A 144,179-nucleotide genomic window follows, 5' to 3' on the forward strand; every position below is an offset into this window, starting at 1 on the left:
GCCACCATTTTAACCATTTTTAAGTGTTCAGTTTAGTGGCATTAGGTGCATTCACTGTTTGTATGTGTGTAACCATCCTCACCATGCATCTCCAGATCCTTTTTTCTTCCCAAACTGAAACTTTGTATTAATTAAACATTAACTCCACATGTCTACTTCACCCAGCTCCTGGCAACCACCATTCTACTTCCCATTTCTATGAGTTGGATACCTCTAGACACCCTATGTAAGTGGAATCACATAATCGTTTTTGTCTGGCTAGTTCACTTAGCATAATGTCTTCAAGATTCATACATGTTGTAGCATGGGTCAGAATTTTATTTCTTTTCTTTTCTTTTTTTTTTTTTTTTTTTTTTTGAGACAGAGTCTCACTCTTTGCCCAAGCTGGAGTGCAGTGGCACGATTTTGGCTCACTGCAACCTCCACCTCCCAGCTTCAAGTGACTCTCCTGCCTCAGCCTCCTGAGTAGCTGGGATTACAGGCACGCACTGCCACATCCAGCTAATTTTTGTGTTTTTAGTAGAGATGGGGTTTCACCATTTTGGCCAGGCTGGTCTTGAACTCCTGACCTCAAGTGATTTGCCCGCCTCTGCCTCCCAAAGTGCTGGGATTACAGGTGTTAGCCACTGCACCCAGCCAGAATATTATTTCTTTTTAAGGCCTAATAGTATTCTATTGTCTATAAATACCACATTTTGTTTATTTTTCCATACATCAATGAGCATTTGGTCTGTTTCCACTTTTTGCTATTGTGAACAGTGCTGCTACGGATGTTGCCATACTAAACATACTCTACTTTTAAAAGAATTCTAACCCTAATTAATAAAGCATATTAAATTGTACAGATTTGGTAGGAATAAATGTAAGTTATTCCAGAAGCTTTTAGGTAATACCACTAAGAGGCACCAGATTTAGTTTGAGAGGTGTTACATAAAATGCAAATTCAGTATTTGAATAGCCCAAGTGATATTCACAATTAGCACTGAGACTATTGTTACTTAACATCTGGACTCAATTATGCAAAAATTATATAAAAATACCAAATGTCAGAAAAGAACATTTATTTCTTCCTCTTAAAATTAATTAAGGATTTTTCTTTATCCTCTTTGTAAGCTATTTAAGGTATGGGGATAACAGATGTGTTTGTATAATGTGATGTTTAAGGTAAACTTTTTATTAAAGAATGTTTGGTTTAGAACAAAAGTTCTTCACTTCCTGATGGATAGAGGGCACCTCTGAAGATTGAGGTATTTTCAGTCAAGTTCTGATATACTTCACATCTTGAGGAACAGAGGGAAGCAGCCAGAGGTGGAGAAGGGGGAAATTTCAAGAAAACAGGGCATGGAAGACTGAATGAGGAAATATTCTGTCTTTTAGTGAGGGAAGGAACAAGAAGGCAAAACATAATTGGTTCCATTCCTTTGTGGAATAATTTGATGCCTTTCGCACAGCTTCTGGAATCATTACCGCAACTTGGCAAGCCTGGCAAATAAAATTGAGATATGAGACAAAGAGAGAAGACCGTGGTTTTCTCTATGATAATAGAGGAATTTGTATCAAAAAAGAATAAAAATCTGTAGCGTAGTTATTTACTGAATCTTTCTTATACTCATAATTGGAACTTTATTTCATTTAACACTGAAAACTGAATTAGTGGAGAAAGAGAATTATGTTTTTCATTTTTGAATTGGACTCTCCAGATGCCCCTCTACATGCCGTCTTTAATCAGAGCCAGATCTAGGAAAATTCTAGGCTAAATGAAATGAAACACAGAAAATGTGTTCAAATTGTCAAATGTTTTCAGTAGATCCATATGTGTCCTACTGAGCTGTACTGAGCCTTGATTCTGGAAATAAAATCTTAACTTGCCTTTTTGATTTGTGACCATTTGTATTTCATCACCTTACAGTTGATTTAACCATATTTTTAGTATTTGAAAATATGGTTCTAAACTAGTAAAGGATCCCATACATAGGCTGAAGTATTCAGAATAAACTAGGCATGTGAAATTGAATAATATACGAAACTGTCAAAGGAATTTATTAGTCCTATAGTTTTCTGATTAATTTGAGTTGAGTTTATTTAGCATATGACTTTGCAGTAAATATTTAACTTCTCTGTTTCTCAGTAGTTTCACTTATTAAAATGAGGAGCTTGCAGTAGATTATTCCTAAATTCCCTTCTAAATCTTAAATTTTATAGATCTATTGGAATCAGTTTCTCCATCTATAAAATGGGTTTGCTCTTAGCATTTTCAGGTTTCTGTGTCTTCTGCCTTTGTTATCAGTTGGAACTGATTCTTATGGGAGAAACATCTGTTTTGCCATTGGATACATCAGGATAATAATGATTTTAGGAAATATAGGTCACATTAAGTAACCTTTTACAATAAAGAAATACATCTAGGTCAATTATCTTTGAGTGGCTCAGTTGTTTTACTGGCAAATAACTAGTTACACCACATTTTGGCATCACAATTTAGTTGGGGTTCTTGAGCCCTTTGAGCAAGTTTTTTGTTGGCTCATTGGTCTCATCCCAACACTCTTTATACAATTCTTCAGAGCAAAACAAAATTTCGAATGTACTTTCAAATATTTGGAGGAATTACTTTTTGTACAATATTTCTGCTGTTTTCTAATCAACAAGGGCACATTCCACTGGGTGATAAATATGTTAGCATGCTTTTACAGAGTCAGTAAATCAGGAATAATAATAATAAAAAAGCCCTGTCCATAACTAATTTCAGACTGCAATTTATGTAATGACATCACGTTCCTTCTTTAACTACAGCACGGAAGTCTCATTTACCTGCTAGTCTGATAAACACTAGATTTTTTTTTAAGTTGAAATTTAATATAGGCACATAATATATGACATTTGTATTCAAAAGAAGTAATGAAGAGAAGATGAAGAACTGATAGAGCAAATGACGTGATAATATATACTGTAATGGGTAAGACAGAGGGTGGACAGATGACAAAATCACATTTCTTTTTCAGACACAGTCCCTGAATTTTTCAGCATGTACATTTACAGGCAATGAAGACATATCAAGACTCAAGTGGTGACAAGAGAGCTTACTGCTCTAGTTTTAGTATCTTCTATTCCATGAATATTTATCACGGCAGCACCACACAGAACACTTCTCCCTGCTTATTGCAGTCATTTGCCATACATGCTATCGTAGTTAAAAGTCTATACGCTTTTCTGTTATGAGGCTTGCTGTTTTGTGGCTTAAAGGATCTCTTTGCCTTAATTAATGCTGCCTTCAATTTCCATTGAGACAAGGAGCAACTTTTTACTTTCATAGAAAGATTTATGATGTTTAAAAATAGTTGTTCCCTTTCACTAACTCAATTTAACTGTGAAGGTAATTTATCTTTTAATAGTCATCTCTTCCTAATCTGACACGCTTATTTTATCTAAACTATTTATATTAACATACATATTACTATTCACATATAATTCTTTAACCTCTGTTGCCATTTAGCATCCAAAATCTCATTCTAGAAACCAGAGCTGACTTAGTCAAATGAAAGCCCTAAAGATGTTAGTACAGTTGTTATAAATAAAAGCTATATAAATTTTGTTGCTATGCAGACGTATTTTGATACTTAAACTCACAAATCCTAACCAGACTAAAAATAAATAATTGAAAGGCTCAGCATTGATTCTTCCATATTAAAATATGATTTGCAAATATGCATTAATAAATTAAGTAAATCTTGTTAATTTGCCTTTTTATATCAAAAGTAGTGATTTCTATAATTCTAATTATCAGTTGTTTCCAATTATTCATAATCATGTTGTTTGCCAAATCAGTTATTATAGAATTAACTGATTTCTATGATGGCAAACAAGACATGATCAACAATTGAGGAGATTATCCAATGTAGGAATTTTTTCTTATTTATAGTAATTAACTGTAAGTTATATGAAATAACATATTGATGTTACATCAGTTTTTGAAGGTACATTTGAGAAAATGTGAAATTTGAAAACAATACTCCATTAGAGTTTTTCCTAATTTTCTAGATCCTTCTCTTTCTTTAGGGCCAAGCCTGACATTAGATGAATTTTTAAAAATTGCAGTGTTGACTCTCTATTAAACCATACCGCTAATCTTATATGATGAGCATAATTATATCTTTTCCTCAATATGTTAATTTATTAAACAAATATTGATGTACTACTGAAAATAGTGGACTTGTGAATGTTAAAATAATGGAGAAAATGAAAACTTCTTTATGAAATAGGACGTCCTAAGTCAGGTACAGAGTAAGCCTCATGAGAAGAAACATGTGTATTCTCTTCTCTAGAGTCTCATTGCTTAGCACAGGGTCTGGCAGTAGTTGGCAAATAATAAGTACTCGTTCAGTGAAATAAAATTTAATAGGTAATTTTAACATATATTCTTGTTCCACATATTCATCATTGCTATTTTATGCCTTCAAATTTTTGTTCACGACTATTGCTCTCTAAAATTATTTTTTATTATTTTATTACCTGGCTAACAGTCATCTTTCAGAAGTTTGAACTGGCATTATAATATCTAAGAAGTTTTTTGGCTTCCCACAGCTAAGCAAAGTAATCCTGAGTCTTAATACTTCATCTTAAATACATTCTATGTGATTCTTCTGAAAGTCTCTGAGTGTCAAAGCCCAACGGGACTTTGGTGGGGATGGTTGTTTGTTGTTTGTTAGTTTCAGTTATTTTTAACCAGTCTTAGTTTGCTCTTACTTTTAAATCTCATTTTGTACAGTTCAATGGAAATTAATAGAACAGCAAACTCTTCCACATAAAAATATCTTACCTATGATTTTTAGATTGTTTCTGGTGAATAGTTAAATAATGTGACTCACATGTTGTTATAGCTATTTAAGTAATTTGCTTATATGTACCCATATGACTACAATTCTGTCCACAAAACGAATTGGATATGACCATTTTTAATGGTCCATGTTAGAAAGAGAACTTTGCTGTTTTTCCAATTTTATGGAAACCACAAATCATCAAATTACTCACATAATTCCTATGAATCTCAGATAATCTGATTAGAATTGTTTCTGAATTTAAAGTAAAATGACTGTCAATCTTAGCCTATAAGAAACTTACAGTCTTAAAAATATTATCAACTGAATAACAGTACTCCCAAGAAATAAAGAGGTATGGGAAACCAGAAGAATTAACATGATATGCAGTTCACTCCCACCATATCATCCCTGTATCTGTCTCCTTAAAGCAAAATACAATCTTTATCTTTTCACAATTTATGGATAAGATATGTAGAACAATTTGCTTGGCTGACTTAAATATGTTTGATGAAGAGGTTTTATAAAACATGTGTGTTTTAATTAATCAGGTTTTATTTTGATTCTTATGAAGACAAAAAAATGATGATCTATAACATAACAGTTAAATCATAGAAAACCATTTAGACTACTGGATCAGTGAATAATATATGTGTTACCTGAATGTGGCCCTGTCATATGATTTTGGGCACAACTAATTGTTCTAGGCTTTGATTTTTCCCTTCATTGTATTAAAGAAAAAAATTAGTTCTTTAAATTTTGAAACACAGTCATTCCTGGACCATTGCTTGTCCTGCACACTTCCAGAAAATGTACCACATATGTGCTGAAAACATTGTTTTCAGATTGAATTTTGTTCAACTGAACCACTGTTTCAACTCATTAGAGATTCAATTTTAAATTGATATGGTAGGAAACACCCATTTTGAAGGTACTTTTATTTTCTCATCTCTTGAAGCTTACTCTAAGAACTCAAGGAAAACAGTAGAGAGAAAATAGGAGGCATTGGTAAGCCAACTAGATTGTGGGAACGATAAATTACTTAGCAGAATTGGGACATCCTTCCTAAGTGTTCCACAGCTGCGGATACTGCCAAACAGTGATTATTTTTCCAGAATAATTCCAGGAAAAGCTCAAAAATTGGAACCAGACTGGGTGTGGTGGCTTATGCCTGTAATCCCAGCACTTTGGGGGACCGAGTGGAGTGAATCACTTGAGGTCAGGAGTTCAAGACCAGCCTGGCCAACATGGCAAAACCCCGTCTCTACTAAAAACACAAAAATTAGCTAGGTATGGTGGTGTGGTGGCAGGCACCTGTGATCCCAGCTACTCAAGAGGCTGAGGTGGGAGAAAGAATCGCTTGACCTGGGAGGTGGAGGTTGCAGTGAACCGAGATCACACCATTGTACTCCAGCCTGGGCAACAGAGCGAGACTTTATCTCAACACACACACACACACACACACACACCAAAAAAAAAAAAAAAAAAAAAAAAAAAATTGGAATCACCTGATTCCAGGGAAGCCAAGTTTGGAGAAAAGAATTGAGATCAAAAGTATTTTTTGAATGTCAACTTATGGAATAATAGGTAATTTAGGTTTTCATCCTCCTTACCCTCTCTCCAATCATGCAGTCAGGCAATTAACACTCATTTGCCTCTCTGGAAACATGATTTATTCTCTGGAGAAACTGAACCAGAAACAATCTAGGCATGAAGGATATGTGGCTTTCTTCTAAATATAAATGGGAACCAAAATTATTCAATTACATTTTGACCAATGAGACATTTTGTAGCTTCATCTCTTCCTTTTGTCTCAGAGGAAAAATGGAAAATATGCATATTTATTTATACAATGATTTCAGTAGTGCAAATAAATGTCAAATATTTTTACTTTTTTATTTCAAGCAAACCTTAATTAAATTCTTGAGGGTTTATTGTACAGATTATTTCATCACCCAGGTTTTAAGCCTGGTACCCATTAGTAATTTTTCCTGATCCTCTCCCTCCTCCCACCCTCCACCTTCAAGACCTCAGTGTGTGTTGTTCCCCTCTATGTGTCCTTGCGTTCTCATCATTTAGCTCCCACTTATAAGAACTTGTGGTATTTGGTTTTCTGTTCCTGCATTAGTTAGCTAAGGACAATGGCCTTCAGCTCCTTCCATGTCCCTGCAAAAGATGTGATCTCATTCTTTTTATGGCTGCATAGTATTCCATAAAGTATACGTAGCACATTTCCTTTATCCAGTCTACCACTGATGGGCATTTAGGTTGATTCCACGTCTTTGCTATTGTGAATAGTGCTGCAATGAACATACATGTGCATTTGTCTCTATAACAGAACAATTTTTATTCCTTTGGGTATATACCCAGTAATGGGATTGCTGTGATGAATGGTATTTCTGTCTTTAGGTTTTTGAGGAATTGCCATATTGTCTTCCACAATGGTGGAACTAATTTACTTTCCCACTAACAGTGTATAAATGTTCCTTTTTCTCCACAACCGTGCCTGTTATGTTTTGACTTTTTAACAATAGCCATTCTGACGTGAGATGGTATATGATTGTAGTTTTGATTTGTATTTCTGTAATGATCAGTGATGTTGAGTTTTTTTTCATATGCTTGTTGGCTGCGTATGTGTCTACCTTTGAGAAATGTCTGTTCATGTCCTTTGCCCACTTTCTTTCTTTTCTTTTTTTCTTTTTTTTTTTTTTTAATGAAGTCTTGCTCAGCCACCCAGGCTGGAGTGCAGTGGTGCGATCTCAGCTCACTGAAGCCTCCGCCCCTAGGGTTCAAGCGATTTTCCTGCCTCAGCCTCCTGAGTAGCTGGGACTAGAGGTGCACACCACCACTCCCAGCTAATTTTTGTATATTTAGTAGAGACGGGACTTTGCCATGTTGGCTAGGATGGTCTCGATCTCTTTAAGTGTTAGAGGAAAGAAGGTGATAATTTTTCTTTCAATGTTTGGTAGAATTCTTCTGTGAAGCCAGCTGGTCCTGGACTTTTCTTTGTTGGGAGTTTTTTGACTACTGATTCAATCTGCATACTAGTTATTGGTTTTTACAGATTTTCTGTTTCTTGAGGAACAAATCTTAGCAGATTTTGTGTTCCAGGGATTTTTTCATTTCTTCAAGGTCATCTAATTTATTGGTGTATAATTGTCCATAGTATTCTCATATGATTCTTTGTATTTCTATGGCATCAGTTTTAATGACTCCTTCTTTTATTTCTGATTTTAGTTATTTCAGTCTTCATTCGTTTCTTAATCTCACTAATGGTTTTTCAATTTGTTGGTCTTTTCAAAAAACCAATTCTTTGTTGATTTTTAAATGTTCTCTATTTCATTTATCTTTCTTCTAAATTGTATTATTTCCTTCCTTTCGCTAGTTTCAGATTTAGTTTGCTCTTTTCCAAATTTCCAGAAATGTAAAGTTAGGTTATCAATTCAAGATTTTTGTTCTTTAATATATTTATTTATGGCTGTAAACTTCCTTCTTAGCACAGCTTTCAATGCATCTCATGAAATTTTGTATGTTGTATTTTCATTTATATTTATTTCAAGGCATTTTTAAAATTCCCTTGTAACTTCTTCCTTGACCCATTGTTTGTTTAGGAGTGTGCTCTTTAATTTCCAATATTTGTCGATATTCCGGTTTTTCTCTTGCTATTGATTTCTAGTTTCATTACACTGTAGTAAGAAAATTTGCTTTGTATGAGTTCAATCTTGAATTTCTTGACTTATTTTGTGGGTAATATGTGCTCTTTACTGGAGAATGTTCCATATGAACTTGAGAACAATGTGTATACTGCTGTGGTTGTGTGGAGTGTTTTGTATGTATCTGTTAGGTACAATTAATCTTCAGTAGTATTCAAGTTCTCTATTTCCTTATTGGTCTTCTGTCTGATTGTTCTGTCCATTATTGAAGATATGAGTATTGAGGTCTCCTACTATAAGTTTGTTGCTGTTTATTTCTCCCTTCAGTTCTGTCAGAGTTTGCTTCATATATTTAGGAATTCTGAGGTTTGATGCATAAATATTTACAAATTTTAAATCTTCTTGGTAAATTGACCATTTTGTCTTTAAATAATATTATTTTTTGTTTAAAAATATAATATTATTTTATCTCTTATAAATGTTTTTGCCTTGCTATTTTGTCTAATGTTAGTACAGCCACCCCTGCTCTCTTTTGTTTCTGTTTTCATTGAAAATTATTTTCCATTTTTTCTCTTTCAATGTATGTGTGTGTCCAGATTTAAGGTGAGTATCTTGTAGTCAACATACAGTTAAACTCTATTTTTTAAAAAAGTGCATTTAGCCAATCTATGCCTTTTGATTGGGAAGTTTAGTCCGTTACATTTACTGATAGGGAAAAACCTACTATTGCCATTTTGTCAATTATTTTCTGTATCATCTGGTAGTTTTTTGTATTTTCTCTCTGGTTTTACTCTGCCTTCTGTTGTGTTTTCTTGATTTTTTGTAATGATATGCCTTGATTATCTTCTAATTTCCATTTCTGGGTATTCTATAGATGTTTTCTTTGTGGTTGCTATTATAATTATATAAACTTCTCAAAATTATAGCCGTCTGTTTTAAACTGCTAACAATTTAACTTCAGTCTTGTGCGAAAACTACTTCTTTTACAGCTTCACTTTGCCATTTTGTTATTGATGTCACAAATCACATCTTTATGTATTGTGTGTTTATTAACATAGATTTAACTTTTTATATTTTTGTCACTTAAATTCTATGCAGCAAGATTATAATAATACAGGTTACTATATTGTCCATCCATTTACCTTTCTTGGTGTGTACACACACACACACACACACACACGTATAAAACGAAATTAAAACTGTCTTTGTTCGTAGATGGCATGACTGCCTACGTAGAAAATCCAAAAAGTATAAGAAAAAAAGCTACTAGAACTTGTAAACGAGTTTAACAAGGGCGTAGGATACAAGATCAACATATAAAGTCATTTATGTTCTTAAATACTAACAATAAGAGATTTGAAATTAAAATTAATAAAGTGCCAATTGTAACAGCAACAAAAATCATTAAATACTTATGAACAAATCTTGCAAAATATGCAGAATCTCTGCAGAAAATAACAAAATACTGATAGAAGGATTAAAATAAATAAATGGGGAAATATATTGTGTTCATGGAGTGGAAGATTTAGAATTTTAAGTATCAGTTCTCTTCAAGTTGATCTATAGACTAAACACAATCACAACTGAAGTTCAGCAATATTTTTGATAGAAATTACCAGATTGAATCTAAAATGTATTTGGGTAAGCAAACGAATTAGAATAACCAAAACGATTTTGTGTAAGTTTTTAAAAATCACTTAGATGAGAGATAATTGACATGTGAAAAGCTGTACATATTTAATATATATTACTTGATGAATTTGGGGATAATCAGGCATTTTTGAAACAATAACTGCCATCAAGTCCATAAACATATCTTTTTCCTCCCAAAGTTTCCTCTGTCCACCTTTATTATTAGTGCCACTACTACTAATACTATTGTGTACGGTAAGAACACTGAACATAAGATCTACCCTCTTAGCAAATTTCAAGTATATATAGAGTATATATTTATATACTCTAATGTTATATAAAGGCACTAACTCTACAGTAGTAGATCTCAAGAACTTATCTTTCATTATTAAAACTTCATACCTTTGACCATGATGTCCTACTTTCCCTCTCCCCCGTCATTGTACACTGTGCTTCTTTGAGTTTGACTATTTTAAATCACATATATAAGTGAGATCATGGAATATTTTTCATTTTGTGTCTTACATCTCACTTAGCAGTGTTCTCCAGGTTCATCCATGTTGTTGCAAATGGCAGGGGATTTTTTTCTTTTTTAAGACTGAATAATATTCCATTACACACACACACACACACACACACACACACCACATTTTTAAAATCTGTTCATCTGTCAATGGACATTTAGATTATTTCCATATCTTGGCCATTGTTAATAATGCTGAAATGAGCATGGGAGTGCAGATATCTCTTTGGCATATTGATTCAATTTCCTTTGGATATATACCCACTAGTGGAATTGCTGGAACATATGGTAGATCTATTTTTAATTTTTGAGAATCCTACATACTGTTTTTCATAATTGCAGTACCAATTTACATACTCACCAACAAGTATTCCTGTTTTTCAACATCCTTGCCAATACTTACCTTTTGTCTTTTTAATAATAGTCATCCTAAAAAGCATGGAGTAATATCTTATTTTGGTTTTGATTTATGTTTTCCTAGTAATGAGTGATGTTGAGTAACTTTTTATATACTTGTTGATTGTATGTCTTCTTTGGACAAATGTCTGTTCATGTCCTTTGCCCAATTTTTTTTTTATCAGGTTTTTGTTCTGTTACTGTTTAGTTATACAAGTTACCTTTATATTTTATATATTAACTCTTTATCAGATATATGATTTGCGTATATTTTCTTCTATTCTGTACATCACTGACTTTTCAAGGGTTTGCTTACTTCCTTTGGTGTGCAGAAATTTATAGTTTGATGCAATCCTATTTGTCTTTTTATTTTTTTGCTTTTGTTAACTGTGCTTTGATATTATATTCAAAAATTCACAGCCAATATCAATATTAAGAAGCTTTTTCATTTTCCTCTGGGCCTTAGGTTTAAGTCCTATTATTTATTTTGAGGTTTTCTTTGTATGGTGAAAGATAAGGGGACAATTACATTCTTTTTCATGAGGACATCCAATTTTTTCTTCCTTTGTACAGTTATTTTTGTTTCCCTTTGTAATTCATTTCTTGTTAAGGAAATTTCTGCCTATTCTAAAATCATGAGGAAAGGTTTCTGTTTTTTTCCACCTAGATTTTTTTTTTAATTGTCCCATTTTCACATATAGATGTAGAGGGTATCTGGAATAGATTTCATATAATGTAAGGGTAAAAATGTATGCTTATATGGCCATCTGATGGACTCATTATAGACAAAACCTCAATCTTTTCCATACTGCTCTGCAGTTTTACATTGGCCATAAATCTAATGACTGAATACATGTGGATCTTTTTGTTTACTTTCTATTAAGGTTTATTGATTCATTTTTCTATACTTGTGCAATGCCACACTGTCTTAATTACTGTGGCTTTTTAATAAACTTTGATACCTGGTAGTGTGAGTCATTCAGTTTTATTCTTCTTCAAGATTGTCTTGGCTATTCTTTCTTTCTTTTCTTTTCTTTTCTTTTCTTTTTTTTTTTTTTTTGAGATGGAGTCTTGCTCTGTCGCCAGCGCTGGAGTGCAGTGCTGAGATCTCAGCTTACTGGAACTTTCACCTCCCAGGTTCAAGCAATTCTTTATCCCTCCTCAGCCTTCTGAGTAGCTGGGATTACAGGTACCCACCACCATGCCCAACTAATTTTTGTATTTTTAGTAGAGATGGGGTTTCACCATGTTGGTCAGGCTGGCCTCAAACTCCTGACCTTAGGTGATCCACCCATCTTGGCCTCCCTATGTCTTGGGTATTCTTGATACTTTATATTTCTTATAAATTTTAAGAATAACATTCACTTTTACTAAAACTTTTTTGAATTTTGATTGGAATTTCTTAAATCTGTAGATTAATTTGAAAGTATTGATATCTTTAAAATAGTTGGCTTTCTAATTCATAATCATAGTGTATAGTTTATCTTCTTTAAATCGGGCATGGTGGCTCACATCTGTAATCCCAGTACTTTGGGAGGTTGAGGTGGGCGGATCACTTGAGGTCAGGAGTTCAGGACCAGCATGACCAATGTGGTGAAACCCCATTTCTACTAAAAATACAAAAGTTAGCCGGGTGTGGTGGCACATGCTTGTAGTCCTACCTACTCAGGAGGCTGAACTAGGAGGATTGCTTGAGCCTGGGAGGCAGAGATTTCAGTGAGACAAGATCATGCCACTGCCCTCCAGCCTGGGCAACAGAGTGAGAATCTGTCTCAAAAATAAATAAATAAATAAATAAAATAATTTATCTTATTATAGCTTTACTGAGCTATAATTAACCTAGCATACAATCTACATAAGTATACAATTCAGTGGTTTTTAATATATTCACAAACTTTTACAATCATCATAACTAGAAAATATACTCTAGAATATTTTCATTACCCCAAAAGAAAACCCACCCATTCATTACAGTTCATTCCCATGCCCCTCCGTCCAGTCCCTGGAAACCCCAAACTAATTTGTGTTTATATCAATTCCCTTGTTTTAAATATTCCATATAAATAAGATTCTACAATACGGCCTTTTGTAACTGGCTTCTTGTATTCAGTACAATATGTCCAAGGTTCATTTATGCTGTAGCATGTATCATAACTTTATCATTTTCATTACCAAATAATATCCTATTGTATAGATATATCACTTTTTTTTTTACACATTCATCAGGTGATAAGCATTTGGGTTTTGTTCACTTTTTGGTTACTATAAAAAAAATGCCAAGATATTAATCTATGTGTAAGTCCATGAAAACATGAACACTTGTTTTCATTTCTCTTGAATATATATCTAGGAGTGGAATTGTTGAGTGAAATGATGTTCTTTATTTGCTTTGATTTTTAATTTTTATCAATATTATTTTACACTTTTTAGAATAACATCTGTACGTATCTTTTATTACATTTATCCTTAAGTATTTTGATACTTGTCATGCCTATAATCCCAGCAGTTTGAGAGGCCAAGGCAGATGAATCACTTGAGGTCAGGAGTTTGAGATCAGCCTGGCCAACATGGCAAAACTCTGTCTCTACTAAAAATATAAAAATTAGAAGGGCATCATGGTGTATGCTTGTAGTCCCAGCTACTGGGGAAGATGAGGCACAAGGATTGCTTGAACCTGGGAGACGGAGGTTTCAGTGAGCCAAAATCATGCCACTGTACTCCAGCCTGGGCCACAGAATGAGACTCCATCTGAAAAAAAAAAATGATGTTGGTATCTTGATAGTTTTATTTGTTTTCTTTCTTTCATTTTTTCTTGCCTTATTGCACTGTCCTGGTCTTACTTTACAACATTCAATAAAAGTGGTAATAGTGTTTATCAATATTTAATTCACAATCTCCAGAGTAATCTCAGATTTTCAACAAGAATGGTTATGATTAAAAATTGTTTCTACACTTTTTAGTATGCTGATTTCTAAAAACTCATATATTGGTGTTAAATTTTATCAAGTGATTATTGGAAAGTTCTTATATATTTCCTCCTTTATTCTCTTAATGTAGTGAATAACATTAATTGGATAGCTAATGTTCAACAAAGCTAGTATTCCTGGAATAAAAGCAACTTGCCTGTGATGTGTATTCTTTTCTGTATATTACTGGATGTTATTTGCTAATATTTTATTTAGAATTTTTACATCTACATTTACTAGAGAAACTAACCTGTCATTTAACTTTCTTTTATTGTCTTATTTGGGATTTAGTATCAAGATTAATTTGGGAGGTGTTTTCAATTTTCCTCTTTTCTGAAATATTTCATGTAATGTTGGACTTTTGTTCTTTAAAATTTTGGAGGAATTTACTAGTCATCTGAGCCAGGAGATTGCTTTGAGGAAAGAGTCTTAATTAGCATTTTTTTTTTTTTTTTTGTAAATGTAGGACTATTTAGATTCTTAGTTTATTCTTATAATTTTAAGTTGTTGTTTTTCAAGGTATTTCTTCATTTCATTTAATTTTTTTAATTATTGGCATAAGGTATTTTTTCTTTACCCTTATTATCACTTTATTATTTGTATGGTGTTTGTGATTTATCTTTTCATTTCAGTCTTGCTAGAAATCAATCATATTTTTAGTGTTTTTAAGGCACTGCTTTTTGGCTTTATTTATTTTATTTTACTTTACTGTACATTATTTTCTAGCTGGTGAGGTTTTGATTCAAGTTTACTTATTACTTACATTTTTATTCTTTCGGTTTAATCCAGTGTTTTTGCTTTATTTTGTTTTGTTTAGCTTCTTGAGAGATATGATGGGTTAGATTTTGTCTCTCCAAAGAATATTCCGAGGTCCTAACTCCTGTGTCTGTGAATGTGACCATATTTAGAAATAAAATATTTGCAGATGCAAATAAGATGAGGTTGTTGGTGGGGCGGGGGAGGGGACGATTTCAATATGACTTGTTGTTATAAGAAGAAGAAAAGACAAAGTCATACAGGGAGGACAGCCATGTGAAGACAGAGGCAGAGTCGAGTGGTGTTGCCACAGCCAAAAAAAGCGTGGAACTACCAAAAGCTGAAATGAAGCCTGGAAGAACCCTCTCCTAGAGGCTTCAGAGGGAACATGACATTGCTAATATCTTGGCTTAGGACTTCTATCCTGCAGAACCGCATCTATCTATCTATCTATCTATCTATCAATCTATCTATCTATCTATCTATCTATCTATCTATCTATCTATCTATCTGTCTGTCTGTCTGTCTGTCTGTCTGTCTGTCTATCTATCTATCTATCTATCTATCTATCTATCTATCTATCTATCTATCTTCATCATGATCGTCCTCATCTATTAAAATCAGTAAGATGTTCCATGAAGCCAGGGGTCACTTTCTGTTTTGTTAATTACTGTTTCCAGCATAGAAAGTCCCTTCCACAGAGTAAGTACATTTAAATATTCAATTTTTAAATTTCAAAAAAAAATAGTTTGGGCAGAACAGATGGTGTTCAGTTACATAAATAAGTTCTTTAGTGGTGATTTCTGAGACTTTGGTGCACCCATCACCCAAGCAGTATACACTCTACCCAGTGTGTAATATTTTATCCCTCAACTCCCTTTCACTCTTCCCCAAAGTCCATTGTATCATTCTTACATCTTTGTACCCTCATAGCTTAGCTCCCACTTATAAGTGAGAACATGTAAGGTTTGTTTTTCCATTACTGAGTAACTTCACTTAGAATAATGGTCTCCAACTCCACCCAGGTTGCTGTAAATGCCATTATTTAATTCCTTTTTATGGCTGAGTAGTAGTATTCCATAGTGTGCGTGTATATATAACATTTTCATTCTTCACTCGTTGATTTATGGACATTTGGGCAGGTTCCATATTTTTGCAATTGCGAATTGTGCTGCTATAAACATGTGTGTGCAAGTGTCTTTTTCATATAATGGCTTCTTTTTCTCTGGGTAGATACCCAGTAGTGAGATTGCAGGATCAAATGGTAGATCTACTTTTAGTTCTTTAAGGAATCTCCACATCATTTTCCATAGTGGTTGTACTAGTTTACATTCCCACCAGCAGTGTAAAACTGTTCCCTTTTCACCACATCCAAGCCAACATCCATTATTTTTTGATTTTTAAATTATAAACATTCTCGCAGGTGTAAGATGATATTGCATTGTGGTTTTAGTTTGCATTTCCCTGATCATTAGTGATGTCGAGAAATTTTCGTATGTTTGTTGGCCATTTGTATATCTTCTTTTGAGAATTGTCTATTCATGTCCTTGGCTCATTTTATGATGATATTACTTGTTTTTTTCTCATGGATTTATTTGACTTCCTTGTAGATTCTAGATATTAGTCCCTTGTCAGATGCATAGTTTGTGAAGATTTTCTCCCATTCTGTGGGTTTTCTGTTTACTCTGCTGGTTTTTTCTTTTGCTGTGCAGAGGCTTTTTAGTTTAATGAAGTCCTATCTATTTATCTTTGTTTTTGTTGCATTTGCTTTTGGGTTCTTGGTCATGAAATGTTTGCCTAAGTCAGTGTCTAGAAGAGTTTTTCCAATGTTATCTTCTAGAATTTTTGTGGTTTCAGGTCTTAGATTTAAGTAGTTGATCCATCTTGAGTTGATTTTTTTGTAAGGTGAGAGATGAGAATCCAGTTTAATTTTTCTACATGTGGCTTGCCAATTATCCCAGCCTCATTTGTTAAATAAGGTGTCCTTTCCCTACTTTATGTTTTTGTTGGCTTTGTTGAAGATCAGTTTGCTGTAACTATTTGGCATGTATTTCTGAGATTTCTATTCTATTCCATTGGTCTTTGTGCCTATTTTCATACCAGTACCATACTGTCTTGGTAGCTATAACCTTGTAATATTGTTTGAAGTTAAGTCATATGATACCTCCAGATTTGTTCTTTTTGCTTAGTCTTGCTTTGGTCACGTAGGCTCTTTTTTGGTTTCTTATAAATTTTAGATATGCTTTTTCTAGTTCTGTGAAGAATGATTATGGTATTTCAATGGGAATTACATTGAATTTGTGCATTGATTTTGGCAGTATGGTCATTTTCACAATATTGCTTTTACATATCCATATGCACGGGATGTGTTTCCATTTGTTTGTGTCATCTATGATCTCTTTCAGCAGTGTTTTGTAGTTTTCCTTGTAGAGGTCTTTCACCACCTTGGTTAGGTATATCCCTAAGTATTTTATTTATTTAGCAGATATTGTAAAATGGGTTGAGTTCTTGAGTTGATTCTTAACTTGGTCGCTGTTGGTGTATAGCAGAGCTAACAATTTTTGTACACTGATTTTGTATCCTGAAACTTTACTGAATTTGTTTATCAGATCTAGGAGCTTTTTGAATGAGTGTTTAGGGTTTCTAGGTATATGATCATATCATCAGCAAAAAGTGACAGATAGACTTCCTCTTTGCTGATTTGGATGCCCTTTCTTTCTCTTATCTGACTGCTCTGACTAGGACTTCCCATCCTATGTTGAATAGAAGTGGTGAGAGTGGGCACCTTGTTTTGTTCCAGTTCTCAGGGGAAATGCTTTCAACTTTTCCCCATTCAGTATAATGTTGGTGGTAGGTTTGTCATAGATGACTTTTATTACCTTAAGGTATGTCCCTTCTATGCCAATTTTGCTGAGGGTTTTAATCATAAAGGAATGCTGGATTTTGTTTTTTATTTTTCTGTTGAGATGTTCTTATGATTTTTGGTTTTAATTGTGTTTATGTGATATATTACATTTATTGACTTTCAGATGTTAAACCATCCCTGCATCCCTGGTATGAAACCCACTTGATCATGGTGGATTATGTTTTTGATATGCTGTTGGATTTGGTTAGCTAGTATTTTGTTGAGAATTTTTGCATGTTTGCCAGGGATATTGGTCTGTAGTTTTTTGGTTGCTGTTTTTATGTTCTTTTCTGGTTTTGGTATTAGCATGATACTGGCTTCGTAGAATGATTTAGGGAGGATTCTCTCTTTCTCTAGCTTTTGGAATAGTTTCAGTAGGATTTGTACCAATTCTTCTTTGAACATCTGATGGAAATCAGCTGTGATTCCATCTGCTCCTGGACTTTTTTTGTTGTTGGCAATTTTTTGGTAACCATTTTAATCTTGCTGCTTGTTATTTGTCTGCTCAGAGTATCTATTTCTTCCTGGTTTAATCTTGCAGGTTTGTATATTTCCAGGAATTTATCCGTCTCCTCTAGGTTTTCTAGTTTGTGTGTGTAAAGGTATTCATAGAAGACGTGAATGATCTTTTGTATTTCTGTGTTATCAGATGTTATATCTCCCGTTATGTTTCTAGGTGAGCTTATTTGGATCTCCTCCCTTTTTCTCTTGGTTAATCTTGCTAATGGTCTACCAATTTTGTTTATATTTTCAAAGAATTGGCTTTTTGTTTTATTTATCTTTTGTTTCAATTTCATTTAGTTCTGCTCTGATCTTTGTTATTTCTTTTCATTTCTTTTCTTTTCTTTTTTTTCTGCTGGGTTTGGGTTTGGTTTGATCTTATTTCTCTAGTTCCTTGAAGTGTGACCTTAGACTGTCTATATGTGTTCTTTCAGGGTTTTTGATGTAGGCATTTAATGCTATGAACCTTCCTTTTAACACCTTTTGCTGTATCCCAGAAGTTTTCATAGGTTGTGTTACTACTGTCATTCAGTTCAAGTAATTTTTAAATTTCCTTATAATTTCACTGTTTACCAAAATATCGTTAAGGAGCAGATTATTTTATTTCAATGTATTTGCATGGTTTGAGGGTTCTTTTTGGAGTTGATTTTCAATTTTATTCCACTGTGATCTGAGAGCATATTAATATAATTTTGATTTTCTTAAATTTATTGAGACTTGTTTTGTGGCCTATCATACGATCTATCTTGGAGAATGTTTCATGTGCTGATGAATAGAATGTATATTCTGCAGTTGTTGAGTAGAATGTTCTGAATATATCTGTTAAGTCCATTTGTTCTAGGGCATAGTTTAAGTCCATTGTTTGACTTGTTTTTGATGACCTGTCTAGTGCTGTCAGTGGAGTATTGAAGTCACCCACTATTATTGTGTCACCACCTATCTCATTTCTTAATTCTAGGAGTAATTGTTTTATAAATTTGAGAGCTCCAGTTTTAGGTGCACATGTATTTAGAGTTGTAACATTTTCCTGTTGGACTAATCCTTTTATTACTCTATAATGTCCCTCTTTGTCTTTTTAAATTGTTGTTGCTTTAAAGTCGGTTTTGTCTGATAAAAAAAATAGCTACTTCTGCTTGTTTTTGGTGTCCATTTGCATGGAATATCTTTTTCCATCCATTTACCTTACATTTATATGAGTCCTTATGTGTTAGGCGAGTCTCTTGAAGACAGCAGATACTTGATTAGTGAATTCTTATCCATTCTGTCATTCTGTATCTTTTAAGTGGAGCATTTAGGCCTTTTACATTCAGTGTTATTATTGAGATGTGAGGTACTATTCTATTCATCCTGCTAGATGTTGCCTGACTACCTTGTTTTTTTTTGTTTTTGTTTTTGTTTGTTTGCTTTTTTTATTGCTGGTGAGCTTGTGTGATCATTTGGGGTGTCAATGAAACTTGCCTTGTCATATCATCAGAATTGTTTTTCTGGTTCCTTCTCATTTTGGTAGACTATTTCAGAGGAAAGATCTGGGACTCAAGGGCTGCTAATCCAATTTTTTTTCCTATGGGGTGATCCCTTGATGTGGTTCTCTTTTTCTTCCCCTAGAAGTGGTGCTTCCTGAGAGCAAAACTGCAGTGATTGCTATTACTTTTCTGTGTCTATCCCCCAGTGGAGCTACTGGGCCCGGGCTGGTACTGGGGAGTGTCTGCAAAGATTCCTGTGATGTGATCCTGTGAAGACCTGTCTTCAGGTCTCTCAGCTGTGGATGCAAGTACTTGCTCCAGTGGGGATAACAGGGGAGTGAAGTGGACTCTGTGAGAGTACAGGTTGTAGTTTGTTTAGTGTGCAGGTTTTCTCGAATGCTGGTTTGCTAGCAGTGAAGTTGTTATGTGGACAGACTCAGGACATCTGGCTAGCCAGGGTGTTACAGGTGGTATTTTCTCCTTTCTTGGAGTAGGATTGTTCTAAGCTGCTGTAATGACTTGAGTTGGTTGACCTCCAGCCAGGAGGTGGCACTTTCAAGACAGCATCAGCTGCAGTAGTAGAAGGGGGATACAGGCTTGCCCTAAGTTGATTAGGGTAAGTATTTGGTTGTCTCAGGCAATAGGTGAGGCCATAGAGCTCCCACAAGTTTCTATCTTTTGTCTCTGGTTACCAGGACAGGGAAAGAAAACCATCAGGTGGGGGCAAGGTTAGGCGGGTCTCAGACCAGACTCTCCTTGGGCTTGCAGTGGCCACTGTGAAGGATGTGGGGTGGCTCTCAGGCCAATGGAGTTATGTTCCATGGTAGATTATGGCCGCCTCTGCTGCTTCCTACAGGTTGCCAGGGAAGTGGTGGAAAGCCATCAGTGACAGGCCTCACCTAGCTCCCATGTAGCCAGCAAGGCCAGTCTCATTCCCACCATACACCCCCAGCAGCCAACAGTGCCGAATTCATAACCAGGCCTCCGGTGCACAGGGCTGAGATCTTTCCCCAGGCTACAAGCCTCCCTGCTGAGAGAGCAAGCATGGCTTTCTTTTGTCACCCTTTCCTTCCTGTTGCAGCTTCTGTGCTCCTCTCTGTACTCCCGTTCCCCACACCCCAACCCCCTGGACTGCCCAGGAAAATTTGTCCTCTTTGGAAATTATTACAAAGTTCAGCTGGAAGTCTCCTTCCCCCTGTGGACCTTCCCTAATTCCACTGGCTGCCCTCCTCAAGGACCGCTGTGAGATGAAGTCAGGAATGGCTACCTTTGGCTTCCCTGGGGACCAAGAGTGCCTACAGTTCTTTTCCCACTTCTTTGATTTTTCTATTTCGCTCGGCTCTCTAAATTCATTTCAGCTCTAGGTAAGGTTAAACTCTTCTCCCGTCTTTTGGATTCTCAGGTTCTCCAGGGCTGATGTGTGTTCGGAGACGGATTTCCCCCCTTCCACCTTAGGCACTCAGTTTTTTGGCACTCATGGAGTTTCCAGTGGCAAGCTGCTTATTTCAAATAGTCTGTGAATTCTTTTGGTTTTTCTGATGTGTTCCTGCTGTGGTTCTTCACCAATTTTATCTCGAATTATATTTTATTCTACATTATGATTACTATTTTTCCTTATTTTTCTTTGTATTTGTGATGTATTTCTGCCATTTAAAAAATTTCTTACTACTTCTCTGACTTTTAACTTTTGGTCTTTTTCTATTAAGTAAAGATTTTAAAATAATATTTTAGTTTGAGAGTCTTCAGTTTTAACTGAACTACTAAACCATTTTACACTAATTATATTATTCTTTTTTATCTTGTCAGAGATTCTCTATTTTGCTTACCTATTTCTTTTCTAGCTGCTGTTTATTATATTGACTACATTATTATTATTATTATTTCTTTTAGGGATTTGGAAAGGATTCCGTGATGGTTAATATTGAGTGTCAACTTGATTGGATTGAAGGATGCAAAGTATTGTTCCTGGGTGTGTCTGTGAGGGTGTCACCAAAAGAGATGAATATTTGAGTCAGTAAGCTGGGAGACACAGACCCACCCTCAATCTGGGTGGGCACCATCTAATCAGCTGCCAGTGCAACTAGGATAAAATCAGGCAGAGAAATGTGGAAAGACTAGACCGACTGAGTCTTCTGGCATGCATCTTTATCCCATGCTGGATGCTTCCTGCCCTCGAATATCAGACTCCAAGTTCTTTAGCTTTTGGACTCTCGGACCTTTGACCATAAGACTGAAGGCTACACTGTTGGCTTCCCTACTTTTGAAGTTTTGGGACTTGGACTGGCTTCCTTGCTCCTCAGCGTAGAGATGGCTTATTGTGGGACTTCACCTTGTGATCGTGTGAGTCAATGCTCCTTAATAAACTCCCCTTGATATACACATCTATCCTATTAGTTCTGTCCCTCTAGAGAACCCTAATACAGATACACAGAAAGGACACTGTTCTAAATTCTAAACATTTTAAAAACTTGCTTGAGTCTATTTTTCTCTCATCATCTGTGAACAGAGTAAAACAGTAACTATTGTCATTCACATCCCTCCAGCTCAGATGATATATTCGGTATAATTTTCACATTTCTGTTTTTCCTTCACATTGATTTGCTGATGTAATCTCAGATTTCAGATCCAGGTTATTATTAATTATGAGCTTAATATTATGTGTTTTTATGTTTTAAGTACTACATTTGAAATTTTAAAGCTAATCACTCTATAGAGCTAAGAATTCTATTTGCTGAGTTATTTATATTTATTTCTTAATTGACAAGTGACTTGTCAAATAGTTTTTTTAAACAAAGAATTTTAGATGGCATTGCCTCTCAGTCTAGTGTATCTAAAAACAACTTTCTGTTGCTCTAGCATATAAACATGAGCTTTTCTAACTAATATGCCTTGGATCTCAATCTTTTCTGCCCAAAGCTCTGTAAACATTATTTCATTCGTTTGTTTTTCTTAGCATTTAATATTGCAAATAAAGTCTGATCCACAGACATTCTGTTTTTTGTTCCTTTATGGTTCATGAGATTACTTTATATGACAGAAATGTATTCTGAGGGGTACTAGAATATATCACTCCAAAGTATGCCTCTTTGGAGTACAATTTTTTTTTTTTTTTTTTTTTTTTGCTAAAGGCCACTGAGAAAATTTCATTTGTTTGTCTCTAATTAATCTGTCTTTGGCTAGGCTAATTCACAGGGCCTCTTCTGGAGAACCTAAGATGAGTAGAGGAAATTATTTGTTGTTTTCCTCTCCTGAAATACCTAACTGTGGGTGTTCATATTAGCGATGATTTTTATCTTCACACTTTTTTCCTGATCTTAGATTGTTTCTTCCATAACATTACACTCCTCGTGTTAATCTTTTTCAAGAGAATGATAGAGAAATTTATCACAACAGCTCTTTATTTTATTCACTAGCTCAGGCAAAAAGAGCTCATCCAGGTTCTCTGGTTGTCTTGACCATCACCGGACAGATAAGGTGCCCTACGTTTTGGAGCGGAAGGGTCACTGTAAGCTACCTGCCTACCTTCCATAAATGCTGACCTTCCACAGGTAGGACAAAAGTGAGCTGGTCCTTTAGGCTTCCATCATATCTTCGACATGGGCACAGATGCTCCTTGACTTACAATGGGGTAACATCTGGATGAATCCATCATAAATCAAAAGTATCATTAGTCTAAATGCATTTAATACCCCGATAAACCTATCTTAAAGTCAAAAAACATAAGTCAAACCATCATAAGTTGGGACCAGTCTATGTAGGATCTAGGAGATTCTTTTAACTTTCTATATGTGGATGATATTCTTAATAGTTTCCAGACCTGATGCAAGCTTTCTTTTGTTTGATATTTGGTCAGCCATTTTCAGGTAAAAATGAGGGAACACAGGAGGATCTGTGCTCTGATCTTCAGTCTACCATATTCCCAGCACATTAGGAGTCTTAAGTCTGATAAAGTTTTGAAAAGGAAAGAGAAAAGCTGCATTCTGTGCTCTCTGAGACAAGGAAGCCCAGCGGAAATAAAATATCCAGGACGTGGAGCGGGTGAGGTTGTGCACCATTAGTATGTAAAGCCTTGATTCAGATGAATGGTTAGGAGTACAGTGCCAATGAGAGAGAGAGAGACCTCTGTTTGGACCTGGCATCTTTGCTGTTTGGAAGAAACCTTTCATCCAGACAGTTTGAGTCTGATCTTACCTCATTCTACTGGTGAGCTGTACTATGTCATGCATAGTGCTGCCTCCCTTTTTTTCTGTGGCTCTTTGACACCCCCACCTCCCTGCCAGCCTGGTGTGGCTGATCAAGCTGTTCAAACAACTGGAAGACATCAGAAGTTAAACACTCATTATTTTAATTTGATGCTAATCATGTGTTAATGAGACTAATCCTTGCAATGATTCAGGTAATTTGCTTAATGGCTGCCCAGAGTACAGATTATAGCAATCAGTCACGTCTGATAAGATGTCTGTTGTGGAGGAGGCTGTCAGGTGAATGAGGTGGGAAAAGGTTCGGGAGTAAGGGTCTGAGGTCAGGCATGTTCTGTGTTGGAGGGTAGGAATTAGGAGAAGGAGACAGCTCAGAAATCCAAATTTTCAACCAGAAATGAACATCCTAATGTTCTTGTTTAGAAGGAAGAAGTTGGTGTTGACAGGCTTTCTCTCATCTTATAGTGACACATACACACTGAGATAAGCATGACAGTTTGAAGAGAATTGGATATACAGTTCATTTTGCTCTGGAGAAGTCAGTATGATTATTAGTAGGCATATTCCTACAACTATTAAAATTGAGTTAATATCTTTTTTCCTACCAAAACGTCAAAGAAAAGATGAAACCACGCAGAGCAAAGGAAGACATATTTTTTCTTCTCATCTTAGGAAACAGATGCTAAAATCAAAATTCTAAACTGAAGCATTATTATGTCTTTATTATACCCAAGCATTGTAAATCTATAATAGTCAGCCCTTCATATCTATGGGTTTCGTATCCATGTTTTCCATCAATCATGCCTTTGAAAATGTCAGAAAAAAAATAGTTAGCCGGGCGCGGTGGCTCAAGCCTGTAATCCCAGCACTTAGGGAGGCCGAGACGGACGGATCATGAGGTCAGGAAATCGAGACCATCCTGGCTAACCCGGTGAAACCCCATCTCTACTAAAAAATACAAAAAACTAGCCAGGCGAGGTGGCGGGCGCCTGTAGTACCAGCTGCTCTGGAGGGTGAGGCAAGAGAATGGCGTGAACCCGGGAGGCAGAGCTTGCAGTGAGCTGAGATCCAGCCACTGCACTCCAGCCTGGGTGACAGAGCCAAACTCCATCTCAAAAAAAAAAAAAAAAAAAAAAAAAAAAAGTACAACAATAAAACTAACATAAAATAAAAAATGATACAGTATAACCACTATTCACATAGTATTTACATTGTTTTACATTTTATGAGTAACCTGGAGATAATTTAAATTATAGGGGACAATGTGAGTTGGTTATATGCAAACACAATGCCATTTTATATAAGTGACGTAAGCATCACTGTATTTTGTTATTCTGCAGGAGCAGTGCAGGTTAGAGCAGACATCCTGGGACAATCCCTCACAGATACTGAGGGACAACTGAAGATACAGTCTCTGATGTGCTTAAACTAAGTGAGTCCTATGTTGGAGGCATGTCACTCTCTACAACTTTGCTGGATTGAATCATGATATATTTTTGAATAAAATATTGAAATTCAATAAATTATAAAATGTACAGATATAGAAATAACAAAACACTTCTAAAGTACATGTTCAAAAATTCTGCCCATTATTTGCTTTACTTTATTCATACTGATAGAAAATTTAAAATTTATAGATTTATGATCTAGATATCTGAATAGCTTCATACCTGTTCAGTATTTTGGTGAGGAGGGAAAAGTAAAAAAAAGAAGATAGATTCAGGCATGAAATAAGATTTGTAGTTTATTTTATATTTAACTTAGTTGTTTTGATACATTCATGATACCCTCTTCTATCTTCTGTGGAATGCAATTTAGTTCAATGTAACAAACATTTCTCTAGTATATGCTATCTTCAAGGAGATGTTATTTAGTTTCTTTATTATTATATTTTGTTTGTTTTACAAGACAAGGGGCAAGCATCTTTCTTGGGAACAAAGAACGTGCCCATCTTACGACAGTGAGGGTAGGAATGGATAGGGAAGGAAAAATTGGAGTCAGCTGTTTGAGGACTAGATGTTCAGCTGCTGTAACTCAGAAAGTGAATTTACAATGAGGATGTAGAGGAGACACTGTAACATGAGCGGAGTGTTTTGGATTGACATCAACAGGAGGATTACACATATGGGAGGGATCATAGCATCTAGGACATATATAGATACAATTACAGGTGAGCATTAGTCCTGTAAACCCAAGTTAACAGTTTTCCCTTTTCACCCTAGTTAAGAAGTTATTTTAGCACCATAAAAGGTTTTCATGCTACATAAGTGCAAATAAAATGCACTTGTATCAGTGACAATGCTATGGATGAGACTGGTTTCATTTTTAAGATGATTGTTTTATAAACATGTACCATAAAAAGAACAACTTGTGGTATGCTCTAGAATTTGAGAAGCTAATGCTTTTAAGGCAGGCAGACCCTTGTTTTGGTAGTAGTTGTTTTTGTTGTGATTATTTTTATCATTAATTATTATTATCAACCCCATTTTATCTAAACAAAGGAGAATGGCTCATTTGGCTTTCTAATGATAAGATAATCTGCAAAGAAGCAGGAGGTAAACCTCTCGAAATACTGAACTTTTACTTCATGGCTTCCTTATAGCACATTGCCTCTTCCATTAGGCTGAGGCATGAAATATATAGAGGAAATGAAGTGAAAAATGCTAAACATCTGTATTTATGTAAGACAATAGAGTTTGAAGAGGATAAGGTGATGCTTACAACGCTTCGTTTACTGGAAAACTACTTATATAGCCACGATATAAGTGTCTTAGTACATTCAGGCTGCAATAACAAAATATCATACACTGTATGGATTATAAACATCAGAAATTTATTTCTTACACTTCTGGAGGGTAGGAAGTGCAATATGAGGGTGCCCACATGGTCAAGTTCTGGTCAGGGCCCTCTTCCAGCTTGCAGACTACCAACTTCTCACTGTGTCCTCACATGATGAAAGGAGCAAACTAGCTTACACTAATCCCATTCGTAAGAGTTCTGCCTTCATGTCCCAATCACCTCTCGAAGGCTCTAACTTCTTAAGGTTATCACATTGGGGACTAGGTTTCAGCCTACGAATTTTGGGATGGAAAGGGCACAAAGGTTCAGGCTATAACAGTAAGTTTGTGTTATTTATATAAACTATATTAAACACAGGTACCTCTTTAGACTGATCTTGGCTCTTGTTTCTCTGTGGTAACATAGAGTATCTTGGCATAATTGTTTTCATTCTTCCCTTTTATTTGAACTTTCATGTCCTTCAGAAGTTCAGCTAAATGGAAAATCCTTGAGGAGATACTTACACTAGCCTACCAATAATAGGGTATTTGGCCTGTGCTGTTGAAGTCACTTTAGACGTCTTTGTTTGTTTTTAGGAGGACTTTGAAATAATACTTGTTAAGATACTGTGAACTTATACATTCTTTTTAGAAGTTATGCAGTTTGTAGAATAATATTTTACAAGATCGTAAAATCTCATAATTATTTCATATCTGGGACAAGTGACACAAATTATTGTTTTTTTTCTTCATATTATCTTCCATGAAATTTAATGGACAGTGCAGGTTCACTTTAACACTAGGTTTTCAGAGTATTAGGATTTATCTAAACACTAAGTTGACTGAGAAAATGTCTCTTTGCCTCATCTATATTGCTAAGCTCTTTAAATACTAAAGTGTGTTATTTTGCTTAAGTTATGAATATATAACAAATGATATAAGAAATTTAGAAAATATTAGGAGGAGGAAAAGTTTTAGCCCCAGGTAAAGGGATAATTTTCTGTTTTTCTTTAATTGTGGTATCTCGGTCTGACTTATTTTTATTTCTAATTTTCAGTTTAAAAGTCAAGTATTAAAATATTACTAAAATTATCTCCATTTCAAGATAAATTAATATGAATACATTATTGATATAAATAAACTAATGTGAATTTCTCACTTGCAATTATTGCATTTGCATCTACTTTGATTAATGTGTTATGACCAAAGTGATTTTTAGATTTTACCACCAGAACAATTTGGTAAAGGGATTCATATTCCTTTAGTAACTTAAAACTGACAAGAGAAAGTGGTATTCAGTACTTTCTATTTAAAAACAGAATAGATTTAATTTTTCCTGTTCCTCTCACCAAATAAACAAAAACCCTGGAAATTATTTGCAAGGCAAATAAAAGACTTTGAAATGTGGAGAAAGGAAGGCAGACCAGTTAGGGACTCTGAGTCCCAAGGAAGTACATGGTGGTGAGTACCCTGTGAATGTATGTATGTAGATAGGTATTTATTGCCTCACATATCCTAGACTTGGACCTGAAGTAAACAGCAATCAAGAAACACAAATGGTAGAAGACAGACAACAACAACAACAAAAACAACAACAAAGAAAAAACACCCAGCTCCAACAAAAGCCTTCTCTCTTTAGTTAAGCCTGAAAAGGTACTTAGCAGGATAACAAAAATGTTTTAGAGAAAAGCTACTATATTTCAGCTAAACACCACAGAGAAAAACTGTGGCCCCACTCCACCCATACTAGCAAAGATCACATGGGGACCTTACACATTCATTTTTGCCAAGATAAAACAAGTTACCCCAATTTTCTTACTGGGATGGTGTAAGAGAAGGCTGAGTAGGAAGCCTATGATTTTACTCTGATTTAACAGGAATGAGGTGCTCATTCCCCCACAGACTTTCACTACTGCCCGACAGTAAGAAGGCAATCTCACTATCACTCCCGTGGCTGGCCATCTGGGGAACAGTAATGAGGCACTCCTACTTCTCCCAGCCAGAGCAGTCACAGTGAAAGCTTAGTATGGAGCCAAACTGCCACCACCACCCAACAGCAAAGAGGGCTCTACCATTCCTTGTGTGTCAGTGAAGGCTGAGTGAGGAACCTGGACTTCTAACTCCATCTGGAAGTAATGAGGCAACAACCTTCACCTCTTCTCTTGCTGGAGTGGTATCAGAGAAAGCCAGCTAAAACAGAAAGTCTAAATAAAGTATACAGTCTCATAACATATATCTAAAATGTCCAAGTTTCATTAAAAAATTATTCATCATAACAAGAACCAGAAAAATCTCAACTTAAGTGTAATAAAAAATTAATAGACTCCAAAACCAAAATGTTAGAGCTCTCACAGTTATCCAGCAAAAATGTTGAAGCAGTCACAAATAAAAAAAAAAAAAAATCTTTAACAAGGAATGATGAACACACTTGAAGCAAATAAAGTAAATGGAAATTCTCAATAAGGAAATAGAAGATATAAAGAAGAAGTAGGTAAAAAATTTAGTGTTGAAAAATACAATAACCAAAATGAAAACATGAGTGGACTCAATAACAGAATAAAAGGATCAGAGGAAAGACTCGGTGTACTTGAGGAAAGAACATTAGAACAACAGAAATGACCTGAAGTGAATCATAGAGAAAAGAAGTTAACAAAATAAAAAGAGCCTCAAAGATCTGTGTGGAATTATAACAAGACATCTAAAACTTATGTAATCAGAGTCCTAGAAGGGGAGGAAAAAGTGGGTGGAATGAAACAAGTATTCAAAAATAATGGCTCAAAATTTCCATATTTTGGGTAAAATATGCACTTACAGATTAAGAGACTGAGTGTGACTTAAACAGGATAAATCTCTGAATAACTCCTATCAAGGCACATCATAAACAAATAATTAAAAACTAAAGACAAGAACTAAAAATCTTGAAAGCATCAAGATCAAAATGTCACCTTATAGGGGGAAAAGACAAATGAAACTGACATTACAATGGTGTTCTCTTCAGAACCTTGTGACAGGAAGTGGCACAACATTTCCGTGTGTGTGCTGAAAGGAAAGAACTGTCAACTTATATACATTCTGTGAAAATGTCTATCAGAAATTGAAGAGAATGAAAGCATATTCAGGTAAAGGAAAACTATGAGTGTGTGACCATTAGGCTTATTGTAAAAGTATGACTGGAGAAATCAATCAATCAATCAATCGATCAATCATCTATCTATTGAATATTTATATAATACATAATATATACATATTTTTAATATACATATATATATATATAGAGAGAGAGCATATATATAATGCCTAGAGAAAACAGTAGAAAAGTTACACAAAGAGATTCATTCAAACACCATATAGATAAAATAAAAAATAGAGTTCTAAAAAACTTCCAGTTTACCCTCAAAAGGGCAAGGAAAAAAGAGAGTAACATCTTAAAAGAAAACAGAAAGAACAACAGAATGAAAAATAAGATGCCAGACTTAAGCCTTAACATATAAATAATTACTTTAAATAGAAATAGTCTAAATATAACAATTAAAAGATAGAGATTGGCAGAGTGAATTAAAAATATGAAACAACAATATGCTGCCTACATGAAACTCACTGCAGTTATAACAGAATAGACAAGTTGAAAGTAAAGTAATGGAAAAAATATATATCATGTGATGTGGTTTGGCTCTGTGTTCCCACTCAAATCTCATGTTCCATTGTAATCCACAATTTTGGAGGTAGGGCCTGGTGGGCGGTGATTGGATCATGGGGGCACTTTATAATGGTGTAGCATCATCCCCTTAGTGGTGGTGTGGCAAGGGGGAGTTATCAAGAGATCTGGTGATTTAAAAGTGTATAGCACCTCCCCTTCTCCCTCTTCTCCCTGCCCTGGCCCTCTGTAAAGATGCCTGCTCCCACTTTGCCTTCTGCCATGAATAAATGTTTCCTGAGGCTTCCCTAGAAACCACTATGCCTCCTGCACAGCCTGCAGAACTGCAAGCCAATTAAACCTCCTTTTTAAAAAATAAATTACCCAGTTTCAGGTATTTATAGCAATGTGAGAACAGACTAATACATCATGCAAACCTTAATCAAAATAAGGCAGGAATATTTCTATTTATTATAAGAGAAAATAGACATCCCTGCAAAGAAAATTACCAGAGACAGAAAGGAAGATTGCATAATGATAAAGAGGATCAACTTATCAAGAAGGTGTAGCAATTTTAAATGTCTATAAGCCAAACAATGGAGGTGCAAAATATGTGAAGCAAAAAAAATCTGCAGCAAAAATTACACTCTATAGTAAAAGACTGAATACTTTCCCCAAGTCTATTAACAAGTAGGACTTATCTGCTGTCACCACTCTTATTCAGCATAGTATGGGAAGTTTTAACCACTGCAGGAAGGAAACAAAAGGAGAAGAAGGAGTCATACAGATTAGAAAGAAAGAAATAAAACTGTACTTATTTGCAGATAGCATGGTCTATGTAGAAAATACAAAGTAATGTACAAAAAATTTCTAGACTTAATAAATGAGTTAAGCAAGTTTGTAGAATACTAAGTTAACTTACAAAAATCAAATATTTGTTTGTAATAGACATAAGTACAGTAAAATTAAAAATACAATTTTCTTTACAATTGCTCAAAAAATGAAATATTTTGGTGTAACTCTAACCAAAGATATGAAAGACTTGTATGCTAAAAATTTCATATCTCCTCAAATTGATATACAGATTTAATGCAATTTCTATCAAAACATAACACTACTTTTATAGATACAGGTAAGATTATTTCAAAATTTATGTGAAAAATAAAGAAACTAGAGTAGACATAACAATTTAGAAAAAGTAGAATAAAATGGGAGAAATCAGTCTACTTGATTTCAAGACTTATATGGCTACAGTAATCAAGACTGTGTGGTCTTAGCAGATGGATAGACACATAGAACAGTGGAACAGAATAGAGAACCCAAAATATAGATCTATACAAAGAAATGCAACTGATTTTTGACAAAGTTGTAGAAGAAATACAATAGAAGAAAGATAGAGTCTCAACAAATCTATCAGGAAAGATAGAGTCTCAACAAATAGTACTGGAGCTATTTAAAATCTCTAGCAAAAAAGAAAAAAACTCTTTCATTTAAACCTCATCTCTAAACTGAATTAACTCAAAATAGATTATGGATTTAAATATAAAATGTAAAACTATAAAACTTAAAACAAAGTCTTTGGGATCTGGGACTATGCAAAGAGTTACAATCTACAAACTAAGAGAAATGTTTGCAAATCACAAATCTCCCAAGAATCTAGTATCTATCTTCTGTCTAGAACATATAAAGAAATCTCAAAACTCAAAATTAAGAAAATAAACAATCCATTTAGAAAGTGGACAAAAGACATGAATAGGCATTTTTCCAAAGAATATAAAGTTGGCAATAATTACTTGAAAATATATTTAACATCATTAGCTGTTAGGAAAATGCAAATCAAAACCACAAGAAAATATCCCTACATACCTATTAAAATGTCTAAAACAAAAAGTTGTAACACCACCAGATGCTGGTGAGGATGCAGAGAAACTAGTATCATTCATATTTACGTGTATAAATGTAAAGTGGATAACCAGTCTGGAAAATGGTATGGCAGTTTCTTTAAAAACTAAACGTGCAATTATAAAACTCAGCAATTGTACTCCTAGACATTTATTCCAGAAAAATGTAATCTTAGATTCACATGAAAATCTGTACAATAGTAGTGTTCATAGCAACATTACTTATAATAGGAAAAAATTAGGAACCATCTAGATGCCCTTCAATGGATGAATGACTAAACTATGATACATCCATACCATACTCAGCAATGAACAGGAAAATGCTCCTGATACATGCAACAACCTGGTAAATCTCTAGAGAATTATGCTGAGTGAAAATAAGTTGATTCCAATTATATACTTTATGATTTCATTTATATAATTTTCTTGAAATGATCAAGTTATAGAAATTGAGAAGATTATTAGTGGTTACCAGGGATTAAAGAGGGGGTGGAGTGAGTGGAAGAAAAGTGGGTATGAGTATAAAAGTGCAACATGAAGAATCCTTGTGATGATGGAAGTTTCTGTATTTCTACTGCATCAATGTCAGTATCCCAGTTGTGATATTGTATTATAATTTTGCAAGATATTGCCTTTGGGAAAACCTGGAGAAATATGGATGAGATTCCGCGAAATTATTTATTACAATTCTGCGTGAATCTACAATCATCATAAAACAAGTAGTTGTGGGAAAAAAAGCCATCCCCCAAAAGATCTCAAATTCACTCTCAACTCCCTAAACACAAGTACTTTTTATTTGGAATGTTTGAATTCGGTAAATTGAAGTGTTAAATATCCAACACATAGTTCCAGGAGAACATGTGTGCTCTAGACTGATAATTAACCATTTAGTTGCTCTTCTGTCCTATCTACATTGTCTAATACTTTTAAATAATACTTGAAATGTAGAAAGTTTTCCTCATTTGGAACAGGCGATACATTCAGACATCATTCTCTTTTTATAATTTATGCACATTTTACATATTGCAAATGGAAAGAAACTCTGTCTTCATGAACGTATTATTGACATTAAATATCCATTAAATGTAAAAAATACCCAAAACCTCCAATTCAATTTGCCCACCAGTTATAAGACATTGGATACTCTATGTTCTTGCAAAAATAGGGCAAAAATCAAACTTTTTTAGAGTTTGGCAATTTGGTGTCTTTAGGGAATTATTAAATGATTTGGCGAGGTTCCTTCACATGTTTTACAAGTCATGGAAAGCTTTACCCTCCAATTTTATTTCCAATTTCTATTCCTGAGTGTCCCTTATTTCCCCCTTCTCCATCAGCTATGATCGCCTTCTCGTGCTTTTACACATCTTACTTTTTGGTTACCTTCTTCATTGCTACACTCATTCTCAAAAAAATGTATAAGAGGAAAAACTTGTTGCATCCCACAGAACTAACTAAAAATGTTACTGAGGGTATTACAGGCTGTAGATCTAAGTCAAAAGTGTTAGTGTTTCCCAAGTAACTGTAACAGAATTTTTACAGTGTCTGGGAACCACAGATTTGCTTTCACCTTACAGTTTTTGTCAGTAGGCTAAAGATGCAGAGTGAATTCAAAAGACACGTGAGAACAAATACACTTATATAACCCCAAGACACGTTCTAGTCTTTATTTTCAGACTGATGCCTTGGAAAATATCACTTCTGTTTTGAGTATATTTCTTAGGGCCAATTTTGCTAATTCATGTGTATTTATATTTGGGGGGTTATGGAGTGTGCATTTGAAACTCAAAATAGCACATCCCTGGAAAAGAAGTGATGACTTCTTTCCAAAGAAAAGAAAATGGAGCCTGGCATTTTTTGCTTAAGGTCTATGACCCTAGACAGAAATTTATATCAGTATCAAACAGCTGTAGTTCTCAAAGGTTTCCAAACTCCACCTTCCTTTTAGGAGAGACATTTTCAGTCTAAAATTAATTACTAAAATGAGAAACAAATCAAAAGACAAAACAAATCAGGCTGTTAAGACAAACATTAAAAATCAAATTATGCTCTCAAAATAGGCAATTTACAGCTTGGAAGGGTAATTGGCAAACCTGAAATGCATACAAATAGTTGAAATTACTGACTCAAGCTGTATATTACCTATTGGAGGGTATAATTTGACAATGACTCTCGCAAAAGGGTAGAGATTCTATCATTTTTCGTGATTTAACAACAAAATATGGTATAGCACTCTGTCTAAAAGAGTCTGAAGGCGAATTAAATTGAAGAAAGAGCTTTAGCTGAAAGGGAAACGGGTGTTGAAGCTGTATGTCAGGAAGAAGCATGGGCTGGTTTTAAAGTTTTACAGTCCTGTGTTAAATGAACACTCTCTCCAGAGGCAACTACTGACCACAATGTTTCAGTAAGTCATTTTAATAGTTTTAACTTGCTGATTTTGGAAAGGAGGATAGGAAGTATTCAACTTGACAGTTGAGTGATCAAACATGTTTTTTGTGGTTTTTGTTTTTATTATTATACTTTAAGTTCTAGGGTACATGTGCACAACGTGCAGGTTTGTTACATATGTATACATGTGCTATGTTGGTTTCCTGCACCCATTAACTCATCATTTATATTAGGTATTCCTCCTAATGCTATCCTTCCCCCTGCCCCCCAACTCCGACTGGCCCCAGTGCGTAGTGTTCCCCATCCTGTGTCCAAGTGTTCTCGTTGTTCATTTCCCACCTATGAGTGAGAATATGCAGTGTTTGATTTTCTGTCCTTGTGATAGTTTGCTCAGAATGACGGTTTCCAGTTTCATCCATGTCCCTGCAAAGGACATGAACTCATCCATTTTAATGGCTACATAGCCATTAAATGTGCCACATTTTCTTAATCCAGTCTATCATTGATGGACATTTGGGTTGGTTTCAAGTTTTTGCGATTGTGAATAGTGCCACAATAAACATACGTGTGCATGTGTCTTTATAGTAGCATGATCATCTCAGACATAAAGTTCCCTGAACATTAACACATTTACTTACCAAATTTGATTTCAAATTCTAAAACAAAGAACTCATTATTTGCACTTGTAGAAAGGTTCATATTGCCAGTATATTCTTTTGTTTATTGGGAAAAAAACAATAATTCACTTGAAATGGCAATATTTAGAATTGTGGTAGCAGTAATGTAGGGCAGGTGACAGTAGCCAAAGATGGCACAGAGGAAAATATTAAATGTCAGGAGAGGGACAAATCCCATGTGTCTCAGCTAGATTGTATTTTTTTCTTGGGGTCATTCATCAATCCCCTCAGTCCTAGTTTACCACTATCTTCTAGCTGTGATGTTTCTTTCAACTGTATCATTTGATATTCCCTTCTCAGGACAACCTCTCTGCCCTGCAGACAGATTTAGTCACATCCATATTTTTTCAGTTTGGGCAATTAATATTCTTATGACCGATAAGGCTACAATTTCCATATATGCTTGACACAAGCTATACCAGAACAGGGTTCTTTTATGAACCGCTTTATTGAAGCATGGTTAATGTATAATAAATTATAATGTACAATTTGATAAGTTTTGACTGACGTTTGCACCTGTGAAACAATCACTACAATCAAGATAAGAAACATATCCATCACCTTCAGACGTTTCCTAGTGCTCCTTTTAAGTCTTTCCTTTCAACTCATTCTTTTTCCCTCTCCCCAGGAATCTCCTGATACAACTTATGTCACTATAGATTATTTGCCTTTTCTATAGTTTTATGTAAATAGAACCATATAGTAGATGCTAAATGGAATCACATAGTAGATACTGAAGTTTCTCAGTCAGCATAATAATTTTAAGATTTATCCATGTTGTGTGCATCAATTGTTCATTCCTTTTTATTATTAAGTATTAATAACAATTCATTGTATGAAAATACCAAAGTTTGTTCACCTGTTCACCTGTCAATAGATATTTGAATGGTTTCCAATTTTTGGCTCTTACAAATAAAACTCTTAATACTATGAACATTCACGTACTAGTCTTTCCATAAATCTATGCTTCGGAAAATATTTAGAATTGGAATGTTTGGATAATATTGGGGTTATATTTTTCATTTTTTAAGAAACTGAAGAACTGTTTTCCAAAGCAGTTTTACTATTTTACTTTCCTAGTAGCAATGTATAAAAGTTTTAGTTCTTCTGCACCTTCCCTAAGACATAATATGATCAATCTTTATTTTAGTCACCCTCATTGGTGTGTAGCCATATCTCATTATTGTTTTAATTTGCATTTTCCTGTTGATTAATCGTGTTGAACATATTTTTTGTTCTTATCTGCCATTATTATATCTTTTTTAGTAAAGTGTCCATTTACATATTTTGCTTATTTTAATTGGGTTGTTTGCTTTTTTTTTTCAATTTTTTTTTTTTTTTTTTTTTTTTTTTTGAGACGGAGTCTCGCTGTGTCGCCCAGGCTGGAGTGCAGTGGCACAATCTCGGCTCACTGCAAGCTCCGCCTCCCGGGTTCACGCCATTCTCCTACCTCAGCCTCCCGAGTAGCTGGGACTACAGGCGCCCGCCACTGCGCCCGGCTAATTTTTTTCTATTTTTTAGTAGAGACGGGGTTTCACCATGGTCTCGATCTCCTGACCTTGTGATCCGCCCGCCTCGGCCTCCCAAAGTGCTGGGATTACAGGCGTGAGCCACCGCGCCCGGCCGTGTTTGCTTTTTATTGTTGTGTTTAAGAGTTCTTTATATACTCTGGATATATGTCCTTGATCAGATATATGCTTTGCAAATATCTTCTTTTAGTCTATGGCTTTTCGTTTTCTTGAAGTTGCTTTGACAAGCAGAAGCTTTTAATTGCAATAAGATACAATATATCACTTTTACTTTTTAGGGATTGTTATTTTTGCATCATATTGAAAAAACTGCCTAATTCAGAGTCACAAAGATTTTTTTGTCCAAGTTTTCTTCTCAAACTTTTATCATTTGCAGTTTTACATTTATATCTATAATCCATTTTAGTTAATTTTTGTGTATGATGTGAGGCACAGTTTGAAGGCTTTTTGTCTTTGCATATGGATGGCCAATTGTATCAACATTACTTCTGGAAAACACTATCCTTTCTTTCCTGAATTGCCTTCATAAGAGTTCTTAACAACAACCCACAGCCATAAAGCTATTCACTAAACAATGTTTGAATGATAGCGTGAATAAATTCAGGAATCACATAACTCTACATATTTTAGTAAAGTACAAAATACGTATTTATAGGTCTCCTATACAAGAATAAGATTAAGTTAATCACCAAAGACTTTGATAAGTGTCCTTACAATCAGTACTTAGGAAATGTTTGTGAATAAGTAAATGAATACATGAACAAATAAGTAGTTTATTAGAATGTGTAGATCACGTTTTTAGTTCTGTTGTTTAGGGCGTTCATTCTTTTCTTTTATCTTCTTTTAACTCTTGACTTCAGATAACACTCGGAGTTTATCAAGTTTTTCCACAGGGAATGAGAGTCCAGCTAGTTCACAGGATTTTACTGCTCTCCACATAATTCAGTTCCAGAAAGATTAAGTCCCAGTTGCTAACAATGGCAAAATGTAAATCTATGTCTATTTATTGATTTTTGTTCACCCTTCTTTTCTCACTTTCCCCATTCACTCACTTTTGCTGCCTGAATCAATCCCAAATAAAGTACCTGAATATAAGATCTGGTTTCCAGGTGCTATGGGGCAAATCCAAATGAAGGCATGGGTGAATTAGTGATATAATTCCTCTGAAAAGCTGCCAAACTCTGACCAAAGGGGATCCAAATATGGAGTTTGGATTTTTTGCTAAAAAGTTGAGCCCATAGAAACTTTTACGGATAAATTGAATAACCTAGTCTACTTCAATTTTTCATTATTAAATATAAGCAGAATTGAAGGTTGTTATGAAAACAATGATGACTAAATGTTTTATTTGTGTTGAACTTCTCTGTGAAGTTGTTCATAACACATTTTATACACCATAAAATGGAAATTTGACTACCTAAAAACCTTAACATGTAGACAATTGCTTGAAACATACTCTTTGACCATCAGATATGTTTCAATGCCTATAATATTAATTCTAAATATTAAAATTCAAATCTGCCTCATTCTTAAAATGGGTATTAAACAATCTAAAAAGCTTAGAATATTATTTGCTATAAAAATGCTGTATTATTTGCTTTACTTTCTTATCATTTCTGATTTATAGATAATATCTTGAATACATTTTGTACATATATATTTCACAAAAGTCAGGTCAAAAGAACATGAAAGGAATAGAATAGACAGTAATAGATAACCGATAGAGCACATTTAAATTACTTGTGTGTAGTGCTGCTTTAATATGTAAAATCTATTGCATATTTTTTTTAAAAAATTGTGACTGATTTTGATGCCAATATTATAATTTCTATTTTGACTTTATTGGAAAGATGGGATTTGATTTCTTGCGCCCATAACTGTAATATAGAGATATCCCCAAATTGGAATTTCAACCTATCTCCACCCAGGTTCTTATGATTTAATTATGACGATTGATTTTTTTTGGCTGTGATTTTTGCTTATTGTACATTATTCTCTGCTCAGTTAGATAACATTGTCATTGGTTTGTTCAGTCCTCAGTTTTTTCAATTATTTTTACACACTTTGGGTTTAATCAATTAATTTTCCAAGCTGTAAATTATGCATTTTGAGATCATAATTTGTTTTTAATGTATGTCTTAACACCATGATTTGTTTCATGTTTGTAATTAATTTTGGGCTTTGAAAATAAAATTGCATGACAAATCATTACGGGTAATGCCACTGCCATAGACAGTAAAGCTGAAATTTCTCAGATAAGCAAATTTTCTTTTCATTTTGATTTGCTAAAAAAAAGTTTAAACAATTAAAAATGAGTGATATTGAGTCATGGCATTCCAGGAAAATACCAAGCACATTTTCACATTAAAGCAGCACTACCAATATCTAAGTCATTGTGATACATGCTGTATCATTACCTATTACTGCATAACAAACCACTCCAAAACTTAGATCCTTAAAGTAATAACCATGTATTACTTTTCACAAGTCTATGGATCAGATGGACTTTTGTGCTGATCGGATCCAGGCCTGATTGATCTTGACGGGACCTGCCCATGCATTTATGTTCAGTTAGCAGGTCATCTAGGTGACTCTGTTTCTGGGAGTTGACTGGTTGTTGGGTGGAGTGATGGTGCTACTGGACCACATTTCTCTTAACAACCAACAGCGTAGGCAGGGTTTGATTATTTGGTAGTTGCAGGGCTCCAAGGGCAAGAGTGGAATCATGGAAAACTCCTTGAAACCTAGGTTCGGAACTGGCAGATCTTTCTGACCACATTCTATTTGCCAAATCAAGTTACAAGATTCAATTCAAGAAATGGAGAAATAGAATTCTCTTGATGGAAGAAGTAGCAGAGACTCAAATTCAAGGAGAAGAGAATTATGGCAATTTAAAAAATCTCCTCTTTTCAAATAAATCTGATCTCTCAACCAACCATTCAGTTTTCAAGCTTTTCACCATGATGAATATTATTTTCCTACCCTCTTCTATCTCATTCATAAAGTGTATGAAAATATATATTTTGTGCATGCAGATGTATTATTATTATTCAGCATTTCACAGGTCATTATACTATTCAACTGCTTATTTTTCCCTTGTAAAAAATATGGTTGTCACAACAGTATAGAACAAGAAAGTTTAAATAATTAAACTTTGTGTCCTGTTTGGTATTATAAATATATGTTACTATCTACTGTGGAAACCAAATTTGTTATAACATATAAATATATGTTACTATCTACTGTGGAAATCAAAATCATATTTGTCCCAGGTTGCCACATAAACCTGAAAGTCTAGTTTTAAATTTGTTCACTCTCTATGTAGATTTCATTGATTCAAATCCTGACTCTATCTGTTGGGCAAGTAGCTTCTTTTGTGCCTGAATTTCCTCATCTGTAAATTAGAAATAATAATCGTACCTGCCTTATACTTTTGTTTTGAGGATTAAATGAGGTTAAATATGTAAAACACTTAGAACAGTTCCTAACATATAGAATTACTCAATACATAACAGGTAATGTTTTGATTAGCAACCTAATGTCCATAATTGGCTTTCAGTTGACCAGTCTTTATCCTAATTTTTTTTTTGGGGGGGGGTCTCTGTTATATCATGTAACTAAATTGGGGAGAAAAATGTTTTGGAATTCAGTAAACTCTACTGATTGGGAAAATTAAACTTGAAATGTTCAATTTACATGTCAAAATAGAAATACAAAATTAAACAAAATTTTGAACAACAGATATTTGACTATCTTTTGCTATGTTAGTCCTTGTGATAGATGCTGTGGGTATAAGGAAGAGTAACACACGGTTCTAACAATACAGTGCAAAGATTCCCTATAATCATCTTATCCTGGGCTACCATGTTGACTACAATAATTTTTTGAGTGGCTCCTGGGCGTATATCATCATCAAATACAAACAACATTATTATTACTTATTTTTCTTTACTGGTTGCCAATAGAGGATAAAAATGACATTGTAAAATCTGGAATAAGTTGTGGTATGGGGATTGGAGGTGGGCAACGTGTTAAACAAATTGCAAAAACCTTTTGTATTCTCTGAGGAGTACCCTTTCAGATCTATGGAATACATCACAGTGAAGAGGAGGGATTTAGGGAGAGAAAGAAAAACAGTTAAACGTGGCAATTTTAAAAGAATTGTGGCCATTTAAAAAATCTGCTCTTTTCAAATAAGTCTGATCTCTCAACCAATCTTTCAGTTTTCAAACTTTTCACCATGATAAATATTATTTTCTCATCCTCTTCTCTCTATCTGATTCATAAAGTGTATTTCTGAAAATAGATATTTTGTGCATGCAGATTTATGTATCACTATTTCTCAATATTTCAAAGGTCCCAATCCTATTTAGCCATTTATTTTTCCCTTGTAAAAATTATGGTGGTCAGAACAGCACAGCACAAGAAGGACACAGTGAAAGAGAAAGGGAATGATAATAAGCACATAAATTTGAGCTGTTGGGGAAGGGAGTAGAAGGAGTAATCATTGATAATGATGGTAAGTTTCATCTTCTAGGGTATGAATGAGAAAAATGTGGTGTGCTGGCTTTTATACATGTGTATGGAATATAGAAAAGGCATAGAATATTTCCAAGAAAATCTAGGAAAGCAAAATTAAGACCGAATTAAAATGTGTCATTCTAGACCAAGGAGTAATTATTAAGAGCATTTTTTGAGATTTCTTCAACCTGTAAAACATTGACCCTCCCAGGTATTCATTTAATAATTGTTACTAACCATAACAACAATATGTATGTTATTAATGTAGTTAATTTATGAGACAATAAATTAAATTTCTATAGCAGCCCCTAGGTTACAAATCACATGCACATTATGTCATGTTGATACCAAACCCAGGCTGTTTCCCAGTGGAGACCAGATTGAAGAGTCCTCAAAGAAAAAGCATCCATTTTCTTTCATTTGGAGAAGTGGCCCTTTCCATCAAATCCAAGAAAATAAATAAACCCAAGAGGTAGAAGCATAACACAAATATATATTATGTTTGATAATATTTAACCATTCCCCAAATATGTGATGTCACTATTTTTTTTTTTTCTTTTAAATGGAGTCTGGCTCTGTTACCAGGCTGGAATGAGTGGCACGATCTTGGCTCACTGCAATCTCCCCCTCCTGGGTTCAAGGGATTCCCCTCCCTCAACCTCCCGAGTAGCTGGGACTACAGGCCTGCACCACCACGACCAGCTAATTTTTTTGTATTTTAGTAGAGACAGCGATTCACCATGCTAGTCAGGATGGTCTCGCTTTCCCGACCTTGTGATCTGCCTGCCTGGGCCTCCCAAAGTGCTGGGATTACAGGCCTGAGCCACCATGCATGACCGATGTCACTATTTTTTAACAAACCCAATCACAGGCAAGACAAAATATAAAATATTATACCCATTTCATTATGTGAAGAAATTGCAATGCATTTTTATTTCTATTTGTACTTACCCTATACTTTAATAATAAAATCTAAGAAACAAAAATTGCATGAGAAAATAAACAATAATAAAATTTTTACGTAGTCATTTGCAGAATAATTGACTTCTTAGAGTTTTATTTAAATATCTTTGTTATTTTTAATGTAAAATTTTGATAGATTGTGTATTTGACAGTTGGTAGCAGATTTGGGAACACTAGAAGGTGATTCTTAATGAGATCAGTGTTAGTATGTTAATACTCCCTAAGACTCCATTAGGAAAAGATTTAAAAATAGATAAGAAATATAAGGACAGGAGGAGAAGAGTGGAGAGAAAAAGAGAGAGAGGGAGAGGATAGACATCTAATTCTAGCTCTTAGATGTACAATATATAGTTTTATTTTGATAAAATGTCATCTTTAGTACTCAATTTTTCCTTCTTTCACCAAAGATAGTGTTCACTTTGCTATAATTCTCTCCACTTGCCTTATCTCTGTTATCTTTTTTCTACCACACATTTATATTAGGCAGCTCAGACTAACTACAAAATAGAAATACATTTCTTAGCAGCTGTTACCATAATTCTAAAAATATACTTTTCTTTCTTACAGGATTTCAAACCTTCTGGGTTTCTTCCCAGCGCTAAATCCTGTCGACTGGATTCACTAGGATGAATAGAGAAAGAAGTGTTACATTTTAAGGTAATTTCTTTACTAAACACACAGACAGGTAATAATTCTGGCATTTTACAAAGCATGTCAATGAGCTTTCTCAATGCTTTTTTTCCAAATGTTTGCTCACCAGTTTTGTTTTAGTTTTTTGCTTTCTTACATATTTATTTTTTAATTATTGGGAGTCATGAACTCATTGGAAAGTGTACATTCAGAATTAGGGAGTTGGGTACATCTTTGCATGGGGTAAATATGAAAAATATTAACAGCAATGACACTTCTGATTAGCGTGCGCTACAGTGAACTTCCTATCATGCTCCCAGGAAGGAGGTTTAGCCTCTCCTGGAGTTCAGTGTTATACCACTAAGTCTAGCACATTGCTTTGCTTTTCCAAAATAGCAAATGTCTTAGCACTTACCTAGTGATGATCTAAGGAAAAGTACTAGGGAAATGGCATTATTCTGAAGACTTTGTTGACAGCTGCAAACCGTAGGCTATGACAGCATTGTGGGAAAGCAAGAGAAGACTCACCTTTACCCCATTCTAACAGATACCCCTCCCCCAACACACACACACACACACACACACACACACACACACACACATTCTGACTATACCCATGGTATACCCTTGTTTGAGTTCTGTTCATACTGGACATAAATAATTAGATATTAGATAGCTGGCAGTTACACTCCTCTTCTCTAAAAAGATTTCTTTTTCCTCTGCACTCCCCATCAGTTAATCTGAGCTCTTTTGTTCTGCTAAAGGAAGATAAGGAAAAAATATTTCGTAGCTCTATTTAATCACTGGCATGCCAGCATTGGAGCTACTGCTCCATGGAGACTGCCAAAAACTCGACCTAGTTACTGCTCCTTTTTGTGGCATCTTACCGTGTGGCTTGTGGCACTTTGGAACACAAATTCACAGTTACCAGAAGTTAGGTTTATCACTGTTGCAAAGCCACTGAGTTCTGATCCAGTATCTCACAAACTGGTACATGCCCACGCAGATCTAGCCTGTCCAGATAGACGAACAGGAGGAAAAACGCAATGCCAAGAAGGAAGAAACCGGGTCCTAATTAATCAGAAACAAATAAGTCATTTTAATAGTGATGTTGCAGGAGGTAGAAATGTATTCTTATGAGAACCCTATGTTCCACCAGAATGACACTGTGAAATTATTCTACTGCCAGTTATTGTCACTAAGTTCTGGAATACTGAAAAACAAATGAGTCATTTGGAGTGTGTTCCTATTTTTTGTTTTTATATTTTAATGCACTTCAAGATGGAACACAGCTTCATGGTCTCCTTTTTTAAAAAAAATTTCCTTACACTTAATTCCAAAATGATCCTTGATTAGCAGATGGACAGATATGGAAACAACCACTTTATCTGTGGAATCAGTTATAAAAAGTGATAAAATACACTCAACACCCCAAAAATTCAGAGTTTACGATGGGAAAATCCTTACCATTGCCAAAAGGAAGAAAAAAAGATTTGACTGTTAGTGGGACCATTTCATTCAGTAAATGTTTATCAGGCATTTTCACTTTTCTGCTTTTATTGCTCGTTTGATTTCCGCTGCTTGAAATATTCTCCACTCACTGTCTTCCCCTGAAGTCAAACGCAAATGTCACCTATGTTTGAAGCTTTCTTTAATTGCCTTTTTACCCCGAACTCATGAGCCCTTCATTCTCCCTTTACCAAAATTCTCTACCATTTATTATATACAGGGTGGTTTAATACACGTCTTAAAAACTCTTCCTGTGCTATCAGTTTGAAGTCTCCATCTTTGAGAGTTGGGCTTTTCTTATTCATATTTCTATTTTTTTGCAGTGCATTGAATCTACTGGTAGCTCAAGAAAATACTATGTTCAATTTAAAAATCACTCTTCTATTTCTAGTTTTGCAGCATCTTACTGAACCCCAGCACACACTGAAAATAGATCACATATTTCCCTGGCAAACAATTTACGATTTGCATTTTCAATGAGTCCAGCGCTGATGGAATTGTGACAGAACGTGTGATTATTTGATGGATTCAGAATGAACCTATTAATAGCTTTTCGGATAATTCATCTAACGTGGCTGTAGGAGCTTCACAAAGTAATAAAGAAGTCAAGATTTCAGTTAGGAGAGTGTCAGATAATATGACTCCTGATGGACTTGGCATAACAACTTCCAGGAAGCTTTAGCAGAGATTTCATTTCAAATGGTAGAGAGAGTTAGCCTCTCTCCTCTGTCCCTTAGCACTATGTCCTAGAATTGGCTGGTATTTTAAAGTCTTTGTCAGAGAACTCCTAACACTGAAACAACATAGATAACAATGTAAGAAAATTTCATGGGGGAAATCTAGAAATGTTGACCTTTTATTTGAGAGGAAAGCACCTGAATTAGCTTTCAGATTGTCAAAAAGAAAATACAGCTATGTCCAAAACAACACAAAAAGTAAATTAAAAAAAAAAAAAACTAAATTTGGAGAAGAAAGTAATAGAAATAATCTGGAATTAGAGAATAAGAAGTATAGTACAAAAGAGCTTAAACTGAGCAAGTTTTTTTCAAAATAAATGAATGATTGGATCTTCTTTGGGATTTGATTGGTAGACGTTTTTTGTGAGTTTCTGAAAATGGAGCTGTTCCGTAAGACATGAATTGGCCTTCAATCTAATAACAATTTCTAACTACTGAACAGAATCTAGGAATCATTACTGTTTTGAAGTTTCGATAATATGTATGAATTATGACAACTGTATTGCCAGGCTTACAAATAAATAGTTGTTAAATAACAAGACAAACATATTAAAATGAAAAGCATTTTAATATAAGCTCTGTACTCTCTAAATATCCACACTGTATTATCACCTTATTATGTTTATTTTTACATATTCATTTCTGAATTTATTTTTATAAATCAATCCTCCCATCTATATCTATATTTATCTATCTCTTTATATAGCATCCTCAAGATACAAGGCAGATGCCACGTTCCAGTATGTTTTATGGCATAAAAAGGTACTCAGTAAATGTTAAATTGAATAAGTAAATATTGAAAGATATTGAGCTTAGACAGGCATAAATATAGTATCACACTGAAGGTGAGCTATGTGGAAATGTATAAGTGAAATTTGAAGTGACAGTTTCAATTTTGCTAATAAATACTTTCACAGTAATAATTCTTAAGGGATGTGAAAGAACAGTGCTTTCCCTAGTATTATTTGCTAACATGAGTGAAATACACTTTAAGAGAAAATTACATGGATGAAATTGTCAACTGCCTATGACTGTTTCCTTGGTTTCTAAGTTAGTCACTAAATTATTTTAGGCCAAACACAAAAGTGATTAAGTGCACTAACGCCCTATCTCTACTTCATATCCTGAGCAGACTTCTTCAGCTGCCTAGGATGTAGATACCTTTTGCTGTGTTGTACTGGTATATTTTCCTTACATTCATGCAAAAGGTAACTTCTGACCTCACTCCAACTAGGAGACATCTGTCACTTCAGTCACAAGTTGAGGACTACAATTTAATAACCAATAGCTGACAAAGAAAAAAATATTTTAAAAACTCTCCAAATAGATGGTTTAATTGACAAAAAGAAGACCCCTAAAATGACAAAATAAACCCCAGAATAACTTTCAGTTAAAGAATAAAATAAACACTTCACAGTCACTACATTTACGCTTGAATTACGCTTTTGAAGGTACCTGTAAAGACCTTATACTTCCCTCTCGCTCTTGCCTTAGAATGACCATCTTATTATATTTTCAAATCCAGGTTCACAGCAACATATAGGTGACATTATATTAAGATAAAAGTTTGTATAACATATTTCTTATAACAGCTTACTATTTAAATGGCATGTCTGGTTTAGGCTGTCAACAGGACATGTAATGATTGGCAATAAATGCACAAAGGTAAATTTGTACAAGAATTTTGTGCTAAGTTTTATGTAACTGGTTCCCACAAGCTATGGGAAAATAAGGAATTGTGAAAGTGAATTAATAAAGAATAATGAATATTTTAAATATATACAAAACCTTTAATGTGCCTAAAATTGGACCTTAGGGGGTGACAGGGCTCATAGTACTTAGATTTTGTCTTGCTTCTCTGTAACAAGGCATTCTGGATATCCTTCACGGTTATCGAACAGATCATTCAGATGTAAGTGAACGGTACTGAACATATCACTTGGGTAGATTATTGTGAAACACCAGTTTCACTGGAGCCACATGATGAAAAAATCCAGATTTTGAATTAAAGAATGTTGGAATTGTGTATGTATTGGTGATTGGATAAAGAGAAGTCCTATCTAAGGGACTACTACTACGGGTTCAGAAATAGGAGGTTTCATAGACTAGCTTTCATGAAATATAAAGCTATGCTAGAATCATCTACAGAAAAAGGACTAGGCATACCTGAATAAAAGTGTCTCAGATATTTCTGATTAGAGAGGGATGTTAATCTTTAGCCAAGACCACTCATCTTCAGTGGAAACTAAAATTAGGAACACTTTATTATGCCAACTTCCCTGAATCTGACATTTACAACCTTGTCTTTGAAAAATTGCTAATCATGATTTAATTGAGATATTACTTTTCCTCATTTTTCTGTATCTTGTGTGTGTGTGTGTGTGTGTGTGTGTATGGGTGTGAACACTGATAAGTAAAAACTGAGACTGTATACATATACATCTAAATATGAAATATCAGGACCTGTTTTAGGAGATTTAGAACCAAAGCATAAAGATATTCAGAATGCAAAATTAGAGTAGTATAGTTGGAGTATAGGGAGGATAACAGCCTGGAGAGGGGTTAAGGCAGAAAGAAAACAGTGTAAGAAAACATTTAGGTAGAGGATGGTAAAAACAAGCACTGATGATTATTTTTTTTTCCATCTGTGTCATGACTATTCTGCTCTGTTCCACCTTTGATGTCTTATAAGGAAGAACAATCAAGATAAAGTTGTTTTCATCGTATGTGGTTTGAAGCGATTATGCTGTTTGTTGGGAAAGTCTTACTCTGCACAAGAAATGCCTGAGATGTGTCTTGCAGGCTATGGTGTAAATTGCCATGAGAATTGGTTCAAAAGCATCAAAAGCCAGAATTTTTAAGTTCTTGTATTTTTCTCCACTCCTATACTTTCCCATGGTGTAGATTCAGAAGTTGCCATGTTGGGTTTTGAGTAGCTGTGATCTTGTAAATATTCTTTCCTCGGCTCTTCTAAGAAAAGCCATGTCTGATAATGTTCTGTAGATGACAGAGAACCTGGATGGTACTGTTCATTTTACTTGACCCCTCTGTTCCTTGACTGACTGAATGTGTGTGTGTGTGTGTGTGTGTGTGTGTGTGTGTGTGTGTGTGTATGTGTGTGTGTATTCTCCAGAGGCTGCTATTTCCCATCTTCTTTGATGATATTTCTATATCACCAATAAACAACCACTGCTACTTTCTTAGTTTTGAAGCCCATCCAGTAGACAAATCACCATTCTTTCTCTTCTATTTGGCCTTTAGTGGGGCAGTCATACACTTGGACCAACCAACAATTAAGTGACCAGGGTCATTTTCAGGACTGTGGTTAGACCTACAGAAACAAAAGCAAAATGTGTTGAAATTCCCAGTGTGAAAACTGTGTCTTTAAATAGAAAGCCTGCTATCAGTCTCAAAGGAATACCATCATTTCCATTGTCTCTATCTGGGCAATTGTAGCGTTTCTACCAACCCATCTACTCTTGGGAAGAGTCCTCGAGTGATTTCCATCTCACAGGCTGCCTTAGGACTTTTCCTTATTAGTTAATATTGCATTAAGTATTGTAGCATAATAGTTACCTTGAGACAGTCACTCTGGGCTAGAATCAGTTTTTAAGATTTCATTTCAATCATAAGACTGAGTATCTATCAGGCAAAAAATACACTATATCAAAAATGAATAAATAAAACAAGCCCACCATTTAAAAACCACTAATAAGAAATTTTCAAAGTATGTACAATTTGATGAAATACTAAATGTTTTAAGGATACTAGTGATTCTACATATCTTATTAAAAGTACACCTATCAATTGGTAAAAAGATAAAGATATAATTCAACACTAGTTTCCACCAATGTATTTCCCTTACTCCACATCATCAAAACAGTAAGCTGTTTGCTGGGAAATTGAAGTAATATCTTATGTAGAACTGGAAGCTATAATAATTATTGAAAAATAAGACTATAATTGATATTCAAAATGTTTTAGAAATTCTAGAATTCTAGAAATTCAAGATTTCTAGATAGGCACAAACTAAGTTTGATAGTAGTATAAATAATTTATATTACCTTGATGAAATACTCTTTATTTTCCAAAAAAAAATCCCCACAATAACAAAGGACACTATGTCAACAGTGCAAGTGCAAAAGAAAGTGCATATATTTTCTACCTGAAGTATTTGGATTTCATTGCCCTCTATACTACTCTGATCATTGTATTTTATATAATCCCTTATCAAAAGCAACACTTTTTTGTGGCCCCACTGTAAGGTAAGCCCCTTACTCTCAAGTTTTTTTACAACCTATTTGGATAAGAACTATTTTCATTTATCTGTGATAGACACTGACTGAACATCTAACTGTGCAGTGTACGGCGAGGAAGGAAAGCATATTGTCCCCAATTTTCAACAGCTCATTTACTCTACATTTTTTTTCAAGTAATTTTCCATATTTCACTCTTAATTTGTCTTGTAATTCCTATGATATAATGAAGGTAAGTATCCTAAGAGAAAAATGGAAGGCTGGAACATGTAAGAGAAAAAGTTTACAACTAATTGGCAGAAAATAAAATATTAAAGACTAAAAGGAGGGCTTCTCACTGGAGCAGAAGTCTGTTCTCTGTTTTGTGTTGTATCTTGTCAGTGATAAAATTTCTCTGAATAGGAAAAAAAGTCTGAAAAATATATTTGACCTTATATGTACATAAAAATATATAAAAAATCCTTCGTATATAGAATGTTAAGGAGAAAGCAGTTAGAAGAAGTTGTGTCTATAATTTTAGTAGTCAATTGGTTTGTGGGATTATGTCAAGACTACTTTTAGGGAGAACAATTAAGTGTGTTCCACTTTCATGGTAGTCATAAAAGGGATCTAAAAGTATTAATTTACCAAAATTACATGATGAAATGCAGTGATTGGTTTAACAAAGGTAGTTATTTTCCAATTTTTCGGAATGGTTTTCCCTGGGCTACTGTAACAAATATACTGTAGATTAGGTGGATTACACAATAGACATTTCTCACTCATAGTCCTGGAGTCTGTGAAATCCAAGATCAAGGTACCAGTAAATTTGATGTCTGGTGGGGAGCTTCCTACTTGTCTGCAGATGACCACCTTCTTGATGTATGCTCGCATGTTTGAGAGAGAGATCATATCTCTCATGCTTCTTGTTATAAGGGCACTAATCCCATTGATGAGGGCTCCATCTTCATGACCTAATTATTTTCCAGAGGCCTGACCTTCAAATACCCTTACAATAGGGATTAGGGCCTCAACATATGAATTTGGGGGTTGGGGAACACAAATATTCAGTCCATAGCAAGAATTGTTTAGTAGATCCAGGGATAGAGATTTCCTGAATTATGCAGTAGGCATATGTTATAGGCATCAATAAAACAGAGACGCCAACAAAATTTTTTAAAGAATTTAACATTTAATTTTTAAAAAAGGAACTTAGTACTTTGTGGAAGAGAAACCAAATGTTGTAAAGCTTCTTCACACTCATTTCATCATTTAGCATATATATATAATTTGTGGTTAACTATTTTGTTGTGGGTAGGGTTCTCTTGTCTTTTCTATCCTTATGACTTTTCTAAAGATCTTAATAACAGAGACCTGGCAAACAGTATGGATCCATAATGTTTATGGAAAGCATCAGGCACAAGGAGTCCAAGAATGCTCAGGCGTGTGCAAAACTGGAGAAGTAACACAGAATCAAGGAGAGATCATGCTAAATAGACATTGACAAAAATGATTATATGTGAAAGGACTTCGACAAGACCGGTCTCTTATTATAGTCCTAACTTTATCGATTACTAGCTCTGCGACCTCCTCTTCCTTAGGAAGCTACTTAATGTCAGATTACTCATTGGTAAAATAGGGAAACAACACAAAGGGCCATATTAAGAATTAAATAAAAAGATGCATATAAATAAATTAATTCTTGCACATAGTGAGTGCTCAGGGCCACTTCCCTGCTAAGCTTATTATTACTAAGGCCTTCCAGATTCTATCCTCATGCCCCTCCATGTCCATGAAGGATGGAGTCTGTGTGATCTGAAAGGTTATTAATATTTAAAATAAAAACCCTGCTGAGTTGGAGCAAAACATCACAAATAAATTACCTTCTATCAGCAGTAGTTTCCTAATTGGAATTATATTACCTTATCATTTGCTTATTTATATGTAAATGCTTACTTGTGTTCATATCCTGCCCCTATTTTCACATATGCAGCTCTTGTTTATTCGTGGAAGCGGGGACGTCAAACATTAGTAGGGAACAGGAAATTCAGAAATGATGACAATCTTCATTTAAAACTAGTTTTGCTAATAGTTTTAATTTCCTTTCCTCAAGTATATTTTTTGAAGGATCAAGCTATGACTAAGAAAGACATGGTCTCTGCCCTTGCTGAGTTTATGTTGGAGCTAAATACTGATCCATGCATCGTAACATTACTTCAGTCAGACATAGTGTGCAGGTTTCCAAAAGATAGTATAGAAAAAAGACCTACTAGTAAAAATGTACTTTGGGTTTCAGTTTTGTAATTATTTTTGCAACTCATATTTCCAAAATGTGGAAAAGTTAACACACTTTCAAAGATTCCCCTCTTTTTTTCTTTTTTTCTCCAGGAATCTTTTCTGGCAGTTACAAGTTCAGAATGCTTTTGTGCATTCCAAGCAGTCTTGCCCAGATTCTGCCACCTGTTCCATCATTCTGGGTATATTTAGGGTATAGTTCTTTTCCATATGGGCAGTGTAATTCCATTAAGTAGCAATCCAGCACAGTTTCTTCTTTTTTTTTTTAACGTTAAACCTCGAGAGTTAATCGTCCATCTGTGTGTAATCATCAATTCCATTAAGCCTTATGGCCTTGTCAGATTATCAAACATTTTAAACAGTACTCCTTTCTTCACAGGAAACACATTTGATAATTAAGGGCATGATGGAATCTAAGTTTTTGAGTCTGACTCCAAGGACCCACAGTGGCTTATGTTGATCCTGAGTCAAACTTCGCCTCCTCTAGATCACTGAGCTTTGACTACAAGAGGACGTATCATCGATCTCGTTTAGTCAGATTTCCAAACAAACAGGACATGATGTTTAGATGTCAAAGACAAATCAAATGTTTCACTGGTTTTGGTTTCACCGGTTTTGGTTTCACCTGCAAGGCGTACTTTCAAATTTCTGTTTGCGATAACTGAATCACATGAGTATTGAAGAGAGCAGTCCTCAGCTATAGCCTGTGTGTGACACAGACTTCTTGCTTGTTTTTATAGGTTTCTGTTGTCTCTTATTGCAGAAGAGACTAGATTTTCAGACTGTCAATGAGGAACTTCATAGAAGGACGTAGTGTGGGTGGGTTTCATGTCAAACTGAATTTGAACTTTGATTTTTTATGAAGTGAAAAATACTAATAATTGTCCACAAAATATTGCTGGCTTTAAGTATTTTTGTTCTTGTTTTGTTTATTAAGCAGGGATGAGCACAAGTCAAATGAGCAGAGTCTAGCGAAAATTAAAATCAAGAATTCTCACTCCAAATCACAAAGTACAATCATGATGTGTGACCAGGGTCTTGAGAGCATTAATTTCCCATTCCCTTGACAATGAATTCTCCTAATGTATGTATTAAAGACATAGGACATAGTACTTATTATCAGCATATCATAAATCTTCCATTAAAATAATACAAATAAAGCACTGTGCCTAGGCCACTGGAGATAAAACTGTTGCATAATTGACAGACGGTAAGTATTTTTTTAAATCAAGTAATAGAAAATTGTACTGCCTTCCACAGTCTAAATCCCAGAACTATCTAGTTATTTGTTCGATTTCCCTTATTTTATTTCAATGTGAATATTGAAATGTTTGTCTTCAGTCTACCAAAATCTAAATAATCAAATTCATATTAAATTGTGTATTTTATTTCCTGAAACAAAACAAAGACCTTTTTATGATTGTGTAGGGTGTCTGGACCCAGGGAAAGTAGGCTTTGTATGGTCTGGTGACTGAATTAGACGCACAAAGGGAGAATCTTGGCCTTTGCAGAGCAGCAGGTCTGGACAGCTTAGCTCACTGCACAGCCAACTCAGAAGCCCTTCCGGAGCAAATCTGGCCCAGAAGGCTGCACATATTTTTGCCTGGATAGACCTCTTCATGTTCAACAGGAGCCTCTGCAGCGATGATGGGGTCCTCCATATTGCTCACACAAAGCTACAGTATGGGACAGGAAATCTGGCTCTTTAACCCTCTGGCTGCTGCACATGACTATTTGGCTAGCAAAGCAGAAAAATGTCGACAGCCTAAGGTTTAAATGATTAGTAACAGGTTTTTGAGTGATTTTCCCAGAATGTGCTAGTATAAATAGAGGACTGTGAAAGTGTGGCTTGTGGTATTTTTTTTCTTCCTTTTGATATTGTGGCTTGTTTGTTTCCATTTCTTTCCATGACACATTCCTTTTTATGACTATGTACACCCAAGCCAAATACCCAAATGCAGGCTTGAAAAGGAAGGTGCTCACCTCAAAACTCTTCCTGATTAGGAATCAGGTGTCTACATCCAGAATGCAGATAGGCTTTTTAACTCTCCAAAAATTGATCCACTATGGTGAGTTATTTTGGCTTATCCTACCCTAGATTTTGTTTATAGGCTGGAAGAAACAGACAAGACCATTAGTACATTATTACTTATGCAATATTTGAGAATTTTCTCTTTTTAAAGAGTCAATAGGCCACTTACTAACAATGTGATGCTTTACTTAAGAAGCAATACTATGCTTTATTTTTAAATGTTTCTTTTCTATAGTTACTATTATTATATTTTAAAAAACATGAAACTGACAAATAGATTCATATCCTAGGTGGTTTGATAAATGTTACTTATACATTGTAATAGAGAGATTAAAAATATGACATTTAATGAGTAGAAATGGCACCAAATAATGCAAAGCTTTGAGCTTAGTTTATTGAGATAAATCATATTACATCAACTTCAGCAAACATGGATATCTTAAAATGAATAATGACAATCTTCTGTTGGGAAAACAGTTCTGTTCAGTAACAAAGCAGTTTTTGAAATCAAGACCATTGTTTTGAAAATATTTGCAGGAGCCAGTCATTAGCTGGCTATGTGTCATGATATGGATGCAGGGCACAAATTATGATTCTCTATGTCTCAGTATGCATTTTTTGGTTACAAAAAGATTTTCTACTTTTCAGTGTGAAAGAAAACTGAAGCATCAGAATATCGGAAACCTCTAGGACTTGCCTAAGTGAATGAAATAAACCAACAGGCCTCTGATTTATATTTGTCACTATTCTTATCTACTTGGCATTTTATGTTGGTAATCACCACAAGATTCCTTGTAAAAGCCATGTAAAAAGTACCATATTTAAACAAGAAAGGGCAGAAGAAAAATGGTGTGTTTTCTTAGCACTTATAGAGGTGCTGGTTTTCCTAACTTAGAAAAAAAAAAAAAAAACCCTCTTTCTAGCCTCAGAAAGACTATGCATTTCACTGAAGACAAAGCTCAATCTCCCACTGCCCCTTTACACATAATCTTGAGAGACAAAATCAGTTCACTGAATTCACTTTCTCACATGTATTCCATCTGTCTTGCACCCACCACTCTACTGAAACGGTTCTTACTAAAGTCATCTATGACCTTCAGATTGCTAAATCAGACAGACGTTTTGATAAATCTTGTCCTGTTTAATATGGACCTCACCTCTTCCCTAAGATATTCCATTATTCTTGATGTTTTCGTTACTTCGTTGGCTTCTATCATACTACCCAGGCTTCTTAATTGATCTTTCTTTGTGGGATTCTTTACCTCCATCTATCTTTTAATTTTCACGTTTCCCCTGATTATTGTATCTTAATCTTTTTCTCTCCTCACTTACTACACTCTGACCTGAGCTATGACACTCATCCTCCCAATGTGAATTATAACTCACTTGGTGAAAACCTCTGAGTTAGTTAAGAAGCTTTTGGATACAAGTAACAGAAATAAAAACATGCATAAGGCATGAAACTCAAAATTTATTAGCTCACATATCTAAAACATTAAGGAGAAACTTAACTAAAGACTTGGCTGGATCCAGTAGTGCAAAAATATTAGCAGAACTGTTTCTTTTGTTAGCTTTTTAACTTCTGTATTGTCTTCATCTGCAAACTTTACCTATACGAAGACAAAGACACCACCAGTTACTCTGGGCTTACTTATTCTAACAGCTAGTAATTCCACTGAAAAAAATAAACATGACCACCTCCCTTCCAGCATCCTCACCAGTACCTGTGTTTGTTTTCTGATTGGCCTGACTTGATTCAAGTGCCCTCCACCATCAGAGGGAGAGGCGTGGCCTTTTAATAGTCAAACCAGAATCAGTAACTCAGGAAAGGGGCATTTCATAAAAGAAAGTAAAGAGTAGATTCAAAACAAAACAACACATGAAAACCTCAGTTACAACTGTCAAATCTAGAATGTTTTTCTATACCATTATCCTAGGATGCAGACAAATGTATTGTCTTCATTTCAAAATTACATCCCCAAAACTTGAATTAGAATTCCTTCTAGTCACACCCCTAAATATATTTATCTTCTTAAGCTTTTGGTAGTGCTACCACTACTTAAAATATCATCCAATGCAGAAACGTAGAAGATATCTTAAACTTCTGCCTGACAATTCTGTCTGCTAAATAAATACCAATGAAATACGTTACATTTGTTTTTTTTCTCCAAATTTATTGTTACTACATTATTACAGGTATACGTTATCTTTGAACTGAAGAATATCCCAACTGGACTTATTTCCCTTGAATCTACTTTCCATATTGCTATTTCACTATCATTCTAATACCTAAATATATTCATTTTACTTACCTGCTTTAAGCCAAATCACCCCCAGGATGAGTTATTCTCCAAACTCCTTCCCTGTCAGTTCATGCTCTAAGCCAAAACTTAAGCCAAACTAATCTAGAGTTTTCCAAATATGTCATTCTATTCTTGCTTGAGTGCCTTTGAACACAGAATTCCTTTGTCCTAGAATAACCTTCCTCTCCTATCTTTTTAAATGCATTTATCTCATAAGATCTATTTTAGGTACTTTCAAGCTGAGTTAAAAACTTCCCCTTTTCAACCATGAACCTTGTATGCAATTTTTTTATTCCATTTATCAAAATATATTTCTTTACATATTAACCTCTCTCTCTCAAGACTGAACTCCTGAGGGAGGAATATGTTTTATTATACTTGTTAAGAGTTTATCTAATTCTATCCAATGACAGTCACCGTATCTGTAATATTGCATGAAAACAAATTTACACTGAATAAATGCATGCAGGCATGAGTGAATGAATGAATACAATAGTAAACTTTGATAATCTAAAGCTATGAAACCAATGATCACCACCCAAAAGGTAAAGAAGAACTTCATTTTTAGAAAACATTTAAAACAAAAGCTTTAACTTCTGACACTAATAATTTCAATAATATTCATGGCTTATAATCTGTAGGAATGTTTCAAGCCCTTCCACATTGAAAGCATCATTTGCCTTTGCATTGTAGGCCAAAAGAAGTATCATTACCATCAGTGCTACAGTCCTTATCAGAGGAAGAAGCTGAGGAGCAGATTGGTTGTGTGTCCATCCCAGGTTCATGAAGAGTGTTGGCGGTAGCACTATATCAAAAAAAATTTGTTTCCCTAGTCATTTAAAAGCATAAATTAGAGCTATTCTCCAGAATCAATGGAGAAGGCCAGAGCATGCTATTTTAATCAATTATAAAAGTTCTCCTTCTCCAATCAAAGAAAGGTATTAGTGAAATGAATGAGAGTAATTAAATCTAATTTAGCCATGCAAATGAGTTTAATTAAAAGAAATCTACCCTTTAATAACTTCAGGGGAAAATGCAGTTCCTTATGGAGTTTGAAATTTAGTTAAGCTCACAAGACACAATAGCTGAACCGATGAGACCACACTGTTGTAATCTGCTTGTGTAAATATTGACACATGTAGCATTTAGTTTGTCTCACAGTGATAATACTTGCTCTAGGCTTCTGATGAAATCTGGCATTTATAATTATTAAAAGATGCTTGTTAAAAATGTTCTTATCCATCATGTTAATTCTATGAATGAGATTGCTAATATATTGACCTCCAAAATAAAATATTGCCTAAACCAGAGTTTAAGAAAATGAATTTAAATTCAACACTTATTGGAGCCCATACTCTACAGAAAACATTGAGCTACAATTATAGCAGGAAAACCAGGGGAGGAGCAATAGGAAGGTCCCTGTCCTGAGTATGCTTACAGTCTAATGGCTGCACTGTCTTCTGTCTGTAACAATTACAGACAGAATTATTCAGAATGAAACTACAAGACTTGGATGCCATAAGGAAAAAACCATAATTCCATGGGAGAACATAAAATGGAACACTTATTTAGAATGAGTAGGAAGAAATAGGAAACTCTTCACCAGTGAAAGCAAATGTGACCTGGCTTTAGAGATAGAGGAGATTTTGACTGCAAAACATACAATGATGAGGAGAGAGAGGGAGCCATAAAAGACAAAACATTATAGGCAAAATATTGTCCAAAAGAAGGAAAAGTCCATGCTTAAATGTTCTATTAGCTTGGTGGGCTACAGGAGCAAAAATTTTAGAAAACAGTTCCATAGCTAGTCAGAGGTCAGATTTTGGGGGATTTTAAATGCCATACTTGGTGTCAGGAGCCTTATCTGTAGACAATATAGAGGTGGGAAAGGGTTTTGAACAAAGGAGTGACATGGCTACTTGTTATTTGGAACAAAGGCTCTGATCAAGGATGAAGAAGAATTTATAACGGAGAAAGAATGGAGACCAACAGACTGGTAGTTGTAATTTGAGTGAGGGTTCAGGATGCTGTGGTGTAGGGCAATGGCAATGGGAATACAAAAGAAGAAGCAGAGTCCAAGACTTTAGCAACCAATGAGCTTTAACACTGGTATCGGGGTGGACAGTGATGCTCTCAATTAAACTAGAGAGCACAGAAAGACGGGGAAGAGATACCCAGTGAAGCTAATCCACAGTTGTGCATTTCAAACACAACTTCATGCCCCTCACAACCCCCTTACTCTATTCTTTTTCTTTTTCTTCGTACTTCTATCATATGCTATGCTTTCTTAGGTATACCGCATCTTCTTTGTTAACTATAAGCTTCAAAAGGGCAGAGAATATTTTGCTCTATTGTTCACTGATGTATCTTGAAAATCTAGCATATTGTAGATATATCTTAAATATCTAGCACAGAATACAGTCTAACACATAATAGATGCTTGAAAAGTATTTGCTAAAAAACAATGAAAAGATTGCAATATTGAAATCAAGTTATCAGTAAAAAACTAAAATTAATACATGGCTTCCAAAACCCTGAGTTATCTATCCCTGTTTACTTCCATTTTTTCTTCTATTACTATTCTTCAATGGTGTTCCATGCTCCAATTATACAGAATTCCCTTTAGTACCATGAAGGCCTGCTCTCTTCTGTTGTTGAATTATGTTCAAGGCCAATCACAATGTCTCTTATCTCCAGGCCTTTAAACCCATTCCTCCCTCTCCCAGGAATGTGCAAACTACTCCTACCTCCCTTATCTCTGCCCAGCCATCTCCTCTTCATTCTGAAGGGATCAATCCTTTTTCTGAGGAGCTTCTCCTTGGGAGAATGAGGTGGAAGAATTGCTTGAGCCAGGGAGGTTGAGGCTGCAGTGAGCCATGGTTGCCCCACTGCACTCCAACCTGCTGGGTGACAGAATGAGACCCTGTCTAAAAAAAAAGAAGAAGAAGAAGAAGAAGAAAGAAACTTCTCCCAATTCCAAACCTGGTGTGGATGTCTCTAATTTGTCCTTACACAATATTTCATCCCTCTGTCAGAGAAAATTTTTACCCTGTATGATCATCAATTGCCTAGTCCTTGTTTACTTTCCCATCTGATTGTCTATTTATGAAGGAACACATGAATATCTTTCACCAATGTTTCCCCAGCAGGTAGCACAGGACCGCGCACACATGAGCACTTAATACTTTTGTATTCAAATAATAAACATGGTGAAAAAACACAAAACAAATAATAAATGTGGTGGTTCAGTTTTCAAAAGTAAACTTCAAAAATTCTAACACAGAAAAGGAATGCTTAGAATACTATTGTAGAGATATTCTAAATTAGAAGAGAAGAAAATTAAAATTCATTTATGATTGTACTGTTGTCTCACTTAAGTAAAATGAGAGGCTATTAATGACAAAGAGGGAAGAATTTGGGTTTGAGAGTAAATGGAAAGTAGGTACAACTTGGGATAATTAAGGAAATCAGGTAGAGAGAGGGAGCAAGAAGTGAACAAAATAATAACATTACCAATGAATATCAAAGGACTCAGAAAAGGGCTCATTTGCAAAGAAATTGTCCTCTAAATGGTAAGAGAATGTAAAATTTAAAGTATTGTAAGTAAGTAGATGACAAAACAAGAATAAAAGTTAACAATCTATTGCATTCTCATGCAGAATCAGAGATCTGAGGGCTAAGAAGGGTGCTTATGTAGAGTTACTACTTTTATCTGTGCTGGTTGTATTAATACCTTGAACTGAAGCACCCAGTGTCGGGAGTGAGTGGGAGCTACAACACAGCCCATAGTCTGCTTGCCACGCCAAACACCTGATGTGGGCCTATATCCACTAGGAAGAAGGGGTACATTTTTCTTGATACTCACCATGACTTTGTCTGCCTGCCCAGCCTTCCAACCATATGCCGGCCTCTCTCTAGAGGAAGACTTTTTCTTGCTCTCCCAAAGACACAATATGAACTAGTCTCATTCCTTTATCGGGACGAGGAAATAGGCTTAGTTCAAGTTTGACATCTAAATACTAACATTTGGAATTTTAGATTTATATTGCAAGTGCTTTAATACATTTGCCATCAAAATAAATTTTAGGAAAAGGCAATAATAGCAATCTAATGAATGTGGGACAGTACTAACATCAACTCATCTAGGACTTCTTTAATGGAGTGATGTTGGCATAAGCCACTTCAAATTTATTTTTGAAAGAGCTGAAAACTAATTAAAGGATTGCATGTGACAAATGAGAGATAAACTGTTGAATAAATAAATATTATATTTTTTGGTTCAAGTTGTATGGCAAATATTTTCTCTGTATTCCACTTGTGTATGACTATTTTCCATTAGGTTAGTATTCCTGTGGCATTATTGATGAGGATTTAGCAAGAGAAATGGAATTGGGTATAGTTTTGCCCTGGTTTCTCAGTCATTCTGAGCAAACTGGTATGGGTTTCAATGTCCTCATTTTTTAAAATGGGGAGAATAATGAAAGTCTGCCATGAGACTTCAAGGAAAAAATCATAAAGCACAAGAAAATATATTAGAGTAACTGATTCATCTCGTCTGGAAGGAAGGATTTTATCCTATCTATAATTGCAGTCATAAGCATTCTAGAAGATTCTATTCATAATATTCATAATATTTAAGGAGTAATATTTAAAATTTATTTAATAATATTTAATATTTAAAAAATTAAATAATTTAAATAATTAAATATTTTAATAATTCTAATACTTTAATTTAAAATAATAAGTTTAAATTTAAATGTAAATGTTTAATGTAAAATAATTTACATAATCAATTATTTAATAATATTTAAATATTTAAATTTTAAATTTTAAATTATAACTTTGTTTAAAGGAACTTTGTTTAAAGTTTCCAATTATGGGACTCAGAGAAAATAGTTCTTCAAGTCTGTGTCTATTTCTTCTAGAAGAACTATGACACAATCTTGTTATAATAAATTATATCCACAAACACATGATCAATGGCTCGTAATGAACAGGTTTTCTTGCATACAATTAAAGTTTGCACATGTTTTATTTTTCATTCTTCAAGGAAATGGAAAAGTGAAGATAAATGTTCTAAAGAAATGGTAATTTAAAGTGACCCCCAAATTATTAACACCTCTTCTAAGTTGAGAACCTTGTTTTTTGTCCTGATTACTTTACATGATAAAATTTTTCTATTTTATCTTTTTATTTTGTTTTTATTTTGAAACATTTCTTCTCATGAAAGCTTACAGGTTAGTTTGCGATTCTACCCTGCTTAATTGCTCATTGCAATTTCCTGTGAGAAACAATTATTGAAAAAATAAGATTCTTTTTTGTGTTCACATTTGTAACTACCACTTAAGCAGAAACTACAATGCTTGAGCATTCAATAGTTTAAGGTGATTATGAGCAAATCCAGGAGTCTAGAAATTTCAATATTTACCAATAAATTTGATAGATTGTAGATATGATGAGGAAGCTAATGCAAACCATTAACATTGATATATATATATATATATATATTTTTTTTTTAAAGGAAAAAGGAGAGGAATGCTGGCTAATTAATGAGAAAGCTAATGCAAACCGTTAATATTGATACTGTGGAAAAGAAACTCTAGAAAGTATTTTTTTTTTTTTAAGGAAAAAGGAGAGGAATGGTGGCTGATTAGGAAGGTACATGCTTAATATTGCTGAGTTATTGTTTTATTATAAAATTCTGTCTATCTCTCATCGGTGCTGACTTAATTGAGAGTAGAACATTATAAGAAAAGCATAATTCGTGAGTTAATGTACTAAGTTTGAATTCTGACTGTGAAAACTTTAACAAGATATTTACATTTCTAAGCTTTTGTTTCATATGAAAAAATGTAGGTGATGTGCTTGTATGTCTATATTACAAAATGATTTTGATTATTTGTATCAAAGTAATATGTGGTCAGTTAAACAGAAGTCATCACATGTTTTCTGGATAGTAAGTGCTTAATATCAAAATAGAGACGTTCATGATTGTTGACCCTCAAACCCCCACTGGAAGTCCAATAAGCTGCCTCCAATACCAGGGAAGCAATCACTGAAGATCTCATATTAAAGCAACAAATAGTGTGGTTCTCATAAAACTTCTGAGAAGTTGCTGCAATTTTCCAGAGTCTTTGAGAATATTTTATCAATTTTTCTGTCTGTAGCAGCAAAGCAGATGGCTGTCAATGATTCATCAGGAAGCCTATGAGTCTGAGTAGATCAGCCTTTGGAGACTAAGAGCTCCTTCACCTATGTCTTCCTAATTGGTTTCGGTTTCCTGTAATTTACAAACTCTAACCAGGAATCTTACAGAAAGAAGGATTCTGGAAAACAAATCTCCCAGCTTCACTTCTGCCATTCAGGGGAGGCCTTGGAAGGAGATAATAGTGATGCCAAGTAACGTTAGACACATGTTAGACATTCTAAAGTAGGGGTCCCCAACACCCAGGCCGCAGACCAGTACCAGTTTGTAGCCTGTTAGGAAGCAGGCTGCACAGCAGGAAGTGAGTGGTGGTAGAGCAAGCAAAGCTTCATCTGTATTTACAGCTGCTCCCCATCATTCACGTTACTGCCTGAGCTCCGCCCCCTGTCAGATCAGCAGCAGCATTAGGTTCTTATCGGAGGGCAAACCCTGTTGTGAACTGTACATGTGAGGGAACTAGTATGCATGCTCCTTAAGAGAATCTAATGACTGATCATCGGTCACAATCTGCCATTAACCCCACCCAGATGGGACCATCTAGTTGCAGGAAATAAACTCAGGACTCCCACTGATGCTATATTATGGTGAGTTGTCTGATTATTTCATTGTATATTACAATGTAATAATAATAGAAATAAAGTGCACAATAAATGTAATGCGCTTGAATCATTCCAAAACCATCCCCCACCACCTGGTCCTGGAAACATTGTTTTCTACAAAATCAGTCCCTGGTGCCAAAAATGTTGGGGACTGCTGTTCTAAAGCATTTAGAATAATGCTTCATGAAAAATGAGTACTTGGTAAATATGACATAATACTCTATTGTATTTTGTTACTAGTGGATTGAATTTGCATAAGAAATCTAAGTCTGTAATGTATTCACATGTATGCTTCTTGAATGATATCTCTCTTTGGTATATCTCTTTTTCCTTCTTTTCCTTTTTCCTAAAATTAATTAAAAAAAAAAACTTATCATGAATGAATGAATGAAAGTTGGTTAATTACCTATCAGGCCAGGAAAAGTACATCACTATAAGTTTTGATATGGGGATGATGAGTGGAGCCATTTAGCTCCTGAGTCCAGGAAGACCACGGTGGATAAAGTCTGGGTTAGGATCAACATTACTGCCATGTAATTACTAAGGCCCCAGCAATCATGATCGAGGTCTCCTCTGACATTTCAGAAGAAACTGCTCTCCCAGCTTCTCACCATACTTAGCCATAAGTAAATCACTTATGCTTCTACTTTCAGAGGGTTGGGGTAAGGACATAATAAAGAGATCAGAAGTAAAGAATACAGATATTTTTTCTTGATTGTGGATTTATCTATAATTTATTTTTAATTTATATGTAATTTAGCTATTATAAAATAAAAAATGGTATTACTGGTTTCTCTGTGGATTTTTGGTTGTTGTTGTTCCCTGGAACCTCCATCTCTCAGGCTAAAGCGATTCTCATGCATCATCCTCCCCAGTAGCTGGGATTACAGGTGTGGGCCACAGCACCTGGCTAATATTTTTCTAGTTTTTAGTAGAGATGGGGTTTCACCATGTTGACCAGGCTGGTCTCAAACTCCTGACCTCAAATGATCTCCCTGCCTTGGCCTCCCAAATTGCTGGGATTATAAGTGTGAGTCAACATGCCCAGCCTAATTGAGAATTTTATAAATGCACCTTTTCTCTCTTGATAAGTCTATTAACTGAATTTTAGTTTGCCTTTTGTTTTAAGAATCTTTTAAGTTGGTAAATTACATATCATTCTCTATGATAGCTGAGCTGACAATATTGAAAATTTTGGATATTTTTACATACTTTACTTTTGTGATTTGAGAAATAGTTTTACCCATTCTAAGAAGAGAATTTTATCCAATAGTAATAAAGAAATAAATAAAAGCATGAGACTTCCTTGTAGATGAAAAATCACTGACTTCATTCCAGTAAATTTCAGTTTTCAATCAACTTGCTATTTCCCCATTTGCATTGCTGCAGTGCCTGTGTAGCGAAGATTGCTAATAATCACCAATATCCATTTCCCTGTTCTTCTTCTTCCTGGTTAAACAGCTAAACCACATTTTCTGTTCCCTTGCAGTTAAATTTGGAATACGTAATCCAGATTTAGACAATGAATGTGGTAGAAATGGTAAATATTACTTCCAGATATGCCCCATAAATATCTCTCCCATATAATCTGTCATCTTCTTCCTCTTCTAATAGTTATTCCAGGGACATATTGAATTCAGAGGCATTCGGATTAAAAGAAACATGTCTCTGAATGACTGGTTGGTGTAGATTCTACTACTGGTCCTTCCCTCCCATTTTAGCAATAGCATCTGACTGTTAAATGAGTAAACAAATTGCATTATATCTAAACATTGATATTTCAGCCTTTATGTGTTACTTCAGCCTAGCTTAACCTAACTGGCACCATACTAAACATAAAATAGGTAATAGTTGGCAAAGTAAATAACAAAAAAAAATTACCAAAACTATCTTTCAGGTCTACAAATCTTATACTCAGTTGATTTCCATATTCCAAGAGTGAGTCATTGGAGCTTAAATGCTCTGATTTGTGCAGGTGACCCAAGTCTGGATGTAAATGTGTTTTTAGGCAACTTCCACGTGGAAAGAGGTACTCATCAAGTTTAGCTGAACAGTCTTGTGATTCACAGCTTGTCTTTTGAGAAGAGTGGAGGAAATCGTGTCATTTATCATGGGTAATTCCAATATGGCTCACACTATCAATCTCCCTGACAATCTCCTCAACAACTCAAAGACCAATCTGTGGCTGGAAACTGTCCAGGTGATAATCAGGATACTGCGGGCCAGGCCTGCTACAACACCTGCTCTAAAGTCAGATGTACCATCTGCAGTGAATGTAACCCAACTTATGAAGAGGAATCCAACAGTGTAACAATGTTACAGTATGCATGGAAAAAGGGACTTGGTGATGGCCCCAGTGGGTTCATCTCTCTATTTGAACTGAGCAATTTTATGATTATAGGAACAATTGTTTTCTTCTCTCATAACATGAGTAAAAAAGCCTGATCAACTTCTGGTGGTATAAAATGTTCATATTCTTAGTAAATAAGAAGTTTAGAGATGGAAATAAATGCTTTATGAATTTGTTGTCTCAGCTAGATACAGGCTTTGAGAATTTAAAATATTTTTCTTTAATATTCACTATTGGAAAAATAAGAAGGGATTTTTAGTTTTAAGTGATTCAGTAGCCTTGTTTATACTATTTCTTTCTTTTTATAAAAAGTCTCTTTTGCTTCTGGTTTTAATTTATATTCTAAAAGCACCCACTTTCTTCTTATATAACTTGGTCTTTCTCATCAGAATGTTTGGTTAGGAAATCGCCACTTACCTCAAACTGAGCCAATCATAGTAACTCAACCCTTACAGTGGTCCATCCAGAGATAGCCACATGACTCAAGTGGAGCTAATTGAAGTCCTCCTCCAGATTTTTCAAATTTGACCCCCAGAGAAAGACCTTTATCTGGTTGATGAATCCATGAGAATGTAAGTCTAGGAGTTGTCAGCTGTCCTAGTTTTTGCCATCTTGAGGAATCCTCAAGATGGAATCAAGGCCAGCAATAGAGATAGTCCTGTGAAGAGAAATGGAGGCAGTTTTGTCAATACTTGAGTTCCCAATTCTTGTTTTATTTGAGGTAGGCTTCCCAGCTGCCTTTCCTGTAGTATGAGTACATAAAGTATATATTTGACTATGTGAGCCAATAAATTCTTTTGTTGCTCAAATTTAAGATGTATTTAATGTCATGAAAGCAAGAGTCTGAGTAAAACCATTGAGAGTTTTTAAATATTAACTTTGTTGCAGAATGATTTAAATACAATAAAATGCATATACTTTGTATATTTCCAATGAATTTTACCAGTTTATTTACTGATGTAACTCTGACCACAATTGAAACATAGAAGATATCTAACATCCCCAAATTCCCCTGCTCCCTTATCCAATCTGCCTCCAACTTTCAGCCATAGGCAACCCCTGATCTGCTTTCTATCACTAAAAATTAGATTTATCTTTTCTAGAGATTCATATAAATAAAACCATACAATAAGTACTCTTTTGTGTTTGGTTTCTTGCTCACAGAATAATGTTTTTGGGACTCATCTCTGTTGCTCTCTATATATTGTTAGTTCATTTCTTTTTATTGCTAAGTAATATTCCATTGTGTTACATACCATAATTTATTTATTCATTTGCTTGTTGACGAACATTGAATTATTTCCATTTATTAGCTCTTCTGAGTCAAGCTGCTGTGAGAATTTGTTTTTAAGTCTTTGTGAGTAAATATCTAGAAATAAAATTGCTCAGTCATACATAAATGGTTAACTTTACAAGAAACTGCTAACCTATTTTCAAAGCAGCTGCACCATTTTACATTTCCAGTAGCAACGTATAAGAGTATTTTTCCTCATAATTGCAAACACTTTATATTATCAGTCTTTTAAATTTCAGCCATTCTGGGGTATATTTTATTGTGGTTTTAATTTTCATATCCTAATGAGTAATGATGTTCAGCCTCTTTTTATGTGCTTATTGGGCACTTTATCTTTTTTATAATGTGTTTGTTCAAATGTTTTGCCCATTTTATTTATTTTATTTTATTGAGATGGGGTCTTACTCTGTTTTCCAGGCTGGAGCACAGTGGCACAATTACAGCTCATTGTAGCCTCAAATTCCTGGGCTCAAGTGATCCTCCTGCCTCAGTCTCCAAGAATCTAGGACAACAGGCATGCATCACCATGCCTAGCTAGTTTTTTATTTTTTCTTGTGGAGACAGGGTCTCGCTATGTTGCCTAGGCCAGTCTCAAACTCCTGACTTCAAGTGATCCTCCCGCCTTGGCCTCTCAAAGTGTTGGAATTGCAGGCAAGAGTTACCATGCCCAGACCTTGCCCATTTTATACAGTTGCTTTTCTTCTTATTATCTTTTAAGAGTTTTTTATCTGTTACAAATATGTCTTCTGCCTATATATATGTATATATATTTAGTAGAAGTACATATAGACAGACTGTGAATATGTTACCTTATTCTGTGACTGGCATTTTAATTTTCTTAATTATGTCTTTCAAAGAGTAGACATTTTTAATCTTAATGTGACCATTGAGATTATTGTTAATAGACTTTATTTCCTAAAACTGTTTTAAGTTCATACAAAACTGAGAAAACACTAGGACAGTTCCCGTATATAGTATTCTCTGTCCCCACATATGCACAGCCTACCAACTATTGATATTCCACACCAGAGTGATGTATTTGTGATGACTGATGAACCTACATTTACACATAATTGCCACCCAAAGTTCATAGTTTATATTGGGGTTCACTGTTCTCATTGTACATTCTGTGGGTTTAAAAAAGACTTATAATGACATGTATCCATCACTAAAGTATCATACAGAATAGTTTCACTACCCTAAAAACCTCTGGGATGTGCCTATTCATCTTTCCCTCCTCCCAACCCCTGGCAACCACTGATATTTTCACTGTCTCCATAGCTTTGCCTTTTCCAGAATGTCACACAGTTGAACTCATACAATTGTATAGTCTTTTCAGATTGTCTTTTTTTCATTTACTAATATGAATTTAAGTTTCTTCCATGTCTTTACATGGAAATGGTATGATAGCTCATTTCCTTTTAACACTGAATAATACTCCATTGTCTGAATCAACCACTGTTTACTTATCCATTTACTTACTGAGGGATACTTTGGTTGCTTTCAAATTTTGGCAATTACAGATAAAGCTGCTCTAAACATCTGTGTGCACGTTTTTGTGTGAACATAAGTTTTCAACTCATTTGAGTAAATACTAAGGAGCATGATTGCTGGATCACAAGGTAAGCAATGGACTAGAGTTCCTGTTGCTTCACATCCTTGCCAACATTCGATGTCATCAGTGTTCACATTTCTTTTCTATTTTAATAGGTGTGTGGTGTCTCATTGTTTTAATCTGCAATTCCTAAATGATACATGATGCTGAACATCTTTCCGTATGCTTTGCCATCTGTATGTCTTCGTCAGTAAGTTGTCTGTCAGGGTCTTTGGCCCATTTTTAATGGGGTTGTTTTCTTATTGTTGAGTTTTAAGTGTTCTTTTAATATTTTGCATAGAAATACCATAGATTTTAGTGTGTTCACATTGTGTCCTCTGACTTTACTAAAATCGTTTATTATTCCTAGGAGTTTTGTTTGTTTGCTTTCAGGTTTCTTGAGATTGTCTTCCTTTCCAATCTGTATAACTTATTTCTCTTCTTGCTTTATTATACTTGATACTGCTTTCAACCTAACATTGAATACGAATGGTAAGAGTGGATATCCTTCCCTTGTTTCTGATCTTAGAGGCAAAGGACTCAATCTTTCACCATTGAGTAAGGTATAATATATTCTTCAGATTGTTAAAATGATGGATTACATTAACTAATTTCTGAATATTGAACTAATAGTGCATAATATGAATAAATGTCACTTGCTTATAGTGTATAATACTTTTTCTATATTGCTGAATTTGGTTTTCTTTTTTTCAAAAATTGTTGTATATGTATTCATGAAAAAATATGTATTATTTTTGGTTTTCCTCTCAGGGTGGTGCTGACTTCATAAAATAGGTTAGCAGGTGTTGGCCAAGCATGGTGGCTCCCGCCTGTAATCCCAGCACTTTGGGAGGCCGAGGCAAGTGGATCACCTGAGGTCAGGAGTTCGAGATCAGCCTGACCAATGTGGAAGAAACTCCATCTCTACTAAAAATACAAAATTAGCCAGGCATGGTGGTGCATGCCTGTAATCCCAGCTACTCGGGAGGCTGAGGCAGGAGAATCACTTGAACCCAGGAGGAGATTGTGGTGAGCCGAGATCTCGCCATTGCACTCCAGCCTGTTCTACAAAAGCAAAACTCTGTCTCAAAAAAAAAAAAAGGTTAGTAGGTGTTTTTCCTTCTTCTGTTTTCTGAAACACATTGTGTAGTTTTGTTATTATTTCTAATTTTTTTTTTATTTCTTCTCTACATGTTTCATAGAATTTACTTATAATACTCTAGGTCTAAAGATATTTGGGGGAAGATATTAAACAAATAGGTTTATTCAGGTTATCTATGTCATCTGGAAAGAGTAAGGTTTAGCATTTTGAGGTTTTTGATGAACTGGTCAGTTTCATCTACATTGTTAAATTTATATGCACAGATTAGTTATAGTATTCCTTTTGTATTCCTTTAAAGTCTGATGTGCCTGTAGTGACATCCTCTGTTTTATGCCTTATATTAGTAATTTGTCTTCTCTGTTTTCCCTTTGTACCTCAGAATTTTCTTTTTAAGTCTTGCTAGAAGTTGATCATCAAATATATTTTTCAAATTCAAAAAGAGAAGGATAAGCTACTATATTTATCAATATATTGAACATCGAGCCCTTCTTTATTCCTGATGTTCTAAGTTTCTTCTGTCACTATTTCTCTTTTGTTTAAACAAATGCCTTTAGTAATTCATTGTGAGCAGGTATTATGGCAATAAGTTCTCTTACTGTCTTTCATCTGAGTGTGTCTTAGTTTCAGCTAGAGAGTGATTTTACTGAATATGGAATTTTGAGTTGATAGTGCTTTTCTTTTTAAATTTTTCTCTCCCTTTTTTTTTTCTTCCTGAGATAGGGTCTTTCTCTGTCACCCAGGCTGGAGTGCAGTAGCACCATTTGACTCACTATAATCTCAAACTCCCAGGCTCAAGCTATCCTCCCACCTCAGCCTCCTGAGTAGCTGGGACTACAGGCATGTACTACCACACCCATCTATCTTTCTAAAAAATTTTTTCTGTAGAGACAGGGTTTCACTGTGTCACCCAGACTGGTCTTAAACTCCTGGGCTCAAGTGATCCACCTGCCTTGGCCTTCCAAAGTGCTGGGATTAGAGGTGTGAGTCACTACACCTGGCTGACACTTTTTTCTTGCAGTTTGTTCTGTTTTCTTCTGGCTTCTGTGAGCTTTTCTTGGATGTTCAAATGCTGAATAATTGTGGATTGTATTCTGGATATATTGCATATGATGTGAGACTGCGTCTTGTTTGAATTATATAGAGAATGTTAATAATTTTTGTATTGGCAAGCTATTTGGATTTGTCAGTTCACCAGTTCTGACACACTTTCTGTAGGCTGTGGTTCCCTTGTCAATGCAGTTTCAAAGTCTTTGCAGTATCATTCCGATATTGACTGTGAGATTAAATACGAACAGTAATATCCCATTTTGACATTTCCTTCTGTGTGCACTGCCCCAGTGGCCAGTCTGGAATCTGGGCAGTGGTCTATCTGTTAGTTTAATTCTCAAGGTTTTTGGTATGCTTAAGCTTAGATCCATTCATGCACAGGTGGAGAGTGAGCCCAGGCGTTCACAAGCAACTTTATGGTTATTTTCCTAAATTTTCCCTCTCTGTGCTTTCCATACTGTGATCTCTGTGATCCAGTGCTTTCTGGGTAAAACCCGCTGCCAGTTTGATATTTCAAATTCTGGTCATCTTTCTCATCTGTCTTATATTATTTACTTTTCAGAGTTCTCAACTTCACATATTCTGTCCAAGTTTCATAGCTGTATTCGGTAGAAGAGATGAGGTAGACTGTACTTACTCCACTTACCAGGTAGTTGTTGTTTTGTTTATTACATGTAGATCTTCAATTCACCATTAATTGGTATATGTAAAAATCAATTGTGTGTGTGTGTGTGTGTGTGTATATATATATATATTTTTTATTATTATTTATTTATTTTTTTTGAGATGGAGTCTTGCTCCTCGCCCAGGCTGGAGTGCAGTGGTGCCATCTTGGCTCACTGTAAGCTCCGCCTCCCAGGTTCATGCCATTCTCCTGCCTCAGCCTCCTGAGTAGCTGGTACTACCGGCGCCCGCCACCACGCCCAGCTAATTTTTTGTATTTTTAGTAGAGACCGGGTTTCACTGTGTTAGCCAGGATGGTCTCGATCTCCTGACCTCATGATCTGCCCGCCTCGGCCTCCCAAAGTGCTGGGATTACAGACGTGAGCCACCACACCTGGCCAATTGTATATCTCAATAAATAATAAGAAAATAAAACAAGAACATATCATATATAATAGCATGTTGGCTCACAGGGTATTTGTTGATTAATTTGTTTGTTTACTTATTTATTGTTTCTTCCTCCATTAATTTTAGGCACCATGAAGGCTATGCCTATGCCTGTTTTTCTCGTTCATCCTCATAGACCCAGTACTTAACCCAGTGCCTGATAAATGAGAAGAGTTCAGTAAATGTTAGTTCAATTTGTAGGTGTCTGTGAATGAAAATGTGTTTTATCACAAGAAAATACCTACTGAATGTTGCTATTAAATAATATTAAAAAGTGCTACCATTTGATTAAAAGTAAAAGCATAATGAACAAAAAAGATACTGGAAAATTATACACTAAAATATAAAGAATGGTTGCCTCTGGTGGAGAAGTTGATTGCATACATATATTCTTATTTATTTGAGCTTTCTTTGTCTTCCCACTTATCTGCATTGTGTCAGTCTTTAAATTTAAAAATTGTATAAAAGAATTTGGCAGTAATCAATGATTGGCATAAACAGGATAGAATTGTAAATTAGAAGTTACTTCTCCTAAGTTCAAATTATGAATCTACCTAGTAGAATTTTTGAATATTTAAAAAACAAATGTGTAATGAGAAGCATTTAAAGAATGCTAAAGATCTTAGATCATAAGTGAGTGAAATAAAAATTCTAGCAAAAGGAGTATTGTGTCAAAATAAGAAACATGAGTCTAATAAATAAGTGATTTCTAAGTTATATGTTAGCATAAAAAGTTGGTTGTATGAAGTCTAGTCATAGTAATGTGTGAAAAGCTACCTGAAAATATAGAATCATTTTCGTGAGGGTTCTAGTCTGCTGCTACCTTGTCCATGATCTCTTTGACCCTCATTCTTGGATAAGTTTTCATGTTTCTTTTTGCTTGATTCTTGTTTTCTACAAGTTCCCTCTTGGTGGTCCACCTTGGCTACATAGCACAATCCTTTCAAATTAAATGTGAACACTAACGCCCCATTTCTGATGTCCCCTTCTGTGAATATGTTAATATAATGCTAATTATCTCTTCTATACCCCTGGACTCCTAGAAACTGAGGCAGCAGAGCTATGCATTTTTTTCCATTCTTCATAGGACCTACCTGATCAGAGGAAGCATTTATTTTTGTTAGTTTCTTCATTATGATAAATTTATAGCATCAAGTCCCTACAAGCAAAGTCAAGCACAGCCTGTGAATGAAGTGCTGTTGAATTTTGTCAAAGACCTTTTCTGCATCTATTGAGATAATCGTGTGGTTTTTGTCTTTGGTTCTGTTTATATTCTGGATTACATTTATTGATTTGCATATGTTGAACCAGGCTTGCATCCCAGGGATGAGGCCCACTTGGTCATGGTGGATAAACTTTTTGATGTGCTGCTGGATTCGGTTTGCCAGTGTATTATTGAGGATTTTTGCATCAATGTTCTTCAGGGATATTGGTCTAAAATTCTCTTTTTTTGTTGTGTCTCTGCCAGGCTTTGATATCAGGATGATGTTGGCCTCATAAAATGAGTTAGGGAGGATTCCCTCTTTTTCTATTGATTGGAATAGTTTCAGAAGGAATGATACCAGCTCCTCCTTGTACCTCTGGTAGAATTCGGCTGTGAATCCCTCAAGGTCCTGTACTTTTATTGGTTGGTAGGCTATTAAATATTGCTTCAATTTCAGAGCCTATTATTGGTCTATTCAGGGATTCAACTTCTTCCTGGTTTACTCTGGGAGAGTGTATGTGTCCAGGAATTTATCCATTGCTTCTAGATTTTCTAGTTTATTTGTGTAGAGGTGTTTATAGTATTCTCTGGTGGTAGTTTGTATTTCTGTGGGATCAGTGGTGATATCCCCTTTATCATTTTTTATTGCATCTATTTGATTCTTCTCTCTTTTCTTCTTTATTAGTCTTGCTAGCGGTCTATCAATTTTGTTCATCTTTTCAAAAAACCGGCTTCTAGATTCATTAATTTTTTGAAGGGATTTTGTGTCTCTATCTCCTTCAGTTCTGCTCTGATCTTAGTTATTTCTTGCCTCCTGCTAACTTTTGAATGTGTTTTCTCTTGCTTCTTTAGTTCTTTTAATTGTGATGTTAGGGTGTCAATTTTAGATCTTTACTGATTTCCCTTGTGAGCATTTAGTGCTATAAATTTCCCTGTACACACTGGTTTAAATGTGTCCCAGAGATTCTGGTACATTATGTCTTTGTTCTCATTGGTTTCAAAGAACATCTTTATTTCTGCCTTCATTTTGTTATGTAACCAGTAGTCATTCAGGAGTAGGTTGTTCAGTTTCCACGTAGTTGAACGGTTTTGATTGAGTTTCTGAATCCTGACTTCTAGTTTGATTACATTGTGGTCTGAGAGACAGTTTGTTATAATTTCTGTTCTTGTACATTTGCTGAGGAGTGCTTTACTTCCAACTATGTGGTCAATTTTGGAATAAGTGCGATGAGGTGCTGAGAAGAATGTATATTCTGTTGATTTGGGGTGGAGAGTTCTGTAGATGTCTATTATGTCCACTTGGTGCAGAGCTGAGTTCAATTCCTGGATATCCTTTTTAACTTTCTGTCTCATTGATCTGTCTAATGTTGACAGTGGGGTGTTAAAGTCTTCCATTATTATTGTGTGGGAGTATAAGTCTCTTAGTAGGTCTCTAAGGATTTGCTTTATGAATCTGGGTGCTCCTGTATTGGATGCGTATATATTTAGGATAGTTAGCTCTTCTTGTTGAATTGATCCCTTTACCATTATGTAATGGCCTTCTTTGTCTCTTTTGCTCTTTGTTGGTTTAAAGTCTGTTTTATCAGAGACTAGGATTGCAACCCCTGCCTTTTTTTGTTTTCCATTTGCTTGGTAGATCCTCCTCCATCCCTTTATTTTGAGCCTATGTGTGTCTCTGCATGCAAGATGGGGCTCCTGAATATAGCACACTAATGGGTCTTGACTCTTTATCCACTTTGCCAGTCTGTGTCTTTTAGTTGGAGCATTTAGCCCATTTACATTTAATGTTAATATTGTTATGTGTGAATTTGATCCTGTCAATATGATGTTAGCTGGTTATTTTGCTTGTTAGTTGATGCATTTTCTTCCTAGCATTGATCTTTACAATTTGGTATGTTTTTGCAGTGGCTGGTACTGGTTGTTCCTTTCCATATTTAGTGCTTCCTTCAGGAGCTCTTGTAGGGCAAGCCTGGTGGTGACAAAATCTTTCAGCATTTTCTTGTCTGTAAAAGATTTTCTCTTTCACTTATGAAACTTAGTTTGGCTGGATATGAAATTCTAGGTTGAAAATGCTTTTCTTTAAGAATGTTGAATATTGGCCCCCACTCTCTTCTGGCTTGTAGAGTTTCTATTGAGAGATCCACTGTTAGTCTGATGGGCTTCCCTTTATGGGTAACCCAACCTTTCTCTCTGGCTGCCCTTAACATTTTTTCCTTCATTTCAACTTTGGTGAATGTGACAATTATGTTTTTGGGGTTGCTCTTCTCAAGGAGTATCTTTGTAGTGTTCTCAGTATTTGCTGAATTTGAATGTTGGCCTGCATTGCTAGGTTGGGGAAGTTCTCCTGGATAATATCCTGCAGAGTATTTTCCAACTTGGTTCTATTCTCCCTGTCACTTTCAGGTACACCAGACATAGATTTGGTCTTTTCACATAGTGCCATATTTCTTGGAGGTTTTATTCAGTTCTTTTTACTCTTTTTTCTCTAAACTTCTCTTCTCGCTTCATTTCATTCATTTGATCTTCAATCACTGATACCTTTTCTTCCAGGTGATCGAATTGGCTACCGAAGCTTGGGCATTCATCACATAGTTCTTGTGCCATGGTTTTCATCTCCATCAGGTCATTTAAGGACTTCTCTACACTGGTTTTTCTAGTTAGCTATTCATCTAATCTTTTTTCAAGGTTTTTAACTTCTTTGCAATGGGCTCGAATTTCCTCCTTTGACTCGGAGAAGTTTGATCGTCTGAAGCCTTCTTCCATCAACCTATCAAAGTCATTTTCCGTCCTGCTTTGTAAGGTGCTCTGATTTTTTAGAATTTCCAGCTTTTCTGCTCTGCTTTTTCCCCATCTTTGTGGTTTTATCTACCTTTGGTCTTTGATGATGGTGATGTACAGATGGGGTTTTGGTGTGGATGTCCTTTCTGTTTATTAGTTTTCCTTCTAACAGGACCCTCTGCTGCAAGTCTGTTAGAGTTTGCTGGAGGTCCGCTCCAGACCCTGTTTGCCTGGGTATCAGCAGTGAAGGCTGCAGAACAGCCAATGTTGCTGCCTGATCATTCCTCTAGAAGCTTCATCTCAGAGGGGTACCCGGCCGTGTGAGGTGTCAGTCTGCCCCTATGGGGGGGTGCCTCCCAGTTAGGCTACTCAGGGTCAGGGACCCACTTGAGGAGGCAGTCTGTCCATTCTCAGATCTCAGACTCTATCCTGGGAGAACCACTGCTCTCTTCAAAGCTATCGGACAGGGACATTTAAGTCTGCAGAGGTTTCTTCTGCATCTTTTTTGGCTATGCCCTGCCCCCAGAGGTGGAGTCTACAGAGGCAGGCAGGCCTCCTTGAGCTGCAGTGGGCTCCACTCAGTTGGAGCTTCTGGGGCCACTTTGTTTACCTACTCAAGACTCAGGAATGGTGGGCGTCCCTCCCCCAGCCTCACTGCCACCTTGCAGTTCAATCTCAGACAGCTGTGCTAGCAATGAGCGAGGCTCCGTGGGCGTGGCACGCTTTGAGCCTGGCGCGGAATGTAATCACTTGGTGTGCCATTTCTAAGACCATTGGAAAACCACAGTATTAGGATGGGAGTGACCTGATTTTCCAGCTGCTGTCTGTCACAGCTTCCCTTGCTTAGGAAAGGGAATTCCCCGACCCCTTGTGCTTGCCGGTTGAGGCGATGCCTCGCCCTGCTTCGACTCACACTTGGTGGGTTGCACCCACTGTCCCGCACCCACTGTACGACAAGCCCCTGTGAGATGAACCTGGTACCTCAGTTGGAAATGCAGAAATCACCCGCCTTCTGCGTCGCTCACGCTGGGAGCTGTAGACTGGAGCTGTTCCTATTTGGTCATCTTGGAACCCCGGGAACTCCATACTCTTAAATGAACATATAACCTTCATTCTAATGAAATACTCCATAATTTATTTTTCTAGCCTATTAAAAGCAGCATCAAGTTGCTATCCAAGAATGTAATAAAGAATGTACCTCAGATAAACAAAAGCCTCTGCAGGTTGAATAACTCGTGTGCAAACTGAGAGAAAGGGCTTTATTAAGTGAATGTAGGCTTTTATATCAATGAGTTTAAATGCTGAGTCACTTGACACAATTACATAGTCATTCTGGAAATGGATAATTAAGCCACGCATATTTGGGTGTGTTTTTATTAAAACAGATTCTTCTTTATGAACAGTAAGTTGATGTTTGTGCATTTTTCATACATTCTTAAGTTATTAATAATTGCAGCATTAAATAGTATAACAGAAATGATTGTCCTTGATCGCAGCTCTTTGTCGAAGATATAGACATGAAATTTAGAATCTGATATGTACTATACTTTTTCTCAAAGAGGAAAATAAAAATATGTTTATTTGACATTATATCAATAGTGTATTATGAAGTATTCAAATATTAAAAACATTTTTTCCTGAAGCAGTTTGTAAGAAATCTTGACACCATCCCATTTGCGGACAATTTAGCAGGATTTGAATGTGATCTTTAAATGCATTACTTTCAGTTTCCTAAGTTGAAATACACTACAGTAGAAGTAGGTTTTGTATAAATTAGTAAGCCTATGTGATTGCTGGGACTCAAAATGTTTAGACAGTTACAGGTACACGGTAGTCTGTAGAGGTTTCCCTGGAATCAGTGAGATCCTAGCATTTACATGAAACCCTGGGACTTTATGAAATCCATACTATTCTATGAAATTATAAGCAAAAAATCAAGTGAGTGTGTCTTCATGTGTATTATTCTGCAGAAAGAATATACAGTTTTCATCAGATTTTTCAAAGATACTTATGATGTGAAATTTGGCACTTTGGCGCTCAAGTAAGTTGTATTTAATTGCCAGAAATAATCTGGCATTTCATTCGTTAATTCATTCAGAAATAATTATTGAGTGGATACTATGTATCAGACACTGTTTCAGATACTGGAGAACTAGCAGTTGACAAAACAGTACCCGTCTTCATGAAGTTTACAGGCAAGTAGGGGGAGATAAATATGAAAGAAATTAGTAAATGTATTATGTATCTGAATATGTCAGATAGTTTTAAATGCCACAAACTGATTAATAATTTAAAAAACCCTATAATCTTCTGCCTACAAGAGACACACATAAGGACACCTAAGATCCAAAAGAAAGAGGTGGAAAAATATCTGTCAAGCAAATGGAAAACCAGTGAGGAGGGGTAGATACTCTTATAGAAGACAAAACAAAATTTAAGCCAACAACAGTATAAAGAAAAAAGAGAAGAGCATTGTATGTTGATAAAGTGTTCAATATAATAAGAATATTTAGCTCTCTTAAATGTATACACATCCAACACTTAACACTTAATGTTTTAAGCATCCAGATTCATAAAACAAATACTATTAGGCCTAAGAAAATAAACTGACAGCAATACAAATAGTTAAGGACTTCAACACCCTTCTGACAACACTAGATAGGTCAGAGGGTCAACAAAAAAAACTCTGGACATAAACTGGACTCAGTGTCAAATGGAACTAATAGAGATTTACAGAACATTCTATGCAAGAACAACAGAACATACATGTTTTTCATCTGCATGTGGAACATTCTCCAAAACTGACCATCTGCTTAGCCATAAAGTAAATTTCAATAAGTTCAGAGAAATGAAAATCATGTCAAATATCTTCTTAGACCACAGTGGAATAAAATTAGATATTAGTACTAAGGGGAAATCTTAAAGTTACACAAGTATATGAAAACTAAAGAACTTTCTCTTGAATGACTTTTGGGTAAACAATGACATCAAGGCAGAAATGAAAAACAAATTCCAAAATGAGTGAAAATAAGACACAACATAGCAAAATCTCTGGGATATAACAAAAGGAGTCCTAAAAAAAATTATGGCATTAAATGCCTACATCAAAAAGAAAGATCTTGATTAACAACCTAATGTCACAACTGAAAGAAAAACAAGAACAAATCAAACTGAAAGCTAGCAAGAGAAAAGAAATAACAAAGATCAGACTGAGACTGACAAAATGATAAAGAGGATGAACAAAACAAAAAGCTGTTTCTTTAAAAGGATAAACAAAATTGATAGACCACTAGCTCGTTTAACCATGAGGAAAAGAGAAGATTCAAATAAGTACAATCAGGAATGATAAAGGCAACATTAAAATAGATACCACAGAAATACAAAAGATTATCATAGATTACTAGGACCATATCTATACATACAAACTAGAGGAAGTGGATAGATTCCTGCAACCATGCAACCTCCCAAGATTGAACCAGGAAGAAAAAGAAATCCTTAATGGACCAATAATGTGTAATGAAAGTAATTCAGTAATAAAAAAATCTTCCAATAAGTAAAATCCCAGGATCAGCTGGGTTCACAGGCAAATTTTACCAGACATACAAAGGAAGGCTGATAGTAATCTTATTGAAACTATTCCAAAAAATAAAGTAGGAGGTATTCCTCTCTAACTCATTTCATGAAACCACTATTACCCTGATAACAAAATCAGACAAGAACATAACAGAAAAAGAAAACTACAGTCCAAAATTCCTGATGAGCACAAATGCAAAAGTCCTCAACAAAATAATAGCAAACTGAATCCAACAATACATTAAATAGATAATTCATTATGATCAAGTGGGTTTTCTTCCAGGAATGCAAAGGTGGTTCAACATTCACAAATCAATAAATGTGATTCACCACATATACAGAATTAAATACAAAAACCATAGATCATCTCAACTGATACAGAAAAAAAGCATTCATCTGAATCCAACATACCATCATGATAAAACCCTCCACAAACTAGACATTGAAGGAATGTGCCTCAATATAATGAGTCATATACGACAAACCCACAGCTGACATCATACTGAACTAGGAAAAGTTGAAAGCATTCCCCCTAAGAATTGGAGCAAGATAAGGCTATCCCATTTAACCAATTCTACTCAACATAGAACTGGAAGTCCTAGCCAAAACAATTAGGTAAGGGAAAGAAATAAAAGTTGTCCTATTTGGAAAAGTGGAAGTCATATTATTTCTGTTCATTGATAACATAGTCTTATTATATCTAGAAAACCCAAAAGACTCTTCCAAGACTCATAGACTTGATAAGCAACTTCAGTAAAGTTTCACAATACAAAAATCAATGTACAAAAATTGGTAGCAATTTTATGCACTAGTAACATTCAAGCTGAGAACGGAATCAAGAAGTCAATTCCTACAATAGATACAAAAATAAGTAAATAAAATACATACATATACATTTAACTGAGGAGGTGAAAGATCTCTAAGAGGAACTATAAAACACTCATGAAAGAAATAATAGATGATACAAATGAATGTAAAAACATCCCAAGTTCATGGATTTAAGAAATTAATATAGTTGAAATGATCATACTGCCCAAAGCAGTCTACAGTTTTGATGCAATTTCTATTAATTGCGTTCTGGCTGTTATTAAAAAATCATGAAGCAACAGATAGTGTTGTGGATGCAGAAAAAAGGTTTGCTTATACACTTTTGGTGGGAATGTAAGTTAGGAAAACATTTATGCAAAACATCATGGAGATTTCTCAAAAAACTAAAAATAGAACTACCCTTCAACCCAGCAATCCCACTATTGGGTATATACCCAAAGGAAAAGCAATTGGTATGTAAAAAGGACACCTGCATTTGTATGTTTATCATAGCACTAATAGCAGTAGCAAAATTATAGAATCAACCTAAGTGTACATCAATGGTTGAATGAATAAAGAAAATGTTGTATATATACACCATGGAATAATATGCAGCCATGAAAAAGAATGAAATCATGTCCTTTGCAGCAACATGGATGAAGCTGGAGGCCACTATCTTACATGAACTAACTCCAAAACAGAAAATCAAATATTGCTCATTCTAACTTATAAGTGGGAGCTAAACCCTAGGTGCACATGAACATAATGATGGAAACAATAGATGCTGGGGACTCCAAAAGCAGACAGGGTGGGAGACACATGAGGGTTGAAAAATTGCCTGTTGGGTACAATGGTCACTATTTGGGTGATAAGTACAATAGAACTCCAAACCCCCATTATGCAAAACATCCATGTAACAAACCTGCACATATACTCCCTGAATCTAAAATAAAATAAAAATGTATAAAATAGAAAAAATGAACTAACTAACTAAATAAATGCCACAGTTTGAAGGGTGATAAGATGGACAGGTGTGCATGTGTAGTGGAAAATTGTGAGGCAGACTATTTTACAAAGGAGATCAAGAAAACTCCCTAGTCACGTGACCTTTGAGCAAAGACCTGTAAAAAGTGAATTTTGTGGATAGATATGTGATTGATTGTATATTGACCAAGATGGTCTTGACTTCCCTTCATCCTGACTTAAATTTAGACAGGTTTTTTTCTGAGTATAGACCCTTGGCCTCCCTTTTCTTTGAGCATTTCTTTTAGAAATTTTGCAGTCTTAAATACCTTCTCTGTTTCTTCTAAATGTAAATTTTCTACAACCCAGGAATGTCTCTCCAAAAGAACTGGACACCTTTTCTTTTAAATGTAATAAGCTAGAAACACAGGGCCCTTATCTCCCCGTCTCTGTGAAAGGGAAGAGGAGCAATAAATGACAATTAGCAAACACAGATGGTCTACTGGCATTGACCAACTCCTGGCTAACTTTCTCCAGTACTTTTGGACTATCTCACCCCTGAGCTTAATATCTCTCCTACTTTTTGTTTCAATCTATCTCTCCTTTTGCAATGGACTTGATCTTCATTGTAGTAGTGTTGAGTAAAGTTTTTCTTTTTTTTTTGGAGATGGGGCCTGGTTCTGCACCCACGCTGGAAGCCAGCGGCATGAACATGACTATTATCACCTCAACCTCCTTCCCATCACAGCCTCTCAAGTAGCTGGGGCCACAGGTGAATGCCACCATGCCTGGCTAGTTTTTTTTTTTTTTTCCTCTTTCTGAAGAGACAGGGTCTCACTCTGTTGCCCAGGCTGCTCTTGAGCTCCTGGGCTCAAGTGATCCTCCCACCTCAGCCTCCCAAAATTCTGGGATTACAGGTAAGAGACACTGCACTGAGCTGAATAGTTTTCCTTGCCTGATGAATCACTCCAGAGCATTTTTTTCCTTTACAGTTTAGAGTATGAGAGAAAGAGAAAAGCGAAAATGGTCCCAAGAAATTTGACCTGAGCAATTTAAAATAAATAGTTGTCACTAATCAGAAAAGCAAAATAGTTTTGGAAGGAAGAAGAAAATAAATGAAGTTACCTTTGCAGCTGTTACATTTGAGTTGTATATTAGATATCTAAGAGGAGAGGTAAAGTGACTAGTTGAAAATAAGAATGTAGAGTTCAAGGAAGGGTACTGAACGGAAATACGAATTTTTGCAAGTGTCAGTATAGGCATAGTATTTACATCCGTAGGGTGAAATGAAAGTCAGTAGGTTTTGCCAAAAAGAGGAAAGAGGTCTGATGATTAAGCCCTGGAAAAGTTCATTATTACAAGATGATAGGAGACCAGAAAAGTAAAATAACCAGGTACAGTAAATAAGATGAAAGGAGAAGAGTGTCCTGGAAGCCAAATGAACAGGGTACTAGAAGAAGAACTGATCAACTGTGTGGAAGGCACAGATAGGTTGAATTAAGATAAAAATTATGAATATAGGATTTGATTTATCAAAATAGACATTGCAGGGACTTTGACCAGAGCTTTTTGTTGGAATGGCAAGAACAAAAGCCTAATCTTGGTGGGTTCCAGAGTGAAAAAAGGAGCAGAAATGGAGATAATGAGTATACACAACTATTTTGAAGCTTTTCCATAAATGGAAGCAGAGATGCAGTATAGTGGTTGAAGAGGAATATGAAATTGAAAAATATTTCCCTCTCTCCCTTCCTCTCTCTCTCTCCCTCCCTCCCTCCCTCTCCTCCCTCCCTTCTTCCTTCTTTCTTTCCTTCCTTCCTTCCATCCTTCTTTCCTCTCTTTCTTTCACTTTCTCTGTTTCTTTTCTTTCTTTCTCTTGATATAAAATATTATAGTATGCTTGTGTGCTGATGGGGAGTTTAGTAAAATGAGGGATTTAATGTGATTAGAGAATAATTTATGTCTACTAAAGGAGGAGTTCATCCTAAAGAAAGTCATGGGCTGTACGTGGTGTCTCATGCCTGTAATCCCTGCACTTTGGGAGGCTGAGGCAGGTGGATCACCTAAGGTCAGGAGTTTGAGGCCAGCCTGGCCAACATGATGAAACCCCACTCTACTGGGTGTGGTGGCACGTACCTGTGATCCCACTTACTGGGGAAGCTGAGGCAGAAGAATCACTTGAACCTGGGAGGCGGAGGTTGTAGCGAGCCAGGATCATGCCACTGCACTCCAACCAGAACAACAAGAGCAAAACTCCATCTCAAAAAAATAAATAGGTAAGTAAATAAACAAATAAATAAATAAATAAAAGTCATGGACAGTTTATTCTTGCTGAGAAGCAACAAGGCAGAGTATATTAGCTGTATTTGGGTTGGTTGGTAAATGTAATATTGGAAATATGCAGAAGTTAAGTTTCTCAGAAATGTAAGACACATAATCCTCAATTGAGTTTGAGGGAGTCAGAGGAACTACTAAAGGTTTGAGAAGATTGAAGTATGCATGAGGTAATTATCACATTTAGCTGTTGAGATGCAAGATTGAATAGATTAATCAAGATTGGGATTCTGCCAAGTGGGCACAATAAAGGGAGTAGGTAGGGCAGTTGAGGGTTAATATTATATACAATAAAGTGATTTTAGTAGTGGGCCATTAATACCAACTAATTAAGGAAGGAAGTAAAAACAAAAGGAGGGATGAGAAATAATTAACTAACAATTAACTAACCTTAGATCCAGTGGGAATGAAGGACTATATGAGCTAGAATGCACAAAGGTAAGAGTTGGAATGATAGGGGTGGTGATCAGAGAGTGGCATGCTTGGAACTGAGAGTACGGAAGGGTACATTAGTATTGAGAGGATGTAAGTTGTGTCTATGGGGACATATTGCTTAGGTACGGTAGGCAACAGACTGTCAGAGGAGAGGTCAAGGAACTAAAAAGCCTTTGTATTTTGAATTCCCTCATATCCTTATTCAGAAGTCATCTTCTTAGTGATATTCTTTCTGACCACTCTTAAAATTTCAAAGCCCCATCACCCCACCCCCAAACATATACATTACATAGCTACGTTTCTTGGTTTATCTTTTTCTTCTTCTCAGCCCTTATCATTATCTGAAATACTATATTTTTTTCTTTTTGATTTTACTTATTTTCTGTCTCCTCCACTTGAATACCATTTCCTTAAAAGCAGTGATTTTGTTTTTTGCTTTACTTCTCTATTTCCCACCTCGAGATTAGGGCCTGACAAATTTGAGGTCCTAATCTTTTATTTGACTTATAAATGAATGGACAAGTTATTGAAAATATTGTTTTTATGAATCTTAAAATAATCATTGTAAAGTTGTAGTATGTAAGAGAAATGACAGTGAATAGGGGACTAATATTTTTTAAAGAATGAAAGCAAGTGGACCAAAGTGCTGCAAATCTATTAGGAAGGATAGGAGTGATATATTCTGATGGTATAAGCTTAAAATCCAGGGATTTCAGGGAGTAGGGGAAGACAGTAATCTGAAAGTAGCTATAAGAAGCAAGGAAGACATCTGCCATACCTCCATGGTCAAAAAAGCGAAGGAGACAATGCTATGATGAAAAGAATGTCTTAGGGAAAGAGGCAAGTTTCAGATAGTTAGAAGGAAAAAGGAACAATAAAAGAAAAAATATACAAGCAAATACAATCATCCCTCAGTATCTATTTTGTTAGAGTATTACTATTTTTCCTTCGTAGAGCAATTTAGAAAGCATAAAATGATTTGACTTTTGCAAAAAATGTAGAAGAGAAAAACAGAACTCAATGAGGTTTAATTAATTGCCCAACATTCCCTGACTGGAAAATGGTAGCCTCAAGACTTGATGCTCTTTTCATTACATCTAAACCAGGAAGCAGATACAGTAGGTGCTGTGCTAATTAGGTAAAAATATAGTTTATTGGAAGCCTTGGATTAGGAAGTAGTAAAATTAAATAAAGCATGGTATGATGGTTAATATTGAGTGTCAATTTGATTTAATTGAAGGATGCAAAGTAGTGTTCCTGGGTGTGTCTGTGAGGATGTTGCCAAAGGAGAAAAACATCTGAGTCAGTGAGCTGGGAGAGGCAGACCCACCCTCAGTGTGGTTGGTCACCATCTAATCAGTTGCCAGTGTGGCTAGAAAAAAGCAGGCAGAAAAAGGTAGAAGGAGTTGACTTGCTGAGTCTTTCGGTCTTCATCTTTCACCCATGCTGGAAGCTTCCTGCCCTCGAACATCAGACTCCAAGTTCTTCAGCTTTTGGACACTTGGACTTACACCAGTGGTTTGCCAGGGGCCCTCGGGCCTTTGGTCATAGACTGAAGGCTGCATAGTTGGCGTCTCTGTTCTTGAGGTCTGGGACTCGGACTAGCTTCCTTGCTCCCCAGTTTGTAGACAGCCTATCGTGGGACTTCACCTTGTGATTGTGAGTCAATTCTTAATAAACTGCCCTTCATATATACATATATCCTATTAATTCTGTCCCCTTAGAGAACCCTGACTAGTACACGTGGGGTTGTGTAGTTGGCTAATATTAAGATGAGCCAAAGGGGAAGTTTTTTTTCAGGGATAAAATTGCTCTGCACTTGAAAGTAAAAATTCTAAGTTTTAGACTTTTTTTTTTTTTTGGAATGGATTGATACCTGTCTGGTGTCCCCATAACACTTGGCTAAAGGTACAGGAGAGTACGTGCAGCCGAGCCTCCTATTTATATTTCATCTCTCTTTTCCTAGGGCAGAGGAAAGGGATAGTAATATCACATCTTCACCCCTTACATTCTTCCTTAGAATTTGGACATTTCCCTCTTGCCTAGAAATGCCAAGGATTTACACTCACAGTCCCTTAAAATTAAGATGTTTACCTTTGCCTATTTATTTACAACATGCTTAGACATTTGCTATAGCATCTCATTAACTAATGTATGAGAGGGATATATGTAGAATAGTTAAATTTTTTTATTTTGACTTTCCAATTTTGTAAAAGGGAATAGTTATACTTATTCTAAATATGTATATAAATGTTATATATAATTTTATAGACAATAGGCTTAATTAAACAAGATTATTTATGCTTTAATGCTAGAGTTTTTTTTCTTTTCTGCCCTGCATTGGCTTGCAAAATTAGGCAATGTTACCTTCCATGCTTTAAATTTTGCAAACACTGTTCATCTCACAGAATTAGTTAAAGTCTTTCCAGATGTGGATTTGATTAATAGAAGCTTACTAACTGTGGCTAATTACTGATAATGATAGTATCACAAGGCAACTTCCTCTCCAAAGTCACCTTGGTCTTTCCTGGTTGCTAGAATAGAAAGAAACCCGACAGCCGTCCCTCCCCCAATCAAAATGGAAACAGAATAATATTTAAACATTAATTTGGGTGGCAATTAATACAGCTGATATAACACTAAGCTTTTAGTATAAAACAAATGATCGTTTATAGATATGTGAGAACTTCAGCCCTCCAGACTGGTTTCAGTGTAGATAGATGAATCACGCTGAACTAATGTCTGGATATTCAGAGTGATGGGCAGTGACCTAATCTTCTTTATCTCCTTTGAACTAGATTTCCATTTTAGTTGTTTCTGTCACTAGACACAGAGGAACAGAGCCAGCGTGGTAATGATCCAACCTGAAATGAATGTATCTTTCCCTGTGCTACTCATTTTCTAAAGAGGTAAAGTCCTCTAGTATTGTCGACTGTTCCTCCTGCCTTCGCTCTTCCAAAGCCATATACTGCTTCTCAGTAAAATGCCATTAAAAGTGAATTTCTCTAAAGATATGAAAATAGATAGTAATTAATCAGATAACAACTTGGAGATGCCTTATTTATCTTCTATTAGAATAGATAACAAAACAATATAGACAAAGACAATACGCTTTTTCGTACGTCCACTTGGTCAGAATACAATTTGACCAATGGACTCTTACACATATGCATGAATTTCTGCTATATTAAAGAAGCAGTCTGTTGTTCAAAAAATCTGTACGAGAAGTTGAGTTAATGTCCCACACTGCCTCTTTAATAGCAGAAATTAATGCTTATGCGTAAGAGTTCATTGGTCAAATTGTATTCTGACCAAGTGGACGTATGAGAAAGCATTGAAAATTATGGTCATCCAATTCTTATGTGTTTGAGTCATTTAAATCAGTCTAAGAAATGTTTTGTATTATGAAAATGTAAGAAATAGGGTTCAAGCTTCTTTTGATACACTGGAATGGAAAAGATAATGACTATCTGCAGAAGAGCTAGAGAAACGAGGCAGTGGAAGATCTTGGAAGAGTGAGTGCTTTGCAATAAACAGAGCTGGTCTTTAAAAACAAAATATAAATCCTGTATTTGTGCCCATTTTGTGATGATGTCTTTTGTAAGGATATTATGATTATTAAGAAGCAAAAGATGATGATGCCAACATCTCAAAATAAATCATTTAATTTGGACAGATTCTATATTATGTCTTGCTATTCATATAGCTTATAACATTCATTCAGTTTATTTTAGTAAAGTGATCTTGTATTGTAGATTTGCATATGGGGTGCTATACAGGGGGTTCTGGAAGGGCAGGGAGCAGAAGCAATATTTTGGGCTTATCTGAGTGCTAAGCTGTAAGAATAGCACCAATGAATTGAACAAAAAGAAAACGGGGGTGACAAGCCACATATTTTATACTTTGCTCTTGTAAAATTGACAGCAGTAATACTGATATTAGGAAATGTCAACATTAGTTTGCAGATGTATAAAATTGTTAATTGAGTTTCACAAAATGTAAAGCATTATATTATGAAATATTTATGTTGTAAAGTGTAACCTATATATTATAAGCCTCATCATCCTAAAAATATAATACAAGAAGCAATTTTTAAAATATATGTGATAATGACATTACTCCCCTTTAAGCTTTATTGTCAAAAATTGGATTGCCAACATATGTCCAGTTATTTGGGGGTTAGGGAGAACTCCCAGTGTGCTTATTCATGGAAACTCTTTATATTGGATTCTCTTGCCTTTTATTGCTGTGTTTTGCTGCTGCCTTTGCTATGATCAACTATTAATAGATTTCTATTGCTGGGTACAACAGTTTTTCACTGATAGCTATTGCTGGAATTTCCAATATGGTCTTAGGAAAGGGCACAGCTCTTTCACTAACTGTTCTTCCTAAAACATGGTATAGGTGTTTTTAAACTTTCCATAGCACAAAAGAGATCATGCTGTAACTCTAAACAAGACTTAGGGACGATGGATGTGAAGTGTGATGTAGAGAAACTTTCATCACCTATTAAAAGTGGCCATACTTAAAGCAACTATTTTCCATAGGGGAAACACCCACACGGACTTTGATGTCCCTAGAAGAACTATCACTGGAATCTTGAAATACACTTTTTGAAGTGTGGATTATTTATTTTTAACTAATTACCTTGGGTAACACATCACCCATCCATTCCAGATTGCACTGTGTTTATCCTTGACTGGTTTCTTTCCAGACAGAGTCTACATGACCCTTTTGTAGTCTTTTCCAACTAAGCATTACAACTAGAAAAGACCTGCTCACAGAACACATTCTACCATACAAGGACATCCAATTATTTATGAGTCAGAACAGTCTAAATTCAGATTTCAAAGAGAGACATTTCTGTATAACAAAGGGTATACACTGTTAGTTCGTGAGCCATATCCACTCATCAGACATATTCTATTTAACTCACATAGGTTTAAAATTATGAATTACTTGCCAACATTTAGACGATGGGATATTTTGTGTAAATGTCTAGAACATTAGCTTTTTTTGAAAAACTAAAATATATAGCAATCTTAAAGTCAGATTTCTGCATGATCATAATCTGTTGAAACAGAGTAAATGTTGTCCCTTCAACATAGCATAAACTCTTGGGTTACCTCAAGCCCCACCTGGCTCACTTCACTCATTTACTTTATCAGTCTTCTCTCTGAAGACATTTGAGATTCAATCCCTGCTCCCAAATCTGCAAGGGTGTAAGTAGACTAAGATATAGTTAATTTAGATTACTAAATAAAAAATACACTTCTTGATCTGGAATGGTGCTTTTTTGTTACTTTTAAGACATACATATAGGTAGGTAGGTATTTTCCAAACACTATGGGTAAGCATTTGACTTAAATTCACATCTAACAATTTGCATTAATCTTCTCCAAAAGTGCAATTTGCTTTAAAATTAAATTTCATTCTTCATCCTTGAAGTTCATAGCGCTTTGTAAACTTTAAATGGCATTTTTGCCACTGTCAACAAATCTCAGTCACCATTCTTCATTCAGGTAATGCACTAGGAGATTAAAGGTCTATCTTGTTACAATGAGACTGGAAAGACCAAGCCAGTGTGTGCCCCGTCATCATAGCACAGGACTAGTGGAAATTGGAGCAAACCATAGAACAGCCTGCCATGTGGTACAAATGGGCTGACTTTTTAAACAAAGAAAACTTTGAAGAAATAATGCAAAAACCATCAATTACTTCAGTTTCAGCTTACATAAGATGTTTATGTGTACTGAAATGATGGACCTGCATCAGATTTCTAGACACACATGTCTGTATCTCCTGTCTTCTGGTTCTTCTAGGACAGTAAGAATTTATTGAAATAAATATATAAGAACATTCAAAATATTCGTTCTCAGTGAGTTTTCATCATTTAAAACACATTCATTCATTCACTCAGTTTTTCATTCATTCAGACATTCAATGGATATCTATTAAGCCCATAGTCAGAGTTGGTTGTTAAGTCTATAAAGGTAATTTGTCTGCAGGACTCAATAGTCCATTTGGAGGATCTCTCACATACAAACCTTAATCACTCAATGTAATAAATATTAAAAGCTATTCAAAGACAGAAAGAGAGTGACACAGTAGGGGAGAACCTAAACCTGAAAGATTGATTACATAGGAAATAGCATTTAAAGTGACATTTAAAGGATGAGTATGAGTTTTCCAGTCAGAAAACAGGTACGGGGCTTGAGGGTGGTGGGGAGGGGCTTCCTAATCAGAAAACAAAAAGTAAAAGAAAACATGGAGACCTAAAAGAGTACGGCTTCTTCCAAGAATTAGACTCAATTTTGCAGTATAATGTACCAGGAAAGTATGTTAAATGAGCTTAACTAATTAGACAAGAGTTGCTAAAATGTTCAATCAAACTTCACAAAATCAGGCCAACTGGGGGATGGTTGTGTAAATATTTTTTAATCTCATATAGTTCTCTTTCTTTCACTAATTTGAATTGCCTGCAAACAAAAAGTTTTCAAATAAAGGTCCTGTTAGGCCTATTTTAATTTCCAGATAGCATTCAATACTTTATGAAGAATTAATTTGCTAACAAGTTAAAAGGGTAGGTTTTTCCAACTCTACCCTCTCACTTAGATAACTCCTTTTCATATGTAGGGCAAGGGTTGCAGGGCAAAATCATGAGTTCAAACCAGGTCAAATGATTATACATCTCAAATTAATTGCAACTGAGCTAATGAGGCTATATTGACTTTGTAGTGGACTAGATAGGAATTGAAAAGAAAGTTGAAAATAGAGAAAAATTGGAGTCCATGTAGAAAATTCTTAAGTGAACTTAGATCAGTGCCCCTTAAACTTTACTGCATATATGAATCACCTGGGAATTTGTTAATAATATATATTCTGTGTACTCAGTATGCCTGGGTTTAATTTTATTATTATGAACTGTTCGTAAACTCCTAGGTGAGGCTGATGCTTTTGGTCCATGGACTACACTGCCAGTAGGAAAGGTAGAATATTTCCTGATCCTTAAAATTAGGAGAAATAAGAAATCTTAAAAAAATCCCAATATGTCAATGCCATATGTCTTTATAGGAATCAGTCTTTATATACTTAAAATGAGAGAGAAGCAAATTTAAGCCTTCAAGAGTAAATCACAACATTAAAATAAATCTGCTTCTGGATACTTATGTTTACAAATAAGCCAAGTAATTTGCTCATCTAGGATGACCAACCACCTCAGTTTCCCAGGAGGATTGTCTTCATATTAACACTGAAAGTCTCATGACCCAGAAATCCCTCGGTCCTAGACAAATGGAGTTGGCCACACTTCATAAGGCACATGTTGCATGAAGAGAGTTTTCATGGTCTGTTCAAAGTGTCATCTTAATATCTATGAAAACATTATTTTAAAAAATTAAAATGCTTTATTTGGAATCAATTTGTTTTGTAATTTGGAAGAAGAAAGAAGGGATATTCATCTCTTTTATGACAATGTGACCTAAAACTTACTTGCTGAGACAAGCAATTAACCATGTGACTTTTCTTGCTCTTCCAGTTCTTAAAAACTTGAACTAAAGAGAAAATATTGATTTAACCTAGAAAGTGAACTTTATTTTTGACTTTATATCTATTTGTCTTTGTTTTACCTTGTCTACCTTTTAATTTTTCCACATTGTTTTCTGATATATTATTTTAATTATTCAAAATATTAATGGAACAGAATATCTTCTTTTAAGTTATGAATGCAATCAATTTTGAGTCTTTAATTGTAATTTTTTTTCCATAAAAGCTTTTAATTTAGCCTAATATAATGGCACATCAACCAGTAATAGGTACATTAAATTGAATCATGATGCTCATATACACATTTTATGACACAATCAAATATCTTAATGCATTAATTCATATCAATCAGTTAATAAAATCAAATAGGAAGCATTTCTCTATTGCTGCTAACTGAACTTATCCCATTTACTGGATGAGAAGTCTAAAAAAATCTCAACAACTTGATTCTCAGGACTTTTTTCCTTAGATGTCTGGGACTTGGCTATTACTCTAGGTTTTACTAAGTTTATTGGTTGGTGGATAAACTAAGAGGCTGCCCCAAATTCTACTTTATGCTTCAGGTTTTCATGAAGCCAAACCATTCTTGTCAAATTAGTAACACATGGAATCATGCAAATATTGTGCCAAATCTGACGGAAAAAGTGGTAATGGTTCCCCAGAGATACCTTAGATCTTGTCTATCTGTGGAACACCATTAGGAAGTTATTACTTCTGGTGCATCAAATAGTAACCCAGAGTCTTAGAAAGTGAATGGACAAAAGCAAATTATTAGATCAATTAATTAGATTTTCTTTTCTTTTTTTTTTTTTTTTACTATTTTTAGCCTGGAACTGTAGTGGATATTATTTGAGATAACTTAATATACAACATATAGTATCTTACTTTAAAGAGTCAAATACTATTTAGTAAAGCATGATTAATATACCTGAAACAATTAAAAAGCAATTAAAAACTCACGTACAAAGAACGATCTATAAGCTTAACAGGATTTTATGTTCAATATGTTGCTCTTTCTTCTATTTTTCTTCCTCATCTTCTTTTCTTTTCTTTAGACCTAGTATGTGTTTCATGCTAAGCAGAGTATATTGCATTCTGCTTTAGTCAGAGAACTGGTTCAAAGTAGCTTAAGCAGAGAAGGTGATTCATTGAAAAGACACTGGCGTGTGTAACAATACTGAAAGAAGAGTTGACTAAATAAACTGTAGGCAGAGTAAGGGTTCCACTGGACCTCAAGAATTAGACGATAAAGCAGACAGGCCATGTCTGTAATCCCGGCATTTTGGGAGGCCAAGGTGGGAGGATTGCTTGAGGTCAGAAGTTCTAGAAGAGCTTGGGCAACATAGCAAGACCCCCATCTCTACAAAACCGTAAAATAGCTGGGCATAGTAGTGTGCACCTGTAGTCCTACCTACTCAGGAAGCTGAGGTGGGAGGATTGCTTGAGTCCAGGAGCTCGGGGTTACCGTGAGCTATAATCATGCTACACACTCTAGCCTGGATGACAGAATGAGACCCTGTCCCTAAAAGAATAAAAATAAAATGATAGGGACCTGAATTTCATCAGGACTTTCTCTCTCCTTCTCTCCATGCCAGCTCTCTTCTGTCCTACTGCAGACCATCTTCCTCCATATGATAGGGAACATCGCTGCTGACAGCTCTTCATTTTACATTTCATGAGTACCACACCAGATGCTACTTTCTTTCCCTATTTGAATGCAAAACATTGCAGAAAAGAATTCAAACTAGCCTAACAGGGCAGGTAGCTTCCATACCCACATTGATAATATAGGATCAAGTTGCCTGAGTAATAACAAGTATAGCAATACCCAGCAAAAATTATGGTGTGGAAGGAGTATGGTTCTCATAGAAAGGGAATACTATTCCTGGAAAAACGAAAAGGAGCTGAGCAGTTGGATCATAGAGTCCATCATGTACACAATTCTCATGTAATCCTTTCAAACCTTTAAAAGCAAATATTTGTATTTTATTAAAGATTATTATTTTCATTTTTTCTTTTTTCTTTTTTGAGACTTAGTTTCACTCTTGTTGCCCAGAATGGAGTGCAATGGCGTGATCTCGGCTCACCACAACCTCTGCCTTCTGGGTTCAAGCGATTCTCCTGCCTCAGCCTCCCGTGTAGCTGGAATTACAGGCATGCACCACTATGCCCGGCTAATTTTGTATTTTTAACAGAGACGGGGTTTCGCCATGCTGGTCAGGCTGGTCTCGAACTCCCGACCTCAGGTGATCCGCCTGCCTCAGCCTCCCAAAGTGCTGGGATTACAGGCGTGAGCCAAAGCACCTGGCTATTTTCATTTTATACATTTGAAAATTTCTTTCTTTCCCACATTATACTCTGCTAACTTTCTGTATGTAAGGTACCATATGACTGGTAATTTCACCAGTTTAGCTTTATCTTTGACTCTGTTAGAGCTATGAATCCTTCCACAAATGGCTAAATACTGAGGACATCTTGAATAGCATTTGTAGACCCCTACCTCACTTGGACTCCAAAACCTGCCTGTGTCTTTCATTTGATCCTCCTACTTTGAAATTTGACCTTGACCTCTGCCCCAAATCATCATCTCAGTTTGGGTCCCTCACATGTAGATGTGCAGGCTGTCGACTGCCCAACTGGTAGAATGCCATTCTCCAGATGAATGGAGGCTCCTGGGATTGTAAAATGTGGAGGATCCTTCTCAGACTTGTGCATCATTCTAACCATTTCCGTTTCACTAGGCCTTTCCAGCCTATTCCATTTTTCTGTCTCCTCTCTTCCATTGTGCAGACTAACTACTTCCGGAGGTGAGATACTTTTCTTTTCTTGTCCTCCTCAGAAAGATGAGTATTTTATACAATAAGATGAATTAATTGGATATGAAGACCTACAGGATTTCTTGCCTAATATACAGTGAACTCTGAAAGCCAAGATGGTATCCTCTAATATCAACTTCCCAGTTATTTAACTGCACCATCTAATTGTGGCCACCTGGTTAACCTGACATCTTTTTCTTGCCTTTGCACAACCATGGCCCAGCTGTGTAGACCATGTGTTTGTTAATCACTCAGGGCTTGCCATAAATTCTATCCTCAAGCTCTAGCTAAGGAACTGGTGAATTATCATGTATGTGGAAGGGACTAGCACATATGTATTAATGATGACAATGACATTTAGAAATGGGTCATTTTCCCCTTTCTCAATAAAGATAGTCTTTGTGGATTTAAATCATTAATTCTGTTTTTTTCCCCTCAGCATTATGTTACCATAAAAATGTTGAAGTGTAACAAATGATTTGCTTATGTATTACTACTAATGAAATGGTTGGAAACAGCTTAGAAACAGTTTTCTGCTTTTATTTAGCTGGAAAAAAACCTCAGTTTCTATAGCTTCTTCTTTATGTAAATGAAGATGCCTACTCTTTTTGCAGACGTTATTATGGAAGGATATCATTGATCATGTCCTCAGGGTAATAAATAATTACTCTACTAACGTATTGCTCTGAAAGAAACTGACATGAAGTAGTTTCAAATTAACCGCTGATAATTGCATGCATTGTTTCATACTTATTACTGCAATCTGATTAACATGCTACTGAATAGAACTGGCAGGAAAGGTTCTTTCTGCTCTATTTTAACTTGTTGTAGTTAAAAACTTGGCTAAATGTGAAATTTACAGAGTTAGAAAGTTAAATCCAGTGCTGAGGAAAATAGGATCACTGTGGTATAATGAGTTTGACCACTGCCAGAATTTTTATTTTATGAATTTATGTTTGATAAATTGACATATTTTTTAGAAATCCAATAGGAAAAATGTCCTTTATTATATACACAATCTATTATAGATTAAAACGCTATAAATCTCTGATATGAAGTTTTTCAGTAAACTCTTCAACATAACAAAAACAGTGCAACTTTTCAATGTAAAATGAAATTTGTAAGAATAAAAACATCTCAATTTTGGCCTTGTTACTAAGTTTGCCATAAAAAATCTAAATTACTATAAAATGGAACTTTAAAAATGGTGTGTATTTGCTATTATAATTGTTATTCCTACTTATCTTCCCAAGATAAATGGGATGATATAGAAGGACAAGTGAAATTGTTATGCTTATAAAAGTAGAGTTAATCAGTTACACTAGTGAGTGTTTTTATCATAGCTATCCCGTGCCTCTGTCCTAAGTTCAAGGGTAAATTATCTACTGAAAATGGTATGTTGATAAAAGTTGCAAATCTACATTTTATGTACCTTAATTATGCAATTATGCATCAGTCTCCATGCAGCAAATGCGTATGTTGTTCTATGCAGTTTACAGTTACTCACTCATTCAATTTTAAATGACACGATGGTACTACTAATACTCCTATTTTAATAGATGAGAAAACTGAGGCACAGAGAGGGTAAGTATTTTTCTCAAGGTTTCAGAGCTAATATTTAATACACGGCAGAGCTAGAATTCAAGCCCATGGTGTCTGACTGTAAAAACCATACACTTAGAACTGGGCGCGGTGACTTATGCCTGTAATCCCAGCACTTTGGGAGGCTGAGGCGGGTGGATCACCTGAGGTTGGGAATTTGAGACCTGCCTGATCAACATGGAGAAACCCTGTTTCTACTAAAAATACAAAGTTAGCTGGGCGTGTTGGCGCATGCCTGTAATCCCAGCTACTCGGGAGGCTGAGGCAGGAGAATCGCTTGAACTTAGGAGGCAGAGGTTGCGGTGAGCCAAAATCACTCCATTGCACTCCAGCCTGGGTAACAAGAGTGATACTCCCTCTCAAAAACCAAAAACAACAACAAAAAATGCTCGTTACTGATATACTATGCTGTCTCAGCATATGGCCCTGGAAGACACGTTGTATCAGCAGATAAGGTAAAATGTATGCTTTTGGAGGGTGGCATTGAAACTGATTCTTACGTTGTTATAACTGTGAAATGTTGGCCTGAGCTTTGATTTATAACTGATACTGTTCCCCAGCTGCACACAGTTGATCTGTCTATGGTCTTCTGGTCCTTCCTTGGATCCCTATGTCTATCCTTCTTTCTATGGCCCAGGGTTTACTCAGCACCCTGAACCCTAGAAGTTCACTTGTAATCACTGGTTGGCTGTAGCTTCCTCATACTGGCCTGGGCTGTACACACGTCTTTTCAGTTCTGAGTTTGATGACCCCACATTGGTGACTTGGAATCAGCCAGGGCAAGAGTCTTTACAGCATGGAAACCAGCAAATGCCTTCTCCCCCGTCCCTTACCCCATCACTATGGCAATCTAGTTATTCACACAACACTGCTATGATCTACTACCATTCATACCCCAGGATGGGCATACCCCGAACATGGAAGTTTTCATATATTTTTACTGTATGCTTCCATATGGCATTATAATATTAACATTTATGGGTCTAAGCCCTTCCTGGACACCAAAGAAGAACAACAATAACAACAAAAAAAAATGGCAGAATCTCAGCAATACAGCAGCAGTGGCAAAATATGACGTGTGCTTTCCCTTACAATTCTGCATTTATTGCAAACATTACTAATCACTCATGACATGACAGAGCCTGGCCCCAGACCCAGAATCCTCATCAACATAGCACTCTAAAGTCTCAACAGCCACTTCCAACCACTCAGATTTTGTTCATGAGATGAAATTATTTAATGTCCCTCTTAGAATCAGAAATTCTCATTTCTCCCTAGGATATTCCCACCCTGTATTATTTATAACACTTCCCTAAGTGATAGAAAGATTTCTAAAAATGATGACCATGAAAGAAAACTTGTTAAGTTGCCCCCAAAATTTAAATATTTAGAGCATAAGATCCATCCGCTATTCTGGCTGGTAAAATCAATTATGCAATACTCTACAAAGTACTTCGGCATTTGTAATTTTCCTAAGGACTCCATGCTCACGTACTGATATTCACCCATAATAAAACATATATGTTTGATATCAATATTCCTTTGTTAGTCAATGGAAATATATGAGTTCATTGTTCATTGAAACCAGCTCAATGGTAATATTCTTTGACTGGTGATTAAAAGAAAGGAGCTTTGTCTTGCTACAGATGTCAAAATTCTATCATTAAAACATTTTCTGAATATAGGACAGAGTAAGAAAAAGTTTAAAATGTTACTTATTATTTTTTCATCCTCCTCTTTTCTACCTCAATCTCAAATTTTTAGAAACAATTCCCTTAATTTGTTCTAGTTTCAAAAAGAGAATTGCACGGATATATGGAGATACATTTATAGAGTTTGAGTAGCCTAGAGGTATGTATAAAGGGGAGCATTAATCTATCAATACAGTGAAAAGCATCTATAAGTGGTGAGATTGTATGGCCTATATCTGATATAAATAAGCTCACTTAATACCTACATATATAGCAAAGACTACTCATAATCTCAAGAGATTACTATCCAGACATGTGAAAATGGTATATTCACTTGTAAAATTCCCAAATAACATGAAGAATGTATAAATGCAAATTGAGAGGTTTACAACAATAACTGTCAGAGGAAAACCTGAGCTAACTGGTGAAAGTTGTTAGAGGCAAGGTTCTGAAGCATGAATGAGAATTGGATGAATGAGAAATGAGAATAGAGGGAATGTGAGAAGGCCTGCATGAGCAAAGACTCCAAAGAAGGATAGTGCAAATCTTATTTAATGGAAAAACACATCAGAATAGGGGCATTTGTAGTGAGGGTAGTGGTCATAAAGAGTAGGTGACTTTGAATGTCAAAACAAAAGAATTGGGTTTTATCTAGAATTGTGTATCCTCTCAGTCTATGAGGCCATTATATTTTTATCTCATGTTTTATAGGCAGAAGTATACTAATCTTTATATGAAGCCTTGCAGAGCAAGGGTAAGCTTCTTATCTAATGTTACAGGAGCTGTGAAACAAGCATAGGATTAAGACTTAGAAAGCATGGATTTGAATTCTGGGACTGCCGCTTACTAATGGATGATTTTCGCATGTTGCTTAACCTCTCTGAATCTTAGTTTCTTCATCAAGATCATAATAAGTAGCTGTTGAGATTGGAGAGTGGAGATAGGATTAATCATGCTTCTTTCTTCCACTCCAGTTCTGAAACCAATTGAGAGATCAACACAAGTTTTGGAGAGGAGATCAAAATATCTGCTTCACTGGCAGGAGTTTTGGATTGCTGTACAAGGTTCAGATCTGTAACATAATCAGGCTTCGTAATCCTGAACCAAAGTGGTTGTTGTATCTGGTAGTTGCCACCTGAGAACTGAGTGACCTGTTTCAAGCATATGTGAGAGGCCTTCTGGAAATGCCCGGAAACATTTAGGTAATGGGATGAGGTATTTCAAAGTTGAACTTCAGCAAGAGCAAGTGGGATAAAGGGCAAAAAGCAGTACATTCCTTTCAAAATGGCCCCATTTTAAACTGCAGGTTGGAGTAGACAATGGAAATATGTGACACATAAAGAAACTGGTGAGACTATTAAGCAGAGAGCCCTGTGGGGAGAATTAAAAAATGGGCAAGAAAAATTTCTCAGACACGGTGATTCTAGAATTGAAAAATCATAGATTCTTTATCTTCTCTCTCCTTTAAGAGCTTCCAGATGAATTCTTGGATCTGGCTACTGAGCAAATATATGAATAATAACTGAGGATCAGCTGGGTATAAGAGGTTTCCACCAGAGGTCCATGAAAACCAATGTTTTTAAGCATCTATTGGGCAACTACCATAAACAATCAGCAAGATGTTTTAACAGTTGATTCTGCTGGCGGCCCAGCCAGTTTTTAACTGTATCATGAAAACTGGCCTGGGGGTACTGTCTGAGATTATTCCAGCCCTGCTTTTACACCGCCAGAAATTCCCTTTCTGTTACAAATTTCTACCCCAGTGAGGTTTGCATATTTTTGGCATTTTCGCTGTGCATCAGTGAATCAGCTAGCCTACAGGCCAAGGAAAGAGGAAAAATAATCCCAAATAAAACTCAACCCACTTAGGATGTCTTCATCTATTTTTCAGTGGGGAAAAATACAGCTGGACTGAGTGACTTCAGTCCAAAGCAAACATTACTAGTTGCTTCATTTTTCTAATTTTTGTTTCTGACTCTCAAGTTTTGGAGGGTGTAATAAAGACACAGCCTCAGCAATGTCACTTAGAAGATTGAGTTCGTTATTTTGCAAAGCTTGGGTAGTGACACTTCTGCAAAATGCACAAGCACATGAGCAAACAGAGAGATGTGTGAATTCAGGAAAGCAGCCAAATGCACATCAGAGCTGAGGAATGTCACAGTGAAATGAAGAAAACTTGTAAACACCTATCAGTATTTTTAGGTAGAGAATGTTTTAACATATTGCCAATGGGTGCTGCCTGTGTGTTCCTCCCACTAGGCTTTAAACTCAACTGATATTACAGGTGATTTGAAAACAATGAAAAATGACAGCTTTATTAATCTAGATGGTGTGTGTCAGAGAGAGAGTGTGTGTGTGTGTGCGCGCACATGCACGCGATGTGTGACTGCTGCATATACAGACTGTGCATTTTTACTCTAGGCCTTGCACAGACGAGGGAGCCCTCTACTGATTGGAAATTGTACTAGATGTAAACTATAGAGGGATGCTTTCAGTGCATTGCTCGTGTATCCTCCAAAATCCAGGTATTTTGCTTATTTATTTTTCAAATTATGACAGCACATGCTTTATTTTTGAAAAGGAACGACAGATGTCAGTCATGATAAGCATACAAGTATATGTAATTCCTTGTATTTAAGGTAAAATTCTTTGATTAAAAATATCTACACCCAGTCTTCAACCTTTTAATATAAAGACAATTTTGCTGTAACACAATTAAACCACAAATGCCTACATGACTATGATAACAATGTGTGACAGAGATGATAGCCATATTTATCTATTATCATGGTTTATCACACATTATTTTTCCCTTATGCATGTATTTTTTATTTTATACATTTTTTTTTCTCAGAGCATAAAGACAGTTTTAAGGGTGACAATTTGAACTAATTCATGTGGATAGGTTTGTATGTGCTATATTTTCATATGCATATTTAAATCATATTATTAAGTCCTGTGTACAGGCAAGATTAATATTTAGTTGCTTTTATGTTTAGATACCTGATTTTTAACCTCATGTCTTTATAAAATAATTATAATTCAACTTTTCAATAATTTAAATGAATGATAAAAGTAAAATATGGCTGGGTGCATTGGCTCACACATATAATGCTAGTACTTTAGGAGGCTGAGGCAGGAAGATCTCTTGAGTCCAGGAGTCCAAGACCAGCCCGGGCAACATGACAAAACCCCAGGTCTACAAAAAATGCACGCCGGTGTGGTGTTGCATGCCTGTAGTCTCAGGTACTTGGGGGGTTGAGGAGGGAGGATGGCTTTAGCCCAGGAGGTGGAGGTTGCAGTGAGCTGAGATCACACCATTGCACTGCAGCCTGGGTGAGAGAGTGAGACTCTGTCTCAATAAATAAATAAATGAATATAAATATTGTTTAGTTATTTTCAACATCACTGGCCTAATCCTATTATGGTAGAGTATTTCTTACGCTAAACATATTTTTTAATAGATTGTTTATTATTAGAGTGCCAATCATTCTTATTTTTAACAAAGAATTAACATTTTTCTTGGAAGTTAGCTTAAATGTTTATTAGTTTTATATATGAATCTTACAAGGGAGCCTTTATTAAATCAATTCTTTTAGAACTAAACTCAGTGTGAGTCTCATTCTCTACATAACCTTAACCCTAACCCCAGTTGAAGGCACTGTACGTTGTTGAACAGCTACACCTGGAATTAACATGGCAGCATAGCTGACTGGGACATGAGAGTGACGCGGCTTTAACATCTGCCATCTTTTGACCACCAGCATTAATTTTGTTTCTACATCCAATGTCCTCATCCCTCACCAATCTGTCACTCTTTCTGTGGTTCCCACATTACAGAATAGCCATTGCTTTTATTTCATTGAGGATAAAACACAAAATGTCAACCTAGGATGATCAATTTACTCTGCCATTAACAGCCACCATTTATGAAATGCCTACTGTGTGCCAATCCCTTTTCAAAACAACGACCCAAACCTTAGAAATCTGCATGGGAAATGTCACTATTCCAGTTTGTTGGTTGGTATTCTTTTTGTTTGTAAATGACAAATCCTATTCAAACAACGTTAAGCAGAAGAAGGGGACTTTATTACAAAGACACTGGAGTATCTCGTATAATCCCAAAGGACAGGTATTGCTTTCTCAAATGACATGTCCCAATGGCTTCACCAAGGTTTCATTTATTTCTTACTATGGGTTCACTGAATGTTAGGCGTGTTTAAAAACATCAGTCATTGTTTCTGGGTATTAAACTACAATGATTTTTGGATATGGCTAATTTCTAATATCCCTAATTTTAATTTTGTTTAAGAGAGAAAATCATTTTTTGCTGATTTTTCTCTAATGTTGTTCACACATATCTGAGTAAAAATAAATGCCAAATCAGTTTATATACCAGTTAAAGCATTTCATAAACTTGCTACATACCTTGTAATGCTTTCAAACTAAAGGAGTAGGCAATAATCAACTATAGTAAGTGCTATAGAGTTTCACGTTTAGTTTTTATTTCTGTCACTTGTCTATGATTCCACAACAAAGCTCTGGCAACAGTCTGTGGTATCCCTTCCCCTTGTGGCTGAATGGCTGGTCAGTGCAGTGACGGGGGAAGTGATCACAGAAGGAGGGTTGGCAGGATTGCCGCTGCAGCGGCTCCTGTGCCTGTCCTCATAGTTTAAGCTTGTCTCCACGTTGCTGATGGAACAAGTGGTGACTCTCTGAATGTAAATGCTCCCAATCTAGTTTAATTTGCCAGCATCACTGGAATCTCCCTTTCATTCTAGCTTGTCTACTGGACTCTGTTTTGAGATTCTGCTCTGGTCTGCAGCTCTGCATAAGAATGCCCTGTATATTAAACCTGAATAACAATAATTCAGTGTATTGATGGACAACTTACATTATTAGCATGCAGCACTGGGATTAGAATATTAGGTGGTGAGATCAGGGATAAGGTGAGATCAGATCATTTAGGATATCTGGTTTCTCTACATTACTGAGGTCATTAGGGACAGGGATGGGAAAGGTTGAGTTGGATATGCATTTCACTTACAGTAAAGACCTGCTTTAGTTAGACTGTTCTCCTATCACTAGATAAAAATGAGATCCTAATGTACAATTTGTTGGGGAGTATGTGCCATTCACATACCTATGTATATAGCATTCCTTAGAACATAACCCCAAATACAGTGCAATGCCCTAGAACTGCCATTACTTGAATTTGCCTAATAATAGAGATGGATCATGCAGGGTCTGTGCTCTGTTCAATGATCAGAAATGGATACATAAAATTTGGGCGCAGATATAAAATTTGTACAGGCAGAGGAAATTTAATCAAGCCTGAAAAAGAAATGATTACATGTTACTTTTTGGAAGGAATCATTTAGTATGCTACATTTCCAATGAGTTAATTTAACTGTCTGGGGAAAAAAATTCCGTGAAATATTATGCTCACGTACACTCACCAAAGGAACAGCATTATTTTAATTTGGAAGCTGTTACTCCTCTTCATATATAATCGCTAGGTGAGCAAACTGATTTTTTCATATCATACAGTTGGCAACCGAATAAAAACAGGCAGTTACCCCGTATGTATATTTTCAGCACATTTTGTCTTGTGATAGGATTGAGTTCTAATGCTTTCTCTTTGTTATTCATAATGGTGTAATTTTTGCAATATACTTCAAAGTGAGGGGCTTTCCAAACCTTGTGGCTGAAGGCCTTGAAAGCACACTGTCGCAGGGGGTCATTGAACTGAAAACATGGTTCTGGTTAGCGAGCACAGCCAGCACAGGGGTGCAATGCATTCTGCCCAGAGAAGGCCTGGACGGAGCCATTCGGTTGAACATGTCTCAGCTCTAGTCACCTTCCCAGTCTAGGAATGACAAGAATACTTTTTAATCACACAGCCGATTTGGTTTCACTAAAATCTGCTGTAAACTCCACTGTAAACTCCATATATTGCTTCTGGAAATCTCTTAGACATTCTATTAACTCTTGAAACCTGATTTCATCTCCTGGACATTGGTTCCCTTCAAAACCTGATGTCTCTTGAAATTTAAATATATAAAGAATAAACTTACAACATAACAAATATATAAAAAAATAAACTTACAGTGGAGATGCTTTTAAGAATAAAGTAGGTAATGTTCCTAAATCATTACCTTCAGTGCCTGGGACATGAAAAGTACTCCTAAGACATCATTATTGCCATGACTCTTCTGGGTTTAGTATTCAAGTGAAATTTTGTCAACTGTCCTTAAATCCCAGATAGAATACACATCAGTGCTAAATAAATTTAACTACTCTAGGTGTCAGCATAGATAATCATATAATGATATGAAAATTTAAAATTCAAAGTCGGCAATTACTTTTCCATCTGATTGAAGGAGTTAATGGATGATTGTGAACTTGGTCACCTGTTTTACTCAAGTGTTTCAGTAGGTAGGGTACCCTACAGAGATTAAGACTTAGGGTCCCATGATTTGGAGTCAGAAACTTGAATTCAATTCCAGTTCTTCCATTTAGTGGCCCTATGTTTCAAAGTGATTCACAATTGCTACAACATCCATATTCTCTAACTCTTCCTAAATACTCCTCTTTGACAAGAACTCTGCAAAGCCATTTCATATACAGAAAGAAGAGCAAAAGTTAAGAATGCAGAATTTAGCATAGGACAGAACTGGTTGGGTCCCGTTTTTAACATTCACTAGCTATGTGACCTTGGACAACTTCCCAAACCTCTAAAACTTAGTTTCTTCCTCTGGATACTAAAATTAAAAATAGCATTAATTTTATAGTTGTCTGTAAAGATAAGATCAATTATAGAAGAATGCTCATAGCACAGTGCTTGCAACATGCTACATTTTGAAAAATTACTAATTTATTTTATTATTTTCTCATCACTAAAATCGAAATAATTTTATCTTCTTTGTCTATGCTATAGGTTGTTTTGAGTATCAAATGAGGCAATGTGGTATATAAAACTATACATATAAAAAGGAAATTTATAAATGATTTTCTTGAATTTTCTTGGGCAGAAACATACTTGGAAAACAGTGCCAAATGCTAAGGCTTAGAAAATGTTTTGCCAGAAGATATGTTAATCTTAAGGTTCTCTTCTGTCTACTACTTTAACAGTAAGAAAGTAAAACTGGGACAGTAGTTACTCTTACAAAGCTATCACTCTCTGTCAATGACAAAGCTACATTGTCCTAAGTCAGTAAAGTAAAACTTATTGAAGTCATATATACAAAATCACCATCTCAATTAATTTTTTCTTTTTCAATTAATAAATGAGATACTGTATATTGTTGTTGTTCTTATTATTCTCCAAATAGGAAGCCTTTAGTTTCTGAATATTTTATCTCCCTTAAGATTCCCCGAAAATTAAAAAAAAAAATAAAAAGAAAGACTATTAGCCCAATGGTAGATATTCATTAAAACATATATACTTAGAAATGGGATTTTTTTCATAGACAGATTTTATGTTTTTTATATTCTCCTAGGCAGCTTTCCAGATTTTCATTCTTGAATTGATAATCTAAGGTCTGATCACCGTAAAGAATTTTGTTAACAGTGTATTAGAGTCTTAAAATAGTTTGGAGAAATTTAAAATATATATTTGTATGAAGTTACTATGCAGATGCTGCTTCTGTCTTTTCTTCCAAAAGTCTCAAAATTATTGATGCAAATAAAAAGTGCATAATATTTTAATATATGTTTATATTGATTTTATGAGACTCATCTGAAAATATTTACTACATTTATTGATATGGAATTTAAATTCAGGCATTTTTTCCCATCGTACTGGCCAATTGGATGGAATTTTATCCAGATTGAAATATTCAAACAAATAATAAATGCACCCAAAGAGACATAAGTAAAGTAGATATAATGATAAAATTAAAATTAACATCCTCTAATTCCTGGATTGATCGTTAAATGGGAATATTTTCTAAGGATCTATCATTAATTCTCTTTTCTTTTCAATAACGCATTCCATGAGGGAGATTGCATCCAATCCTTTTACTTTAAATTCTACTCTTACTCCAAGTGATTTTCCATTTTCTACCTTTCTTCTGAGGTTCATATTTATATTTTCCACTACCCACCAGAAAATTGTACCTGTGTGTTCTGAATAACCATAATTGACCTATCTTCTTTACTCTTTGTCATATGCCTGTTTCCTTTATATTTCCTATACTATTGAATGCCCCATTATCTACCTAACTCTCCAAAGCAGAAATCTAAGCTAATTTATCAGCTTTTATCCCCACCAACTTCTACATCTAAACATTTCACAGCCCTGTCCACTTTATCACTGAAATAGCTGTTTTAGTCCAGTTTCTAAGCTCTATCTCCTTCTCTGGTGTGATAAGGAGGAAGATGGTCCCAGGCTTTGATGGACCAAGATCTATTGCCTCAAGGACAGGGCAGTAGTAAATTTTTTTAGGAGATTTGTAGGGAGTCAGCTTCTTTTCTGAGATGCCAGCTTGCTGGGACCAGTCTTGGACAAGTGACCTTTTATTATTCAAAAATTATTGGATATTGTTCTAATCACAGTTACTGAATACAAAAAGTGACTCTTTTACTGCCCTGCTATCTCTTTGTTTCAACCCTCATTCCCCTCCAATATAACTACCTTTGTCAAAGTCATATTCTTAAAATACATAAATGCTCATATTACATACTTAAAATCCTTCCATAAGACTCCATTGTTCGCTGAAATCCAAATCCTTATGTGACCAACATAATGACCAGGCCTCACTCCACAGACTTAGGCTTACAATTATTCCCATGACAATTTTTATATTCTATGCAATGCATTTCATTGGGTATTTTCTTCTTACACTCAGTTTTAGGTTTGCAAATTCTCAGTGATTCTCTTAAGAGTTTGCCTAAATATTTCTGTGAACCTCTTCTTGACAGTCTTTTTCTGCATTTCCCTCCAGAGTTGTACAATAACACAGCCCTGTCTGTGTGTCTATCATACGTATATTTGTAATTGTTCCCTTATAGATTTGCATTTACTACTAAGTTGACTGTAAGCTCTTTCAGGAATTTTGCCATTTAAATCCCTGTACTTAGCCAGTCACACAGTAATCAGTCAATATCTGTTTTAAATGAATGAATGTGTGAGTGAACAGGAAATGAAGTAGGCTATGCACTTGGACTAGAAAATGAGCCCTCTTCTGTGGTTCACTAATGTCTGCACCTTGCGTGAAAATTTTTTGAGTATAAAACTAAATCAAACATTTTTCTCAAAAAGGAGTATTTCTCACAGACATAAAGATGGGAGCAACGGACACTGGAGACTTCCGAAGGGAAGAGGGCTGAGCGCAGAAGGACTGCTTATTGGATGCTGTGCTCACTGCCTGGATGATGGGATCTTCTCTACCCCAAAAGTCAGCATCATAGCGGGTTCCCATGTGACAGACCTGCATTGCTCCTCCTGAATCTAAACTAAAAGTTGAAAATATTTTTTAAATGTTGTTTCTCCATCAATTGCTTGTCCATGTAGTCATTGATTGTATTAAACACACTAGACAAATGAGTTTTGATTTGTACACTCTTCTAAGGTAGTCAGACTCATTATTTTTGTAGTTGGTAAGAATAAACTTTAAATTTCCTCCTTATAATAGCATTTTACATCCAGAAATTATAATTTATCTGGGAATACATTTCTTACATCATTCAGGGTTGATTCTCCCCCTTATAAATGTTGGCTGAATTTTGTTTTCAGCAACAGGATTCATAAAGAACTGTTCAAAGCTAGAGAGAACACTTGGTTCAAGCTATAAAATAAATGAAAGATTATAGAGGGATGAGGTGTGTATATGTATATGAAGTGTGTGTGTATGCATATATATGTGTGTGTGTGTTGTATGTATAGTGTATATTCTGATGGTTTACTTTGGAACATAAAAACATCTTGTAAAACATCTTTTTTGTACTAAACAGAATTTCATCACCTCTGCTGGAAAACTAGAAAATTACATCTTTTGCATATTAATTTATGCTGTGATAAATTAGTTTGGGTTATTGTTACTTCATTATTTTTCATAATTTTCCTACCCTCAATTTATTCAATTCAGTCTCAGAGTTATAGCTTCTGGTACTTGACTCTAAAATTGTATATATGTCGCTGAGGCAAAGAGATATTACCCACAAGGGCTTACAAAATAGATCCTAAACTTTAACACTTGTCAGAAGTATTAGCACTTATCAAATTGTGCATTGCTGTTTAAATAAAGCACTTGTGACTGTGTCCCTGTAATATGAATGTTACTTGACCCAGAAAACTATTCCTCCTGGAAAACATGTACAATATCTGCCAAAAAGGCACTTGGATACTTTGTTGTGACAAGACTTATTTCCTCTCTTGGGCAAGATTTGAAACCAGAGCCAGGAGAATTTGTACTGGTCAGTAATTCCCAGACAAATTTTTGGATAAGACATGAGGAATTAGCCTCAGCCTCAGCCCATTTCCATTTGGCTAATTTTCTTGCACCTGTTAAAATTGTTCTGCATGCTGAGTGGCCTTTATACTCTCCAGATAGTTTGACTCAGGCCACAGAATCCTGAGTCTATGCATGATTAAAACATTGATATGTCCTGCCAGAGTGCTTGGCTTTATTTTTCAGTGCACTTGGTGCAGAAACCATAAACTGGACTGAATGCTTACAGGTAAAAGGTATGAATCTTTTGTTATAGGTGGGTGTTGCTCTAACAAAATAAAACGCTGAGTCTCTGGTATAACTCTACTTTATTCTTCTAATGGCTACTGTAACAGGAATGAGTTACAAATGACGACAAATAATAGAAAGTTTGACCAAGAGTAGTATAAAAAGAGAAGGGTTTATTTTTCTTGCATGACCAGATATTGAGGGGTAGGCAGGCCAGGCTGACACAACAGACTCTGAAAAATCTCTTTCACTGTATAATCCTAACATCTTGTCTTTCATCCTCATGCTTTTCAGATCATGGTCACCAGATGGCTGTTGCCCTTCCAGGCTTCCAGCTCCTATGTTCCAGACTGAAGAAGAGGTTGAGAAAAAGGGTCAGACATCTTTCTCCTAGTGCAGCTTTGTTTGATTAGGAAGAAACAATTCTTCCCCTGAGATTTCTGCCTGCATCTCATTGGCCTGAATTGTGACACCTAGTTATTTCTGTTTCACTCTCTAACAAATGTAGAATGTGTTAGTGAGGAAGACTGGAGTAGCATACTTAGAAATGGCAACAAGCAATGCCTCCCACAGCTGCACAATATCCCAGTTTGTCAGAATCTTCCATGTGCTCCTTCAGATCTACTCTCTACCCTTCCCACTCTGCTGTGTACTCTGGAGGCTGATCTCCAGGGCTACATTTCACAGGCCACCATTGTTTCCCAGGCCAAGTTCTTTAGAAATAGATCCTGAGGTGGGGATTTGAGTACACATGACATATTGAGAGAGTGCTCCCAGGAGCAACCCTCAGGGGAGTGAGGGAGGTAGACAAGGAATGAAAAGGAGCTATGGAAGAATGTGGTTTTAGGTGAAATCTAGCTTTGGCATGATCCCATGGAAAACTCTGGAGTGTAAATTCTGATGCAGAGCCTTTTCTAACTTGGGACAAGAAAACAGGGACTTTGCAGAGCCTCTTCAGTCAGTCCTGGGCCATTGGCCCCTAGGTGGGGAAAGAATGTATGATTCCCAGGCACCTCCAGGTAAGGTGACCTCAATCACCTAATGGTAAGCCTTCTGAGAAAGGTGCAGGTGTAAGTCTATAGCAGAGGCACCTGCAGCAACTGAGGAATAAGCACACCAACCAAATCATTGAGGGGGATCTCAGGGCTCTGGGCTGCATAGCAACAGCTTCTATCTGTACTTTCTGGCTTCCACTAACTTTGGCCAATAGAGAGCTAGAACAGGTGATGAAGGTATTTCCCTTGGCTCATTCCCTGCTGGGTTTCTTCCCAAGGATTCTTGGACAAGTGAGGAAATGTCATTTCATGAATGTTAAACTAATTTGACTTAATTTATAAAAGATATGAGGCATATCAGAATACTTGAGCTAAACAACAAAAGATCATCAAGAGTAAATAATGATCTTTCATGGAAAAGAAAATTTATTTAGAATTTTTTCTGTTCACAGTTATTGAACAAAAATAACTACAAGCAGATACAAGTTTGAGTATTTCACTTTTTAAAGATTGTTTTTTAATAAAAATCTAGAAAATAGAGGTTTTCCTAAATCATAAGAAATTTCAAACTATATAACAAACACGACATTATCTTCAAATACATAGAAGTAAGAAGAACATGGAAATATTTATATAACCATGAGGAGAGGAATCACATACAAATTATCCCCCAAACAATTTTTCTACAGACTATTTTCTTGTCATTGTGTATCAAGTGTAGTCTTGAATTAAAGAGAAATTTGAAAAAGAAATAGCAGTATACTACATTTTATAATTTTCTTTATAATATTCCAGTGCTTAAAAATTTTTAAGTCAAACTTAAATACTCTGTGAACCTAGCTATTGCTTTAAGAGGAGGTGAAATTGCTGCATAGGGGATAGTGACTTATATGATACATTTAAAATATTTTGCAATAAATTCTATGATAATCATGCATCCAATTCTACCCTATTGCAATGATTAAACATAATTTATAAAATTCATGATTAATTTCTGAATATAAGGAATACTTTTAAAATGTCATTAAAAAATCCCAAGTTTTACTTTGTCAACAAAATGAAGTTTCTCTAAATGGAAACTTATTAAAACAAACCATCAAAGAGCTACAATATTCCAAGAAAGAATGGCTAATCTGTAATTGCTACAAATATTGCCAAATTATGTGAAAATAGTGATTACAACTACATAATTGGTGATTTTGCTGAAATGAAAGTAAACATAAATTTATTAAAAACATGTATTTGTGAATTATGTATCTTCATTTTATTAATTGTTAGAGCACAGCAGGCCTGAAGAGAACATTCAGAAAAGCACAATAATTTAATTAAGCTCTCTTGATATTTTACTGGCTTGCAGTCATCTAAAAATACATAGCTTTATGCATACATATGCATTTGTATATACATTGATCTTGTTGCTATTAAGGTATATGATCAAGATAAGAGAATAGGACATGTTTTATTTATGAGTTATTTGCCTTATTTACAACCTTTAAATATTAGATGTGTCTTATGTCATTTTCCATTTGTTGTTTTGCTCTAGTCACACAAATGAGAGCACCTGCCTCTTTACATATTCAAGAAAAATTATAAATACTTATCCTTTGAGGACATTTTGGGTGGTTTTAGCCATTTCAGAAAATCTTATCTTCAGTTCACAGTGATTTAAAGATTTTTGGTTTAGGATTTAAAGTTGTTAAGTTTCCTCTATTTGAAAAATATAAATCATGGAAGTAATACTATGTAGGTTCAGAGCAAAGACTTTAAAGACAAATCTCAGTTTAAAACTTGATCTCATCAATATTATCTAAGAAGATGTAGGCAAGTTAATTAATGTTTTTTTTTTTACTTTAATTTCAGCTCTGAATTCAAGACAATTTAATTACTTCATTGGGTTTTTGCAAAGACTCTTAGTCTTCAGCTCAGTAAATAGTCATATAGTGACTGTTATTAATGTCATGTCAACAAGGCACGTGGCTGGATAGCACACACACCAGACTTGCCAGAGCAGCATTCTAAGATGGGACTCTGGTTGTCTATGCATTCTCAGGCAGACACAGAGGACTAGTCGAGCCAGACTTCCAACCCTGGAAGAAAGACTGTTCCCTCTGTTGGGGGAAGTTCTTAAGCAGGAAAATTACAGAACCCTCCATCAATTCCCTGGCTTGAGCAGGGGCTGGGATGCAATAGCAGTGTGATTGTGGAGGAATCTTGTCTCCAGCCTCATCTTTCTAGCAAGTGAGTGCACATGTTTGGAGGATGGAGCATCAGTCTCCTCAACACTATACCATCAGGGGGCTGCAGTCCCAGGCACACAGAGGAGCTGAAGGACAAGGGAAGCTTGCTGCAGGGTTTACCACTTACACATTTATGTTGCGGGAAGCTCTGTCTCTTCCTCTGGTGTGATGAGGAGGATGATGGTCCCAGGCTTTGCTGGACCAAGATCTGTTTCCTCAAGGACAGGGCAGTAGTAAATGTTTTAGGAGATTTGTAGGGGATCAGCTTCTTTTCTGAGAGGCCAGCTTGCTGGAGACCAGTCTTGGACAAGTGAGCTTTTATTATTCAAATATTATTGGATATATACTCAAAGGAAAATAAATCGTTCTACCAAAAAGACTTATGCACCCATATGTTCATCACTGCACTATTCATAAAAGTAAAGACATGGAAACATAGGTGCCCATCAATGGTGAATTGGAAAAAGAATATGTGGTACATATACACCATGAAATACCATGCAGCCCATATCGAAGACTGAAATCATATCCTTTGCAGCAACATGGATGCAGCTAGAGGTCTTTATCCTAAGTGAACTAATACAGAAACAAAAAACCAAATACTGCATGTTCTCACTTATAAGTGGGAGCTAAATATTGAGAACACATGGACTTAAAGATAAACACTGTGACCTACAAGACGGGGAAGGGTGGGAAAAGAGAAAGGTTTGAAAAACTACCTATTGGGTATTATGCTTGATACCTGGGTGACAGGTTCAATAGTAACCCAAGCCTCAGCATCAGGCAATATACCTTTGAAATGAACCTACACATGTACCACTAAATCTAAAATGAAAGTTGGAAAAAATATTTAGTATGTATATATAATTTCTACGTGTATATATAATATGTGCATTTAATATGTGTATATAATTTGTATGTGTATATTTAATATGCATATATAATTTTAATTATGATAAAATGAGCTTATATTTTCATTGACTACCACTTACATTTTGGACTATCTAAGCTTGAATAGTAATTCACTTACAATCTTCTATACAAGTGTGTATGTGGAAGGCACTTGTTTAATATAGAGCTACATTTTATTCTAATCTATAAGAGATCTTTAAAAGGAAAGTGCAGTTTGTAAGTGCATGTATTTTTAATGACAAGGGAAAAGAGGTCACAAATAATTACAATTAAAAATGTCAGTATAAAGAAAGGAAGGTGGTAAAATGTTTTGGTATAAGAATTTATGACTGAATAAAAAATTATCCTAAAAAGCTGTATTTTGAGATAGGTAGATGATCTGATCATGGCTTTCACTTTTATGTGAGAACTCTGTACAACAAATTCATCATGCAGACAAATGCAAAAAAAATAATAATTTAAGTAGCTGATCTTTCATGTGCCAAAATTCCACCCCAAATTGCAGATATAAACCCTTGCCAACAAGAGTTTATTTTTAAGACTCGGACAGTCTGTTCACTGTGGCAATTCTAGCAGGTGCCATCAAACCACTAATGACATAGAAGAGAAATGAGAAAGAATTGACTTGGAGTAACTTACTGATACTACATTGTAAACCAATGTCAAGCATGCATTGTTCCCTTAGAGATATTAATAAAGTTGGTTGAAGAATATATGTGCTTTAGTTCTATGAGACTCCAAAAGAGATGCCTATTGCTCATTTTTTCCTTAAGCATGTGAAATTGTTAGTCAGTGTGCTCTTGCAAGGACAAGTTAGATTTTTGTTGTAGGATACTCAGTTTTCTTCCTCCCCCGAAAATGTTCATTTTAGTGCTTCAAGAAATAAAGAATTAAGATTGGTAATTTGCTTGTTTATAAGACTTGGGTACATGGTCTCACAGCCTATCATAGATCAGGGGAATAGATCAGGAGGATTCTCATTCCTGCCACAACTGAATGTTATTCCTGGAGCAATACAGTCCCCCCTTGGGCAAGGCAGAATTGATTTGAGAGTATCTTGGAATAATCAATTTTATATATACAAGCATAATGTTTGCTCCCTTCGTCTGTTTTAGTCTACTGCAAAAGTCTGGGGGATTCTGACAGTCTTGGATAGGTGAATACAAGCAGGTTGACCCGGGCCTAGAACTTAACACTATTCTTTTTTTTTTTTTTTTTTTTTTGGTTAAATTTATTTATTTATTTATTTTTCCTTTTATTAAAATTTATTTATTATTATTATACTTTAAGTTCTAGGGTACATGTGCATAACGTGCAGGTTTGTTACATATGTATACTTGTGCCATGTTGGTGTGCTGCACCCATCAACTTGTCAGCACCCATCGGCTGGAGACCATCATTCTTAACACTATTCTTAATAATTCATCATGACCCACATCTTTCCCTCCCACCTTTTGTGTACTATCTTCTCACTGGCTTAAGCTTGCTTTGTTCTATACAAGCTAAGGAATGTTGACATTTTGTCCTGTTTTTTTCCAATTTAGAGTATCTGATCCTGACTACTGCTGATCTTCCCTACACCTCATAAGCTAAGTTCTTCCCTCTAAACGCTGGCCCTGATTTTGACCCCACTACTCCAGACTTGTCACTGCTTGTTTGTAATGACTGTTCTCTGTTGAGCCACACAGACTGAACACCTCCATGTGGGCTCTTATTATTTATAATATTTGAGTTTCTCATTCAGATAAGTTTTATTAAGTTATAAAATGCTTACAAGAGTTAGGTAAATACACAAGTAGGGAAGAAATGAGGCCCAGGAATTTTCTTCGTTTTCCCCCGTGACCCTTCTTACACTATCAGAAGTGGAGTAGGCTTAAGACCCAGAAAACAATCCTATCTGGTCTCTAAACAAATAATGTCTGGCAGCAAATACATGCTGGAAATTTTTATTTCAATAATTATTGTTAAGAGTAAAGTATACTTGTTTTAAACCATAGGCAGGTATAACAGTTACTTTTCCTTCTTTATAATTAACCATTACATTCAAGTATATTCTACACTGAACAAGAAGTCATTTCAAACAGTAGGTGCATGAGAGAGAAGAGACAAGTTAAAATGGGATAGGGAACAGTTACTTTCTAGTGTTATTTGTAGGCTAGCATGGAGCCACAGGCCCAAAGAGAGGCTTCTGAAAAAAAAAAAAAAAAAAAGTACTGCGAACACTTAAAGGAAATTTGTATTATTCTGACAGAAGGCACCCATATTGATTTCCTAAAGAAATTTCAAACATGGTGCTACAAAAAAGAAAAAAAAAAGAAACAAGAAAACAGACTTTTCTACTTGAAATAGTAAGTGATAAAGAAAAAAATGGATGAAAGCCATACAAGAGGCTTAGGATTATATAATGAAAACAGACTAATTCTCTGGAGAATGGACAAGTTCCTATTAAAGATCGGTTTAAAGAATAATTCTGGGTGCATTACTATATCCACTATGCCTTATATCAACACATAATATGGTGGCTAGTATATTAAAGTTTATTATGTGTTTTCACTTTTAACTTCTCAATTAATTTTAATAGTGACTATGTGAACTTCACAATTCTGCCCCCCCATTTTATTTTTTAGTTGAATAAAGTGAGACCCAGAGAGCTATCAATAAGGTAACCCCCAAACAGGCTTGTATTAAAAGCCCAAACTTGATCTCTTGACTATTGACTCTAAAACTTATGACTCTTTCCTTTACCCTTTTTACTTCATCACAGCTAGTTTATACAATGTTGTCATGAACCATGAAAATTAGAAAAGACCTTACAGATCTAAGTTGTCCAAACTTTCTTCCAAAGCAGGATAACTCTGTAACTCTGCCAGTGGTCCTGCCCCAGGATTAGAATTATTTTCATCCCATTGTTGAAGTGCTCTAAATCATTGCAATATTCTTTCATATAAGGAAGCAAAATTTTACTTAGAGTGTATCCTGGTGAACCAAGTAATAGCTAATGTAGTTTAAACGCAATGCCTTTAGCTTTGGATTTTAAAAATAATCTTAAGACTAAACTTAAGAATAATTCTACTCTAGAACAAATAGAGTTACAGCAAAATTTCTTATCTTTGGTGAAATTGGATGAAAGACAGAATGTGCTCTTTAGCCACATGAAGACCCAGATTCAAATCTTAGCTTCATCCTATGTTAGTTCTTACTCAATTTTTTAAAATCTAAAATGAGTATGATAACACCTTTCCCAGGGTTATTGTTAATATTGATTAGCATATGTGCCAAGAGGACACTTTAGTAAACAACTATTCTTAGTCATGGCTAATGACTTTTACTCACAACAACCTTATACAATAGAATATGAATTTTCTAGTTTGGAAGTATTGTTTCTGTAACCAACATTTTGATGAACTACCTTACAGTTTATTAGAATTCCAACAATTTATTTTTATTTCTTGAGAAACTCAGAAAATACTTAAGAACAAAGTTAATGAAAGAATAAATAAATGGATTAGTGGAAACCTACATATTTACTTGCATAGGAGAAGGTTTTCACTCGGTATATGCAAGAAATAAGTTTTCCTATCCCAAATGTTTTCATATTGGCATTCAAGAAAGGGAACATTTGAGGTATGGTAGGGTGGCCTATTGCTGCAGGCTTATCGTTTCTTTATTGTTGTTTTCCCTTTTCCACTCTAAGGTCTTCATACACCCCTCTAAACTAGTGAAATTGCCTGCAAGTTAGTAAATGTGTGTGTTCTTGAATTATTCTAAATTGAGAATCTTGGCAATTAGGGTTTGGGCATAGGAAGACATTTAAGCATCACAATCATTCCATAATGCAACTATTTCAGTTTATTTTGCTCCCTTAGGTCTTATTTTTTCCTAAAGTAATAGGTCTGGTTGACTGTATTTATGATATCTAATTATAATTCTATGTAGGCAAGGCAAGCCTCTGATGAGCTCACAATAAAAAAGTGTTCATTTTAAGCAAATAAATGAACTCTAATTGCTGCAACGTGCCTCTGGTTTAGGAGTGTCACTGACAACAGGATAGACCAAAATTATGCAATTTATATATTTGTGTGCCCTCATTAAAATCATGAGAACCATTAATGTGTATAAATGATAGAGATTTCCAAATCTAAAATTATGCTAAATATCCAGTGTGGTCTAAATTGTGCAGATTGGAATTATGGCATATACTTTTATGACTCTGGAGGTCTAATTTATGAATATTGTTACAAGGTTTTTAATGGAGTGAAAATGAAGTCAAATTAAACTTCTTCCTGGTGTCATTAAAGCTCCAATCACAACACATAGACTAATAAATGTTACTTTTTAGGTAGTGACTGTCCCATCAAAGCCTCTTTAATTTGAGTGAAATTGTAATAGGGAATGTTTTGGACACTAAAGAAAATCATAGTATACCAGCTCCATATAGAACACACATTTTGTTCAACATTCAAATTTTGAGCTTCTAGTTTATGCAAGGCACTGTATTCATTGCTGGGCAATATATACAATGTAATGAGGCAAAGTCTGAAACTTAAGGGATTCACAAACTACTAAGGTGCCGTCAGTTGTGAGAGGCACCCTTATTTCACGTAACACAGAGCAGAAGAAAACAAAACAAAACGCTGCCAAGTAATTATAAGGTATCACTGCATTCACTGAAAGATGCATGCCAATTCCAAATATGTTTCAGTGTGAAAATCTATCCTAGAATTCATGAAATATGGTGGTTGAGAACTCGAATATAAACTATGCTTTATCAAGAGCTGTAACAAAGACGCAACATGTCCTGAAAACACAGAAGGTAATATTGATTTTGACCAGAAGATCAAAGAAAAAACAAGTATGTGAATCTTTGAAAGAAGACTAGAGTTTAGCCTTATGCGTAAAGGGTGGATAAAAGAACAGCACTCTCATAAGAGAGAATGGATGCTTGAAAGTTTGGAGAACCACAAGAATCATGTAAAAGTGAACAATAAGCCACATGAGAATACTAAGAAACAGGTGAAACAGGTGACAAATTGAAAGTTTTGTCTGAGGCATTCATATACAATAGAATGCTGAACCGTATGAAACATTTCCAAGGATTTGGCTGAAAACCAATTATCTGACTCTTTTGAACTTCTCAGCATATCAAATTGCAAAAACACTGAAAAATAAAAGTGGGAAAATTAGACAGAAGGATTTCTTGAGAGAAACCTGCACTGGGGGATCTCTCCCTGTTCCATTATTACTTCTTCTCCTCAATTTAGTGAGAATTTCAATAGGGGGTCACCAGAGGCTTTAATGTGTGTATCCTGTCCTCAGGGATATGTCAGACTGCAACCAAACTCTGGCCCCATGGTCTTTGCAGCAAAATAGGAGTTACAGCTTCACTTATAGCTAGTCAGATATATGTAAATTTGAAGGATGGGCCATGGAAACTAAAGTGGGTTAGTTGCTTTGAAAGGGATTGTATCCAAGATGGTAGTCTTACATACTGAGTGAACCTCCAGCTGTGAGAGGTTATGTGGGACCACTAAGAGATGAAATAAATTTGGGGAATGCAGCTGAGGGAGACGCCTTGCTCCCATGGTTAAATGCATTCAGAGAGGCTTAATATGAGGAAGAAATAGTAAACATTGATCAGGACTAGAAAGCCTAAAGCCATCTTATTTTAGCATTGGTCGGTGAGACTTCCCTTACCCCCTCTCTCTCCTTCCTACTCCAGGTTCCACCTTGGTGTGGTCAGAAACAGCAGTTGACTAGTGAAGGAGGAAATGAATGAACAAAAAGGAAAATCTCTCTTTTCTACAGTAGTTTCTCACAGGATCCAGCATAGGCAATGAAAAGAGATTTGACTTCATATTAACTTTTGAGTTTTGATTCATCTGTTTTACTGGAAAATTTAGTCACAGAATTTAGATTATGCATATAATTTAAAAGGAGTAAAAGAAAGAAAAAATCTAACAGGAAGAAAAAGGTTGTGAAGTTGTCTAAGTTTGCATCTAGGAGCAGGGGAAGGAGAACACATACTGAACAGGTTTAACGGGATGGTGAAAGATTAAAAAGCAAATTACTTGTATAATAGCATCTCATTAATTCTTTTCAACATATAGGTTATTCAAGACAAAAAGAGGAGTTTGGATAAAATGGCATAGGGCTGACTTCTGGACTAAGAATTCTGGATTTTATTCTGCAAGCTGGTGAAGAGACATCAAAGGGTTTTGAACAGGAGACTGACAGGATTACATCTCTGTGTTACAGACTTTAGTTCTTTGCATAAAAGTGTATCCTCCCTTATATTATACACTTACAGAGGGCCGGCTTTGTTTAACTTGTCCTACATAACTTTCAGTACTGAAAGTGAGCTTTATACCGTTGATGAGGTTGCTATTAAACCTATGTAAAACCTCTGTGCTAGCAATAATTTCGAGTATTGTTATAAAAATCAGATGAAAGAACTGGATATCATAGGAAAATTTATAACAACTAAACATATAGAAGAGATTTTTTTAAAGGCCTAAAGAAAGGATGTTGTAATGGTTAACTAGGAGCACAATAACATTGCATAATGAAACGAACAAATTCTCAGAGTCTTATAATCATAAGGTTGTATTTACTTAATGTGCCTATGAGTTAGCTGGAATTGGCTGATATGGACTGGGTTCAATGGGGGCAACTCAGTTCTGCTTCATGAGTCACTCATTTTTCCCTTGGGACCAGCAGGCTGCCCCAGACACGTTATCTCACAGTGATAGCAGAGATGCAAGAGGACAGGTAGAAACACAAAAGTGCTTTTAAAGCCTTAGGTCATGACATGCCAGCTAACATTCAATGACTAAAACAAGTCACATAGCCAAATCTAAGTTAAAAGGTGAAAAATCAGTTTATAGTTTTTGTGGGAGTAACTGCAAATTCACATGGCTAGTTAATTTTATATGTCAACTTGACTGGGCCATGTGGTGCCCAGACATTTGGTAAAATATTATTCTTGGTGTATCTGTGAGGGTGTTTGTAGATGAGATTAATATTTCAATCAAAGCCTGAATAATACACATGGCAAAGGGCTTTCATACGGGGAATGGTGAAGACTCAGGGCCACTAATATAACCTACCTACATACTTACCTAAATCAGTGCCATTTCATAAAAAAGAGATAAAATATGTTCAAAATACAGACCCCCCACCACACACAGAATCAAATACCATGCAACAAATGCCACAGTTATTATCAGTAATACCAACAATAGTATTGCTGAATTTGATGTCTGTGAGATAGGGTAGGTGGCCTTAAACCTTCTTACTGAAAATCTAAGAGAATATTGAGAAGGAAACTATATGTTATTCAATAGTAGTCGAATTAAGGCAAGTTCTAGCCAGATGGAGGTGAGGGCAATGGACATTTCTGCTCGATTGTTTGGTTTTTATCAGTATTTGCTTTACTACTGGATACTAGGGGCCCCACAGGAGCAGGGTGTTGATTAGATCTCCTTCAAAACCTTGGGTATGAAGACATGTCTGAATTAGGCAGGAGTGCTAGAGTCTAGTGCTTTTGCCTGAGACTTTCTACTTAGGCAATCTCTCCAAGAGTCTCACGCCTCAACGCCTAAAGCACCAGGTTTAGGTGCTTTTTGTGGAAAAAGGAGGAAGTACAGAATACCTTATTTCTCTGCGACTGTGCTCACCCATGTGTGTCATGCTGCTTGTATTAAGCTTTATATTTATTTTGCGTAATAGTTCTTTTGCCTTTATGCCATCTATATTATTTTGTTTGTTTTTATTTTATCTTCATTTAATTTTATAATTTTATCCTTCTATTATTCTCTTTGAGCAAATTATAACTGTGTACTTTCTTGTATTTTAAGTTTCTTTTTTTAACTTGACTTTTAAAAATAGCAGCCCGAAAGCTAATATCCCCTAAGGGTAATGTGGATGGTTAGTGCCCTAGCCCTTCTCTCCACTAACAGTTCGTAGTACCTCACTGCAGCCTTTCTTTAAGAGACACATCTTGGTGTGAAACACACACACATACACACACACGCACACACACATACACACACATATGCACACACACACATACACACACGCACACACATACACACACACACACACATACACACACATACATACACACGCACACACGCACACACGCACACACATACACACACACGCGCACACACATACACACACGTGCACACACACATACACACACACACACACACACACTCTGCAGCTACAACCGAGCTGCAAAGCAGGATGGAGTGCAAGGGAGTTTTCTGCTTGATTCTGTAACCCGGCTTGACAAACCCAGCAGAAGATTTACAGGAGTTCTCTGTCTCCTTCTAAAGGAAGGTGGGAACAGCAGGTAGTGGAAATTGGGATGCATTGCCGGGGCGACAGGAGGACAGCTTGTACTTCTTTTCTGCCAGGGCTGTCTGTGTTCTCTGCCCAAGCAGACACAATCAGTTTCTAGCGTAGGCTGTCTGGCACCAACTGTATTTACCACGGTTTATTCTTGGGATTCCTCTAAAAGGGCATGTGACATTTTTTTTTCCAAAACCAAAGAAGGACCTGCTAAAATGTGGGGATGGATAATGGAACCTACTTGGGGCCCAATTCTGGGAGCTCATTTGAACCACAAGGGACTAGATGTAGGCCTTTTTACATCTGAGTCTTCCATAACATAAACTGTCAGTGTTATTCCAGTTAATTAAACATGTAAAAGGAAAAAAGGCAATTAATATTGTAGTAGGTATGGTAAGAATAGACCAGCGTTCCAAAAATAAATCCTAGCTCTATGCCTCTTAATAGCTAGAGTTTGTTAGGAAGAGTCACAGATTTCTATATGACTCAGTTTCCTTTTCTGCATATTGATGATAATATTATGTACTTCATCAGGTTCTTGTGAGGAAAAAATAAGTTACTAGCGTATGCACTGCATAAACATTTGTTAAATAAGAATTTATGCAGACATATGTAAATATATCAGCTGCTTGACTATTGCTTCTTGGCCAATAATTACAAGAGAGGAGTGGGGCTTGCATTCATTTGGAAACGGAGAGAGCAGGCTCAGGAAGGAGGAGTCACCCATGCCTTCTCTTGGTGTAGATACTGAGTTAGTCCTGCTTAGCGTATAAAGAATATAAACCTCAGCCTGATCAAAGGTGAAGTGAATCTCGCTACCAGAAACTCGGTATCTGGATGAAGGGTGATCCCAGGGCACTGAATTCTTCCTATCAGAGTGCACACTCCCATGTTGACCAGTGCCTATAACTGAGGATCTTCTGCTGTGGAGACTGCTTGCTTTCTGAACCTGGAGTACTGCCTGGCTCTCAGCACATGAATCTTGTTCACTACATCTGCAGATAGTAGTTTCCTGTTATGCAAAAATCAGTGACTCCTAAACATAGTTCCCAGACCCACCTGACTCTTGATTTCACCTGCCACAAAAAAGGAGGATATTCCCCATTAAAACTATTCTCCTCCATGGTTCCCTAAGTAAATCACACTGCCATCTACCGAGGTAAGCAAGCCCCCAAACCAAAATCCGTTCTCAACACCTCTGTCTGCTCATCCCAAAATATGTCACCAATCATAAAACAAGTCAATGGCCCCTCCTAAGCATCTAGAGTCCATCCACTTCTGTGCCGTGCACTGCCACCACAACGATCACTCCCGAGTTTCTACACCAGCCTCTGAACTCACCTCCTGCATCGAGTCTTGGCTCCTTCCAACCCGTTCTCTGGGCTGAAGCCAAGATTACAATTTTTTCATAGAAAATCTGTTTATGTGACTCCCTTCATTTAAACCTTTCAGTGGGTTTTCCAATACCTTTTAGATAACAAGCAAAGCAATCAACATACCTGGGCTCCAAGGCTGCCATTCTGGTCCTGCTGCTTCACTCCAAGCTTCCACACAGATGGCTCGGTTGCTGCAACACCCTCAAGGCCTCTCACCTCAGGCACATGCTCTTCTCTTGGCAGGATATGCTCCTTCCCCACCTGCCTCCATGTGACAAGTGTATTCTTACTCGTCCGTCAGAATACCATCCATCTTAGACTACCTGAGCCACCATAACAGAATACCACAGACTGAGCTGCTTAAATAACTTTTTTTTTTCTCACAGTGCTGGATGCAGAAAGTCCAAGATCAAGATGCCAGTAGGATTGGTTTCTGGTGAGGCCTCTCTTTCTGGCTTGCAGAAGCCACCTTCTCTCTGTTGGTCTTCCTCACATGGTCTTCCTGTATGTGCACACTCTCATGATGTCTCTTCCTCTTCTTATGAAGACACCAGTCCTATCAGACGAGGGTTCCAGTCTTGTGACCTATTTAACCATAATTATCTCCTTAAAGACCCTATCTTCTGGTAGAATCACACTGGGGATTAGGGCTTCAATATATAAATTTGGAAGGGGAACCCTATTTGGTTCATAACACCACCTAAGCAGTACTTCCTCAAGGTTTCTCAAATACATACAGTTTAGTCAGAACTCCCTGTTATACAGTTCCCAAACTATAAATAATTTTTTAAAATTACTTGTTCAATGGCTGTCTCTCCTAGTAGTCTATAAGCTCCGTGAAGGTAGTTACTTTTCATACCTTGTTTTCCAGTGTATCTTCTGTATGTCTTCCAATATATCCTCCAATGCCTAGCATAGTGCCTTGTAAGTGGATTCAAACTAGGGTGCTTTTGTTAAAAAACAAAAAACACAACTTCTGAATGTTAACACCTCCCTGTATTAGACCAGAGATCACCTCACCCCTTGGATAGTTTTTGGAACTAGCAAGGTGCTCTCAGACAGAATAGGTTCTATAGTGATTTGAGTCCTTTGCTCTTATCTTAAATAGCTCCTGTTTTTTCTACTTCATCACAACATACAAGTGAAGAAATGGGAGAAAAACATGATTCTCAAGGAAATAAAAATCACACACTGTTTTCTAGAGTTTGGATGTTTTTCCCCTCCAAATCTCATGTTGAAATTTGATCTCTAATGGAGATGTGACCTAGTGGGAGGTGTTTGGTTTGTAGAGGGGAATCCCTGACAAATCGATTAATGCCCTCTTGCAGTGAGGAGGTGGGGAGTGAATTCTCACCTTATTAGTTCCCACAATACGTGGTGGTTTAAAAGAACCTGGCATTTCCCCTGCCTCTCTTGCTTCCTGTCTCTCCATGTGATCTCTGCACATACTGGCTCTGCTTCATCTTACACCATGTGTGGAAACATCTTGAAGCCCTCACCAGAAGCAGATGCTGGCACCATGCTCTGTGCAGCCTTCAGAACTGTGAGCCAGATAAACCTCTTTTAAGTTACCCAGCCTCAGGTATTCCTTTATAGCAACACCAAATAAACTAAGACACCAGTTTTGCTTGATAACATGGTAAATTTTATACTGCCAGCTCTCCTCCAAGATCCTTGCCTCTCACTAACCCTTCATATCCAATTGATCTGCTATCTACTAATATATCTTATAACCATGTAACCATCTTCTTTTATACTTCTCTGCTTTTCCTCATCACATAATTCTAACTAGATGTATCTATTTCTCCCTAGAATGCCAACCTATTCTTCCCATGCTATTTGGATAAAAAATAATGAATACCACAAGGCCTACAAATCTCTTAAATGGCTGGCCCCTGCCTGTGGTGTTCTCCTTTGCTCTCAGGATCAAGTCCAACTCTTCATGACAGTTTTTTAAGTCATCTTAAAATCTGAACTTTGTTTTGTTGTCCAGCCTCATCTTTCACCCACCTGAACTACTTCCCTTCCCTCAACTCCCCTTTCTCTTTCTCATCCGTGGCCTTCACGACTCTGTTTTCTCTTTCTGGAGTCCATCCTGTTATTCTTCTGGCTAACTCCATCTCTCTACGTCCCGGGGTTGGTACTGTCTCCAAGAAAATAACTACATTCCCCAAATTTGAGTCTGAGGTCTTTTCTGAAGGTTTTTTTAACCACACTCTGTTCTTTTCCATCTCAGATATCATAATTTTTCTATTGATAAAGCTGCTATTCTCTGCTCAATCTAAGTTGATTTTCTTAAATTGGAGGGAGTTGTTTCATTAAAATAATGTGTGCATATATCCTAAAATCCATGGCAACAAAAGATAGCCAGACTTCAGAAGTGCCTGGAGCCAGGAGGTGGAAACCCATTGAAAATGAAGCCAACCAACTGTTAGATGCTATGCTTCCTCCCCTTCATTTCTCTGTTTCTCTCTTCATTGGTTTATGATTCTTGTCTTCATGAAGGTTAGCTTCTTTGACTTCATCACAAGGCAAAAAGTAACTACCTTGTAGCTTTTGATTTCAAGTAGGAATGGACCAGGAGAGTGATTCTGATCGACCCAGCATGAGCAGGTGTCCTCCACTGAGCCAAATAGCTCTGGCCAGGAAGGCAAAGTCATGCAGTATCAACTCCTTCTGGAGACTTCACATTTTGGGTTAAAAATCGTATCTAAGAAAATGTCACCCTTATTGCTGGACTAAACAGTGCCTTTGTGTAAACTCTAAAAAACTGCTCATTTCTCAACAGAAGTTTACTGCTTAAGGCTAGAAATTTATTATAATAAATATATTTATATATCTATAATGACTACAAATGCACACATGTATCAAAAAGCTTTGGCTGAGGTTCTTATGAACTGATTGAATAGGTACTTCAAATGACTTTCTTTAATAAACATTAAAAATGAAGTTTATTGTTGTTGGCAATTGTCCTTCTATTTTGCAAATTGATGCAGTATAAGTATTGCAGAAAAGAATGCCAAGTTTATTGTAGGAGATTATAGGGAAAAAATCTATATTCTCACTTATCCAAACATAAATTTTTTAGAAGGACCTCATAGTGGTTACTTATAAAAATGCCTATATTATAATTATCAAATTTGAAGATAATTTTTGTTAATTTTCAGCTTAAATTGTCAATCTCTGCAAGGCATGCTGATTGGAATTAGAAATGTATTACATCTGAATGCTGTGGGCTCAGAGCCTATCTCCAGATCACTTAGTGACTTAATGTCACATCCAACCTCTACCATATTGTCATGCTCTTCCCAGATCTCTAAATTATGAAGCTCCCTTTTAATAATCGCATTTGTTTGTGATCCCCACACTCCTAGTTATGGTTTAATCTGATGATAACTTGATACTTTTTATTCATAGCAGATGAAGAGTAAATAAATAACAGAACATGTGTTGGTGTATACAAAAAATGATGGTGTTGAGAAGCCAAGGTACCTTATTGTTTGACAGAAAGGCAGAAAGCAGATTTAGAATATTTTGGAAAGAATATTGAATGATGGGTAAAGGGCCCATAGTACCTTCTGTAAACACAACTCATATGATTACACTTTTTCCAAACGAAATAGGAACTAGCAAAATGTCATAACAACACTCAGGTAAGACACGGAGAGATCTTAACGCTGACGTGAAGGAGCAGTTAATGAAAACAAGAAAAGAGTAACTGATCAGCTGAACGTCAAGTTATAAATGCAAGTAACCAGAATAGGCTAGTTCAGGATCTAGTAAATTAAAAAGGCCCCCATCTTCTCTGATTTGCTCATTTCCTGTACAGCAGCTATGTTATAGACCAAGTTGACGTTTCTGATCTACAGACATATTTAGCAGTCTTCATAACATTCTCCTTCAATAGACTTTACTGATAAAGCATTACAGAGTGCCAAAAATTTCCCTCAAGCTGTTTGCTGGCTAGGCTTCCCACAATCTGAGAGTGAAAGGGTTAAGTGTTGTGATCATAAACCATACAGTAATTGCTCTCAGACCTATTAGCAAAATGTCTTGCATAGAGTGTCATCCTGCCATTCCCCATGGGTCCTGTTCGCTAAGCCCTTGCATTTTGACAGTTATTATCATCCAAGCACAAAACATCATTGCTGCAACATGGAGCTATCTGCATAGTAATGTATCAACATTACTTGGTCTCCAAGAATAACTATTAAAATACTGCTATTAATTGGAATCTGAAAAAGGAAAGGCAAGCTTTTGCATTTATTTTCAAAAGACACTAACAACAAAATTAGTTTAGGTTGAAATCACAAGAAATACAACTACATACATCTCATTCTAAAGCAATGTTGCCCAATTTACAGAAACAAGAAGACCTTGGTAGACTTTTTGCACACTCACTTTGAAAACATTGCATGAGAAGTTCTGGGGAAGCTGTTTTAGCAAAATAGAATGTTTTTCCTTCCTAACTCTTCCTTTCTCTGGGATGCTTGCATTACAAAATATGTTCCAGTCGTCAGGATTGCCCATCTCTCCTTTATTCCTATATATTTCTTTATTTGTAGGCTTAGTTTAATTGGATTGTTTTCCACTCCTTAATCTTATTTCAGGGAACAACTGTAATAAACAAAGAGCTTCCTGTGTAGCAATGTTGAATCCTTATTCCTTCATTCATTAAGTAAATATTGTACTCAAAATTTTAAAATAACTGACTAGAATTAATTAATTTGTCTTTTTATTCATCCACTTATTGACTGAGTGTCTATGATATTGTGAATATACCGGAGACTCTCCTAGGTACTGGGTATACAAAAAAATACATTGATTATGCTCTGGAAAAGCTCATTTTCTGGCAATGGATTGTAGTCTCTGGTTATGTAATGAGTCAGAGATGAGATACCATTATGGTGGTCTCATTTACATACCTCTAACTTACTCTGAAACCCGACCATGGTTTATTAACCCATCTTTAAATAAAACAATGCCTATGGAATAGTAATTTTTGCAGAAAATGTATAATTAGTTAAGACACACCAATGCTATATTACACGTTATTCCAAACCTCAGTGGCTTAAAATAATAACCAGATTATTATTATTATTTATTCCTTTTTTTTTTTTTTTGAGACAGAGTCTTGCTCTGCCACCCAGGCTGGAGTGCAATGAAGCAATCTCGGCTCACTACAACCTCCGCCTCCCGGGCTCAAACGATTCTCCTGCCTCAGCCTCCTGAGTAGCTGGGATTACAGGCAAGTGCCACCACGCCTGGCTAATTTTTGTATTTTTAGTAGAGACGGGTTTTACCATGTTGCCCAGGTTGATCTTGAACTTTTGACCTCAGGTGATCCACCCGCTTCGGTCTCCCAAAGTGCTAGGATTACAGGTGTGAACCACCACGCCCGGCCATCACAATAACCAGATTATTATTATTCACAAGGCTACAGGTCAGCAGGAAAGTTCCTGTAGTTTCAGCTATGCTCCGTATGTGCTGACCAATAGCTGAGTGTTGGGAAAGTCATTGTGTTCGTTTTGACTGAGCTCTCACGTACTTAGGGATCAGTGGCTGACGACGAGTCTAGAATAGCCTCAACTCTTCTTCACATGTGCTCATGAAGGGACAGGTATAAGAATGAGCAAGCTCAATTGTTAGGAGCACAAGTAGAAATACACATACATTTTTAAAGCCTCTGCTGTTGTTCCATTTGCTGACATCTTGCTGGCCAGTCCTTGTGCTCAAGTGGGATGAACTATTAAACCACAAGGTGTGCATTCAGGGTGGGCCTTAAGTAAAATTATGAATACTATTTTCCACAATGTATAATATGCTCTGATGTAAAAAGCTCACAATCCAGTGAATATACACACTGAAGACAGATTGATAAATGAGGCATAGCTAGTGAACGCTATTGAAGAGCAAATATTGACCAGATAGGGAATATCTTATATCGGAAGTGTAAGATACAGAGATTATCTCATAAAAACAGGAGTCAAATTATGGATTGAAGATCAGCAGCTTTGAGGAGGAAGAGAGAGAAAATAAAGAGAGAAAACAAGCAGGATAGTGGGATAGCTTACATTCTTTTATTCAGAAGAATTAAGATAGCCAATAGTATCAAAATTTTCCAGCTAGGTAGATTTAAATGCTTCTGTAAACAGAATTATTCCAAGACTTTATTTGTCCTTGCTTAAAATTTCCCATTTTATGGTACTAGAATTTTATAAGAACAAACTGTATGCGATTGATGCTGTAAATTATGGTCAGCCTCAAGTGGCTAGCTCTGCTTTGGGCAAAATCTGTGGAAGACTTTGAGAAATTTGTGCTACAGACAAAAATGAGTTCAGAGAGGGGTAAGAACGTAATTTGTATCAAAGGGGTCGACTTGAGCTTTCACATTGAAAAAGAAAGGACTATTCACTGTGTATTGATAACTCATTGCTCCTCCTAAGGACTCTGGTCAGGTATACTAAATACAAATCATGCAGGTCTACATGTCAGTTTTCTTCCCATCTTCTCTAAAGTGCTACTTCAAGGGGCACCAAAAAGTCATGAGCCCAGGACAGGACAAAGGTGGAACTTATTCTCCAGGTGCTCTATTTTGGAGTCAAGGACGTCTTAGCATCATCCTGGAGAGCTGGATCTTCCCAGAGTGAGTGAGTTAATATGTACTCAACAGTCTTCTCAGTACTTAATCATTTCTCAGTCATTTTGCTTTTTATCTTACGTAACAGCTCCTTTTCGTTTGGAGTCCTTGGTATTTTACTATGTAGTTCTTACATTTCCCTGCTTCAGTCATCTACAATTCCACCATACTAATCAAAGAATTTGACCCCAGCATTTGTACTTCTTTCTAACCTAAGGACTTTAATTATAAGTGTTTTCTTGAATAATCCACAAACATATTGACTTTAGAAATTTTTTAAAAAATCTGTTTTACTCTGACAACCTTCGACTTTATCCACCGCAGCTATCTACCTTCACAGCCATACCTTCAATCCTGTCATTATTTGGAACAATTCTAACTAAAGAATATTTCATACCAACGTTCAACGTCTTAACCATAAACTCCTAGGTTTCTATGTTGCCTACGTCTTTAATCCCATTATGATCCTGGCATGGTATTACAGCATTCAACAAACATTTATTTATGTATGTATTTATTTTATCTTTCAACTTTTATTTTAGATTCAGGGGGTACATGTGCAGGTTTGTTACCTGAGTATATTGCATTATGCTGAGGTTTGGGGAACAAATGATCCCTTCACCCAGGTCCTGAGCATAGTACCCAACACTTAGTTTTTCAACACTTGTCCTCTTTCCTCCTCGCCAGTAGTCCCCAGTGCCTATTGTTGCGATTTTTATGTCCATGAGTACCCAATGTTTAGCTCCCACTTGTAAGTGAAAACATGCAGTATTTTGTTTTCTGTTCCTGCATTAATTCACTTAAGATGATGTCCCCCAGCTGCATCCATGTTTCTGCAAAGAACAAAATTTTGTTCTTTTTTGTAGCTGTATAATATTCCTTGGTGTATATCTGTTACATTTTCTTTATCTAATTCAACACTGATGGTCACCTAGGTTGAGTCCATGACTTGACTATTGTGAGCAGTGCTGTAATGAACATGTAAGTGCATGTGTCTTTTTATTAGAGTGATTTGTTTTCTTTTAAATATATATGTAGTAATGGGATTGGTGGGTTGAATGTTAGTTCTATTTCAAGTTTTTTGAGAAATCTCCAAACTTTTTTTCCACAGTGGCTGAACTAATTTGCATTCCCACTAACAGTTTATAAGTGTTCCCTTTTCTCTACAGCCTTGTCAGCATCTGTTATATTTTTGTCTTTTTTGTAATAGCCATTCTGACTGATATGAGAGAGTATCTCATGGTGGTTTTGATTTGCATTTCTCTGATGATTAGTGATTTGGAGCATTTTTCATATGTTTTTGGCCACTTGTATGTCTTTTTTGAGAAGTATCTGTTCTTGTACTCCTTTGTCCCCTTTTAAATGGAATTTTTTTTTTTTTTTTTTTTTTTTTTTGCTTCTGAGCTGTTGAAGTTCCTTAAGATCCTGGATATTAGACCTTTGCTGAATGCAGAGTTTTCAAATATTTTCTCTTATTCTGTAGATTGTCTGTTTACATCATTGATAGTTTATTTTGCTGGACGGAAGCTGTTTAGTTTAATTAGGTCTCACTTGTCAATGTTTGTTTTTGTTGCAATTGCTTTTGAGGACTTAGTCACAAATTCTTTCCTAAGGCCCATGTCCAGGATGGTGTTTCATAGTTTTCTTCTAGGATCTTTATAGTTTGAGGTCTTATATTTAAATCTTTAACACATCTTGTTTAACTTTTGTATATGCTAAAAGGTACGGTCAAGTTTCATTCTTCTGCATATGGCTAGTAAGCTATCACAGCACCATTTACTGAGTAGGAAGTCCTAACAACATTGCTTATTTTTGTTGACTTTGTCAAAGATTAGATGGCTGTCAGAATGTGGCTTTATTTCTGTATTATGTTTTCTCTTCCACTGGCCTATGTGTCTCTTCTTATACTAGTACTGTGCTGTTTTGGTTACTGGAGCCTTATAATATATTTTTAAGTCAGATAATGAGAAGCCTCCATATTTGTTATTTTTGCTTAGGATTGCTTTGACAATTCCAGCTCCTTTTTGGTGACATATGAATTTTAGAATAGTTTTTTTGCCAGTTATGTGAAAAATGATCTTGGCTGTTTGATAGAAATAGCATTGAGTCGATAGATTGCTTGAGCAGTATGGCCAATAGTAATTCATCTAATCCATGAGCTTTTCATGTTTTTCCATTTGTTTGTCTCATCTATGATTTATTTTAGCAGTGTTTAGTAGTTGTCCTTGTAGAGGTCTTTTTTCCCCCTTCTAAGCTAGATGAGTTCCTAGATATTTTTTTTTTTCTGGCCATTTTAAATGGGATTACATTCTTAATTTGGCGCTCAGTCAGGATATTATTGTTGTATAGAAATGTTACTAATTTTTGTACATTGATTTTTGTATTCTGAAGTTTTACTTAAGTCATTTATCAGTTCCAGGGGCCCTTCGGTGAAGTCTGTAGGGTTTTCAAGATATAGAATCATATTGTGCGTAAGGAGAGAGTTTTTCTTTTCCTATTTGGATGTCTTTTTTCCCCCTCTTGCCTGGTTCCTCTAGCTAGCACTGCCAGTACTATGTTGCACAGGAATGGTAAGAGTGGGCATCCTCACCTTGTTCCAGTTCTCAAGGCTTGTGCTTCCAGTGTATGCCCCTTCAGTATGATGTTGTTTGTGAATTTGTCACAGATGACTCTTATTTTTTTAGGTATGTTCCATCAGTGCCTAGTTTGTTGAGGGTTTTTAATATAAAGAGATGTTGGATTTTCTCAAAACCTTTTTCTGTACTATTGAGAAGATCATATGGTTTTTGTTTTGAATTCTGTCCTTGTGCTGAATCACATTTAATTTGTGGGATATGTCAAAGAGGAAGTTGTCCTATGGCTATATAGATCATAAAAGAGCTTTTAGCTAGAAAATATATCCTAATATTCTTCTGCTCCACTCACCAGCAAAAGCCCAATCCTGTACCGGTCAACAATTTACCAACTTTCATCATTCCTACAGCAGTGGTGGTAAGTACTGCTGAGAAAAAATAATGCGAAACTATGTGACTCAATAACACTCAGTGTTGATTTATGTTCTAAGTCTCCAGTGCTTCCCCAATGCCACTTGACCAAGTCATTTGTTTTACTTGAGCAGCTCTTTCTCTCTTTCCTCTCATCAAACAGTCTAAACCTTCCCCGCTACTGTCTACCACCTGTCAAATGGCAATCCTCCATTACTGGCAGATTACCTCTCTAATTTTAGACGAAAACCAAAAAGAACATTGGGAGCAGTGTGTCCTTTAACTTTATTATACTCCTCTTTCCTGCTAACTTATTTACAACTTAGCTCTTTCCTCCAGTCTCAGAAAATTAAGTGTTATCCTGATAGCCTCTAGATAATAGTCAGTCTCATCTGCTCTCTATTCTCTCTTCCGCTGGGCTTCTTTTCTCCAGACTACAAACATGGACAAGTCTCAAGAGAGAATTTAAAAGTTTTTCCTTTGACATTGACTGTCCTTTTTATTTAATCCCTACATGATGCCAAATTCTGCACCTGTTTCATGAATTTCATCTGTTCTTCCTTTTCAGGAAACTCACACTATTGATTATCCTGTTCTTTTCTTGTATATTCTACTTCTCTCACCTAACTTTGTTCTTCTTATTAGTTTTTAATTATGCTCAAGTTCCAAATCCCATTTCAGGTACTATTTTATCTACTTTTTCCCCTTACCAACATCTATTATCATTATTTCCAGTGCTTCTTTCCTTCTCCAACAATATGGATATATTTTTGCTTTGTATTACTTCTTTATCTTTGCTTATATTATATCTGTAATGTTTTTTTCCCCTTCACCAGCCAAATTCCTAGTCTTTCAAGGCTCAGCTTGGGGACTAACTCCTCTGACCGTTTAGTCTAGGTTAAGCCATGTGTCTCTAGTTCCATCATGATACAGTCTACTGGTCATGCACATGAATGAACACTGAAGTCAAAAGATATGAGCCTAAGAGGAGACATTAATAATTTATGCCAAGTGCAGAAGACTGTGATGAGAGTTAATTGAGTTAATACAACTTCTCTTAGCCTGTGTTTCCTGGAACATATAAGTGATGCCAGCGTTTTTGTGTGAATTTATTATTTGGAGGCAAAATCCTAGGGAGGCAAAACCTAGTGAGGCAAGAAAGAAGTCAAATGAAGAAGAAGAGAGGAACAAGGCAGGTAAAGAGAGAACGTATTCTCAAGTCGGTGCATTACAGAAGTAATTCACAGCATTGCAATACAACAGAGCCAGTTGTTCAGTCATGTGAGGCAAAACTGATCTGTCATAAATCACCGAGTCAGGAGAAGACAGGTGAGCAATGTTTCTGTGGCTCCTTCTACACTCCTGTCTTCCATTGGTCACGCCATTTACTCCCCTACATGTAAAGGTTAGGTTATTTTGTCTAGCAACTAATAGGGAAGCTGTAACCTCTGTGGGTTTAGTCTGACCACCACAAGTGTAGAATGGTCTCCTCTTGCCAGTTGGCATGACAAGTGAGGGCAGCAGGCAGGATTTTATGGACACGGGAATGAAGCGAGATTTTTCGAGGTACACTCTGACCAGGAAGCAATGGAGATTACCGAGATGGGGAACAGGCAGAGTGGTATGGATCTGAGGATGCACATAAACTGGGACCAATGTGCCAGGGAAGTTCAAAGCACAATACTTTATGCATGGGAAGTACTCTGTCAGAACAGCAAACATTACCCAATTAAAATTAAATCACGGTAGTCTATTTACTTTTATGCCTCTCCTCTATTCCTCTGCAAACTTCTTGAATATGGTTTTTACTAATGTTTGTATCTCCAATTTCTAGCCTATAACATACAAGGCATTAGTACATGTTCATAATTTGATTCAAGTGCTATAATAGAACCAAAAACAAAACTGGAGAGGGAAAGATTACCTTTACTGAAAAACAATTACTCATCCAGTATTATTTTGGCGATCTAACAAGAACCACATACATTTTCAAACAGCAAAAGTATCATATTAATTGTCTTCCATCCAGATCGGCCATGTCATAGAGACATGATCATTGTTAATAGCTCTAAAAAGCTTAGAGTATCTTCTATCTGAAAAAAAAAAAAAGAATCAGTAAAACTTCCACCCTTCTCACTCATTTCTCTTTGAAAAACTTTCTCTGTGCATTCATTCATGGCTGTGAATGTGAATTCCTGCTTCTCCTCTAAGCTTTTCTAAAAGAGTATTCTAAACTTCTTGAATTCTACTTCTCCTTTCCCTTTTCTTCTCTTCCCCTTTCCTTTTTTCCCCTTCTCTTCCCTTCCTTTCACTCTCCTTCTTTACCCTACCTATTCTCTTTCCTTTCTTTCTATTTTCTTTCCTTTCCTTCTCTGTGGTGTTGGATTGGATATTGAAGTATTGATGAGATCTCATAGTTTTCAATGTATTTTGATACATATAGAAATCAATACAGATGAAAATATCCATATATATTATGAGAGGATCTGTGAGACGAGATACCCCAATAGCAGCTAGCACCCAAATACTGGTTTCTTAACTCCATTTGCTACTCAAAAGAAAAGTTGTTCTTGGAGAAATTATTGATTCCTAGGACTGAGGCAAAGAAAGTGAAAGATGAGACTGGAGTATTTGTGATTCTACTACAATTATGGACACATGCCAAAAAGACTCAGAAGCCTACTTGAAGGGGCTCCCACTGGCCAAATCAGGAAAATTTTACCATAAAAATAAAGAATGGTCATATGGATTACAAAAAATAAGATAAAATTGGAATCCACAAGCACATATGTATAAAAATAAATAGCTGAATACATTAAAATTTCGATGAAGAACAATAAATGTATAACATTTCAAAGTGCCACCCCAGAAAATATGTATTAATGAAAAAGAAAAAATAACTACATTTGCAGTAAGGATACCTAGCAGACACATCATTAATCACTTGACTAAAAGGAACATTCTTAGTAATAGAACAAATTGACACTGTGCACCACCAGATAGGGTGCGATAAGAATGCAGAATCACTTCTGTGATGTTTTGCCAAAGATGCATAACATGACTCTAAGCATAAGAAAATATCAAACAAACCCAAATTGAGGAACATTCAATAAAATAACTGGCCTGTTGTCTTCAAAAGATTCAAAGTCATAAAAGTTTAAGACTGAGAAATTGTTTTGATTGAAATAAAACTAAAAAGACATGACTAGTAAATGTCATATGTTGTTCCTAACTGGATCGTTTTACTATAAAGGATACTATTGCAATAATGAGGAAACTTGACTAGAGCCTGAGAATCTGAAAGTTGTAATCTATAAATAGTAGCTTCTTGCTTTAGATATGTTATGTTAAAAATGTCTTTGTAGAAAATGCACGTTTAGGTAGGTAGGGCTGATATCATGTCTGGTCAGCAACTTACAAATGGCTCAGCAAAATAAAAATTTATTTGTATTGAATATACAACTTTACTGTAATAATTTCAAATTTTCAAAAATTGCCCCTAATGTTTCCCCCCAAAACCACATCGATCTTAAAACCAATGGTACACTATTTCCATGAACACAAAGAAAAATCTATATACAATATAGTCACTGAACAAACGGAGCTGATCATAGACATATCCCTTAGTTTTAATCTTAAGGAAATAAAATAATTTTAATTTTAAGGAAATATTTATTAAGCATTTACTTTATGCCAGCCACTAAACATGTTATCTCTAGTCTTTTACTAGCATGCACTAGTAAACTCCAGGAACATGTTTTTTAGGAGAGGTAAGTCACGCTGTTAGCAAGGCATACAGCTAGGATTTGAATTTATGTCTCTCTGGCTTCAGAAATCACTCCCTTCCTGCTGGTTATGCTGCCACCGCTTTGTGCAGGAGCTGCAGCGTCTAGCTGTTATGATATGATATGAACACTCTGAATTGTTTCCATTTTCCTGAAATATTTCCCACATCAGCTGGACACATAATTGAATTTCCCTTTGCTGTAATAATATCTTAGAGATAAGCAATTTTTTCCAAAAGCCCCTGGAGAGGTAGTCACTAATGGATGAGATATATCTTGATGGACCAATGAGGAAGAAAAATAAATAGAATTTTGTACTTTTAGGAAAACCAGAGCAAAAGAACACACAGAAGGCTGGAAATTAGAAGAACTGAAAGAAGATCAAGGGTAATCTCTGTGAGGGTAGGACTTCTTGCTTAGAATGGTGTCTAGTGCATAATGGGTACTTAATAAACAAATTTTGAATAAATGAGAGTAAATTGAAAACAAGGGGATTCCAAAGATAAAATTTGGCTTACTTTACCATTTTTGCCTAACAGTAATTTGAATGCCAGTCAATAGGTGTTAGAAATATTTGAGAGAGTACTACAGTCATAATTAATCCAGTTATGCTAAATAAATGCTCCTTAAGTCATCCTGGTTTCAGCAGGAAACATTTAAAAATATTTTTTCCATGATGTCTATTAATTCTAATGTAAATCTTTCTGATACTGCATAATGAATGCTAATCATGGGTAAAAGATGGATGATGACTGTTCAAGTGCTCTCTAATTTGATTTGGCATATCCAAAATATTTTTGTCCCCTGATAAAGCTCTTACAATAAATGTCTCAGTGTCCCTGCCAGAAGAGATCAACATGACAAATACAGAAAAACTATCCAATGCAGGTTAAGAACAACTTCCAAGTGTCGAACAATTCCCAAGTGTCTTGGTATAAAATAGCAGCAAAAACACAAGAAAGGTTCTTCTGTGATCAGTATTCTTATGTCCAGTTGTTGATGGCGACAGAAAATATCACCACGTAAACCGAACCCCAGAGTTCCTATCAGTCTTTATGGATGGAACCCAGCTTGTACGGCTGCCCAGAATCGAGTGGGAATTAATTCTTTCTAGACACCATGTGTCAACCTAATTTGTGGATTCCTTCCCTCCTGAGTTATTGGCAGAGGAAAATAGAGTGTCAGTTGCATTGTTTTCTACCTGAGCCATGGTTAGTTCATGCTAGTGTCAACATGAGCAATTACCAACAGAAATGAAGTGGTGACTGATATATATATTCAAAATTTTGGAATTTTTGAAATATTTAAATTAAATACTCTGCTAATGTGATAATATATTTTTATGTGAAAAAAGTCATGTTTCTGAAATATCATCAAATATTTTATTGTTTTTTTGCACACCATAAATCAACAGCTGTACGTCCATCCTTATTTTAATTCTACATGTAATGTAGGTACATCTAATCCTACCTGTAATGCTATATATATTTTTCCCATGCCTTTTGTTTATGGTCATGGGTAAAGATTGAATACTTTCGATTTATTACCTATCTTGGTTTGTGGGGCCAACATTCACCAATAACCTAAATTAAAATCCTGGAATTTATTCTTAACTTTTTTCTTTCCTCACCTCCCCCAACCCTCATCCTGCCTAGAGTGTGATACTTGGGGAGTGGAGACCATGACTTCTTCACTTTTGTATTCTCAGTACAAAGCACAGGGCTTGATACGCTCAATATCAACATGTTGAATGAATAATTGTGGTCCAAATTAGAAAAAAAAAATAGGGATTGTACTATATTAATGTTACTGTTATGTTTGTGCTTTTAAAAATCAAGACTTTTTAATCAAATTCTTTGTCCCAGTGAGCAATAATAAAAAAGTATATTTAAATTTCCACAGTCAGATGACATTTTAACATTATATTTTTGCCTTTCTCTGAAGAACCTAGGCTTTTCTAACACCTCCTTTGCTAGTATCTGTAATCAAGACATTAACTTTCACTCATACTGATCAAATATTATGAATCATAATAGTAATGTAAGGAAATCATTGTTTAAATTTGTGACTTTACCTTCTTTGCTAAGTCTATTTGCTGGTGTTCTATCTTTAGTAAACAGAGTTCACATAAGCTCTGTCTTTCTAAATCACAGGCATCACATTTGAAATGAAAGAAAAAGACTTTTGTGCAGAGCTTCTTTCTGTGTGATTGTGAGGTCTGCCCTTTAATTAGCACTCATATCTGTTGTTTGCAAAGCACGCTGTTTAATCCAATTTCTGTAAAACAAAGAAAACCAGAAGAATGTTTCTTGCACAAAGAGACAGTGACAGAAAGATATGTTTGAATCTTTTAATCAAAGGGATATGAACCACTTAAGCTTGGGTATTCATTGCCTCTGCAAGAGTTCTGATGGACAGAAGACTCAAGGGCACTGGTGTTTGGGAGACACGCACTGGGACTGAGGCAAAGGTGGTGGGACCTGGAAGACATGCAGTAGGGCTTAGGTGAGACTTAGTTGGATGCAGAGTGTCTCTCTGTGAAGCATGGCTGCTATTTTTGTTAGAAGTAATTGGTGGTCAATAGGGACTGGCTTTGTCACTTCTACTCTTTTGAACTGAGTCTGATGTGTCTCTTGTTATCCATGGAGATGCCTCCTTTACCCCCACCATACCTTTCAATTCATTATTCCCTTTGGACAAGTGATTGAGTGCCCCTGTAATGTCTTTAATGGAAGCTGTGTTGCTTAATCAAGAAGCTTGGGATGGAAAAGACAGGTATTTTTTTGTAATGGGGTCACCCTGTATCAGGTGAAACTCTCCGCTTATGGGTCAAATGCAAGTGTCACACTGAGTGGATATTTCTGTGGGATGAGCAGGGAGTGGAGCTGGTTCACGCTGTAGTTTCTTAGCCACCTGTCTTGGAAAATATGCATGCTAACCAGCTTGTAAGTTATCCTTGTTGACAACTAGTGTCATGGAATAGCAAGACTCAAAGATAGAAGTTATTCAGTTTAAAAAAAAAATATGTAAATACTTTGTCTTGTTGATATGTCAGAAACTGAAAATTCTAGTAACTGGACCCCTTTTTGTCTACTATGCAGGGATGGGGGGGGGTGTGGTGGTGGGCAGGTCCTGGCAAATATTAGCTTTATCTTTGCGCTTCTGAATAGGATTGACCTAATTTCTATGATAAAAATCTTTGTATGGTGTCATTTATATATTGGGAATCATCTTATCCTTTCTCAAACTTTTCACCTTCAGTACTTTAGAAAATCCAATTTACGTTAGTAAATTACTGTACTTTATTAAAGTTTTTATTCCTTGTTTTAGAAAAATGCAGAGAGTCCATATTGCACATTAACCCATTCCGATTTCTCCCCAATGTTCTGTTTTCAAAATTCAAACGGATTACTAAATTACATATGTTTCAGTCACTAAAAGTTTTGACCATGGTTCTGCTCCTAACTAGCTGGATAAAGTATGGGTATGGCTTATTTTACAAATAAAATAATGGGATTGAATGACAGCTTTCTCACATTTTGATTTTATGAGCTTATGATTTTATGTACTTTGGGAGGCCGGAAGACTTAGTATTTTACCTATGAAGTGGCATAATATCATTCCTACAAATTATCTGTATAGTATTTAATCTATTCGTTTCTATGAAATTTGAATCTTTATCTATTCAGTAAAATAAAGTAACTAAGACAATCTTAGAAAGCAACCAGGTTATTGAAGGTTTGTTACATCATTGAAGGTTTATTTCAATGTACTTTCCCTCAGCTGTCAGAATTTGGCCCATTCTAATGAACGAACGAACCAAGCAAGGCATGTGTCTCTAAGAATCTATTCTACTCAAATAAAACATAGGCCAACCACCTTAACATGTTAACAATGAGGGAGTTTTTTTCATTTTAAAAATAATTTCTTAAAAATGTATTGGCCATAAAACTAAAAATATGTGTAGGATACACTTAAAATAATCGGTTTATTCAGTACAGGCAATAAAATGTATCAAAGAGCGACAATAAAAATGTGTCAAGTAGCTACCCTGTACCAGGCTTCTGTCTAATAATTGAGGATGTAAGATACATTAGGCAAGCTGCTTTAAGGAACTTATAATCTAGGTGGTGAATAAAGTCAACCACAAGGAGTGTTTTAATAAAATATGGTGAGTTTAATGTGAACTCTGTTATGGGGGCAAAGAGAAGACATCTTTAGAAGAAAGATTGAGCAAATGTATCAGACAGATTCTAGGAAAGGAAATATCAAAGCCACATTTTGAACAATGTGCAGGAATTTGCCAGGTTGGAAGTGTCTTACTGTAAGTGTCAAAGGTGTGAATGTAGCTGTAGTGGTAACAGGTAAGAGAGGGAGGCAAATAGTTTGAGGTAAAGAAGGAGCATATAGAGAAAGTTTATATTTTTATTAAATGTAGCAATTAAACAGATGGATGTGGTATAGAGAAAGTATCTAGTTGGTTAACTATTATTTTTAAATTGGTTGGTTTGTAGTCATATAGATCCAATTGCAGATAACACTTAACTCTGCAAAGGCAAATGCAATGTTAATTTATGAGGAAGACCAAATGACCAGTGACTCTGCTAATTAAACACAGTGTTACTATAGAACTCTTCCCTTTATATATGATACAGTCACCCCTCTGTAGCTGTGGGTTCCACAGCCATGGATTCAACCGACTGTGGTCCAAAAATATTCACTAAAAGTTGCATCTGTATGGAAAATGTACAGATGATTTTCCTTGTCATTATTTCATAAACAAGACAGTATAACAACTATTTACATAGCATGTACATTCTATTAGATATTCTAGTAATTGAGAGATCATTTAAAATAAACGAGAGGGATGTGTATAGGTTACTTGCAAATACTACACCATCTTATATCAGCAACTTTAGCATCTGTAAATTTTGGTGTCCATGAGGGTCCCAGAACCCATCCACTATGGATACTGAGAAGTTACTATAATTATTACTTATTACTTAAATAAATATTTTATATATATCATGGAAAAACTTTGGGAAGTGAAGGTAAAAAAGAAATTCACCAACATAACACATTGACACTCTTTTTCTTTTGAGTTCCTTTCATTTTTTACATTTACTTTTTATTTTACATAAATAAATATAATAATAATAAAATTTACTATTTTAATGTATAGTTCTGAGTTTTGAGAAGTGCAGTCATGTAACCATTGTCACAATCAAGAAACACAACAGTTCATTTCCCTCCAAAAATCCCCTCATGCTGCCCTTTTGTAGTCAAACCCTTCTGCTGCTCTTGACCCCTAGCCACTACTGATCTACTCACTATCCCTGTAGTTTTGCTTTTTTCATATAAATGGCTACAGACTGTCATATAAATGGAATCAAACAGGTTGTATCAATTTGCCCATAGATTCTATCACTTAGCATAATGCATTTAAGATTCATCCACATGGTTGCATGGATCAACACACACACACACACACACACACATAGACATATATGTATATTTATAAATGATTGGCAAAATATACCATGTATTTCGTATTTTTGAGAATGCCACTGAATGACTACACTACAGTTTAAGTATATTTGCATTATTTTCACTTTTTGGAGATTTTAACTGAAGTTGCTATAAACATGCATGTAGAGAGTTTTGTGTAAATAAAATATTTCATTTTTACAAGTTGGACTGTTGAGTCATGTGGTAAGTATATATTTATTTTTATAAGAACCTGCAAAACTGTTTCTAAAAAAACCACCACTTTGCATCCCCACTAGATGTATATGAGAGTTCCAGTTAATCTAATTCTTCACCAGCACTTGATATTGTCAACATTTTTTAAGTTATCCTAATATATGAGTAGTAGTATTTTATAGTAGTTTTAATTTGTATTTTCTTAATAATTAAAAATGTTGAGTATCCTTACTTATGCTCATTTGACATCCAAGTATCTTCAGTAAAATACAAATTCAAATCTGCCTATTTTTAAATTGTTTGTTTTCCTATAGTTGAGCTTAAGAGTTCTTTTCATATTCTTGATACAAGTCCTTTGTTGGATGATTAATTTGAAAATATTTTCTCTCAGCATGGGCTTGTCTTTTCATTCCCTTAATAGTGCGTCTTTGCAAAGAAAAATTTTAATTTTGCTGAGGTTCTATTTATCATTTCTCATTATATATAAATGATGCTTTGGGTGAGATTTTTATCCATTTAAAAATATGTTTCAAAATATTTGTAACCATAGAATACATGCAATTTTTATTCTCTGTTTTCATTGAGTATTATAGCAGGGGTAACTTTTAGTGCTGTATACTTTCAACAATCATTGAAAAAATAACATAGTTTTCTGTAGAGGATAATACTTCATGGATTTATTCAGCATAAATGTATTAAATGCCTGTTACGTATAGAGCATTACAGAAGCAAACAAAACAGTAATGGTTCTTACCTTCACATTAAGCTCACATTTTATTACAAAATCCTCCAAAATTGCTTTATCTATTTCTTAAAAGTGCAGACTATCTAGTCCTTTCCTTGATTTAATAGACGTGAGGTGCAGCTCTCAAAATTTTTTACAATTACCTGTAAGTCAAATTTCAATAACATTAATTACATAGACATTAGTAATATTATACAATGTTTCATAATTATTTTAACTTTATTGAATATTTAGATCACTTTTGTGTTTTTCTATAATAATTAATTATGTTAACAATGTCCCTTCATTATTGTTAGCAAAGTCCATCAACACAGGTGTCTTAGTTGTGTTTTTATATCAGAGTTCCACAGACTGGGTAATTTACAATGAACAGGAATTTATTGCCTCATGGTTCTGGGAATTCCTCATGAGGCTGGGAATTCCAAGACTGAGGGGGTGCCATCTGATGAGGACCATCTTGCTACATCATCCCATGAGAGAAGTGCAAAGAGAGAGCAAGAGGGAATAAGAAGGGGCTGAATACATTATTTTATAAGAAACCCACTTCTGTGATAATGACTTTAATCCACTAATGAAGGTGGTGCCCCCTGACCTGACCGCCTCCTGTTAGGCCTCACCTTTCAATATCACTGAAAGTTAATTATTGGAGATTAAGTTTTTAATACAAGAACTCTGGTGGACACATTCAAACCATAGAAACTTGGCAACAATAAAGATGAACAGTATTGAACTTACAGATAAATCCACATACATATGCACCCTATGAAAACAAATTATATTGTGTTCTGTGCAACAACTGATAACAACAAGGTCCAGATTGCTTAAAAAGTAGGTAGATTCTTGTCTTTGCATGAACCCAACTTGAGTCTACATTTATGGAAATAAGATAGCTTTTCTCGTGTGTGTGACTCCTTCAGATAAATAGTATGAATTGCATTTATGTTGTTTTACTGAGAATGTCTTAATGCATTTTCAGAAGGCTGGAACTATGTGGGAAGACAAATGAAACACCCTGAAGGATCACAGAACTTTTCAGCCAAGCAAATCATGTTCTTTTCAACCGAAGTTGTAGCAGCTGCACTTTATTTAGTTATTTGAACTTCTATCTCTATTCTCTCCCTACAGGAGAGAAAAATACCCAGGAAAGTGGACAAAATGTACATGATTGTTGTGATAGGGGCCAAATATGAGGAGTTGAATAAAACATTAATGCAAACCCATTTCCTTCAGTGACCTTAACACTGCTTTAGGTTTTGCCAAATTAGTACATGTATGACCTGGTTATTGGCCTTTTGAAACTGGAGACTCCTTAATTGACTTAAAAGAATATATCTACACAGAATAAGGAAAATCTTATTTGAGTAAGGGTTTGTTTCTTACTTCACACAAATATGCATGGTGAATCTTTCTAGAAAGAAGTGACCAAATTCCATAATTTCAGGATCAGTATAATATAATACTCATATAAATGATGGATGGGTACAGTGTAAGTATCTATTTCTACTAACTATAAACTTTGAAGAGGCATAAAAATGAAACGTGGTAGGTTTATATAAAGAATATGTATGAAAAAATATATGCTCAATAGCTGGTTTCCATGTCATAATTACTATATCCAACACACTGCAACTTTTTAAATAATCATTTTCATCAAGTTCAAAGAACTCTCTCAAGTTCAACACCTTGGAAAGCACAAAATTGTTTCCAGGCTTTCAATTGTGAATTTCTGCCCTTGTACCCAGTTTTTAAGACAAAGACTCAGTTCAAAGCTAACAAACTTCTATCAGTTCTTATAATATGAAAACCACTCAACTCACCTAAGGGAAAGGAGAAAGAAACTAATTTTTATTATATACTGGGTATCAGTAATTTTGCATGGTTCTTCTCATTTTACCCATACGATACTCTTTCAAAGTTGACGTAATTATTTTAGGAATGAACTCAGTCAGAGTAACCTTAAGTGAAGCTTTCTTTAACCTTTAATATTTTGTACCTCCCAAGCAAATGTAAAAAGCAATCTCTGTTGATGGGGTACAATCAGGTGATCTCATGAATATGCTATTAGTTGGTGTCAGAAATAAAACTATAAGAGGATGCCATACCATTGCAATACTCCTTGCCAACCATTGAAAGACACTAGAACAATGAACAGAATACTTAATGTTTGCAAGATGAATGTGTCTAAATGATTACCCATAAACACTTGAAAAGGAACATGATCTCCTTCTTGATCCATCTATCCACAAACTAATAATTTCTCTCTCTCTCTTTTAACATTTATCAAATAAATATTGTGAAACTGGTCTCTTAATCCACATTATTAATACTTTTAAAAAATCCAAACTGAATTTCATGATTCCTGATTTACAAATGAGGAAACTAAGCCTTGGAGATGTGAATATAATTCCAGCAGTCAGTGGCAGAGTCAGGATGTCATCTAGATCAGCTGAAATAAAAATCTATGACATTGCTTTTGTACTATTTCTTCTCTCGATGGTTAACAATTGCTCAATCTGCAATCTGTGTTACACTTTCCACCCTATATTTTTACATTTCACCTCAAATAGACGTCCCTGAAATTCCACCTGAAACATACTTTTCCTTTCTTATACTTGGCACGTCATGTCTGCTCTCCAGGTTGGTATCTGATGAAATCTCCCAGTTTTACTTTAATTGGCGTTGGCAACATGTGGTCCCTGATAAAAAGCATATTTTCTTTCGAGATTACAATCATCAGTTGGGCTCATTTTTCTTGGCCCCTCCATCGAGCTGAACTTCTTTGGAAA

At 35.6% G+C, this 144,179-nt stretch overlaps 1 long non-coding RNA gene across 1 annotated transcript; it reads left to right on the forward strand.

The window, feature by feature from the left end:
* The first annotated feature begins 20,380 nt into the window (after positions 1-20,380).
* On the forward strand, positions 20,381-99,278 carry LOC140712077 (uncharacterized). Its single transcript, XR_012093533.1, has 4 exons — positions 20,381-21,118; positions 21,497-21,946; positions 42,760-42,877; positions 97,954-99,278. It is a non-coding gene; the product is annotated as an uncharacterized lncRNA (long non-coding RNA).
* The last annotated feature ends 44,901 nt before the right edge of the window (positions 99,279-144,179 follow it).

This window comes from Chlorocebus sabaeus, chromosome 7, assembly GCF_047675955.1.
Source record: "Chlorocebus sabaeus isolate Y175 chromosome 7, mChlSab1.0.hap1, whole genome shotgun sequence".
Classification (NCBI taxonomy): Eukaryota; Metazoa; Chordata; class Mammalia; order Primates; family Cercopithecidae; genus Chlorocebus; species Chlorocebus sabaeus.